Raw genomic sequence first — 115333 nt, 5'->3', positions numbered from 1 at the left:
CATGACACCTGAGTCCACTCACAAAGGAATATCTTTTAAGTGTGATTATCATTGAAAGCCATGATTGGCATGATAAAGCAGTCCTTCAAAACTGGCAAAATAAAACCAACTAAACAAACAAACAAAAATCTCCGCATCTTGAACAATAGAGAGAGTCCTTCAGAGTTCTCTGGAATTTTAAATAGCTTCTGGCCTTCAGGGGATAATTGAACCTATAGCAAAATTGCCTCTCCAGTTCCTGGTCTTCAGATAAAAACAGAAAAAAGCAACTGGGATTGTCGATCACAGAAGGAAGCCCTCTGTTATCCCTAGGGAAAAGATAAGATCACTGCATAAGGTCACTAACTCACTTAGAAGGGGCGAAGGGTATGCACCTCTCATTTAGACGTGTACACACAGCAGCATAGTGTGCTCTTTCTAGGTAGGTGAAGCGATTACACTGCAAGGATCACAAAGCCTGAGGTCTACAGGAGACTGGGTTACCAACCTGAATGGAAAGGGAACCAAAACAGATGGGGTGGTTGAGCCCTGCTCGAGACAAGCACCTTGACCTGAAGGAACCAGCTAATTTCAGATCCAGCCATTTGTCACTCTGTGGAACATGAGCCTGCCATTGTCCATTCCATCTATTTTCTTAGCACAGCTAGAACTCAGATTTTTCAATAACTCCTTCCTGTAGTAGTGAAGTTCAGTCATGTAAATATTTATATATATTCATTCTCATATATATATAAATTCATTCACACACACACACACACACACACACACACACACATATATATATGTACTTATATGTATACACAGGAACACACACACACACACACACACACACTCTCTCTCTCTCACACACAATCTGTGTGGCTCAAGATGGTCCAGATGAAATGGTCTTCACATAGCCTGCTGGTCCTTAGAAAACAAGTCATCTTAAAATAACAGACATATTAAAATAACACATCCATGTGTGTCCTCTTGTAGTTAGTTGTCCTATGAGTGTGAAAATCTGGCCTTGCTTCCAGTCTTGGGGACAGGGTACCAGGTAAAGAGCTCTGAGCTACATCTACAGCCACTGTATCGGGTTGATTGCACATGTCTGTTACACAGCATCCTCCAGTACCCAACTAGATCCCCTTTGATAAGGTCTTTCTTTCTATTGCTGACGTTCAATGCTCCTTGGATACAGGGATGTGTCTATTGACCTTGTTAACGCTCGGGTCCCCTTGTTTTCCACATTAGTAAAATAAGGAAAGGATTCTTGACCAAAGAGATGCAGAAATCTCAAAACACAACAAGAAGGGAAAACTAGTTGTTTAAAGTAATTTATTTCCCTATTAATTATAAAAACCTACATGTAGAAAGTTTCGATTTGGAAAACAAGCAAAATCTGAAAGAAGAAAGTTAAAAATCACTACACTCCAGTCATACTGAAATCTCTTTTATGTTTCCAACGTGCCTTTCACTCTCTTGCTTTTCCCACCATACCTCCTAACCCCGGGAGAAGTCTCCAAAAATAGACACATATTTTCTCAGGGAGTTTCACTTTCCATCCCCCACCTCGTGTGTACCGGCGTGTGTGTGTGTGTGTGTGTGTGTGTGTGTGTGTGTGCTCACACCTATCTGCATGTGGATAGATCAAGGTTTGAGGACGACGACCTTCCTGTACCTCCACCCATTAAGCAAATGCCTCCCTTGTATCAAGTGTCTTCATGATCTTACTTCTGGTCCTTGCAGAACGTCTTAGTCTACACAGACAATGCAAGAGCTTAAGTGGGTAGCAGAGGGGATGAGAGCCCAGGCTTTTCAGGCTCCAGAGTCCGCACTCTGAGGCATCTGTGTAGTGAATACAGCTCAAAGATGCAGATTTCAAGCACCATCCTTGTACCCACCATTCTGGCAAGGCCAGAGCCAGGGTCGAGATATGGGGATTTACATTCTGAGTCCCCCCTCTGTCTGTGTTTTGAAATACTCTACTGCCTGAATAGGAATTCTAACCCTTTCTTAAAACTAAAGCAAGAAGGGGTGGAACCAGGGTGGCTAGCAAGGCCTTCCCAAGGGAAGATTGCAGGCACATTCCATGAGCGTTTACTTGAAAGGGGTGGATGTTTTCATGAAGAAGAGACGAAAAGTGCTTAACATTTAACATAAATGAGTTAAACAGTTTCCTCTTGCAAAGTTTATGAAGGGAAAATTGTAAGAATGCCAATTTCCACCCCCTAGTTAGGGCTTCACCATTTTAACATATAATGCAAATATTTATTCAATTAAAGAATCCCTACTGGACACAATAAGTCAGAACCAGGATGAGACTTTTCCCTGTGGGATATTATAATTCGGTAGAAAAGTTAAGAAAGGGAGAAAAAATTTCATTCATAATGAAAATATTCTATACAGTAAGGAAAGTACAGATTAATGACCATGGGCAGTCAACAGAGAAGGATCCAGTTTCCTGCTAGAGGAAATCTGGGAAGAACATCAGCACACCCCCATGAGGAGAGCATATTTCAACAAGATCTGAATAACTGGTGAAAATGTGTGCAAGTAGGAGCTGGGATAGAATTTCAGTGTTCAGTATCTCCATCTGGATATTCAAGGCATGTATAAGTTCAGTGGAAGTAACCGTGACTGAGGGACTCAAATACAATAGAAGTTTTTCTTTCTTGCAGAGTCATCTAGAGGTAGTCTGATGACCCGTAGTTCTTCCATGTTCTTGCATGTCACGAATGCCAACTCCCCTCTGCATGAACTAAATGTCCAGATCCTATCACTGACACTCTTCCAGGATGTGGGGGGTGAGGAGAGAAAGTTGCAGAAGGCAGGCTTCTAACAGCATCCTGACCGTTGCACACACCACTTTCTATCTCTCAATACCTACTTGCCAAGAAAGCCTGACAATGTAACACAGAGATACTATAAAAAATTAGAAAGGGGCTCTGAGAGAGAGGAGGGAATTTGCCTTGGGACATTTTCTAAGGCTGTAACAAAACATCCAAGCCTAAATTATAATGGAGAGGTGTTTATTTTACACATGGTTTGGGCGGCTGGGAGGTCAATGATCAGGTGACCACATCTAGATCTATGTGTTGAGAGCCTCGTGCTGCTTCAACACATAGCAGACACTGGACAGGCAAGAGGCATGCGTGACAAAGGCAAACAAGAGGGTGGGACATGCCTTACAACAATCCACCCTGCTGGTCATCGATCCAGTTCTGCAAGAGTGAGATCTGACCCCGTCCCCCAAAAAAGATACTAACCCCCCTGAGAGTTCAACCTTCATGGCCAAAGAAACCCTCGCTTGCCCCCACTTCCCAACACTTCACACAGAAGAACTAAGGTTCTCAATGCATGGACTTTTGGGGGGGCCATACGCAAACTGTCGCACAGTTTGCCAAATAACACAAGTACTGCAGAAGCTGTGGAGGTGAGACCAATCAGCTGATATCATGAAATATTTCTCAGGTTTGCTTCTGGGGTTTGTTTATTTATTCATCTTCTGGGGGTGTTATGGAAAGATGGGCATCAGCTGCTGTTGGCCACTTTGATGGCTTTTTCTGCCAAGGGAAAGTGCCCTCCTCAAAGCCAGCTGCATCCAATGATGCATCCAATGGTACCATTCAGACTCTTCTCTCCCATAGCCCAGGACAACTCAGCAGTCATCCCAGTTTTGAAAGTTATTTTGAAGGGAAGCTTACTATACAACCCCACCCCCACACAATCCTATTTATCTCTTATTCTTTGCTGCTATGTAAAAATATGGTATGAACATGGTCTGGTCTGTAAGTCAATCTCCAGAGACGGTTTCTAAAAAGTCTAATCTGGGACAATCATTCAGCAATCTCCTTGGAGAGGAAGCAAGGAAAAGTGACTCTAGTTCTGGGTGAGATGCTAGATGTCCTGAGTTGTCACATGTAGATTGAATTCTTGAGGCAATTGTGAGCAGGTTTCTATGGATTAGAGTAATGGAGGCTGTTGCAAACAATCTATAAAATAGACAGTGGGGAAAGAGACATGGGGTGAACAAATAGTTTAGGCTATCACGACCAACGATCAAGATCTAAGATAAGGAGCTACTGTTGTGAACATGATAGGGAGTTCTGCTGTTGCAAAATGGAAAGGCAGGGAAGGATTTCCCATAATCTGCAAGCTGAGCAGCTGATTGTGTGAGGTAAGTTGGGAGGAGAGTAAAATATGAAGGTTGAGGTTGGTACCCAGGGATTGAGATGACAGGGTCAGTCTAGGAGAGATCTTTTTTTTTAATATTTTTATTTTCTATATTCTTTGTTTACATTCCAAATGATATTAATTCAGAAAGCAAATACCTGTTTCATTCTGGGACTGCTGAGGCTAAGGAGCTAAAAGGAATCTAGTCAAAGACATCCAGCAGGCTACTGCAATACTGTATGGCATTCACTAGTGAGATTCAAGTGGAAACACTTGCTCGAGAACTAAGCATAGATGTTAACATTCGAATTGGTTTAAGATACAACTTAAGCCATAAAAGTGTGAAGCAGTTTCTAAAGAGCGGTATCATCAATAAAGGAGATGGAGAGAGATGGAGAGGGAAACTGAAGCACGCGGGAGTCATTAATTCTAGGAGGTGCTCGCTGTGTGCTCAAAGAGCTGGATGCCATTGTTCACAAGAACAAAATTTGTTCAGAGAGATGAATTAGATCCTCTTTCTGTACATGCTACAGAATGAATAGTGGGTTTTCATAGAGGACAACACAAAACCAGTTACTGAGGAGAATGGGTTATATAGAAAAGAATAATTTAGAATGAAGGAGCTTTTGATAACATCTCAGCACAGAAAGACTGGTTTTTAAAAAAGAAACACTTACTCCTATTACTATGACTATAATTGAATTTTCTTGGAGCCAAAGCTGAAAGGACAGCATTTTGGCATTCTAAGAGACTGGGACGACACTCCAGTGCTTATTAGAAGCCAATTTTGATTATCAGCAGAATGGTTGTTTATCAATAATATTACAATAGCTCTCTGCAGAAAAATATTATTCTGGGTCACTATGACACAAAAGGAGAAGAGGGCAGAAGATAGGACACAAAGAAAGTTGTTATCAAGCTGAAGTTTTCAAATTACAACCTCAGAACCATTCAGAGAAGAGGTGAGATGCTTAAGACAGCTCACTGGATACTTAGTATCTTGAGAGATGTGAGTTGAAAATAAGAAATGAAAGAGACAGTAGAAAGGAGTCCACGCAAGGTCATGGCTCTGACTGCATTGCACGCAGTTCTCAGAAAGCTCCGTGGCCTTTCTTTCCAATGCCTTGTGGGAAGCCATAAAATAAGTCATATTCAATTTGCCATGGTTAGAAATGAAGAAATTATTTTTTGTTCATTGAAGTTTAAAAAAAGATAAGAACAAGCCTTGTATTGATAGGAGACCATGCACTCAGATGAAAGGAAGAAAATATAATCACTTCAGCCCACTGGCGCTTTGTTCTCGGGTCTATACTGAGTGGACTGCTGCCGCACGGAGTAGAAAGCCTCCAGCTTTGCAAAGATGAATGACTTGTGGATGAGAGTCCCTGGCTGCTCTCAGGCTTCCTGTGTCTGGACAATTTCATCCTCCAGAAGGCCAAACAACTGGGTCATCAATCAATTGCACATCATTTTTATTAGCAGACTATCACAAATATTTGCAATCTAGGTTATCTCTCTGGCTGACCTGCCTGCAGTAAATTATATTCTTTCCCAATGCTGGGAAAGGAATCCAAGGCTTTGTCTGTGCCAGACAAGTGTTTTACCATTGAGCTACACCCCCAGGCCTCCTGCAGTATGAGGACAGTCTGCCAGGTAATGTTACAATTTGTTTGGTTATGACGTTTTATATATATATACATACATACATACATACATACATACACACATTCAAACAAACAATTTAAAATAAATGAATGTATTTAATTCCTTTTATAAGACATGCATGGTCAGGGCCTGTGCTATTCATTTTCTCAATGTTGTAACCAAATATCCCAATAAGAAGCAATATTAAAGTAAGAGGGTTTATTTTAGCAGAATAACTAAACTCACAACTTAAGAAGTGTTGCAGTCTACCCTGGAGAGGGAGGCATGTTAACAGTCATATTGTTTCCTCAGCCAGAAAAGGGCAATTAGGCAGGAGGTGGGGCAAGGCCATCGGACCTTAAGACACCCCTCACTTCCAGCTTCCTTATTTCCTGTGGTGGGGTGTCACTTCCAAAAGCTTCTCCAGTCTTCCAAGATAACATCATGTGTTACCAACTGTGGACCAAGTATTCCCCACATGAGGACAGTGGGAAACACTTCGCATTCAAACCCCGACATCTTAAACTGGACTCCTGACACAAGAACTGATTGGCAGCTGAAAGTATTATTGAAATCTTGCTTTTGATAGAAGGATTCCCTCTCCTTCACCACAGAAGAATGAGACCCTGGAAACATCCCTGGTAGAACTATTCCAATCCTTCTTGGCTCCCCTGCCTCAGGAATCACAAGTGTCACAATCTCTTCACTATTAAATGCACGATGATGCTAGAGAGTGCATAGGATGGCCTACTTCTTGTCCCGGGACCATTTTAGAGTCAGAGAAAAGTGTGAAGTCTGGAAAGTTCTGCGCAGTGTTTGAATCACTGTTCCTTAGACAATTTATAAGTCCATCAGACTTTTGAAAATGTGATTTATTTTCTTGTGTTTCCGGTTTGATGTCTGTTCCTCATTAGCTGGCTGTCACAAGTGAAGAATGTAGAATGTTCTATTCTTTTGTAGATCACTGCTATTGATCTATTTCAGGATCAAAAAGATGCCAGGCAAACACTCACCAAGACACATCTGTGTTAGACATTTCATCAAATGCCCAGCAGGTCTGGGCAATCTACTGGTTGGGAAACAATATAGAATTTCTTCCTTAACTGTCCCAATCAAAAAGATTTCAGACCTAAAACTCTTAGACAGCTAATCAGAAGGTCAGAAGTAAAATCACTTGGCCTGGCTACCTTCAATTTTCATCTATTTAGTTGATTGACTGACTGATTGATTCATTCATTCATTAATTCATTCAAGAGTGGGTTGCCTTATGTAACTGAAGGGAAAAATCACTTCCCCTTTGTTGATAATAAAACTAGTGTTTTTGGAAGGATTCATAATTTTTTTAAATCACAACTTTGAATCATGTTTGTAAACTAAAACAAATGAACAAACAAAAAAACCTATGTATCAGACTCAGATGCAAAACTTAGCAAATTCCCATTTGCATTTATATGTATTCTCAGCTGATGTAATAACTCTCTTTGTCTAGAAGCTTTTTGCATTGATATTTAATCAAATCCATGGGTGAATGAAGTTATGTTAAGACAGTTATGACTACTAGTTTGAATATGAGATCTCTAACAGGATGGAGGATCTAGTATTTTATAAATAACATTTTTATCATATGAATACTTATTATGTATAGATTTGAGTAGGCAATTTGATTTAGGTAATTGTGATGGCTAAAGTGAATTGTCAACAGAACCTAGAATTTACATGGGAAATGGGCTTCTGGGCATGGCTGTGGCCAGTAATTTGGACATGGAAAGACCCATGTTCATTGTAGGAAGGGCCAATCTCCCTGAGCAGGGAACCCTGGGCTGTGTAATATGGATAAAGCATCCTGGCCACGAACATGTGCTTCTCATTGTTTTTGGCTCCTAATCCTGGATGGACTGTTTGTGAGCGGCTCCCTCGAGTTTCTGCTGCCGTGAGCTCTTCCCTAGGAGGAACTGTAACCTAGAACTGTGAGCCAAAATAAATGCCTCCCTTATCAGGCTGCTTCTGTGGAGCTGAGAAGCTGAGGGGAAGCAGGCACCTAACAGGACAAAGGCACGCTTCCTTGGCAGCTTCTGGCTTCCAGGCGAGGCGGGTCACCTGAAGGCTGCTGAGTTTCCTGAGTGCTTGTGTGGGTGGAGTACGGAACGTGGGCAGAGGAGAGCCAGACACTGAAGAGCCCTGAATTTGCCGCATTCGTTGGGTCCATTTCTGTGGCTTCAGATATGTGTGTCTAATGACACTTGAAACCCGGATGACACAGTCAATTTGATGAGAACAAGGGGCTGCGATTTTGTTCAAATGAGCCTTGATGCAGTTTCAAAGCTGGAAGATCTAAAAAAGTTCGAAGGACTGAAGTTGGTTTTACTATCGCAGCTACATTTTTTCTCCTTGATCTCTATCATAATGTTGGCCATGATTTTACTGCCTTCATTTCATTCTTTTTTGGTTTTTTTTTTTCCTTGCTCTTTTACATCTTCTTATTGCTTGTTTACTTCAGTAAATGCTACCTTCCTCCACAGGAACAAAGACTTTGCCTCTCTTGCCTATTGATGCACTCTCTCATGTCTGTAGTGGTGAATACCATTGTCTCTACGTATGCAGATAAAATATTGAACAGATAAATTACTTCGGTATGGGTATGTGTCATTCAATTTGGGGGCTTTTTCTTTTTAAAGCTATGTTCCCCACTAGCTCATGGATTCATCAGTGATTTAAGACTTATTTTGATGACTTCTCTTGATACTCAGCAGAGGACGCATTTGGCAACAGTGATTGGGTATTGAGTCATCTTAATAATCTCTTGCTTTGGAAGGCATATGGCTGGACCGCACATGGTTGTACCACCTTTACCCTCACGGCCCTAACCTTACTCCAGAAAAGCAGGTATGACGTAGATGAATGAATACAGGGGATGAAAGTGACTGCTGTTATCCCAGCTCAGGACACCATGTGATCCATTTCTGCCTCCCTCTGTCTTATTAACACTAGTTAGATGGCTACATATTCTCATGGAGGCTGACCTAAATAAAAAATTCTATTTTCAGTGAGTGAATTTCCCCATCATCTGTTTTAAATGGGGAATAAAGATAAAGACCATGATCCAAGGACCTTCTTCTGCAAATGGTGCCGCCTTCTTTCTTTTCCTCATCCTCACCTTCATTATTTATTTTTTCAGTTGAAATTTAGATGATGGCCCATGCCTACAATCCAGATACTCAGTGGCCAAGGTAGAAGGATTTCAAGAATAAGGAAAGTTGTATTTTTTTTTTTTTTAGAATCATGGAAATTGTGATCTAAGAACTGGATAAGCAACAAAAGAATTGCCCTAACTCAGACAGAATTTTCCATTAAGCCATATTGTCTTATGAGGTTAACCTTGTGGACAGATAACAATCATTCACAATCCCATAAATCCCAATGTCTTCCATTGTAGTGCATTCCCTCCTAGACATGCATATATTTATAAATGAGCATGTGACACAATTGTAGCCCATGGATTGGAATCCTAAGTCCATTAATGAGGTTATGAAACTGCTTTTACTTTCTCCCTTTAAATGATGTAGGAAAGTCAAGAGAATCACAGAAATTCAGCGCATGGCATTACCAGTAGCCACACTCTTGCAGCCATATTTAAGAAAAGCAAACTCTGTTTAAACATGACATTCAGATGTATCAGGACTTAAGACATTCCTGGCTCACATAGCATGTTACAAAAATTAGCTCAAAAATAGATGTAGAGTGTTTCTTGTGTTTTGATGACTTAACTTTAAAATCTTGCTATTGGATATGAATTGATCATATATTTGCGTGTTCGTATGTTCTATCTACTTTTAGAATCAGAGCATTTTAATCCCAAATGTCATTTCAGAAAATATGCCGACAAGCACATCAAAGGAATGTGCCCATTCATAAAAATTATAGTTAAAGCTTGAGTACTGGAGGCAGAAAAAAAAAAGAAGTGACTGATACTTTTATTCCTTTGTCAAGACAAACGAAAGAACATTCACCAAAGTTAACCATCTATTCTCACTGTTCCAGGCTTAAATGTTGCTACTTGCAAAACTGAATTAAATCAGCATTGTTTAAAAAAGTATTATCTATGCTGGGAGGGGAAGCTCAGTTGGCAAAGTCCTTGCCATGCAAGCACGAGGACCTGAGATCAATCTCAGAATCCACATAAAAAGCTGGGCAAGGGGACTGGAGAGATGGCTCAGCTGTGAAGAGCACCGGCTGCTCGTCCAGAGGACCTGGGTTCAATTCCCAGCAACCACATGGTGGCTCACAACTCTCTAACTCCAAGATCTGACACACACCCTCACACAGACATACAGGCAAGACATCAATGCATAGAAAACAAAAATAAATAAATAATCTTTAAAAGCTGGGCACAGAGGTACACATCTCTAACATCTTAGTGCCAGAGAGACTGAGACAGGTGGATCTTGCAAGCTTCCTGGAAAGCCAGTTTAGCTGAATCAGTGAGCACTGCAATCAATGAGATATTCTATATCAAAAAGGTGGAAAGTGATTGAGGGAATACTAGACATGAACTTCTGGCCTCCATATGTGTATGCACACACACTCACACACACTTGTGCACACACATGCTCACACGCTCCAACACATACTTGTATACACACACTCACACACATGCATACACACTCACATACTCATGCACACACAAGCACACACACACTCACACACATACATTCAGTGATGCCCCCCAGTGCCCACTTGCACAGATAGAAGCACATGTATACTCGTGAGAACATGTGGTATACTCATGTGTGCATGCTCAAGCACACATACAATTATTACATGATGCCCACTCAAAAGCATTCATATTCTGGTCGGAAGAAATGGGAAGGTGATAGAGTCGGCCATAGCTGTGAAGCTACAAGTAGGAACCAGACATCGTGGAATCCTGCACAGAGCGGAACTGAGTTCCTGAGATAGGCGGGTGTCAGGGAAGAGTCCTGAGCCTGCAGGCCCTGCTCAGACTGTTAGATGCCTCCTGCCTCACCATATAGATCTGTGTCCTCATTTGTTTATCCGCTGCTCTGCAGAGCAGCTACCCAACAGTCTGTGCTTATTCTCAGCCCTAACTTCTGAGGCTGTGAGTCCTACATGGCATTCAGGTAGACAATTTGTATTAAGTTTTATTAAACTGCTCCTGGGAAAACGAATCTTAATGTTGACCAAACCTTAGCCCCTTGTCATGCTGCCTAGTTACATAAACCTAAATTCAAAACACCACTTAATAATGGTTGAGGTTGCAGCGTTAATCACAGAACTCAGGAGGCAGAGACAGGTAGAGTTCTGTGACGGACCAGCATTATCTACATGTGGAGTTCTAGGCCATCCAGACCTACACAGTGAGATCCTGTCTAAATAAACAAACAAAAAAAATCACCTAAGTTGTGGTCTCTTTAGAAAATGAATAGGACAGAAGACAAAACCAATTCAGAAGTCAGTGCCTGTAGTAATTACTCTTGAGTTGCTGAACTCATCTTAATAGGTAAAATCAAGGCTGGACAAAGTCACCAGAGTCTATGGGCTTTGTGAGCTTCTGGGAAAATGGACAAAAAACTAAGTTCTTTTAGAAATACACAGAAAAGAAGCCACTGCCGTGCTATGGCTGTGGCATCTCAGCTCTTCTTAACAATGGCGGCATCTTTACCTGGTCAATCAAGAAGCTATGAATGGATGAATGACTCCTGAACCCTGGGCAACTTTTCTCTTTCACACCTTTTGGAATTCATGTCTGGGATCATCTGACTACTGCACTGTCCTTGTGAATTGGATGCCTCTTAAGGAGTGAGTCATCCACTTAACCCAATGGGCATTCCAGGAAATTGTTCCTGTTTATTGCTATTTTCAAATGATGGAGAAGCACAAAATAATGAGAGAGGAATGATTATTTTTACTATCTGATCCCAAGTGTTAAAGAAGCATCCCATTCTTAGACACTGCCCTGGCATTTGCAAATTTAATGCAGTGCTGAAGATGCAAACTGTCCACATAACTGCTCTTGAATTTCATTAAAATTAATCGGAAGTCCCTTTTAATGTCTTAGAAAATTGCTTCAAGTGGCAAAAATCAGAAAATCTGCCCATGGGGCACATTCAGTTAATTGCAATTTACTTCTCAACTAGTCATTCTTCAGCTGTATGCTGCAGCTTCATAAAACCCAAACAACTCTGGATGACCAAATGCCAGACAAACCGGTCATTCACCTAAGTGCAAAGGGGTTTCAAAGATCCTTCATTTCTTCAGTCCTTTGCCTGCACGTACATCGCTTGCATATGTGATACCCATGGAAGCCAGAAGAGGGCGTCAGAGCCTTCGAAACTGAAGCATAGACTGAGTCTCCTTGTGGGTGCTGAGAATTGAACCTAAGTCCTTTGGAAAAGCAGCTGTGCTTTTAGGTGAAAAGCCATCTCTCTGGGTCCTCTTCAATATGTCCTAACAATACAGAATGGTGGTGTGAACTGAACTCAGATGTGTGCTTGTCTTTGTACTGAGTGGCTTTATGTTCCCTCCCAGCTGACATTGTGGAACAGACAGGGAAATGAGGATAAAGACAGCAAAAGGAGGACAGAGTGATAGGGTATGTATCTGTATGTGCACACCACTTAGCACACATAAAACACAATGAATTAAATTTAGACATAGAAACAAAGCTATATCCTAACATTTTCCAGTTAAATAACCCTAAAGTAATTGTTACATAATAAAACAGGAAAGAAGAAAGAGCAAACAATGTTTTCCTTAGAATTATATGGGGCTCCAGGGAGGAAATGAGATTTTTGTAAGCATGTGAGCACTGCTAGAGAGATTCTAGTATATAAAAGGGAAGTGGTCAGGACAAGACATCATGAAGAAGACGGCCTACATGTTCAGCAGAAGATAAAGGTTTTAATCACATGACTTGATGGCTGTTTCTCCTAATCTAACAACATGAATTGGGGTATAATTTTCATCTTGTAATTATGGTGATGACAGTTAACTTTGGGACTAGAGAGTATATGCCCCCTTCCCAAGAATCTTTCCAAATTTTCTTGACAAATTGGAAAATATGAAGTATTTATCATACTAGAGTAGGGGTGGATAGAATCTTTGTCTAAATAAAAATGTTCAGACAGTGATTGCTTGTTTTGTTTTAAAGTACAAATTGTTAATATTTATGAGAAATGTTTAATTAGAGATTCTATTTTAAAGCAGGCATATAGAAGGGTTGCTGAAACTTCTTAATTCCATTGTCAAGTAATAACACCAAAAAGAAAAAAGTGTCTGAGTAATTATCATTATGTCTTAAAACTTTTACTTTAAGAATCTTTACGTCCACTGGCAAGAGCTGCTTGGGGCTCTAGTTGAGAGTCAGTCTCATATGCTCGGTATCTGAGAAGCAAGGATGGCCATTTCATTATCTTCTTACTTACCAGCAGGTAGAGCTCAACCGCAACAGCCTTTACCTTCATATAACATTCCTTAAGGCATTAAGAAATATTATCATGGGATGGAGAGATACCTCGGCAGTTAAGAGCACTGACTGCTCTTTCAGAGGTCCTGAGTTCAGTTCCCAGCAACCACATGGTGGCTCACAACCATCTGTAATGCCCTCTTCTGGTGTGTCTGAAGACAGCTACACTGTACTCATATACATTAAATAAATAAATCTTTAAAAATATTATCATCAGACACCATCAATTATAGACATCTCATTATTTTAAAAAGTAAACTAAGCAAAACTAAACAAAAAACCAAAATGCAAGCAAACAAACAAACAAAAAAGCCTGATGCTGCAAATCTAATTGTCAGAGTGGCGTCCGTTGACACGTTCATCCTGATCTCAGGCATGGGGTTGGGTCTCCCTCCTTCCGTCTGTGAAGCAGGGATAGCCATCTGATTCCTTATCTTCATGCAGGTGAAACTCAAGGTGAGCAGCCTTTGCACACCTCCCCAGAACTTAATCTCTCTGTTCCTGACCACAGACCCTCTGATCGCAAACAATCTCTCTGCTTCTTTGACACTGTCTTGCATCGTGTCAATGAAAGTTCCAGATTGCTTCGATTCCTTGACATACTTTTTTCTCTTTACCTTGTCTCTTTCTGTCTAACTTGCTTATGCCCTCAAACCCCTGATAGCTTCATTATTCATCAACATCCTAATGACCATTCTTCTGTTTTCATTCGAGTCGGCTGAATGCTGCAAGAAAACAAGAAAACCCCTGATATTTGTCACATTTTGCCACGTGTAGCATCTTCCCAACTGTTTTTTGTATACAGTTTCATTCTATCCTTAGGAACCATGAAGGACCTTTTTGTCTATTTTGTAAGCAAGGGGATGGTCTCGTGGGGTTAATTACATTTCTTAAGGCATTTTTTCCAGTTCAAAGACACCATCAGTGATCGACATTTTGATATTTTAAAAAGAAAAAGACAATGCTGCAAATCTAAAAACCAGAGTGCTGTCAGTTGACAGATACATCCTGATCTCAGGCATGGGAAGGGTACAAAAAGTTTTTCTGAGAATTCATGAACTATGACAAGGGAAAGACGCACAGATCAAACCCAGACAATTGGGATTCAGAGAATAATTGCTGTAATTATGTTATTCTGCCTCATAAAAACTATTCAGGCATACAACGTAGTATACCATTAATTCATGGTCTCATACATTTTCTGAGTCCTTACTGATGCTTTTAAATCTGTCTTCCCTCTCATTTTTTCTCTCCATTCTTGCCTGCAACAGATACTCCAAAGCTTTTATCCCTTCTCTAGACTCCCTACTTAGCACGTGACTTTTGGCCTTCAGTGGGGAAATTGAGGTTGTCAGTTATCCTCTCCCTCAGCTGCTTCTTCCCTTCCTCTGGGCCCACAGCACCTTTCTTTTTTCCTATTTGAGAAAGCAAGCTGTCTGCCCATCTCTCAGGTGTTGGCTCCTTTTTCTTTTTTCTTCCTCATCTGCTTCTCACTTCTGACAACTTCAGTCACCCTTTCCTGAAGCATGCTCAGCCCTCTCCATTGGGTTTCCTACCCCAGCTGTATGACCAACACTCAGTTTCTAGCCTCTACTCTACTCGTTCTCTCTCCTTAGACCCAAGTTTTAGAGGGAAAGTTTAGGGTATTGCCATCATTTCCCGACTTTCTGTTCCTGTCTTTACCCACCCCAATTCCACAGACGCTGAGGTGAGATTGCCCTTCATATTCTCACCAGTGACCCATCTTCTTAGATCCACTAGAAACTCCTTTCCCCTCATTTTATTGGCACCCTTTACAGAATCTGTGTGATTATGTTGGCTTCTTCCTACTTGGTGAAAATCTTTCTCATCTTGCTCCCAGTCCAATAAAAATAGCAGGGCTCTGGCCCCCTTGCTAGGTTCCAACAGATGCCGCCAAGTCTGTGTTCACCGGCCTCACTGAAGTGCTCACTTTTCTGGTAAGGATGTCTAAAAGGATGTAGGCTTCTTGAAGTCCAGGAAGCAAGACCACGATCTCGTTCCCACACCCACTGGGAGCAAAGGAAAGCATGTATTTAAATGCAATTTAAAGACAGAAACCAAAGCACGCTTGGTCCAGTTGAGAGATGAAGAAAAACCTCAGAGGCCCTCTGGACTCCTTCAGAGCACATCCTAACATTATCTCTGGAGGAGGCTGGTTTTCTGAGCCTTCAATGTAAGTCAGTGTAAGCCCCCCAGGTAACCATGGATACTGTCAAACTGGCACAAAAGCCTTCAGTTAATGGAGAGTACAAGGGTTTTTTAGGATGCTGGGGGGCTTTTAGGAAAGACATGGGGATGAATGTCCTTTCCCCCACCCGCCCACCCTGAGATCCCTTGACAGGGAGTGTTGGTAAGTGGGCTCCAATGCCCAGCAAAGTCCCTGAGAAGTATTGAGCTGCATCTCGGGACTTAGGTCGTGGCTGGATGAAAGGCAAAGCAGAAGAAATCCAACCAAGCTGCTTCCTTAGGAGAGCAGGGATTCTGGGGAGAAATCAGTGGGAAGGAAATAAGGATGTACTCAGCATCCCAGGCTGTAGACAACAAGGACTACCTATCTGAGATCAGCAAGAGTAACAAGCATCTCTCCCATCTATCTACCTCAGGGCCTCAGTAGAATAGGAGAAATTCACACTCTGGCTGTAGTCGGGCATTTGCACTTTTTTTCTTCTCCAGACCCTAAGATCTCACATGCCCCTCCCCTCTCACCCTTTGAAACTCAAATGAAGCACTGGTGGGAGGCCAAGTTAGCTTCCCCCTATTATCCCCCAGAAATGCGTCAAGCTAAGCCCTAACTTTGCAGCACTTTGATTCTCTAGGTAGGTGGGTCCTGGGAGCCCGACTAGGCTACAAAAAGACTACCCGCAAAAGGAGAGTGGGCGTGGGCCCGGGTCAGGGAGGGGGGGGTCTGCAGCCAGCGCCCTATTTTCCTAACTACAAACCTCTGCGGGGGAGGGCAAAGAGAGTTCTGGAGACTGGGACAGGGACTTGGGGGCGAGAGGCAGCAGCAGTTTGCAGGTCCTTTGACGTAGCCGAACACTCCCACTGCTTAAGAAGAGGCACGCTGGCATCCAGGACGCGGAAGCTGGGGACAGTCACCTGCCTTGGGAGCAGCCTGAGTGTGTCCTCTCCGCACACTCGAGGGATCGCGGGCAGGGCAGGTGAGTGTCGAGCGGCACCCTACCGACCCAGAGCACAGGCGTGGAACAAAGAGGTGAGTGGCACCCTGACCCTGAGGCTCTTTCCTGGGAGGACAAAGCAGCAGCGAGAGCAGGTGCCCCGAGCCCTAACTCGGCCAGCACCGGACTCTCAACGGGGCACACAAGGGAACTCTTGCGTTAGGGAGCCCACCTCTCTGAAACAGCTCTGCAACGGAGAGCCTTTCTGAAGATCTTCCTCAGTTAGATTAACATGAACCCAGGACTGTATCTTAAAAGATCCCAGGACTCGCCAACTTCAGCACCCTGGATAGCACCCCTCACTTGATCTTCTAAAAACTTCACTTGGATATCAAAGCTGCAGTCCTTGAACAAAGAAAATCTTTGGGTATGACTTTGATATTTCATCTTAATACAATCGTTTCTAGTAAAGTGATTGAGAAAGTGATGCAAAACTAAAATTTTTTTGGGTGATCTGCTATTTCAAACATGAACCTTAAAGACTAGGTTCTGAAACACTTCTTAACAGTGTCTCCATTTGTCCCCCTTCTGATTAGAAAAGAAAAGCCTGTCTTCTGGTGTCAAAATTACAAATTTTGATGAGGAACTGAGCAGTGTGATTGTCCTTCCAGTTTTCCCTTCTTTGTGCTGATTTGCTTCAGATACTTGGAGAGTAATCGGATGAACTTTTAGTAGGGGTGGGGGATGAAAGTTTTTATAATGGCCAGGGTGTAATTTCCGATTGCATGTGTTTGAAGAGGCAGCATAAGGACTAGTTAGAGGTAACATATGGTCGTCCATGTGATTTTATTACAATAGACATTGTGAGCTAGAAAAGTCAAAGGAAAGACAAACCTTGAGATTCATTGCAAGCAGAGAGAAATTATAAAGCATTGTCTTTATTAAAGCCATATCAGGGTTACGTAACAATTAGGCTTACACACTATCTATTAGTTTAACTTTGTCCTCCAGTCTTGAAATACATTTACCCATAAATTAAGTGTCCACTTTGTTTATTTCTGTTTTATAAGCCTAACATCTTCTAAATATTAAAAGGTACTACAAACAGGAAGGCATACAAGCAAGGACAAAAATGTGAGTTTCTAACTGTAGTGTAGCTCTGTGATACAATGGCAGAACTCTAATTTTTCCATGGTATTCTTTTAAGATACAGCCCAGGGTAAAAAGCCCATTTATCATCTCATGAGGAATACATCTTGGAAGTCTTCTTAGCCTTGCTATCTTGGTTCTGCACAACCTGGATTGGGAATGGGATATCTGGGGAGAATGAGGCTTGCAGCAGGGGAAGAAGGATATGACTCTAATTAGTAATGTGGTGTGTTTCTGGGACTGAGATTCTCATAGGCACACTCACACTTGTTTTTGAGTGAAAAACAAGCTTGGACTGATGTGTGTCCATGTGTACAGTTGCAGGACCATGGCCAATCCTGGGAACAGAAGCAGGATCTGCAGCCCACTGAGTCTCACCTGCTCCCTGCTCATTGTGGGGATGTGCTGTGTGTCTCCTGTTTTCTGCCACAGTCAGACAGACCTGCTGACCCTTAACCAAGCTGACCCTCAGTGCTGGGAGTCCTCCTCAATGCTTCTCTTAGAGATGCGGAAGCCTCGTGTTTCTAACACGGTCTCTGGCTTTTGGGATTTTATGATCTACCTGAAGTCATCTGAGAACTTGAAGCACGGGGCACTGTTTTGGGATCTGGCTCAACTCTTTTGGGACATCTATGTAGATTGTGTCCTCTCCAGGAACCATGGCTTAGGAAGGAGGGAATTGGCTGGAGAAGAAGAGAAAGTCTCCAAAGTGCTGCCGAGGCATTCAGGGATTAAACAAGGTGCATAGTCCTGACCTGTTGAATCTATCTGTCAAGTGCGAATGTGCTAATGTGTGAGGAAGAGGGAAGGGACTCTAGGGGAAGCCAATATCTCATACAGTCCTTTAAAGGGGTGGATGTCAAGAGGGCTCAAATAACAGAATAGCCATTCATGTCAACATAGTGTATTCACTCTAGAACTTCATGTGAAAATGATAGGTCTGTAGGAAGAGAAAGAAGGAAAGAAAGTAGGAAAGAAAGAAGCAAAGAAAGAAGGAAGAAAAGATAGAGAAAAAAGAGAGAAGAAAAAAGGAAGGAAAGAAAGAAGAAAGGAAGGAAGGAAGGAAAGAAAGAAGGAAAGAGGTCCAATGTAAAAATTGCAATGTAAAGGTGTAAAGCTTGCCCTAAAATGAAGACAATTTGTATTGTTAACTCAAATGTAACTTGGTGTTTCCTTGGTGTGGGACTAAGAAGACATAAATAGGAGCTGGGGGTGGGGAAATGTTTGCTGCACGAGAATTCTCGCCCCCTTTAAAGTAAAAACAAAACACTGCTTTCATGCAAATGAAGAGGTATCTTGAGAAATAGTTAATGTATGATGCCAAGAGCAAAAATATCAACTAACCTATATTTATACTTTGTTGTTGTTTGAATGAATCATAAATAAGCAATTGATTTCTAGTAAGTTATTAATTTTTAATAAGTTGTGTAATGGCTTTTTTCAATGCAGTGAATACTCTATAGTAATTCAAATTTAGTCTTTTCTAGAGGTCTAGCAGAAATGTCCTATATACAAAGTGTGAATGAATAAGTTATGAGAGATACCTGTGCCCTAATCATACAGTTTTCCTTCTTTCTTGGGTGTTCTTTCCATCAATAAGTTTCCAAATCTAGTAGTAGGTGTAGTTAGAATTATTTATGCACTAGTGAAAAAAATCAAGGCATAACTAATCTTTATTAGTGAATATTTAATTGTGAACCTTTGTTGTATGTCTCTATAATGGTTTAATTGAAAAAATATCTGTCAATAACTGTTCCACAGCTAAGATTTTTCAGAGCACTTCTAAAATACATAGTTTGCCCTAACCTCAGTACCTAAAAATCCCTCAGGATTTGCTGAGCCAAGAAATTGGATAATCCTCTACTACTATTTATATAAGTGGGTATTAAGAATAGCATCAGCAGTGACTAATAAGAACCCTATATTTTCTTCTTCTGAAGCCTCCTAATGGTGGTTTGTAAGGCTTCATTCAGTCCCATCAGAGGTAGCTGTTTCTTAACACTGTGTTTGTTTTTTAAATTCGCAATTATGAGAAATGTCTCCAGAATAAATGAGGGATATACCATTGTGTTCAGCTGAACATGAAAAGAATTATGCCTCCAAAACTTCTGAAAGTCACTCTCTGCTCTTCACCAGAGACTTGAGATGACCTCAACTGTTCTGCAAACTTTAGAAAAAGTTGATTTGCAAATAGTTCAGTAGCAGACGCTAACATTTCCTTTTATTAAAGTTATTTTAATGTTTTGCACAAGCAATTGTTTGAAGAACAGGAAATGAGATTTTCCATTTGGTTGGTCTAACCATAGTAAGATGGAGTTTTGGGTCAAGGAGATGCATGTTAGGAAGTTAAATAGTTACAGGAACACTGTGGCTTCCTTTCAAGAAGTCTCATTTAGTCTCGAGTGCTTCAGGCGGGTTCTGGATGTACCAGGGTGGATCCTTTAGTTAGTTTTGCTTTTGTTCCAGGGGATGGAGTGCTATAAAGTTGGAATGAAGGTGAGGTTGAAGAGGTGTTTGTCCCCATAATTCTCAGAGAAATCATAGCATAGGGCAAAAAGATATAGCTAAAATTACTGCATACGTAATATGCAAAAGGGCTCTTGTTTCTATGACTTTAAAATAAATTACTTTAAAGTCACTTATGAAATCTTCCTATGAATCATGCTTAGCTAAAATATGTGACCCATGAGATGCTGTATATAGTATATCACATTTATTAATATTGTATCAACAAATATAAAAACAAGAGAACTTCAGGGAAGTTAATTTGTGTAAGTTCTTACTCTTTTCATCAGGAAAGGGAGGCTATGGAGAGAAATTGATGGATCACAAAGTCTCTTCTTGTTCTTCATTTGTTTGAGATTCTCTGAAAGGTCCTAACTCTGGAAACACTGGGAAAAAGCTTTATCCCCCAAACATGTGCCTGAGCTGAATGATGAGGATGCAATGACTATTTATAACAGTAATAAGCAGGGACAGAATAAGTCAAATGTAAGAGCTCTAAAAATTCTAAGAGCTGCAGATGGCATCATGGGAAAAGATTCTAAAGATTATTTTATCCAGGTTTAATCTTAAATACTGATGGGGTTCTGAAAAGAGGAGATCAAGAGTTTGAGAAGAGATAGATGGGAAGATGAAGAGAGGAGGAGAGATGGAAGTTGGGATGGGGGAGAGAGAGATTAATTGATTGGTTGGTTAGTTGGTTGACTGGTTGGTTGTCTGGTTGGTTGTCTGGTTGGTTGGTTGGTTGGTTGGTTGTCTGGTTGGTTGTCTGGTTGGTTGGTTCGCTGGTTGGTTGGCTGGTTTGTTGGTTGGTTGGTTTGCTGGTTGGTTGGTTGGTTGGTTGGTTGGTTGGTTAGCTGTTTGGTTGGTTGGTTGGTTGGTTGGCTTGTTGGTTGGCTGGTTGGTTGGTTGTTTGGTTGTTTGGTTGACCTAGGGCAGTACAAAGTTAACCCACAAACAGAAATAAGAGTTCACTCATAAGGCACTAAAGACTTCTTAAATAAAGACTTCTGAAAATAAGATTTTATGGCACAATATCATCTGTGTATGAGTGATACTCTCTACCTACAGCAGGTTTTGCTTTGCCAGGACATGGAGGCAAGGTGCAATCTGTATTCCTGGGGCTGACAGTTTAAATGTTCTAGAAACATTGTGCGTTTAGAGGGTTTTTTTGTGTGATGAGAAAAGCTAAATTTTAGGTTTATAAGCTGATTTGTGATAAGTGTCTAACAAATGTTTATAGTTCTTATTTTTTTTAGACAGAAAACACTGCTTCTACCACACAAACAGATCCTTCAATGCTTGATTTTCCTCTTTGCTGAAGAAGTTTTCTAAGCCACATACTCTGCAAGCACCCATCTGTAACTGAATTGTCAGGAAGTGTCATGAAGTACAGCCAATGCTGTGGTACAAGACTCTTCATTTCAGTATTATTTACCAAAAATATAGAGATAATCCATATGTCCACAATGATGTAGTAGTTAAGCAATATGGAAATACTCCATATGACCACAATGGGGCACGAGTGAAACAAGTCACAGAGTAAGCATGGAATGAGGCCAGCATTGCCCCTGGAAGGTTATGTTCCTGGTGGTTTAAATGTTTGCTTTAGGAAGGTTATGTTCCTGGTGGTTTAAATGTTTGCTTTAGGAAGGTTATGTTCTTGGTGGTTTAAAATGTTTGCTTTGAGTCTCTATAGTAAACATGATAAAAATGACTCTCTAAAATTTAAAAAATCACATGCTATTTTAATTTACAAATATTATAAATAATAATAATTTGGTTTATGTAGGTTATATAAGTTAAATGTATAAGACAGAAAATATCATAAATACAAGTTCACATATGTTCTAACTATATATAGAATTGTGAAAGTGGCATAGCAAAAAAGTCAATTCTTTCTTTTAAGCAGAACAAACCTGAGTGTAATGCAGAGACCTTACGAAGTTCCTTTTCTCTATTTTTCAGGTGCATATTCTCAGCTCCTTAAAACCCTTTTCTTAAAGAAGAAAGAATTGATTGAAGATTTGGCAAGCATGCAAATGCAAAGGCGGGGTTCTAGGTTCACTAGGAAAGATAAGTTAGAAGTAAAGAGAAAATAAAGCTACTTTCAGAGTTAACTTGAGCCTTGGAATTAAAAAAAAGAATATTTTCCTATCAATCATTTATATATTTTAAGCAGTGTAAATGTTCAGAGATGAATACCCTGTCAAATTCTCTAAGAACCCTATTTTCAGCCTCTTGGTTGTTAGCTGGCCTCTTTCATGGTAATTGATTGACCACCCACTGTCTACAGGAGCTAAAGAACTTCCAAAGGTGATGGGGGATTAGGGCTTTGTCTCTTCACAGTATGATACTTTGCCTGGGAAGGCTTGGCAAAGCTGATGAGCTAGAGGACCACACATTTAGCTAGCATTAGCTACACAAATCACAAGCCATTAACTGCCGCATTGCTTATGAAACCTGCGTGGAAGGACTGAGCGCATGAATGAGATTGCTGATAGTCTGCTATTCTCAACCTCTGAGAGAATAGTTTGGAATATGGAATGAAGAAAAACACCACAGGGGAATAAAACATTCATCTAATGAAAACAAAATTAATAAAAGCTTTGGCTCCCAACTGATGTTATTGGATTCTCTTTATTTGAATCTTTAATATTAGCACGAACCGTGTCCAAACTCTAATAAGGTAGCATAATTATATTTCAATTATGTATTTGCTGTTTGATTAAATATTAAAGCTCTATAAGTGGTTATACTTTGCACTGAAAATCAAAATAAAATGGAAGTGAACCAGATACAAAAAAAACCAAACAAACAAACCTGTCAATATTTCTTTCCCTGAAAAAATAAACAGCCTGCATGAGATATCCAAGCAGAGTCCAGGCAATCAGTGCATGTGAGATCTAGTCATGACACTATCTCTATTTATCTTAAATTAGTCTCACATTTGTAACCCTTCTCTTAAAGTGCATGCTTGACAAAACATTTGAATTTTAGATATATCAGCAATTGGCCTCAAGAAAAATTTTGCTGAAGTTTGGGGCCGGCTTCAAACTGGAAAAATCGTCTACCTAACATCATGGGATGGATCCCTGAAAAGATGGTGGAGAAGGCAAAGGAGACAACATCCTTGGGCTTTGCTTAACTGGGGGAATGATAATGCTAACAAGCCAGCACTCTGACTACTTTTCTATACAGGTTCATGCTTTCCTGTTTTCTAGTCTAAGGTGTTTCATCCAATTCTTTGAATCATTTTGAGTACATTATTACTTATTACAAACCACCAAAGGGACACAACTCTTCGTTTGTCCCTCCCCTATCGCTGTACTCCATATACAATCTAAAGGTTTTCATCTTTCCACAAAGGGTTGGTTGGAACATGAATGTTACTGGTGCTGTGGGCTGCCCTGTGCCTGCTGCCATAATGATGTCTGTCTAGGTAGAACAGGAGGAAACCAAGCAAGATTTGGGTGCAGGGTTAGAACACAGCATGAAGGGCTAGCTGAAGGACTGTGGAAGCCAGTAGGCCTCTTTGTGCCTTTAGAAGTTAAAGGGTATTCAAAACAGGAGGGCTGCAGTCCAATGAAATGTGGGCATGGGCATTTAAATCCATACAACTTTTAGGTGTCACAGATTTTTTTCTTTTGTCCTTTTCAGCCATTAAAAAAAAATATCCATTTTTATCTCATAGTCAGTTCAAACAGACCGTGGGGCAGCTATAAGGAAGCTTTTAAGGTATAAGCTATAAGTCTACTCTGTGGTGTTGCTTATCATGCTTGTAAGCAACTGGAATGATGCAAGCTCTTCCAGAGCTTGTAAACTCCGGAATGATGCAAGAAGGAAAGTGATTACATTAAGTGACAGTGAACAAGAAAAAAATGTAAACATTGGAATTAGGTTAAAGAGAAACAACATAGTCCTAAACACACCCCAACCTATTTCACTTTGCAGGTAGTCCAGTCCTAGGATTGATTGATCGGTCTTTCTGTAGCACAGTTTGAAGATCAAAGCATTTGGAGTCATGACAATGTTAATTGAGAGACTAAATGATTAGTGACTGAAATAGATTTGGGCACAGGGTTCAAATGCAGTGTGAAGGGCTAGCTGAAGGACTGTGGAAGTCATCTATCCTCTTCATGCCTTTAGAAGCTAAATACTCCTTAGGTTTGTTATGAACATTAAATATATAAATGCACATAAAATGCCTAGAAATAAAGTGTGTTAATGGCAAAGAAGATGTTACCTATTATCCTGGATATCAATATAAACATCAGTGATAACAACTCAGCCCAACGGGAAAGGACCTGTGTAAGTGCTTCAGTAAAACTCATCCAACATGGGGATTTTAGAAAGATACACATTTAAAAAAATGTTTGAGCTACTTGTTGATTTAGATATGGCTGTAAGGAATGGTACAGAGACATTGATGTACAATACAGGCTGTCCAATTTCCCCTAGTAGGAATAACTTTCATAACTATAAAACATCCTAACTAGAAAATCAACACTGGCATGTTCCACATTTTAAACAAGTTTCCCATGCACTCAAGTGTGAGTGGAGAGAGAGAGAGAGAGAGAGAGAGAGAGAGAGAGAGAGAGAGAGAGAGTGTTGAGGTCTTTTCTAAACCTACTGTTTAACAGAAGCATCAGATAGAGAACTAGGTCATCAATTCAGTATTACAAATGACACTTGAAGGCTGTTGCTTACATTCATATAGATCACACATCTGAGTAATACCACCAATATAGAGAGAGTGGCTCCCTGATGGAAATTCAACCACCAGGATTTTACCCCCTGCCATGTGCTCTCCTTTACCCCCTTTGCCTTTCTTTACCCTCAAAGTTTTACTCTATATAGAAGAACTAAGATAGCTGAGGAGGGAAATTAAAGAGAATAAGTTCATACCCTTTACATCAACCATTTAGAGATACATCAAAGGCCTACTTCTGTTTTTTGTTTGTTTTTTATTGGATATATTCTTTATTTACATTTCAAATGTTATCCCTTTTCCCAGTTTCACCCTCCCAGGTAGCCCCTATCCCACCCTCCCTCCCCCTACTTCTATGAAGGTGTTCCTCCACCCATTCTACTCCTACCTCCCTGCCTTTGATTCCCCTACAATGTGGCATCTATTGAACCTTCATGAGACCAAGAACCTCTTCTCCCCTTGATGCCTGACAAAGCAATCTTCTGTTACATATGCAGCTAAAGCCATGTGTACCCCTTGGTTGAAGGCTTAGTCCATGGAAGCTATGGGGGAGGGTCTAGTTGGTTGATATTGTTGTTCAGTGCTATGAGGTTGCAAACGCCTTTAGCTCATTTAGTCCTTTCTCCAACTCTTCCATTGGGGAACCTGTGCTCAGTCCAGTGGTTGGCTGTGAGCATCTGCTTCTGTAGTTGTAAGGCTCTGGCTGGGCCTGTCAGGAGACAGCCATTCAGCAAGCATTTCTTGTCATCCACGATAGTGTCAGGGTTTGGTGACTCTATATGGGATGATGCCCAGGTGGTACTGTCTCTGGATGACCTTTCCTTCAGTCTCTGCTCTACTCTTTATATATATATATATTTGCTCCTGTGAGTATTTTGTTCCCCTTCTCAGAAGAAACAAATCACCCACACTTTGGTCTTACTTCTTCTTGAGCTTCATGTGGTCTGTGAATTATATCTTGGGTATTCAGAACTTTTAGGCTAATATCCACTTTAGTTTGGCAACTCCTCAGAAAACTGGACATAGTACTACCAGAGGACCCAGCCATACCACTCCTGGGCATATACCCAGAAGATGCTCCAACATGTAATAAGGACACATGCTCCACTATGGTCATAGCAGCTTTATTTATAATAGTACCAGATGGCGAAAGGCAAGCACAAGAACGCTACCAACAGAAACCAAGGCCACATGGCAACATCAGAACCCAGTTCTCCCATTACAGCAAGTCCTGGATACCCCAGCATACCGGAAAGGAAGAGTTGGATTTAAAATCGTATCTCATGTTTCTCTCCATTTAGTTTGATGCTGGCTACCGGTTTGCTGTATATTGCTTTTACTATGTTTAGGTATGGGCCTTGAATTCCTGTTCTTTCCAAGACTTTAAGCATGAAAGGATGCTGAATTTTGTCAAATGCTTTTTCAGCATCCAATGAAATGACCATGTGGTTTTTTTCTTTGAGTTTGTTTATGTAGTGGATTGCATTGATGGATTTCCGTATATTGAACCAACCCTGCATTCCTGGGATAAAGCCTACTTGATCATGGTGGATGATCGTTTTGATGTGTTCTTGGATTCGGTTGGCAAGAATTTTATTGAGTATTTTTGCATCGATGTTCATAAGGGAAAGTGGTCTGAAGTACTCTTTCTTTGTTGGATCTTTGTGTGGTTTTGGTATCAGCGTAATTGTGGCTTCCTAGAAGGAATTGGGTAGTGTTCCTTCTGTTTCTATTTTGTGGAATAATTTGAAGAGTATTGGTGTTAACTCTTCTTTGAAGGTCTGATAGAATTCTGCACTAAAACCATCTGGTCCTGTGCCTTTTTTGGTTGGAAGACTTTCTATGACTCCTTCTATTTCTTTAGGCATTATGGGACTGTTTAGATGATCTATTTGGTCCTGATTTAATTTTGGTATTTGGTATCTGTCAAGGAAATTGTCCATTTCCTCCAGATTCTCCAGTTGTGTTGAGTACAGGCTCTTGTAGTAGGATCTGAAGATTTTTTGGATTTTCTCAGTTTCCGTTGTTATATCTCCCTTTTCAGTTCTAAGTTTGTTAATTTGGATACTTTCTCTGTGCCCTTTGGTCAGTCTGGCTAAGGGTTTATCTATCTTGTTGATTTTCTCAAAGAACCAGCTCCTGGTTTTGTTGATTCTTTGTATGGTTCTCTTTGTTTCTACTTGATTGATTTCAGCCCTGAGTTTGATGATTCCCTGCCTTCTACTCCTCCTGGGTGAAATAGCTTCTTTTTGTTCCAGGGCTTTCGGGTGTGTCATTAAGCTGGTATCCCACTAAAATCAGGAACTAGACAGGGATGCCCCCTTTCTCCTTATCTTTTCAATATTGTACTTGAGGTACTAGCTCAGGCAATTTGACAACATAAGGAGGTCAAAGGGATACAAATTGGAAAGGAAGAAGTCAAACTATCATTATTTGCAGATGACATGATAGTCTACCTAAGTGACCCAAAAAACTCCACTAGAGAACTCCTACAGCTGATAAACAACTTCAGCAAAGTGGCAGGTTATAAAATCAACTCAAGCAAATCAGTGGCCTTCCTATACTCAAAGGATAAGCAGGCTGAGAAAGAAATTAGGGAAATGACCCCCTTCACAATAGCCACAAACAGTATAAAGTATCTTGGGGTGACTCTTACCAAACATGTGAAAGATCTGTATGACAAGAACTTCAAGACTCTGAAGAAGGAAATGGAAGAAGACCTCAAAAAATGGGAAAACCTCCCATGCTCATGGATCGGTAGAATCAATATAGTTAAAAATGGCCATTTTGCCAAAAGTAATCTACAGATTCAATGCAATACCCATCAAAATCCCAACTCAATTCTTCACAGAGTTAGAAAGAGCAATTATCAAATTCATCTGGAATAACAAAAAACCCAGGATAGCTAAAACTATTCTCAGCAACAAAAGAAATTCTGGGGGAATCAGTATCCCTGACCTCAAGCAATACTACAGAGCAATAGTGTTAAAAACTGCATGGTATTGGTACAGTGACAGGCAGGAGGATCAATGGAACAGGATTGAAGATCCAGAAATGAACCCACACACCTATGGCCACTTGATCCTCGACAAAGAGGCTGAAAACATCCAATGGAAAAAAGATAGCCTTTTCAACAAATGGTGCTGGTTCAACTGGAGGTCAGCATGCAGAAGAATGTGAATTGATCCATCCTTGTCTCCTTGTACTAAACTCAAATCCAAATGGATCAAGGACCTCCACATAAAGCCAGACACTCTGAAGCTAATAGAAAAGAAACTGGGGAAGACCCTTGAGGACATCGGTACAGGGAGAAAGTTTCTGAACAGAACACCAATAGCGTATGCTCTAAGAGCAAGAATTGACAAATGGAACCTCATAAAATTACAAAGTTTCTGTAAGGCAAAGGACACCATCAAGAGGACAAATGGGGAACCAACAAATTGGGAAAAGATCTTCACCAATCCTACATCAGATAGAGGGCTAATATCCAATATATATAAAGAACTCAAGAAGTTAGACTCCAGAAAACCGAACAACCCTATTTAAAAAATGGGGTACAGAGTTAAACAAAGAATTCTCACCTGAAGAACTTCAGATGCCAGAGAAGCATCTTAAAAAATGCTCAACTTCATTAGTCATTAGGGAAATGCAAATCAAAACAAACCTGAGATTTCACCTTACACCAGTCAGAATGGCTAAGATTAAAAATTCAGGAGACAGCAGGTGTTGGAGAGGGTGTGGAGAAAGAGGAACACTCCTCCACTGCTGGTGAGGTTGCAAAAACTCTGGAAATCAGTCTGGCGGTTCCTCTGAAAACTGGGCACCTCACTTCCAGAAGATCCTGCTATACCATTCCTGGACATATACCCAGAGGATTCCCCACCATGTAATAAGCATACATGCTCTACTATGTTCATAGCAGCCCTATTTATAATTGCCAGATGCTGGAAAGAACCCAGGTATCCCTCAACAGAAGAGTGGATGCAAAAAATGTGGTATATCTACACAATGGAGTACTATTCAGCCATTAGAAACAATGAATTCATGAAATTCTTAGGCAAATGGATGGAGCTAGAGAACATCATACTAAGTGAGGTAACCCAGACTCAAAAGGTGAATCATGGTATGCACTCACTAATAAGTGGATATTAACCTAGAAACCTGGAATACCCAAAACATAATCTATACATCAAATGAGGTACAAGAAGAAAGGAAGAGTGGCCCCTTGTTCTGGAAAGACTCAGTGAAGCAGTATTCAGCAAAACCAGAACGGGGAAGTGGGAAGGGGTGGGTGGGAGGACAGGGGGAGAGAAGGGGGCTTAGGGGACTTTCGGGGAGTGGGGGTGCTAGGAAAGGGGAAATCATTTGAAATGTAAATAAAAAATATATCGAATAAAAAAAATAAAGGAAAAAAAAAGAAAAAAGAAAAAAATCATATCTCATGATGCTGATAGAGGGCTTCAAGAAAGACTTAAATAACTCCCTTAAAGAAATACAGGAGAACATCAGTCAACAGGCAAAAGCCCTAAAAGAGAAAACACAAAAATCCCTTAAAGAAATACAGGAGATCATGGGTCAACAGGCAGAAGCCCTTAAGGAACAAACACAACAATCCCTTAAAGAGTTACAGGAAAACACAAACAATCAAGTGAAGGAATTGAACAAAACCATCCAGGATCTAAAAGTGGAAGTAGAAACAATAAAGAAATCATAAAGTGAGACATCTCTGGAGATTGAAAACCCTGGAAAGAATCCAGGAGTCATAGATGCAAGCACTAACAACAGAATACAAGAGAGAAGAACGAACCTCAAGTGCTGAAGATACCATAGAAAACATTGACTCAACAGTCAATGAAAATGCAAAATGCATAAACCTGGTAACTCAAAACATCCAGGAACTCCAGGAAACAATGAGAAGACCAAACCTAAGGATTATAGGTATAGATGAGAGTGAGGATTTACATCTTAAAAGCCCAGTAAATATCTTCAACAATATTGTAGAAGAAAACTTCCCTAACCTAGAGAAAGAGATGCCCATGAACATACAAGAAGCCTTTAGAACTCCAAACAGACTGGACTAGAAGAGAAAGTCCTTCTGGCAAATAATAATCAAAACACCAAATTCACTAAACAAAGAAAGAATATTAAAAGCAGTAAGGGAAAGGGGGCAAGTAACTTATAAAGGCAGACCTATCATAATCACACCAGACTTCTCACCAGAAATGATGAAAGCTAGAAGATCCTGGGCAGACCTCATACAGACCCTCAGAGAACACAAATGCCAGCTCAGACTACTATACCCAGCAAAACTCTCAATCATCATAGATGGAGAAGCCAAGATAGTCTATGATATCCAAATTTACACAATATCTGTCCACAAATTCAGCCCTACAAAGGATAATTGATGGAAAATGCCAACACAAGGAGGGAAACTACACCCTAGAAAGAGCAAGAAAGAAATCTTCTTACAACAAACCTAAAAGAAGATAACCACACAAACATAAAAATAACATCAAAGATAACAGGAAGCAGCAATCACTACTCCTTAATATCTCTTAACAACAATGGATCAACTCCCCAATATTAAGACATAAACTAACGAAATATTTCTCATGTAAATCTTCAATTTTATCAGAAAATGTTTGTAATCCCCCTTTAATTAATTTAGTAATTTCTTTTATGTCTACCATTTATCTGCATTATTTTTCATGATAATCTTCAATTTTAATAGGTCTTTCTATATACTTCCTCCATTTTATCAGAAATGTTTCCAATGTTAATCTTTGATTTAATCACAAATGTTTCTAATTCCACCTTCAATTAATTTAGAAAGAGTTTTCACATCAACCATTTTTTATTTAAATTTTCCATGAAATAGTCAATTTTAACATGTTTATTTATTTCTTGAATTTTACCAGAAATATTTTCCAGGTAAATCTTCAATGTTATCTGAAAATGTTTATAATTCTGCCTTTAATCAACTTAGAATTATCTTTATGCCTATCATTTTATCTATATAATTTCCATGATAATCTTTAATTTTAACATATTTTTCTATATATTTCTACAATTTTATTAAAATTCTTTTACATGTAAAATTTCAAGTTTATCAGAAAATGTTTATAATTCCACTTTTATTCGGCTTAGGAATACTTTTATGCCCACCATTATTATATCTATATAATATTTTCCAAGATAATCTTCAATTCTAACATGTTTTTCTATATTTTCTACAATTTTATCAAATATTTTTCACATAAATCTTCAATTCTATCATAAAATGTTTCTATATATCCCCTATTTCAATTAATTTAACAATGTTTTACATGTCTACCACTTTACTCCTTAATTTTCCATGAAAATTGACAATTTTAATGTGTTTATCTGAAATATTTTCCATGTAAATCTTTAATTTTATCATAAAGTGTTTTTACTTCCCTTTACTTCCCTTTTCAATAAATAAAAAAGTAAAAAGAATAAATAAAAAATTTATCAGAACCTACTACAAAATTTGGATGAAAGGGACAATTTTCTAAACAGATACCAAATACCAAAGTTAAATCAGGATCAGATAAATAACAGGCGAAAACATAAGTAATATGACAAGGGCAGATAGATAGACAGACAGACAGGTAGACAGACAGATGATAGATAGACATGTATGTACATACATACTTACATACATAAATACATGCATAAATACGTAGATAAATTAGCCTTCGTTTCTCCCTCACATCTTTCTATCTCACCTCTGTTCTCTGAATACACAAACATGAACACGCCTGTTTCATGTTTTATATTAGTCTTAATGTAATAAAACAAAGTCTTTTAAAAGTGAACGCAGTTGGACGGCACGTCCATTTACCAAGAAATAAATGCAGGGCCCTTGGTTCAGGACCCATGACCCTCTAACACTGGAGTGCTGTCAAGGCTGATGCTACCAGCATGGATTCCATTCTGAGGAACAGGCTTCAAGTCCAATCAGAAAACAGCTGTTTGATCCTGTAATAGTCAGGCAAGTATTGTAACTCTGGGCACACCTTTGCTGACAGATCCTGTCTTGCTAATGATACGCTCTCCCATGAAGTTAACGAAAAAATAAAATGTAAGATCATATGATATAAATAATAATCTCTTCCTTACATTTGTATACCATGAAAGACATATAATAAAACCTCCCTCAGAGTCATTGTCTTCTGAGGGCTCACCTTCTGATGGAGGGAAGAGGGAAGATATTTTATACTGTGCCCTCATGCCAAAAGGGCGAGAGAGCTCTCAGCCCTGGCAGGGGTCTCAGGTAGGAAATGTAAATGCTTGTGCTTGCATGTAGAGGCCAGAGAAAAAGCTGAACCTTGGAGTCATTCTTCAGATGCTCCCACACACCCCTCTCTTAAAAACCAAAGATCACGTAGCAGCACTGCCAGCTTTTTAAAAATTTGGACCTGGGAATTAAATGGATCCTCTTTCTTATAGGCAAGGACTTTATGGCCTAAGATATGTCTCCTAAACTCTGAAGTCTCTTTAATATAGATACTAATCTGATTCATAAAGAAATTGATTTCAGGATTTCTCCTCCACAAAAAGCTTTGTGTAGTAATGCCATCATACTAAGGTCTATTTATAAACTAGGAAGCAGAGGTCCAAACTCTATGCCTCTCATTGTCCCAATATCATATTTAATGAAAACACCAATATAAGTTAAATTTCAACAGACATTTTGTTATACGAGTATTACAATTTAATTTATAGTTTATTGTGAATACTTGGATATTAACTACAATAGTTATGATAAGTTTATCATGTTTTTATAACATTAACAATACTCATATTAAGATATTAAGATTAAAGAAAAAGAAAAGATCAGTTACTCCAGGCTCTGTTAATATTTTCTTTATCCTGTTCCTCCCTCTGCTCTTCCCCTCCCCACCACCCTCCCCCTTCTCCTTCCCCTTCCCTTTCTGGCCCCCCTACCTTTCCAAACATATATATTTCATAATACACACACACACACACACATAATGGTATAATGACCAGGACATTTTATATATAGCAAAAGCAAAGCAGAAACAAAACTCAAGTAAGCTATGTAAAAAAACACATACCTCATTGTTCTATTTCTAAAATTACAAAATTGTACGTCAGTAAAGTTTGTGGTGTGCATAAGAGATGGAGCATGAATACTGAATTAGTTAACGAAATGATGGATAACATAACAAAGCAAAGGAAACACAACTGGAAAATGCATTCATAGTCTGTTGAATTTGTCTGCACTCCCCAGTGTATTATATTTTGTGCCATTTACTAGGACACTTGCCAATGAAAACAGCCAGTATTTTCCTTTTTCAATAAAAGTGATTAAAATGCTAAAAAAATAAATAGATAAATAAAATTCAGATTCTGAATAAAGTTTTTGCCATCACACCAGGGGGCCTTTGAGTCCGGATTTCTTTTCACTCCAAGCTGGGCACGGTGATTTGATCCACAAGGGCAGAGAAGGCCCTGCACACCTGCTCAGCTCTGCTGTACAGCTCTGTGTCCACCAAAGGCTGCGGACCTGAAACCAGCAGGGAGAGAAGGCATTTAGGAAAATAGTGTCTTGGGTTCTGAAGATCTATGTGACTATAGCTCTGCCTCACAGAGAAGAATCAGACCCCATCTTCCATTCATTCCTGAGGATGCTGCCCTTTCCCTCAACAGAGAAGATAACCAGTACTTGACTTACTGTGATATGTCCTATAGTTCCATCCTGGCTGCTAGATTGAATCTGTGGAAATGGAAAGTCCACTCCAGATGGCTATCATAGAAATGCCATTGTATCACAATGCCCTGAAGACTGTTGAAACACCTTGCTACCAACTCCCCACCACAAGAGTGGGTCCAGCCCATGAATCTGCATCTGAATATCCAGGTGACTCTGTCATGGCTGACTGGAGAAAATATGGCTATATTCTGAGAGCACCTCCCTGCAGCTAATAGTAGAGACCCCATCAGAGAGCCACAACTAGTCAAAATACAGAGAATACAATTATGGAGATCTCAGTCTAATGGATACAAGATATAGTACAACCCCTATACATAAGGCTCAAGGAACATCAAGGAAAAAAAAATTGTAAGAGGCAGAGGACCAGGACATTTGCTGTGCGTGTTTTCCCACGATCTGTTGTATTGTAAAACTAACAGAGCTTGGCAGCTGTTGTTTAAAACTTTGATGTGTATCATCTTTAAAACAAGAGCTTTTATTTTTAAGAAATCTATTCTTATTTACATTTAAACATCCCCTAACATGTTGAAGAAGTAAAGACACATATGTATAGATAATTTTTAAAAATAAAATATTCCAAACTCTTAAGAACGATTGTAAGAAACAGTGTGAGTGGTGGCCATGCTAATGAATTCACTTTTAGAAAAGTCCTGTATTTGGCATTTTGTTTGCATTTTTTTAAATCTTTTATATTCTTTGTTTACATTCCAAATGATTTTCCCTTTCCCTGTTTCCCCTGCCCCTAAGTCCCATAAGTCCTCTTCCCTCCGCCAGTTACCCAATCAACCCCCTTCCACTCCTCTGTCCTGGTAATCCCCTACAATGCTGCATCAAGCCTTTCCAGGACCAGGGCTCTCTTCTTCCTTCTTCTTGGGAATTATTTGATATGTAGGTTGTGTTTTGGGTATTCTGAGCTTCTGGGCTAATATCTACTTATCAGTGACTGCATTCTATGTGTGTTCTTTTGTGAATGAGTTACTTCATTTAGGATGATATTTTCCAGTTCCAATCATTTGCCTAAGAATTTCATGAATTCATTGATTTTAATTGCTGAGTAGTATTCCATTGTGCAAATATACCACATTTTCTGTGTCCATTACTCCATTGAGGGACATCTGGGTTCTTTCCAGCTTCTGGATATTATAAATAAGGCTGCTATGAACATAGTGGAGCATGTATCTTTATTGCATGCCAGGGAGTCCTCTGGATATAGATCCAGGAGTGGTATAGCAGGATCCTCCAGAAGTGTCATGCCCAGTTTTCTGAGGAACCACCAGAGTGATTTCCAGAGTGGTTGAACCAGCTTGCAATCCCACCAGGAGTGGAGAAGTGTTCCTCTTTCTCCACATCCTCGCCAACACCTGCTGTCTCCTGACTTTTTAATCTTAGCCATTCTGACTGGTGTGAGGTGAAATCTCAGGGTTCTTTTGATTTGCATTTCCCTAATGACTAATGATGTTGAACATTTCTTAAGGTGCTTCTTAGCCATTTGAATTTCTTCAGGTGAAAATTCTTTGTTTATCTCTGTACCCCATTTTTAATAGGGTTATTTGGTTTTTCTGGGGGACTAACTTCTTGAGTTCTTTATATATATTGGATATTATATCTGTGTAGGATGTAGGGTTGGTGAAGATCTTTGCCCAGTTTGTTAGTTGCAATTTTGTCCTTTTGACGGTGTCCTTTGCCTTACAGAAACTTTGTAATTTTATGAGGCCCTATTTGTCAATTCTTGATCTTAGAGCATAAGCTATTGGTGTTCTGTTCAGGAACTTTCCCCCTGTGCCCATGTCCTCAACGGTCTTCCACAGTTTCTTTTCTATTAGTTTCAGTGTGTCTGGTTTTATGTGGAGGTCCTTGATCCACTTGGAGTTGAACTTGGTACAAAAAGATAAGAATGGATCAATTTGCTTTCTTCTGCATGCTGACCTCCAATTGAGCCAGCACCATTTGTTGAAAAGACTATCTTTTTTCCACTGGATGTTCTCAGCTCCTTTGTCAAAGATCAAATGACCATAGGTGTGTGGGTTCATTTCTGGGTCTTCAATCCTATTCTATTGATTCACCTGCCTGTCACTGTGCTAATACCACTCAGTTTTTAACACTATTGCTCTGTAGTTTTGCTTGAGGTCCGGGATACTAATTCCCCCAGAATTTCTTTTACTGTTGAGAATAGTTTTAGCTATCCTGGGTTTTTTGATATTCCAGATGAATTTGAGAATTTCTCTTTCTAACTCTATGAAGAACTGAGTTGGGATTTTGATGAGGATTTCATCCAATCTGTAGATTGCTCTTGGTAAAATGGCCGTTTTAACGATATTAATCTGGCCAATCCATGAGCATGGAAGATTTTTCCATTTTCTGAGGTCTTTTTCAATTTCCTTCTTCAGAGATCAGAAGTTCTTGCCATACAGATCTTTCGCTTGTTTGGTTAGAATCACACCAGGAGTCGGCTTCCCGCCAGTCAGGAGAGACTCACCTCCATCTTGATCCCGGGCTCCAGAGATCGGTCAGACTGAGGTACACAAACATAATCCTAGGCCCAACACCGCAGGGGTCTGAGCCAGACGGGCGTTGGCCTGCACCCAGGCCCTGGGCTGTTCGAGTGGCCATCGGGGCGCCAACCCAGCCAGGAGTTTTTTTTGCCCCGGCCGGCGCACGCGCCGCCATTTTGCCTACAGGAGCCAGAGTGCTCGGGAGGGCAGAGACTGCTAACAAGCGTAGCCTGAGGCTAACAAAACGGGGGTCTAGGCCCCAAAAGGCACAGGACTGACCCCAAGAACTGGGCGGCTTGGTGGGCCATCTGTGTGTCAACCCGCCCAGGAGGTTATTAGCACAACAGACTCTCCCGGTGCTTTCGGGGAGCGCGGACGCTCACGCCCGCCATCCGGGTCACCTGGCGGACCCAAATAACAGTCATAGCCCTAGGGGAACTTTGCTCGGACCTTGGCCTCCCAGGCGTTTGCCTGGACTCAGGGCCCAGGCGACAAGGCTAACCTAGTGTGCGCCAGCCCGGTTGGGGAAATCGGCTGCCCAGCGGAGTGAGCGGAACACAGGGGAGGTCACAGCAACATACACCTTCGGAGCTCCCTGGGGGTGCACACGGGTTCCATCTGGCCCACAGACACAATCTGGGGCAAGGCCTCAGGCAGAAGCCCTCAGGTCAACTCTCTCCGCTTCAGATCAGCCTGGGTGGCCGCCACATCTCCAGGTCCCTCAAGAGGCTAGTGGGGGCTTCCGGGCGGCAAGCTGGGAGAAGTTGGTGTGCTCCAATAAATCCTGCGGGCCCCAGCGGGGAGCCTTCAGGTGCCTGCTTCGGGATCTGAACAGCCTGGACAACAGCACCCTGTCTACAGGCAGTGCAGAGTGTAAGCTGTGCACCAGAGGCCAACGGGGAAGGGGCAGCTTGCACTGGTGAGTCCAGCACTGACAAGACCAAGTAACACCAGTGAGAGCTAGATGGCAAAAGGCAAACGCAGGAACGTCACTAACAGAAATCAAGGCAATATGGCAACATCTGAACCAAATTCTCCTCTACCAGCAAGTCCTGGATACCCCATCACACCAGTAAAACAAGATTTGGATTTAAAATCACTGGTCATGATGCTGGTACAGGAACACATGAAGGACATTCAGGAGAAAATGGATCAAAAGTTAGAAGCCCTTGCAAGGGAAACACAAAAATCATTGAAAGAAATCCAGGAGAATACAAAAGCCAACAAGGAGGAAATGCAAAAAAACACTTAAAGAAATACAAGAGAACTTTGGTCAACAGGCTGAGGTCATGAAAGACGAAACACAAAAATCTCTTAAAGAAATACAGGAGAACTTTGGTCAACAGGCTGAGGTCATGAAAGAAAAAACACAAAAATCTCTTAAAGAATTACAGGAAAGCACAAACAAGCAAGTGAAGGAGCTAAGCAAAACCATCCAGGATCTAAAAACAGAAGTAGAAACAACTAAGAAAACTCAAAAGGAGACAACTTTGGAGATAGAAAGCCTTGGGAAGAAATCAGGGGACAGAGATGCAAATATCAACAACAGAATACAAGAAATAGAAGAAAGAATCTCAGATGCTGAAGATTCCATAGAAACCATGGACTCAACAGTTAAAGAAAATGCAAAATGCAAAAAGCTTGTAACCCAAAATATCCAGGAAATCCAGGACACAATGAGAAGACCAAACCTAAGGATTATAGGCATAGATGAGAGTGAAGATTTACAACTTAAAGGGCCAGCAAATATCTTCAATAAAATTATGGAAGAAAACTTCCCTAACCTAAAGAGAGAGATGCCCATGAATATACAAGAAGCCTACAGAACTCCAAACAGACTGGACCAGAACAGAAATACTTCCCGTCACATAATAATCAAAACACCAAATGTTCTAAACAAAGAAAGAATATTAAAGGCAGTAAGAGAAAAAGGCCAAGTAACATATAAAGGAAGACCTATCAGAATCACAGCAGACTTTTCACCTGAGACTATGAAGGCTAGAAGGTCCTGGGCAGATCTCATGCAGACTCTAAGAGAACACAAATGCCAACCAAAACTACTATATCCAGCAAAACTCTCAATCACCATAGATGGAGAAACTAAGATATTTCAAGACAAAACCAAGTTCACCCAATATCTATCCACAAACCCAGCCCTAAAAAGGATAATAGGAGGACAACACCAATACAAGGAGGAAAACTTCACCCTGAAAAAAGCAAGATAGTAACCTTTCATCAAACCCAAAAGAAGTTAAGCAATCAAATTTAAAAAATAACGTCAAAAATGATAGGAAGTAACAATCACTATTCCTTAATATCTCTTAACATCAATGGACTCAATGCCCCAATAAAAAGACACAGACTAACTGACTGGATACGTAAACAGGACCCTACATTTTGCTGCTTACAGGAAACACACCTCAGGGTCAAAGACAAACACTACCTTAGAGTAAAAGGCTGGAAGACAATTTTACAAGCAAATGGTCTCAGGAAACAAGCTGGAGTAGCCATTTTAATATCAGATAAAATTGACTTTCAACCCAAAGTCATCAAAAGAGACTCTGAGGGACACTTCTTGCTGGTCAAAGGAAAAATACAACAAGAAGAACTCTCAATCCTGAACATCTATGCTCCAAATGCAAGGGCACCCTCTTTCATAAAAGAAACTTTATTAAAACTCAAAGCACACATTGCACCTAACACAATAATTGTGGGTGACTTCAACACTGCACTTTCCTCAATGGACCGATCAGGAAAACAGAAACTAAACAAGGACACAATGAAACTAATTGAAGCTTTGGACCAATTAGATTTAACTGATATATATAGAACATTCTATCCTAAAACAAAAGAATATAGCTTTTTTTCAGCACCTCATGGTACCTTCTCCAAAATCGACCATATAATTGGTCACAAGACAGACCTCAACAAATAGAAGAAGATAGAACTAATCCCATGCCTCCTATCTGATCACTATGGAATAAAAGTGGTCTTCAATAGCAACAGAAACAACAGAAAACCCACATACACGTGGAAATTGAACAATACTCTACTCAATGATACCTTGGTCAAGGAAGAAATAAAGAAAGAAATTAAAGACTTTTTAGAACACAATGAAAATGAAAACACAACATACCCAAATCTATGGGACACAATGAAAGCAGTGCTAAGAGGAAAACTCATAGCCCTGAGTGCCTCCAAAAAGAAAATGGAGAGAGCATACATTACCAACTTAATGACACACCTGAAAGCCCTAGAACAAAAAGAAGCTATTTCACCCAGGAGGAGTAGAAGGCAGGAAATCATCAAACTCAGGGCCGAAATCAATCAAGTAGAAACAAAGAGAACCATACAAAAATCAACAAAACCAGGAGCTGGTTCTTTGAGAAAATCAACAAGATAGATAAACCCTTAGCCAGACTGACCAAAGGGCACAGAGAAAGTATCCAAATTAACAAACTTAGAAATGAAAAGGGAGACATAACAACGGAAACTGAGGAAATCCAAAAAATCATCAGATCCTACTACAAGAGCCTGTACTCAACACAACTGGAGAATCTGGAGGAAATGGACAATTTCCTTGACAGATACCAAATACCAAAATTAAATCAGGACCAACTAGACCATCTGAACAGTTCCATAAAGCCTAAAGAAATAGAAGGAGTCATAGAAAGCCTTCCAACCAAAAAAAGCACAGGACCAGATGGTTTCAGTGCAGAATTCTACCAGACCTTCAAAGAAGAGTTAACACCAATACTCTTCAAACTATTCCACAAAATAGAAACAGAAGGAACACTACCCAATTCCTTCTACGAAGCCACAATTACGCTGATACCAAAGCCACACAAAGATCCAACAAAGAAAGAGAACTTCAGACCAATTTCCCTTATGAACATCGATGCAAAAATACTCAATAAAATTCTTGCCAACCAAATCCAAGAACACATCAAAATGATCATCCACCATGATCAAGTAGGCTTTATCCCGGGAATGCAGGGTTGGTTCAATATACGGAAATCCATCAATACAATCCACTACATAAACAAACTCAAAGAACAAAACCACATGGTCATTTCATTGGATGCTGAAAAAGCATTTGACAAAATTCAGCATCCTTTCATACTTAAAGTCTTGGAGAGAACAGGAATTCAAGGCCCATACCTAAACATAGTAAAAGCAATATACAGCAAACCGGTAGCCAGCATCAAACTAAACGGAGAGAAACTTGAAGCAATCCCACTGAAATCAGGGACCAGACAAGGCTGCCCCCTTTCTCCTTATCTTTTCAATATTGTACTTGAGGTACTAGCTCGGGCAATTCGACAACATAAGGAGGTCAAAGGGATACAAATTGGAAAGGAGGAAGTCAAACTATCATTATTTGCAGACGACATGATCGTCTACCTAAGTGACCCAAAGAACTCCACTAGAGAGCTCCTACAGCTGATAAACAACTTCAGCAAAGTGGCAGGTTAAAAAATCAACTCAAGCAAATCAGTGGCCTTCCTATACTCAAAGGATAAGCAGGCTGAGAAAGAAATTAGGGAAATGACCCCCTTCACAATAGCCACAAACAGTATAAAGTATCTTGGGGTGACTCTTACCAAACATGCGAAAGATCTGTATGACAAGAACTTCAAGACTCTGAAGAAGGAAATGGAAGAAGACCTCAAAAAATGGGAAAACCTCCCATGCTCATGGATCGGTAGAATCAATATAGTTAAAATGGCCATTTTGCCTAAAGCACTATACAGATTCAATGCAATACCCATCAAAATCCCAACTCAATTCTTCACAGAGTTAGAAAGAGCAATTATCAAATTCATCTGGAACAACAAAAAACCCAGGATAGCTAAAACTATTCTCAGCAACAAAAGAAAATCTGGGGGAATCAGTATCCCTGACCTCAAGCAATACTACAGAGCAATAGTGTTAAAAACTGCATAGTATTGGTACAGTGACGGGCAGGAGGATCAATGGAACAGGATTGAAGATCCAGAAATGAACCCACACACCTATGGCCACTTGATCCTCGACAAAGAGGCTGAAAACATCCAATGGAAAAAAGATAGCCTTTTCAACAAATGGTGCTGGTTCAACTGGAGGTCAGCATGCAGAAGAATGCGAATTGATCCATCCTTGTCTCCTTGTACTAAGCTCAAATCCAAATGGATCAAGGACCTCCACATAAAGCCAGACACTCTGAAGCTAATAGAAAAGAAACTGGGGAAGACCCTTGAGGACATCGGTACAGGGAGAAAGTTTCTGAACAGAACACCAATAGCGTATGCTCTAAGAGCAAGAATTGACAAATGGGACCTCATAAGGTTACAGAGTTTCTGTAAGGCAAAGGACACCATCAAGAGGACAGATGGGCAACCAACAAATTGGGAAAAGATCTTCACCAATCCTACATCAGATAGAGGGCTAATATCCAATATATATAAAGAACTCAAGAAGTTAGACTCCAGAAAACCGAACAACCCTATTAAAAAATGGGGTACAGAGTTAAACAAAGAATTCTCACCTGAAGAACTTCGGATGGCGGAGAAGCATCTTAAAAAATGCTCAACTTCATTAGTCATTAGGGAAATGCAAATCAAAACAACCCTAAGATTTCATCTTACACCAGTCAGAATGGCTAAGATTAAAAATTCAGGAGACAGCAGGTGTTGGAGAGGGTGCGGAGAAAGAGGAACACTCCTCCACTGCTGGTGGGGTTGCAAATTGGTACAACCACTCTGGAAAGCAGTCTGGCGGTTCCTCCGAAAACTGGGCACCTCACTTCCAGAAGATCCTGCTATACCACTCCTGGGCATATACCCAGAGGATTCCCCACCATGTAATAAGGATACATGCTCTACTATGTTCATAGCAGCCCTATTTATAATTGCCAGATGCTGGAAAGAACCCAGGTATCCCTCAACAGAAGAGTGGATACAAAAAATGTGGTATATCTACACAATGGAGTACTATTCAGCCATTAGAAACAATGAATTCATGAAATTCTTAGGCAAATGGATGGAGCTAGAGAACATCATACTAAGTGAGGTAACCCAGACTCAAAAGGTGAATCATGGTATGCACTCACTAATAAGTGGTTATTAACCTAGAAAACTGGAATACCCAAAACATAATCCACACATCAAATGAGATACAAGAAGAAAGCAGGAGTGGTCCCTGGTTCTGGAAAGACTCAGTGAAACAGTATTTGGCAAAACCAGAACGGGGAACTGGGAAGGGGTGGGAGGGAGGACAGGGGAAGAGAAGGGGGCTTACGGGACTTTCGGGGAGGGGGGGGCTAGAAAAGGGGAAATCATTTGAAATGTAAATAAATTACATCGAATAAAAAAAAGAAAAAGAATCACACCAGGATACTTTATATTGTTTGTGGCTATTGTGAAGGGTGTCATTTCCCTAATTTCTTTCTCAGCCTGCTTATCCTTTGAGTATAGGAAGGCTACTGATTTGCTTGAGTTGATTTTAAAACCTGCCACTTTGCTGAAGTTGTTTATCAGCTGTAGGAGTTCTCTGGTAGAGTCTTTTGGGTCACTTAAGTATACTATCATATCATCTGCAAATAGTGATAATTTGACTTCTTCCTTTCCAATTTGTATCCCTTTGACCTCCTTATGTTGTCTAATTGCTTTAGCTAGCACCTCAGGTACTATATTGAAAAGATGTGGAGAGAGGGGGCAGCCTTGTCTAGTCCCTGATTTTAGTGGGATTGCTTCAAGTTTCTCTTCATTTAGTTTGATGTTGGCTATCGGTTTGCTGTATATTGCTTTTACTATGTTTAGATATGGGCCTTGAATTCCTGTTCTTTTCAAGACTTTTAGCATGAAAGGATGCTGAATTTTGTCAAATGCTTTTTAAGCATCTAATGAAATGACCATGTGGGTTTTTTTTTCTTTGAGTTTGTTTATGTAGTGGATTGCATTGATGGATTTCCATATATTGAACCATCCCTGCATTCCTGGGATGAAGCCTACTTGATCACGGTAAATGATAGTTTTGATGTGTTCTTGGATTCGGTTGGCAAGAACTTTATTGAGTATTTTTGCATCGATGTTCATAAGGGAAATTGGTCTGAAGTTCTCTTTCTTTGTTGGATCTTTGTGTGGTTTTGGTATCAGCGTAATTGTGGCTTCCTAGAAGGAATTGGGTAGTGTTCCTTCTGTTTCTATTTTATGGAATAGTTTGAAGAGTATTGGTGTTAGGTCTTCTTTGAAGGTCTGATAGAATTCTGCACTAAAACCATCTGACCCTGTGCTTTTTTTGGTTGAAAGACTTTCTATGACTCCTTCTATTTCTTTAGGCATTATGGAACTGTTTAGATGATCTATTTGATCCTGATTTAATTTTGGTATTTGGTATCTGTCTAGGAAATTATCCATTTCCTCCAGATTCTCCAGTTGTGTTGAGTATAGGCTTTTGTAGTAGGATCTGATGATTTTTTTTTTAATTTCCTCAGTTTCCGTTGTTATATCTCCCTTTTCATTTCTAATTTTGTTAATTTGGATACTGTCTCTGTGCCCTTTGGTTTGTCTGGCTAAGTGTTTATCTATCTTGTTGGTTTTCTCAAAGAACCAGTTCCTGGTTTTGTTGATTCTTTGTATGGTTCTCTTTGTTTCCACTTGATTGATTTCAGCCCTAAGTTTGATGATTTCCTGTCTTCTACTCTTCCTGGGTGAATTAGCTTCTTTTTGTTCCAGGGCTTTCAGGTGTGCCATTAAGCTGTTAGTATATGCTCTCTCCAGTTTCTTTTTGGAGGCACTCAGGGCTATGAGTTTTTCTCTTAGAACCGCTTTCATTGGCCCATAGATTTGGGCATGTTGTGTCTTATAGATCTGGGTATGTTGTGCCTTCATTGTCGTTAAATTCTAAAAAGTCTTTGATTTCTTTCTTTATTTCTTCTTTGGCCAAGGTATCATTGAGTATTGTTCAGCCTCCATTTGTATGTGGGCTTTCTGTTGTTTTTGTTGCTATTGAAGACTACTCTTACTCCATAGTGATCTGATAGGAGGCATGGGATCAGTTCGATCTTCTTATATTTGTTGAGGTCTGTCTTGTGACCAATTATATGGTCAATTTTGGAGAAGGTATCATGAGGTGCTGAGAAAAAGGATATTCTTTTGTTTTAGGATTCAATGTTTTATAAATATATATATGTTAATAAATATATAACAATGTTTATATATATATGTTAAATCCAATTGGTCCAAAGCTTTAATTAGTTTCACTGTGTCCCTGTTTAGCTTCTGTTTTCCTGATTGGTCCATTGAGGAGTGTGGAGTATTGAAGTCACCCAGTCACCCACAATTATTGTGTTAGGTGCAATGTGTACTTTTAGCTTTAGTAAAGTTTCTTTTATGAATGAGGGTGTCCTTGCATTTGGAGCATAGATGTTCAGAATTGAGAGTTCTTCTTGGTGGATTTTTCCTTTGACAAGCAAGAAGTGTCCTTCCCTGTCTCTTTTGATGACTTTAGGTTGAAAGTCAATTTTATCTGATATTAGAATGGCTACTCTGGCTTGTTTCCTGAGACCATTTGCTTGTAAAATTGTCTTCCAGCCTTTTACTCTAAGGTAGTGTTTGTTTTTGACACTGAGGTGTGTTTTCTGTATGCAGCAAAATGTAGGGTCCTGTTTATGTATCCAATCCGTTAATCTATGTCTTTTTATTGGGGAATTGATTCCATTGATGTTAAGAGTAATTAAGGAATAGTAATTATTACTTCCTGTCATTTTTTATGTTATTTTTATATTTGAGTGTTTATCTTCTTTCAGGTTTGATGAAAGAAGGTTACTATCTTGCTTTTTCCAGGGTGTAGTTTCTCTCCTTGTATTGGCATTTTATACCTATAATCCTTTGTAGGGCTGGGTTTGTGGAAAGATATTGTGTAAATTTTGTTTTATTATGGAATATCTTTGTTTCTACATCTATGGTGATTGAGAGTTTTGCTGGGTATAGTAGTCTTGGCTGGCATTTGTGTTCTTTTAGAGTCTGCATGAGCTCTGCCCAGGATCTTCTAGCTTTCATGGTCTCTGGTGAGAAGTCTGGTATAGTTCTGATAGGTCTTCCTTTATATGTTACTTGGCCTTTTCCTCTTACTGCCTTTAATATTCTTTCTTTGCTTAGTACATTAGGGGTTTTGATTATTATGTGATGGAAGGTATTTCTGTTTTGGTCCAGTCTGTTTGGAGTTCTGTAGGCTTCTTGTATATTCATGGGCATCTCTCTCTTTAGGTTAGGGAAGTTTTCTTCCATAATTTTGTTGAAGATATTTGCTGGCCTTTTTAGTTGTAAATCTTCACTCTCATCTATACCTATAATCCTTAGGTTTGGTATTCTCATTGTGTCCTGGATTTCCTGGATGTTTTGGGTTACAAACTTTTTGCTTTTTTCACTTTCTTTGACTTTTGAGTCCATGGTTTCTATGGTATCTTCAGCATCTGAGATTCTTTTTTTCTGTCTCTTGTATTCTGTTGTTAGTATTTGCATCTATGGCCCCTGATTTCTTCCCAAGGTTTTCTATCTCCAAAGTTGTCTCCCTTTGTGATTTCTTAGTTGTTTCTACTTCTGTTTTTAGATACTGGGTGGTTTTGCTCAGTTTCTTTACTTGTTTATTTGTGTTTTCCTCCAACTCTTTAAGAGATTTTTGTGTTTCATCTTTCATGACTTCTGCCTGTTGACCTAAGTTCTCCTGTATTTCTTTAAGTGATTTTTGCATTTCCTCTTTGTTGGCTTCTATCTTTTGACCCATATTCTCCTGAATTTCTTTAAATGATTTTTGTGTTTCCCTTGTAAGTGTTTCTACCCTTTGATACATTTTCTCCTGTATTTCTTTAAGAGATTTATTTATGTCCTTCTTACGTTCCTCTAATAGCATCTTGATCAGTGATTTTAAATTCAAATCTTGTTTTTCTGGTGTGTTGGGGTATCCAGAAATTGCTGTTGTTGGAGAATTGAGTTCAGATGCTGCTGTATTGCCTTGATTTCTGTTAGTAATCCTAACAGATTAGGAACAGTAGTTCCTAAATTTGCCTTTTGCCATCCGGTTATCTCTGGTGTTAGTTGGTCTTGTTGTCACTGGCTGGTGTTTGAACCTCCTATGAGCCTATAAGGCTATTTCCACACCGCTGGATGACTGGGTTTCCCCTGGCACAGATTGCTGATGTACTGCTCTCCTCTTGGGTGCTTTTGGAGCCCTGGTGTGTCTTGCCCCAAGCAATGTTATACTCGAGTTGTCTCTGTGAACCTGGTGCTGTCTGTCTGCTCCATCATGGAGCAAAGATAAAGGATGCTGCGGGGACCTTTTCCAAGTGCTGATCACTCTGCAGGGCAAACAACCCCTGACAGGGTTGGCACACAGATGGCCCGCAGAGCTTCCCAGGCCTGGGTTCAGGCAAAAGTCTGACAGGCTGAGACCCAAGAGATGTTAGACTCAGGCTATGTCTGCATAGCTGGCACTGTCTGTTAGATCTCTCTGGCATCCGGGAGCCAAGATGGCAGGGTGTCCCTTCAAGTGCTGGTCAGTCTGCAGGGCAAATGACCTCCAACAGGGTTGGCACACAGATGGCCCACAGAACTGCCGAGGCCCTGGGTGCAAGAAAAAGCCTGACAGGCTAAGACCCAAATGATATTAGACTCGGGCTATGTCTGCATACCTGGCACTGTTAGATTTGTCTGGCATCTGGGAGCCAAGATGGAAGAGTGTATTTCTGCCTGTATTTGGCATTTTAAAAATAACTATAAAGATATGATCCAAGATTCTAGTCGTCTCCTTCATCTATAGTTATAACACGTACACACAACTACACATTACATAGAGTCACACTTATGTACGCATGCAAGCCCACACATGCACACAGTATGCACATGTACCCACACATACAATGTGTGTACATGTATGTGTACACAACCATCCATGTACACACACATGCAGAGACCAAGTGAATGGTTATGTACTTGGGTTAAAATGTGTGTATGTGTGTGTGTGTATATTGACATAATATAGCATACAGATCAGAAACTAATAGCCCGAGAAAATCACAATACCAAAACTATTTATTTAAATATAATTTAAATCAGCAATATGCTAGAAGGCCATCAGAATGGTAGATGTAGAGAGTAGAAACTCTTGAACCATCTGCTTATTATTATCTGGAGTAAATACTGAGATACTGAGCTCCTGTTCTGATGGCATTCAAGCCAACTAAGTAGATAACCCCCTATTTCAGTATGTTGGGTATTCTATATTCCTCTTAAACATATTTATTTTCACTAAGTGGCTTTTGGGCTATAATAGTTTTGGCTGTTAGTGTTATTTTTTCTTCGAACATTTTGAATGCATCAAATAGTTTCTCTCTAGCTTGAGAAATGTGTTGATTTGGTGGTCACCTTTGCCAGGTTCATAGTTTTCTTTTGTATCTGACTTCTGATGATTTGATTATAATGTGCCTTGTCTTGTGGTGGGCTCCTTTGAGTTCTTCTAATTTGGGCTCTTCAGGGCTTCATTGTTGTGGCACTCCATGGTCTTTTCAGTACTTGATGTTTGGAGCCATTGTTTCTTTGGATATGTTTTCTGGTACTCTATTCTGAACCTAGAATTTATGTAACAGACACAATGGTCTGCTCTGTGGCATCACTGGCCTGCTCCAGAGCATCCCACACCTCTCTTGGGCTTCGCTTTGTTGTTCATTTTTCTCATCCAACTAACTTCAGATGCTCTGGGCTTTGACCTTGCTGAATCTCTGTTCAGCTTAATTTTGTTTTTCAAAGAATGTTTCCACTGAACATTATCTTTTCTTTTCAAATTCCAAATTTTCTGTTTAATTCAACACACTTTTCTCTTTGTTAAAATTTGAATCATCAATCGCCTGATCTCATCGACCATCTTACTGGCAATTTACAAACATTTTAAGTTGCTTTAGGCTATCATACAAAGTGATGAGTTTAATTAGTAATCTTTATACGTGTGGCATTAAGCTTTGTTGGTATTCATTCCTCTTCTCTGCTTCCCTTCCTCTGCCGCCCTCCACACCACGCCCTCCTGCTGGCTGGTCTCCTCAGATATCCGCTCCCTCTCACATGTGTTCTATTATCTCGTGATCATTTTGATTTCTCTGTCAGCTGACTTACATATTTATTCTTTGTGAGGGTTCATTTCTGGGGAGGTCTTGTTGCTTTGACATGACCAGGTTTCTCATCTTCTACTTCTTCATGCTAGTAACCACACAGCCACAAACAAAACAAAAACAAAAAACAAACAAAACAAAACAAAACAAACCAACCAACCATACAAAAACTCACAAAGTCTCCTATTCTTCATTCAGTCTTATACAAGCTCTTCCTATATTCTCATGGAGAGCCCCAGTAACAGGTTCATAATAAGTGTTAGGAACTTCTCACATTTTCCTATTAGTCTGAGCTTCTGTTTTTGTTGTTGAAAACCCTCAGGTATAAAATGTAAAGATCGTTCCCTTCAATCTTACACAACAGATTTTTTTTCAGTCCCTACAACCACTAACAACAATAAAAGTAGTGCTCGCACTTCTATTGAAAGCATCTTAGCAGTTGTACTGAGACTGTAATTGGAAACAGACGTTTTCGCACTTCAAATTGCTTAAAAACTTCGATTGCATATTATGTATTATGTCATTTCAATTTAGAAATACTCTCGACTTCTATGATTTCCCTTCCAATGATACGATGCTTGTATAAATACATATGAATAAATTTATATGAGAAATCTTGATAATAGCTCTTAAATATGTGCCAATCCTTTATTGTTAGTTATTCAACCAGATCTTAGAAGAATTAGTGGGCTGGAGAGATAGTTCAGCAGTTAAGAGCACTGACTGCTCTTCCGAAGGTCCTAAGTTCAAATCCCAGCAACCACATGGTGACTCACAAACATTCGTAACAAGATCTGATGCCCTCTTGTGGAGTGTCTGAAGACAGCTACAGTTTACTTACATATAATAAGTAAATAAATAAACAAACAAATAAATAAATCTTTAAAAAAAAGAGTTAGTGTTGAACTGTACATAGTTATAGTTATTTATTCAACCAGATCATAGAAGAGTTACAGTGTTTAACTGCGCATAGTTACATAGTCAAACTGATTTCTTTCAGAACAAGAATGTGGGATTGGTGTTGTACTCAGCCTTCTGTTTTGTACTGCTTGTGAGGAAGGAGCAGCTTTGGCGAGTGCTGTGGTGCTGGCCTGCTGCCTCTTTGCTTTCCTGCCACACCCTCCTGCTCCAGCTGCACCACAGCTTCTCTCTTCCCTCTACACAACTGAGAAGGACAGAGGCGAGTGGAGGGCAAAGCAGATGAGGGAGAGGAAAAAGGATTTACCAGATGTGTGTGGAGAATGCTGCTCTCAAGTGGAAAGAAATAACAAAGGAGAAAATAAAACCAGAGGTTATAACGGATTTTTCCCTTTTATCATAAGAAGAGAATATTAAACACTTCTTCAAATCTAATTTGTTTTTTGAAAGTTTTAACCTAATTTATTTGCTATTAACTTTCAACATTCAGAATTTAAAGAGGTTTGGGGACCTCCCTCTACATAAATCTCTCCCTCTCTCTGTCTCTCTTTGTCTCTCTCTGTCTCTTTCTCTCTGTCTCTCCCTCTCTCTGTCTCTCTCCGTCTCTGTCTCTCTCTGCCCCTCCTCTGTTTATCTGTCTCCATCTCTTTTACCCCCTTCCTCCTCTCCTCTCTTTCAATTAAACTCCCATGGTCTCTGGAAATCTCATTATCTTAGATATTGATACTGAATGATTCTATTCAGTTAATATAAATAGTGGCCTCAAAATGATCACATTTTCTGTTTCAATGACTTTAAGCTTCAAAGTAATATAAAGGTCATCCTCATTTACAAAATGTGATAGTTTTTTAACAAAACTGTCATCTACAAAGGTGATCAACTCCTGGGCTAATTGCCATACTAGATGAATTTAGTGACCCTCTGTCTAGGCAAATTTTAGACTATTAAATGCCAATAGTAGGTATTTCTAACTTTTAATGACAATTCTGTTTTTAAAAGAACAGTAAAGTGATGAGAGTCTTTTTGTTGTTATCTGGTTCTTCTATTAAAAGCATGGAAATAAAAACCAGTGGCCAATAATGTAATTTAGCTCAATTTAATTTGGCTGCATTTCCCACATGTGCATGGGAGTGGTTATTATACACCTGGCTCTGTTCGATCTAGGTGCAGTTTTGGTAACTCTGCATAGATAATAGGCTATGGAGGATATTTTTATAAAATCTATACTATCAATGGTGCGGTGGAGTTAAAAAAAAAGATTATATCCATACCAGATTGAAGTAATATCCGAATTATTAAATAAACTTAAATAAAGGGTTGTGGGGATGGGCACAGTACTTGCACAACATGCCTAGGACTTGAGTTGATCCTCTACACTTTATCAGTTGGCAATGATGGCACACACCTATAATCCTAGCCCTGGGTAAATAGAGGATAGAGAACCAGAAGTTCAAGGTTATTTTTTGATACATAGCAATTTTTAGGTCAGTCTGGGCTATATCAGACACTGTCTCAAAACGCACAAGCAAGCAAACAACCCATTAGAAATACTTGAGTGGAGAGACACACAATAAGAAATACTAGCCATGCAGATAGCACGTCCTTATCCCTCATGTGTGTATGCCCTCATGCCCCGTGTGCACACATCCTCATGCCCCGTGTGCACACATCCTCATGTCTCGTGTGCACACATCCTCATGCCCCGTGTGCACACATACTCATGCCTCGTGTGCACACATCCTCATGCCCCATGTGCACACATCCTCATGCCCCATGTGTACACATCCTCATGTGCCATGTGCACACATCCTCATGCCTCATGTGCACACATCCTCATGCCTCGTGTGCACACATCCTCATGCCTCGTGCACACCCATGTGCACACATCCTCATGCCTCGTGTGCACACATCCTCATGCCCCATGTGCGCACATCCTCATGCCCCATGTGCGCACATCCTCATGCCCCGTGTGCACACATCCTCATGCCTCGTGTGCACACCCATGTGCACACATCCTCATGCCCCATGTGCACACATCCTCATGCCCCATGTGCGCACATCCTCATGCCCCGTGTGCGCACATCCTCATGCCCCGTGTGCACACATCCTCATGCCCCGTGTGCATACAACCTTATTCCCCGTGTGCACACATCCTCATGCCCCGTGTGCACACATCCTCATGCCCCATGTGCACACATCCTCATGCCCCGTGTGCACACATCCTCATGCCCCGTGTGCACACATCCTCATGCCCCGTGTGCGCACATCCTCATGCCCTGTGTGCGCACATCCTCATGCCCCGTGTGCACACATCCTCATGCCCCGTGTGCGCACACCCTCATGCCCCGGGTGCGCACATCCTCATGCCCCGTGTGCACACATCCTCATGCCCCGTGTGCGCACATCCTTATGCCCCGTGTGCACACATCCTCATGCCCCGTGTGCACACATCCTCATGCCCCGTGTGCACACATCCTCATGCCCCGGGTGCACACATCCTCATGCCCCGTGTGCACACATTCTCATGCCCCGGGTGCACACATCCTCATGCCTTATGTGCACACATCCTCATGCCCCGGGTGCACACATCCTCATGCCTTATGTGCACACATCCTCATGCCTCGTGTGCACACATCCTCATGCCCCATGTGCACACATCCTCATGCCCCGTGTGCACACATCCTCATGACCCATGTGCACACATCCTCATGCCTCGTGTGCACACATCCTCATACCTCACACTTAAGTGACACAAAGATGACTAATATAGAAAAAAAGATAATAAATTTAAATTTTAAAAAATTAGCATTTTGGGGGTCAGTTTGAGGTGGTTGGTCAGTGAGTAAAGGTACTTACTGCACAAAAAGGAAGACCTTAGTTCAGATCCCTAGCACACACATAAAACTCTGGGCATGGCTGCACAGAGGCCTAAGCCTAGCAGAGAGGCAGCATAGGCCTAATTAGCACTTGTTGGACCCCAGGCTATCTCCAGGCTCAGTGAGAAACCCTGCCCTAAGGGAATAGGTAAATAGTGATGGAGTAGGGTATAGATGTCTTCTCTGGCCTGCACAAGTAGGCCTGTAGGGCCACTTACCACCAACACACCACATGCAAATATTTCACACACATAAGAAAATTAGTATATTTTAATCATAAAACTATTTATATAATAATAACAGATGTTCCTGTAAGAACATCTCAGTGGTTCTACTGTGAGTGGAAACAGGTGACATTTTGAAAATTAAAAGTGCTTTCTAAAAGCTTAAGCAATGCTAATTACACATTGCACATTATCATATTTTGTAAGCTTCGTAATGCACTCACACTTCTATAATTTTCTTTTAAATTTTATAATTTTCTTTTAATGGCATAATAATGATAAATACATAGAAATATAGTTACATACACAAACCCTGATAAAGTCACTTAGATATGCATTAACCTTTTACCCTTAGGTAGGAAACTAGACAAATGTTAAGATATTAAAATTTAGACACACACTGTGTTTGTGAGGGCTGACCCAGTAGAAAGGTTCAGAATTCCACAGCTTTTGCTTTCATCAGCTTACTTGGAAAACAGAAGTAAAACAAAAAGCAAGGTAATGATGCCATAAACTAAAATCTTTTCAATGAAGCCCAATTGGCCAGTGGCATTTTGCTGAGAAGGTAGAGTGGATGCTGACTTTGTTTTGAATCCTCATCACAATCCCAAGGATGCTTAGGCAGAACAATAGCATGAGCCTTTGTGTAGTTTTAAGAATCAGGCACAAAAGGTTCTCATCTTTGCCCATGGCCCATGACATCTCCAAGAATTCATTTCTTTTTATATTGTGACTGCAACTTCAAATCTTCTTACTATAATACTTTCTAATCCATTGACTAGACTCTACCAAGTTCTGTATATAGTTGACATTGTCATGTGCCTAGGTTATAGCTCTCTGACTGTCATGAGCTGAATTGTGACCCTCAAAGCCTCACGTTTATAAAGTTTTAATCCCAGAACCTCAGAATATAACTATATTTAGAGACAGTCTTTAAAGAGATAATCACAACACTAAATGATGGACTCAGTGTGTGTGTGTTTGTGTGTGTGTGTGAGACAATTAAGTTAAAATAATGTCGTTGGGGAAGCCTTATTCAAAATGACTGCTGGGTGTAAACACAAACAGACTGAAACCATGTAGACATGGGTAGAAGATGACAATCAATGAATGAAGGGAAGATATCTCAGAAGAAGCCAGTGCCAATAACACCTTCAGTTCTGGCTGTGGCCTCCAGAACAGAGGACAATCATCCTTTGCCCCCTCTTTCCCCTGTACTGCTCCCCTTTATGCCCCTCCCCTCACTCTTTCTGTTCTTTTTCTCTTTTTCCTTTTCTTTTTAAAAATTCTTCTTTACTCATTTTTCTTTCCTTAGTGTTTGTGTTACCTACTCTGTTGCTGCATGGCATATGTAGAAAATATAACTGTGTTGAGAAGACCTCTTCTGGTGCAGAAACACATACAGATAACATTTTCATTCTCTTACAAGTCTCCAGATCTTACAGATTTTCTATTGAAAAATCATAATATACATTATATATATATATAAATCATTTTATATATATATAAGAAAGAAGATGGTGTGCTATAAAACAGGGTCTTAGTAGAGTACCTAAAGACTCCATAACTTAGCAATGAGTTGACGATGTACAACTTAGAAGGGAGAAACAATACTCTATATCATTAAGACAGGAACATTATTGTCCTCATTTTAAAATGGTGGCATTGGGCTACTCAGGTATGCATGATTTAAGATTACTAACAGCAGAGTACAGAAGCGGCTGAAGTTCCAGGCCAGATTGGCACAGACAGCCCGGCATGTGAGGTTACTGTGGTGCAACCATGAAGTTGAAGGAGACAAAATCAAAGTCAAAGCCAGCAAGACATGGCACATTTCAGAAGAAGGGTAACAAGATTGTGGGGAAATGGAAGCAAGTGATGATTGACCCAAATCTGTTTGCAGATGGACAGATGGATGACTTGGTGTGCTTTGAGGAACTGACAGATTACTGTTTAGTCAAGAATCCCTCCCATTTGTTTTCAAATGAGGGAATCAAGAAGAGAAAAGCCCAGGCTGTTTCGGAAAAGGAAGAAGAGGAGGAGGAGGAGAAGGAGGAGGAGAAGAAGGAGGAAGAGGGAGAGTCCAGTTCCCCAAAGAAAAAGATCAAATTGAAGAATCAGAGAGATGCAGTACTAAGTTGCTGAAGGCAGTGCAACCCAGGCTGAATATGAGGTCCAAGCTTCTGAGCCAGAGGCTCAGGAAGAAGTCACTGCTCTGATCAGAAGGGGGGAGGAGCCACATTAGAAAGCCTGGCACAGACTAGTCCAAGAAAGAAGAAAACAAAGGGAGATATATACATATATATATACGTGTGTGTGTGTGTGTGTGTGTGTGTGTGTGTGTGTGTGTACATACATACATACACTTTTCAGAGCATTTCCCAAAAGTGCCCCAAATGTTGAAGACATGGATGCCTGAGGTACATGACCAGAAGGCAGATTTGTCTGCCTGGAGGAACCTGTTTGTACCCAAGGCTGTCTTCCAAGCACTCAGCTTTCTAGGCTACTCTGTACCTACCCCAATCCCTGCTCTGACTTTGGCCCCTGCCATCTGTGACAAACTGGACATCTGTGATAAACTTGGAGCTGCTGAGACAGGAGGTGGGAAAACTTTTTCACCATCCCAATGACACAGTGCTGCAGTGGCATAAGATGAAGGCTCTGCCCATCCCAAGTAGCACTGGAATACCACCAAGGGAGAGGAGGTTAGGAGCTGCAGCTCTTCTTGGATCACCTGCGGGGATGGAACTGAATCTGGAGTGTTGCCTAAGGAGGCCAGAATTGAGACTGAAGCCCAGCCCAGTGACTCTGAAGTCCAGGCCACACCCAGGACCAGTGCCTCTGCCTCAGCCCTGGCACTGCTCTTCTGTGCTGATGCTGATGCTGGTGAAGTAGAGGAAAAGCTGGTCCCCAAGCCAAATGAAGACAGAGAAGAAAAGTTTGATGCAAAGCACCCAAGGTGCCCTCTGCTCGGACTTGTCCTGACTCCTACTTGAGAACTGGCCATCCAGGTCAGACAACACATCAATGCTGTGGCCAAGTTTATAGGGATTAATACAGCAGTTTTAGTTGGTGGAATGTCCACACAGAAACAGCAAAGGATGCTGAACCACCATCCTGAGATTGTGATTGCCACCTCTGGTTGGCTCTGGGAATTAGTTAATGGAAAACACTCTCATTTGAATAACCTTTGGCAGCTCAGGAGCCTGATCATAGATGAGGCTGATCACATGGTTGAGAGAGGCCATTTTGTTGCACTCTCTTAGCTGCTAGAGATGCTAAATGACTCCCCTAGTACAACCCCAATCAACAAATTCTTGGGTTTTTTTCCTGCCACACAAAACCCAGTAGAGCAAGCTCCTGCTAGAATCCCTAATAAGAAACAGGTGAAGAAAATGGATAAAACCAGAAAACTTGACCTTCTCATGCAGAAGATTGGCATGAGAGGCAACCCAAAAGTCATTGACCTCACAAGGAACGAGGGTACAGTGGAGACGCTGATGGAGACCAATATCCACTATGAGACAGATGAGAAAGACTTGTATCTCTACTGTTTTCTCATGCAGTACCCAGGTCATAGCCTGGTATTTGCCAACAGCATCTTCTGCATCAAACACCTCTCTGGGCTCCTCAAGGTCCTGGATATCATGCCGCTGACCCTGCATGCCTGCATGTGCCAGAAGCAAAGGCTCAGAAACCCGGAGCAGTTTGCTCATCTAGAAGACTGTTCTCATGGCAACAAATGGGGTGGCTCGGGGTCTGGATATTCCTAAAGTTCAGCATGTCATCCATTACCAGGAGCCTCACACATCAAAGATTTATATCTACTGAAATGGTCAGACTGCTCGTGCTACCAGTGAAGGCCTCATCTTGATGCTGGTTGTGCCTGAGGATGTAATCAACTTCAAGAAGATTTACAAAACTCTCAAGAAAGATGAGGCCATCCCATTGTTCCCAGTACAGTCAAGGTACATGGACATGGTCAAGGAGAGGACCCATCTAGCCTGACAGATTGAAAAAGTTGAATACCAGCACTTCCAGGCTTGTCTACATAAGTCATGGATTGAGCAAGCAGTGGTGGCCCTCCAGATCGAGCTAGAAGAAGAGATGTACAAAGGGGCAAAAGCTGGCCAGGAAGAAGAGCGTCGGCGACAGAGGCAGATGAAGATTCTGAAGCAGGAACTATGCCATCTGCTCTCCCAGCTGCTCTTCCAGGAGAACCTGAAGACCAGATACCACACACAGTCTGGCAGGCCGCCTCAGCCTGTGGTGGCCCCAAGGAAAGTCGAGTCTGTGCTGAGCTGCCTCTCCAGGCAAAAAAAGGAGGAGGAAGAAACCAAAAGAACATCAGGCACCACCACAGCCAAGTTCAAGCACAAGCTAACCGCCCGGTCAATGTGGTGGCTGTTACGTGATATCCTCCAGTTGTCTGAAAGCCTTCTCCTCCTTGCCTTTCACTCTACCACCCACCTGGGCAAACCTCCCGCTCTTCTATTTTAGCAGGAAAGCCCTCCCGCACACGTGTTGTGGAGTTAAGTGTGGCCGGTGACACTGTGTGTTTGCAATCAATGTATGCAGGCTTCTTGTGCTCACCTTGTTTTCCAAATCGAACCAAGTAGGAGTCAGAGACCAAAAAAAAAAAAAAAAAAAAAAAAAAAGATAACTAACAACAATTGCACTTTCAAAATAGTAAACTTTTATCACGTGCCAGATGCCAGATGTCACAAATGACTGATAGCCTTTAGTGCTCGTGGTAATCTTATGAATTAGCCAATACCAGGGACTGAATCCCAAAGACTGAATAATATTATGAAGGTCAGCATTTTAACAGGCAGCCTCAGTTCCTGGGCATCACCCTCATTTGGCTCTGAAAACCTTACCTGACCAGGACTCCTTTAGGATAGGTAGACTTCTGTGAATTCAAGACTAGCTTGGTCTACATAGGCAGTTCCAGACCAACCAGGGCTATGTCCTGAGACTCTGTCTCAAACAAACAAACAAACAAACAAACAAACATAAGGAAGCAACTTGAAAAACAAAACCCAAAGTGTCCCTTACCTGTTGGCGAGTCTAGGTCAAAAGCATTCAGGAGTCTGGGCAACAGTTCATGTAGCTCCTCGTCTTCCAAGTTGTTTCTCTTTTCATTGAAGCAGTCCATCTCTTTCTCTGCTGAAGGCATTTGAGCAGGGCTGTTCACATCAGTAGGAAGAATTTGGAGATTGTCTTTCAGTTCCTCCTGATGAGCAGATGGGGAACCATGGATTTTCCTCAGCATCTTTTGTAGGTGACTTTGTTTCCTGGTGCTTTGCAAAATGGTTTCTGGGGGTTCAGAGTCTGGTAGAGTTTTCACTGAACTTGCTTGGCATTTATGCTTTCTGTCCACGTTGGCAGAATTAGGAAGAAGTTCCCATTCTGGACCATCCCTAGTGTCCCTCTTGATGTTGGAAGAGTCACCTCCTCTCCGTAAGCCATCGTCTGGTAAAGAATGGACAATCTTGGACACTGTGGTTTGAGGAGAAGAAGGATGGAGTGGCTGCAACATTGCCTGGGTAAAGAAAACCTTCTTTAGAAAGAAATAACTTACTTTCCCCACAAATGCATTACAGTAAACATCCCAACTACATTGATAACATGTTTTGTTTTTGTTTGTTTGGTTGGTTTTGCTGTTGTTTGCTTTCTACTCTTAATATTACAATGGTTTTATTTTATGTTGTTACTTCAATAAAAATTTAAAAGTCTGTAAGACTGGGCATTACTCAGATTGTAAAATGTTTTAGGAACAACCCCAAGAAATTTCAAAAGATGTCAAATTCTGAGTATGTCTGGCTCTAAAGGTGTCATAAGGAATTTCTAAAAACATACACTCATGGTGATTGACAGACCAAAATTATTACAGTAAAACATGCTCTTAATGATAGGCCTGAGAGGTGTGTTATGAGGGACTTCATGAGAAGTTGGAGGCATAAGATTCTAGGGATGTGTTCCACTGTTTTCAAGTTTGGACCCAGGTTCTTCAGGAACCTAGAGATTCTTGTAGGATTCTGTAGAATAAAATTATTTCCATACTCATTCTTTGAATTGTATGTCTAGTAAACTGACATGTAGGTGAATGGTTCACAGTCAACAATAGTTAAGTGTAGACAACGCTGCCTCAGCAGGAACTCAGGTAGCATAAAACTACAAAACTCATAAGACACTATCATATGCTACCAGTTAAAATGTAGATACCTTCAGCTGGTTCGCCTAGACCACCTGACAGAGATGAAGAGAACTTATGATTCCTGGAGTCTGACTGTCTAGCTCTGGCCTTGCTCCTGGGTTTGGAGAAACCTTGAGGGACCCTAAGAACATCCTTGTGGCAATCTACAAGGGCACCAAAACTAACCAGCTTAGAACCATGCCTGACCACCCATCCTAGTTGAATCTGCCAGCCACCTCAGCTGGGTCTGAATGGGACACAAGCTGCGGAGTAGAGTACACCTGGGACAGAGTAGGGTCTGTCTGAGACACAGACAGCAGAGTCCAGTACCCTGGACTCCATTGCCTGGCCCATGACTCCCACTACCTTGCTGAGAAGTCTTGCTGCCATCAGGATCATCCAGCCAAAACCAAGGAAAACCAGATGTCTAAATGGTAGTGTAAAAACACAAGCAAAAAGACCAGGGTAATATGGCACCACCAGAGTCCAGTTATCCTGCTACGACAAGATCTGGATTTCCTAATGAAACTGAAGTATGAGAAGAGGATCTTAAATGCAATCATATAAAGATGATAAAGGCTTTAAAGGAGACATGAATAAATCCTTTATGTAAATATGGGAAAATACATTCAGACAGGAAGAAGCATTAAAACAGGAAACAAATAAATATTAAGGAAAGACAACCAAAAAGGTGAATGATATAAATAAAACTGTCTAAAATCTGAAAAGGCAAATGGGAGAAATAAATAAAACACAAACTAATGCAATCCTGGAGATGGAAAACCTAAGAAAGACAACAGGAATTACAGCTATAAGCATCACCAACAGAATACAGGAGATGGAAGAGAGAATCTCATGTGTAAAAGATGCAATAGAAAAAAAAAAACAACACATCAGTCAAACAAAATGCAAAAATCTATTCATGTCACAAAACATACAGGAAATTTGGGACACTATGAAAAGACCAAACCTAAGAATAATAGGAGGAGGAGGAGGAGAAGGAAGAGGAGGAAAAGGAGGAGGAGTCCCAGTTCAAAGGTCTAAAAACTTCTTCAACAAAATCATAGAAGAAAATTTCCCTAACTTAAGGAAAGAGATGTCTGTAAAGGTGCAAGAGACTTACAGAACACCAAACAGATTGGACCAGAAAAGAAAATATTGCTGTGACATAATAATCAAAATACTAAGTATACAGAACAAAGAAAGAATGTTAAAAGCAGCAAGAGAAGGCCAAGTAACATAGAAAGGACAACTTATCAGAATTACACCCAATTTCTCATCTGAGATTAAAGCTATAACGCTAGAAGAGCGTGGGCAGAGGTCTTGCAGATGTTAAGAGACCTAGACTACTATTCCCATAAAACTTCATTCATCGTAAATGGAAAAAACAAGATATTCCAGGACAAAACCAAATGCAAACAGTAACTATACATTAACCAAGACCTACAGTGGATAACTCCAACCCAATGAGGCTAACTATATTCAAGAAAACACAAGAAATAAATAATTTCACACTATTAAAGCCAATAGAAGAGAAACACACACTCTCAACCACCACCAACATCAAAATAACAGGAAGTAACAATCATTAGTCATTAATATCGCTTAACATCAATGAACTCAATTCCCCAGTAAAAAAAGACACAGGTTAACAGAATGGAGGGTAAATAGAATCCATCATTCTGCTGCATACAAGAAACATATCTCAGCAACAACAATAGTCATTACCTCAGTATAAAGGGCTGGAAAAAGGTTTTCTAGGAAAATGGACCCAAGAAAAAAGCTGGAGTGGCCATTTTAATATCTAATAAAATAGACTTTCAACTGAAAGTAATCCAAAAAGACAGGGAAATTCATATTCATTCATATTCATCAAAGGAAAAACCCACCAAGAGGACATTTCAATTCTGAACATCTATGCCCCAAATGGAAGGGTATCTACATTTGTAAAAGAAGCATCACTAAAGCTTAATACATTGAACTCCACATTTTAATAGTGGGAGATCTCAACATCCCACTCTCATCAGTGGAGAGATCAAGATGGAAACTAAACATAGAAATAATGAAACTAACAGAGGTTATAATTCAAATGGACCTAACAGATATCTATAGAACATTTCACCAAAAAACAAAAGACATAACTTCTCAGCACCTCACTGAACTTTTTTTCCAAAATTGATACAATTGATCACAAAGCAAACCTCAACAGAAGATTGAAATAACCCTATGCATCTTATCAGATTACCATGGTTTAAAACTTAAACCATGACTTCAACAATAACAGAAAGCCTACATATTCGTGGAAACTGAACAAATCCCTACTCAATGATCACTGGGTCAGGGAAGACATAAAAAAAGAAATTAAAGACTTCCCAGAATTCAATGAAAATGAGTGCACAATATACCCAGCCTTATGAGACACTATGAAAGCAGTGCTAAGAGGAAAATTCATAGCACTAAGTGCCCTTGTAAGTAAATTAGAAATTTCTCATACTAATGAATTAAAAATACATCTGAAGGCTCTAGGGGAAAAAAGAAGCAAACATACTCAGGAGTAGTAGATGGCAGGAAATAATCAAACTCAGGGCTGAAATCAATTAAAAACAAAGAGAACAATACAAAGAATCATCAAAACCAAGAGCTGGTTCTTTGAGAAAATCAATAAGATAAATTCTTTGCCATACTAACTAAAAGACAGAAAGACAACACACAAATTAACAAAATCAAGAATGAAAAGGGAGACATAAGAACAGACTTTGGGGAAATTCCAAGAATCATTAGGTCCTACTTCAAAAGGCTATACTCCACAAAATTGGAAAATCTAAACAAAAGGATAATTTTCTAGACAAATACCAATTACCAAAGCTAAATCAAGATCAAGTGAACTATCTGAATAGACCTATAACCCCTAAGGAAATAGAAGGAGCCATTAAAAATCCCCAAACAACAACAACAACAAAAATCCCTGGACCAGATTGTTTTAGTGCAGAACTCTACCAGACTTTCAAAGGAGAACAAATACCAATACTCCTCAAACTATTCCACAAAATAGAAACAGAAGGAACACTGCCAAATTCATTCTATGAGGCCATAGCCACCCTGACACCTAAACTGCACAAAGATTCAACAAAGAAAGAATTTCAGACCAATTTCCCTTATGAACATTGATGCAAAAATACTCAATAAAATACTTGCAGAATGAATCCAAGAACACATGAAAGATGTCATCCACCATGATCAAGTAGGCTTCATCTCACTGATGCAGGGATGGTTGAATATACAAAAATCTATAAATGTAATCTACCATATGAACAAATTGAAAGAAAAAATTATAGCAGCTTTATTCATAATAGCCAGAAACAGGAAGCAACCCAGATATCTCTCAACTAAAGAATGGATGCAGAAAATATGGTCCATTTATACAATGGAATACTATTCAACTATTAAAAACAAGGACATCATGAATTTCACAGGCAAATGGATGGAACCAGAAAATATCATCCTGAGTGAGGTAACCCAGACCCAAACAACACATATGATGTGTGCTAATTTGTAAGTGGGTATTAGCCAAAATGTTAAGAATAACCATGATACACACCACAGACCCAAAGAAGTTAAACAAGAAGGAAGGCCCAAGTGAAGATGCTTGAGTCCCACTTAGAAGGGGGAACTAAATAGTCATGGGAGGCAGAGGAAGGAGGAACCTGGGTGGGAGAAGGGAGAGTGAGGGGAGGATGAGGGGAATAGGAGGGCAGGATCAGGCATGGGGAGAGGCAGGAAAGAAGCCTAGAGGGCCAGGAGTGAATGAAAATATGCAGCTGGCTGAAGGTGGGTGGTATGGGGTGGATCTCTATGAAGTCCCAGAGGCCCAGGATGATGGAGGCCCAGGAGTCAATAGGGATGACCTTAACCAAAATGTCCAACAGTGGGGATGTGGAAACTGAAGAGACTTCAATAGCCAGAAAGAACTCCCAGTGGAGGGATGGGCATGGTAACCCACCTACAAAACTTTGACCCAAAATGGTCCCATCTAAAAGAAATGCAGGGACAAAGATGGAACAGGGACTGAAGGAATGACCAACCAGTAAGCATCGATTTTGAGATTCATCCCATGGGCAAGCACCAATCCCTCGTTCTATTAATGATGCTATGTTGTACTTGCAGAGCACTGCCTAGCATATCATCCTTCTGAGGGGCTCTCCCAGAAGCTGACTGAGACAGATGCAGATTCCCACCGATCAACTTTGAACAGTGAATCAAATTGAATCAGGGTTTCCCGTGGAAGAATTAGGTGAAGGACTGAAGGCCCTTAAGGAGATGGCGACACCACAGGAAGAACAACAGTGTTAACTCTGAGAGCCTGGGAGCTCGCAGAGACTGAGCAAGCAACCAAAGAGCATACAGGGTCCCCAGTGCATACGTAGACGGCTGGTCTCAGTGGGACAGGATGGACCTAATCCTACAGAAACTTGATGCACCATGATGGGAGGATATCCAGGGAGGGCTATCCTCTCAGAGGCAAAGGGGGTGGGGGAAAGAACTCTATGAGGGGGGACCAGAAGCAGGGGAGCATTTGTGATGTAAATAAATAAATAAATAGATAGATAAATAAATAGTAGACAGCTTAACTTAATATCTGCTGGCACAGCAAAAGTTCTAAATTTTCTTAATAATCTGTCTTTTCATTGTTGTGTGTATTGGAATGGAAAGCACCCGTGTAGTGTTTCAGACACATCCTGAAACACAGGCATTGCCTCTCCTGCCAAGGAGAGACTGACAGATTATGTTAGACTGGGACGAAAAGAAAGAAAATGAACGTGACACTGCAAAGAAAATTATTAACTTTGTGGTCATTTATAATAGTCAAGGTTTCAAGCGATAATTAAAATTTTGGAAAGCTTGTATCTGCCATGGGTGAGCTGGATAGCTTTTCAATTCTTAAATGTTTTTTTTTTTTTCTGACAACAACTGGTGAAACTGAATGTGAAATTTTTTTCTTCTTATCTTTCTTTTTCTAAAAAAAATATTGCATAATGAAATTGGCAAGCTCCAGGAGGCTCAGCATAGCGCAGAGAGTCAATATTCACCACGTGGCCAATATATATTACAAAATGAAACATGGGTAGTCCCACTCGGAGAGCAGCTACAACACTGGGATTTTAATAAAGTCGAGTCTGAAACAAACACGGTTTTAGATTTCATAATGCATCTACCGTTTCAAAAACAATTGCTTTTTATGTTTGATGTTGTATCAGTGGATAATACCTTAGTTATGTGGAAGACTACAGAAAGATTTCTTTCTTTTTCTTTTTTTTTAACTGCACCTTTATGCAAGACTAGATTTCTTCATACAACTTAAGTAAACCTATCCTAATAGATTGCTTACAGCAAGGAAAGTTCACCTTTCATTAAGTTACACATTATAAAGGTTTAACAACCTCTATATGCAAATCATTGACACTCTTCAAGGCTCTGAAACTGTCCAGTTATTGCTTGAAAATATTAAACATACAATAGTTTATCAATTTCATATCTCAGTTAATGAGTGTGTTTTTGAAGCACTTCTCAGTCTTTGTTGTTGTTGGATAAAATAGCAACAGATATGATTCACAGAGATAAAGCATTTGAGGAAAGTCTCAATACTTTTTAACAATGTACAAAGGGATCCGAGGTCATTTGCTGTATGGGAGCACTTTGCTCTCCCAGCTCCTCTGTGTGACAAGACTGCTGTCTGGAAGGGTGTATGGCATGGTGGGTGGGAGTGGGAGCTGATTTGGGGAGATGGAGGGGAGGGGATGGGAGGAGAGGGGAGGAGAGAGGAGGGGAAGGGAGGGGAGGGGAGGGGAGGGGAGGGAAGGGGAGGGGAAGAGGCTGGTCCAAGTGATGTGTGAGGCTTTGGGAAACAGCCCTTCTTTGGCCTGGGCAGGGGATACTTGAGGCAAGACTTCCAGGTAATCCGGTTAGACAGTAGCTCTCATATTTGTACCTGTAGGTTTCGTCTCATCTGTTGTAGCTTGGTCCATAGGTTATCTTGGTTGGTTGTGAGCTCCTGAATCTTTGTTTCAAATCTGCAGTTCTGTTCTTCCTGTAAGGTATATGTGCCTTGCAATTTGTGCTTGTATCTATGTAACTGTTTTCTGAGAAGCCTGAAAAGGAAACAGGTTTGCATAAGAGCAGAGTATCACCCATACAGTCGAGTGAGAGCTTAGCAGGTCCTCCTGGTGTATAACCTATGCCTTGACTACCATTTCATTCCATCCACACCCCTTGCTGCTGTTTCTCTGTGGGCAGATACCCTTTGTGTTCATTACATATGCTTTGCAATTAAGTATTTCACTGGCTTTAACCATTTTTAGAGAACTTGCCAGGCCTGCTGGATTAATTTTTGACAACATGGTTTAGCACTGACTTACATTTACATATTGCCCTTATCTTTTCATTTTTTTGTGTCTAGAAATACCCCATCTGGGAAGGAAATTCATTTAGCATGAAGACTCCAGAGAAGGCATGCAGTCCGTGAACAGAGATCCGTTGGTTTACACTCTCCCCTCGAGTCTTGCCCCTGGAGGTTATTGCTTCAGACACCTCCTTGCAATCTATGCTAACACATTACACTTTCAACAAAGTCTTCCCTGACTTCCCCATTACCTCCCCACAAGGCAGAACTCCAGCCTCCTCTCTGGGACTGTCTAGATGCTTCTCTTCTTGATTTTTCTGCATAGTTTTTCTCTATGTCCAATTGCTATCAAATTCAATGAGATGAGATCTTGGGTTTTTATCTAGTCTCTGGCCTTAATTTCTGAGCTTACACACCTATACTAAATTACTTCACTGAACATTATTTTCCAAATCTGGAAAGTCCATTTTATCACCACATTCCCTGGTCCTGTCACATAGTAGGTGTACAATTAACATGGTCTTGTTCTTTGATCACTCCTGTTGGAATTTAAACAACATTTAAGGTGAACAATGACATGTATCCATATCAGAGCTCTTAAAATTGCTAAGTGCCTGGGAAAGGTCTTGAAATAAAGTTTGAGATGTCACATAAAGCAGGTGTCTCCAAATAGTCACCTTTAAACCTTTAGTCACAAGGAAGCCTCATCCAAATATCCTAATTGAGTTGGAGTGCTAAGCATTTTATATAGTGATTTTTTTTTCAGGAAGGATTCAGTCCAGGGGTTATATAACTCATTAGGCTACATTCTCAGAGGTGTGTAGACAAACTGTAAATACCACAGTGTTGTGTTTCATTGATCAGGACAATCTCTCTTTTTGGCCCATGTAGTCTAAACCATACATCCTTTCCTCCTCTCTAGCTTACCCAACATGTAGATAGCTGAAGTATTCTCATTCTTCAATAGCCCAGGGGAATCCAAGCCAAGCCTTATCAGAAACAATTTCTTTCTCTATTTCTTTTGTTGCTAGCTTTTTTTGTTTTGTTTTGTTTAACAAGATCTCACCATGTGGCAGCCTAGAACTCTCTAAGTAGACCAGGTTGGCTTGGAACTTAAGAGATCCACTTTCCTCTCAAGTGCTAAAATTAAAGGCATGTGCCAATACACCTGGCTCAGTACACCTGGCTATTCTTTTTGTTTTTATTTTAGAGGGAGAATTCTCATAAAGTGTTCATTCCTGGCACAAGTATTTCCAGTAGTTTGAAGCCTGCTACTTTCCAAGAAAATTTATGATACCAAGTTCATATTACCTGAGAAATAATTCTTTCCAAATGACCTAGAATCTGTCCTTTTAAAGTTTCATATTTGCTTTCTATAAGTAAGCACACTGAATTCTTGGAAGTCTATGAGGTCTTGGAAGGAGTCCAAATGCTCTCAGAAAGGGCGCATGCTGTGCAGAGATAAACAATCTCATTGAGTTCCCAGATACTGAAGAGTAAGAAGTTGTCGCTAACAATTGGATGACACTCTTCCAATGTATGATCAGAGACAGGACCCTATTACACTACCAGGGACTTCACACTGTCTGTTACTGAGCTTACAGTTAACTGCCCATCTCGGGCCACTTCCACTGTCCCCTGTTAATCTGGACCTCCAGCTGTTCCTCTTCTTTTCAATCCCTTGCAGTTATGTCTTTATTGATTGTTCTACTGGTTCAGGAATTAAATGTTAATAATCCCAAACTCAACCAACCTATTACTGGTACCCTTTATATCATGTCACACATACATCTGAGATGTGTGCTGTCTACAGTTTCATACAAACCATCAATAAAAATGCTGATGCATACAGCAAAAATGGAGCCTCTGGTTTTCATTTCTTTAATTAAATCTGCCTGATACAAGTTTGTATGCTTTGTAGTGATATTTTATTAGGTTGCCAATGGTGTATGCAGCAGATATGGATTACATATAGGGAATAACATAGCTTAAAATCATTTCTTAACAATTACAAATTTTGATTATTTTGAGACAGGGTCTCACTATATAGCCCTGGCTATCCTAGAATTCACTCTGTAGACCAGACTGGCCTCAAACTCACAGAGATCCACCTGCCTCTGTTTCCTGAGATTAAAGGCATGCAACACCATGACTGGTAAGAATTTTTATTTTATATTACATTTGTGTGTGCGTGTGCGTGCACGTGTGTGTGTGTGTGTGTGTATGTGTGTGTGTGTGCCTGTGTGTGTCTGTGTGTGCCTGTGTATCTGTGTGTCTGTGTGTATGCCTGTGTGTGTGTGCCTGTGTATATGTGCCTGTGTGTGTATATGTGCCTGTGTGTGTGCACACATGTGACATGGTGAGCATGTGAAAGTCAGAGGACAACTTGCAGTAGTCAGTTCTCTCCTTCCAATATGTGGGTCCTAGAAATCAAAATCAGGTCAGCTTATCTGGCAAGTATGTTGTCAACTGAAACATCTTCACAGCCCCTTTTACCCCTTCTTTCAAGTAATGACCTCGGGTGATCAAGGGTAAAGGCGTGCTGTACCTGCTAGACATGTTCCTTATGCCCAACTACTCACTCAGCATTACGTTTGCTTTTTTACTTTTAAACTTCACATTGAAGGGAGTTTCTTTTTTCTATAGAAATGTCTCTATAAAATCTCAGGAAAGAGGTCCTGGCTTGTCTCAGCTCCTGTCACATATCCACATGAGGTTCTGTCTTCTGAGATGTCTGCATGTGGCTCATACCTTCCTTCCCTGTGCAGAGTGTTGACAGAGTCACGAGTCCTCCACAGTTCATTCTTAATGTTGACTATGGTCTAGAGAAGCAAGAAAGTAGAAAAATAATTTTTTTTTAGTTTGAACTTAAGCACATTTAAAAAAATTGTCATAGGAGCACGATGATGATGTATTTTTTTCAAAATAAAATACAGTATTTTACAAACTAGCTGATGTTTGGATTTATGTCTAAGACCAAAAATGCAAATATTAATTTATGAAGTGTATAGTCATGTAGCCTAATTTACAGTTAAATATATATTAATATTAGTATATTATATTATAATATGTTCATATATATTAATATATAATACTAAAGGTAAATGGTAAGATACAACAGCTTTCTGCTCCCATTAGCTACTTCTCTGAACAGCCACTTCCAGCGTCATCCACAAAACATGGTTGGATCCTTTTCTGTCTTTGATCTAAGCTTCTTGCTTTTTCCTTCAATGCTCGACTTCACCTTTCCCCATTGTCTCCTACAGCCATTACTTCCCTTTGAAGTCACCAAGTCTTTTGAATGAATGGCTCTATTCTTCCTCACTGTACTTTATCATGTCCCATTCTGCTTCCTGAGCTGCCACATAAGGATTTCTGTTGACCCAAGTCAGCTTGGTCCAAGCTCCGGGACACAGTACAGAGACCCCTCCCATGGTTCCCACCTAAGACATGGATGTCCCCATATTTACATTTGCAGGCAACTATGGCTTTACTCTGAAGCTTTCCTCTTGCAAATGACCTAGAGAGGGCCTGGGCCCAGACGAACACTGTTCAGATGATGAAAGGTAGGGATGGGGGCAGGAACCACAGAAAAAGGAGAATGAGCTAGATACACACGTGTGCGGTCATCTTTCCTGTTGGTGTAGACTCTGTTGCTTCTGAGTGACAGGCCCTGTTATTTTCATTTAAATATTCAAGCACAGCTTTTAAGTAATGACCTTTATATTATTAATGTAAAAACTGTGAACATTTTTGGTTATCCACATTATCATATAATACATTTCTTCTGTAATTGACAAACATTTTAGGCTTCTGTATGTAAATATACAATGATGTTCATAGACTAGATGCCATAGTTTATTAAGTCATTCTCTGGTAAAGAACATAAAACTGTTGCTTTTTAATTTTAAAAACTTTTATTATTAATGTTTTATTCATCACAGAGGATAGGGCATACATATGCATGGTGCTTGTGTGGAGGTCAGAAGACAGGCTCCTGGGATGGAGGTCAGGCTGTCTAGCTTATATGGCAAGTGCCTTGATGCACCAAGTCTTTTCCAGGCTCCTAAGATTGTTTTTAATTGTTTAAAATTAGATGCAGTAAATGAAGTTGTGTGGCTTTCTTGGACACGTGTGAGAGGTTTTTGGGCTGTCAATTTATTAATAGAGTTAGACCTATACATACATGTATACACACTTGCTCACACACAAATGTAGAGAGAAAGGACTGCAAATATCTACCCCAGCAAAGGTCTACTCTGCAAAGGTTACCTCTGGAGAGCTAGGGACAAAGTTCCTATAGTTGAAGCGAGTGAAATTTTAGGCACAGTATTTTAAACTTCAGACTCACATCTTTCTTGTACTACTAAAATCATTCTAAATAAACAAGAAATGCACTACGAGCATAAGGTCGGATAGAGAAAGTATAAACAAGAACATGCTAAGGAGGGAGGAAGACATAGCAGGCCTCCTTTAATCCCCATCAGGGAAAAAACAAGTCACTGTTGTGTGAAATGAGCCTCTATAGAAACCTATGCATTTTCTCTGGAAGCAGGAAACAGGGTAGCTGTTTCCTAGTTCTCACACATGCACAACCAGTTTTTCCTGTCCACGAGGGAGCTAGTGAGGTGCCACCATGAGGTGTGGCTGCCTCTGATCCCTTGATGGTCCCTCAGAACACCTGGATCCATGCCTCTCCGCACTGGTAGATACCCTGCTCACTCTTCAGGCATGGTTCTACTTAGCACAGCTGTCTTGTGAAAACTAATTTTTTCCCTTGATTAGTAAATTTATTAAAAAGTGTTATAAATGATCACCCCCTGATGGCTCCCTGAAGATTAGACTGCATCAATGATGAACATTTTGATATTTTTCTAGAAGAATAATTATTTCATAGCAGCATTAAAAATAACAAAAAATTGAAGAAATGGGCAGGTGGTAGTTTTGGGGATGGAGTTGTATTTATGAAAAATTAATAAGTCCTAGGCATCTGCCACGTTGTTGGAGTGTAGCATTTAATGTTACACATCTTTACCTCTCACACTAGTGATAACAATAAATCCAAGAACAATAACAATATTAGGGCTGAAAGGAAGCTTGAGGAGATGATGGGCAGATATTGGGCATTTCATGGCCAGGATGATGGTCTTGGTGTGATGGGCATACACCTATCCATATACTCCACAGTGGTACGAATTAAATATGTGCCACTTTTCATATGTCAATCATACCTCAGTAGAGTAGCTAAAAAATAATAAAAGGGAGACTTTTGCTATACAGTACACAGATAAGTATCATAAAGTCAGAATATCAAGTGATAGCTCTTGGAAACACACAACAAGAAGCAACTGAATTGAGCAGGAAACAGCACATCCTACAACCACAAAAATTCTAGTGCCAGAAATGACACAGAGGTTAACAAGGGAGGGACCACTTAAACCAAAAACAAGAGTAGGAAATTATTGTCACTTATCATTAATCAAAATACTTAAGTCACAATAGATTTAAAATTTTAATATCAAGATAAGGCATGTTAAAAATAAAATTCACTTAAGGAATCATTTGATTTTTTACCAGAGAGCTAAAACTACAAAAAAACTACAAAGAAAAAAATCCATAAAGCAAGTCACTCTATTCAAAAGACTGAAGGGAGCAAGGTTTGCTTCTGCTAAGCTGAAAGAGCAAAGTTTAAATATATTGACGTATCAAAGTGAGACTCCAGAAGGATAGGGGCGGGAAAGGGGAGGGACAAAATATAATGCCTTCTAAAGTATTTGGAGGTGGATTACGTTTCACTCAAGCTGAGAAAAAAAATCAAGGCAAGTGAAATTATATTTCACTTTCTTGTAAATTGGCAGAATTAAATTGGGGTAATAGTTAAGTTTAGCTTTAGCCAGGTTTCAGTGAGCTAAGAGATGGAATTGCTGGGTATATGATCTGGTAGAACTTTCTGAAAGGCAATTTTGCAATAAGCATGATGAACCTTAAACCTATTTCCAATGACCTTTTTTGGTAATCCTACTTTAGAAATGTATTGTAGGAAGACAATGGGGTAAACTGTATACAAAGAATAATGAAAGGAAGTTTTAAAAGTAAATTTTAAATTACAGTAAAAATTGGAAGCAACCTAAATGTCAAAAAAAGAGAGAGTTAAATGAATAGCATTCTGTCTATTTAAATAACTATGCAGATGTTTTTGAGGAATTCTGACAATGGAAAAATGTTCACAATATAATTTACATTGACACTTTGACAGTTTAATCAGTACATCTCAAAGTAAGCTCTAAATGAAAATATTCAAAGGGAGTGAAGCTTATTGAAATGTTAATGATGCGTACACATAGATTATTTTCATTTTTTTACTTATTTTTCAAATTTTATGTAATAACTGTATAGGCCAGGGAGGGAGTGGGTAGGGTTGCTCACACCTATAATCCTGGCACTCTGGAGGCAGAAGCTCAAGGATTGATTCAGTTCTAGTCCAGTTTGGGCTACAAAGAGAGACCATGTCTCAAAAGACAAACGAAAACATGTAATATTATATGATCGAAAACACAACTCCATAGTTTTCATTGATTACATTAGTCTGGGATTAATTAGTTTTACAAACCTTTGTGCTTTCTTACAGAGTGGGCACCATGCTTCTCTCTGGCTCCTCTCCCTTTTGGACTCACCTGGTGATGTGGGTTGTGATTTGCTTGTAGAGCAGGTGATGGCCTTTGACACAGGACTCTGGTAGCTGCTGTTTCCACTGCTCTGGCTGAACTTGCATACAGTGGGGCTTTAGGGCATTTATACTGAATGCAAAGCCTGTTAGAAAGCAGACTTTTATACGATGTTGGAGCAATTTTTAATGATTAAGTATGATATCAAGAATTTTTTTCTGAAAATGTATTTTTAAAAGATTTATTCGTGTGTGTGTGTGTGTGTGTGTGTGTGTGTGTGTGTCCGTCCGTCCATGTATGCCATTCGTATGTTCCCAAAGAGCCCAAAAGAGCATGTCAGATGCCCTGAGGCTCAAATTACAGGTACCTGTAAGCCATCCTATGAGAGTACTGGGAACCAACCTTGGGTCTTCTGGAAAAGCAACAAGTAATTACCAGCTCTCTCCAGCCCCACTTCCCTTTCTGACTGAAAATGTTAATGAAGATAGATGTCAAGGTCAGTGTCTCCTCCTCAAATAGCAATAATGTGGTCTCATTTCCCACGACTCTCCTGTGTTATTTTCCAGATAGACTGTCCAGTTTGTAGAGCTAGACAGCTGAAAACGTGAATGAAAATCCCATGTTCCTTTCTCAATGCCAATCTAGATATAAAAGCATGAAGTAAGTCAATGATAATGACTCCCAGGTCATCTTGTCCAGGTCAGAGACCAGGGATTCAAAGCATGGGTGTGTGCTTGCTATGTCGTATTTGAAGGAGCACAGATGACTGTAAGGTCAGGAATATTTGATTGTACAGAGGTCCATTAAGTTTAATTCAAAATTATTTTGGAAGCATTTTACCATCTTGGGTTACTACAGTTGAGCAAAAGAAAAAAAAAGATCAAAAGACCAGGAAATTGCCTGCTCACAAAAACTTTACATCTAACAAAGAAATTAATTCTGTTGCTTTTGGTAGACAGCAATATTGACTATAAGACACAATGAGAAATATACCTAGCCATTTCTGTCAAGAAGATGGGTGTATAAGGTTACAGAGAGCAACACAGTTTTGGAGTGCCACATTCTATCCTTGTCTTATTAGATAATTTTAACACTTCAGGATTATGTAATTGTCTCAGCTCTGATGTATGTAACAAAGGACCATATACAGTGAGCATTAAATAGCAGAATTAATTTTCTTTTACATGTCTAGATGTTAGAAGTCTGAGATCGGTTCCAGTTCCCTCCACACTTAACCCACACCCAGAGATAGCTTGACTCCCTCCCAGGAGTTCTGATACCACCAGGCTCAAAGGTGAATATCCCTCCCCCTACCTCAATACCTGTTGTGACTAGGATTCCCCAACCCGTGGCCCAGAGGATGCAGAACCTCCCACCCTGGCAGAGACACACCTTCCTTCTGGTTCCCAACTGTGCCCAGGAGCAGATCCTGTGCTCCAGCTCCTCCCACCCTATCCACACCCAGAGTCATCTTGACTTCCAGGAGGTCTGCCAAAGACAGGCTCACAGATTAGGTGCTCCAGACCTCCTCCCACACCCAGAGACAGCCTGACACAAGGAGGCCTAAAATAAAAAGGCTCACAGGAGGGACAGGCTCCAGTCAGAAACAGCAAGACCAGTTAATATCAGAGATAACCACATGGTAAGAGGCAAGTGCAAGAACATAAGCAGCAGAAACCAATGCTACTTGGCAACATCAGAACCCAGTTCTCCAACCACAGCAAGCTTTGGATACCCTAACACACCTGAAAAGTAAGATTCTGCTCTAAAATTCCATCTTATGAAGACAATAGAGGACCTTAAGGAGGACATAAATAACTCCCTTAAAGAAATACAGAACACAGGTAAACGGGTAAAAGCTCTTAAAGAGAAAACACATAAATCCCTTAAAGAAATAAAAGAATACACAAACAGGTGAAGGAATTAAACAAAAATGGAAATAGAAACAATAAAGAAATCACAAAGGGAGACAATCCTGGAGATAGAAAACTCAGGAAAGTGATCAAGAGTCTCAGATGCAAGCATCACCAATAAAATACAAAAGATAGGAGAGAGAATCTCAGGCATAGAAGATATATCATAGAGGACTTTGACACAAAAGTCAAAGAAAATACCAAGTGCAAAAAACTCCTAACCCAAAACATCCAAGAACTTCAGGACACAATGAAAACACAAAACCTAAGAATAATAGATATAGAAGAAAGCAAAGGTTCCCAATTCAAAGGGCCAGTAAACACCGTCAACAAAATCATAGAAGAAAACTTCTCTAACCTAAAGAAAGAGAATGTACAAGAAGCCGACAGAATGTCAAAAAGATCAGCAAAGAAATTCCTCCTGTCACATAATAACCAAAACACCAAATCATGGAAAAATAAAGAATATTAAAGTGGTGAGGGAAAAGGTCAATTAACATATAAAGGCAGACATATCAGAATTACAGCAGACTTCTCAACAGAGACTCTAAAATTCAGAAGATCCTGGGCAAATGTCATACAGACCCTAAGAAAACACAAATGCCAGCTTAGGCTACTATACTCAGCAAAAATCCCAATTATTATAGATGGAGAAACCAAGATATTCCATGACAAAACCAACTTTAAACAATATTTTTCCACTAAACCAGCCCTACAGAGGATAATAGAAGGAAAACTCCAACAGAAGGAAAACTACACCCAAGAAAAAACAAGAAATTAATCTTCTAACATCAAACCCAAAAGAAGAGAAACACACAAACATAATTCTATCTCTAACAACAAAAATAATAGGAAGCAACAATCACTGGTCTTTAATATCTCTCAACATCAATGGAGTAAATTCCCCAATAAAAAGACATACTCTAACAGACTGGATATGTAAACAGGACCTAGCATTTTGCTGCATACAGGAAACATACCAAGGTGACAGAGACAGACACTACCTCAGAATAAAAGGCTGGAAAAAAATTTCCAAGCAAATGGTCCCAAGAAACAAGCTGGAGTAGCCATTCTAATATCCAGTAAAATAGACTTTGAACCAAAAGTTATCAAAAGAAATGGAGAAGGATACTTCATACTCATCAAAGGAAAAATCCTCTCTCAGTTCTGAACATCTATGCCCTAAATGCAAGGCCACCCACATTTGTAAAAAAAAAATGTTACTACAGCTTAAAGCATATATTGAACATCACACTATAATAGTGGGAGACTTCAACACCCCACTCTCACCAATGGACAGATCATGCTAACAGAGACTAAACAGAGACACAGTGAAATGAACAGAAGTTATGAACCAAATGAATTTAACAGGCAACTACAGAACATTTTACCCTAAAACAAATGAATATACCTTCTCAGCACCTTATGGTGCCTTCTCCAAAATTGACCATATAATTGTACACAAAACAAGCCTCAAAAGAAAGAAGAAGATTGAATTATTCATTTATTCATTCTCTCAGATCACCGTGGATGAAGAATGGTCATAACAACAAAAACAACAGAAAGTCCACATACTCATGGAAGATGAAAAACTCTCTACTCAATGATAACTTTGTCAGAGAAGAAATAAAGAAAAAAATGAAAGACTTTCTAGAGTTTAATGAAAATGAAGGCACAACATACCCAAACATATGGGAAACAAAGTAGCGCTAAGAGGAAAGCTCATAACTCTGAATGCCTTCATAAAGAAATGGGAGAGATCCTACACTAGCAGTTTAACAGCACATGTGAAAGCTCTAGAACAAAAGGAAGCAAATACACCAAGAGGAGGAGATAGCAGGAAATAAGCAACTCAGGGCTGAAATCAACCAAATAGAAACAAAGAGAACTATACAAAGAATCAACAAAATAAGGAGCTGATTCTTTGAGAAAAATCAACAAGATAGATAAACCCTTAGCCAGATTAACCAGAGGGCACAGAGATAGCATCCAAATTAACAAAAATCAGAAATGAAAAGGGAGATATAACAACAGAAACTGAGAAAATTTTAAAAATCATCAGATCCTACTATAAAGGTCTATATTCAACAAAACTGGAAAATCTAGATGGAATGGATGATTTTCTAGACAGATACTAAATACCAAAGATAATTCAGCTTCAGATAAACCATCTAAACAGTTTCATAAACCCTAAGGAAATAGAAACAAATATTCCAACCAACCAACCAACCAAAAAAAAAAAAAAAAAAAAAAAAAAAAAAAAGTAAAGGGACAGATGGTTTTAGTGCAGAATTCTATCAGACCTTCAAAGAAGATCTAATGCCAATACTTCTTAAACTATTCCACAAAATAGAAACAGAAGGAACACTACTTAATTCGTTCTATGAAGTAGAACTAACACTTCATTTGTTTTATGAAGCCACAGTTACGTGATACCCAAACTATACAAATACCCAACAAAAAAGAGAACTTCAGACTAATTTTCCTTGTGAATATTGATGCAAAAATACTCAATAAAATTTAAGTACTATGATCAAGTAGCATTCATCCCAGGGATTCAGGGATGGCTTGATATATGGAAATCCATCAATGTAATCCACTATATAAACAAACTCAAAGAAAAAAAACCACATGACCACTTCATTAGATGCTGAAAAATCCTTTGACAAAATAGAACACCTCTTCATGTTAAAGGTTTGGAAAGATCAGAAACTCAAGGCACATACCTAAACATAATAAAAGCAGTATATAGCAAACCAATAGCCAACTTTAAATTAAATGGAAAGAAACTTGAAGCAATTCCACTAAAATCAGGAACAAGACAAGGTTGCCCACTCTCTCCTTATTTATTCAATATAGTATTTGAAGTTCTAGCTAGAGCAATTAGACAACAAAAAGAGGTCTAAGGGATACAAATTGAAAAAGGAAAAAAGTCAAGATATCACTATTTGCAGATGATATGATAGTATATGTAAGCAACCCCCAAAATTCTACCAGAGAATTCCTACAGCTGATAAACAACTTCTGTAAAGTGGGTGGATATAAAATTAGCTCAAACAAATCAGTAGCTTTCCTTTACACAAAAGATAAATGGGCTGTGAAAGATATTAGGGAAACAACATCCTTCACAATAGTCACAAATAACAAAAAATATCTTGGTGTGTCTCTAACCAAGCAAGAGAAAGATCTGTATTACAAGAACTTCAAGTTTCTGGAGAAAGAAATCAAAGAAGACCTCAGAAGAGGAAAAAGATCTCCCATGCTCATGGATTGGCAGGATTAACATAGTAAAAATGGCCATTTAACCAAAAGCAATTTACAGATTCAGTGGAATCCCCATCAAAACTCCAACTCAATTCTTCATAGGGATAGAAAGAACAATTCTCAAATTCATCTAGAATAACCAAAACAAAAAACAAAAAAGCAAAAAAAACCAAAAGCCAAAAAAAAAAAAAAAAAAAAAAAAACAGGATAGCAAAAATAATTCTCACCAATAAAAGAATTTCTGGGAGAATCATCATCCCTAACCTCAAGCTCTACTACAGAGCAATAGTAATTAAAAACATGGTATTGGTACAGAGACAGCCAGGTAGATCAATAGAATAGGATTGAATACCCAGAAATTAATCCATATGCCTATGGTCACCTGATTTTTGACAAAGAAGCCAAAACCATCCAGTGGAAAAAAGACAGCATTTTCAACAATTGGTGTAGGTTCAACTGGTAGTCAGCAAGTAGAAGAATGTAAATTGATCCATTTTTTTTTAATTTTTTTTATTCGATATAATTTATTTACATTTCAAATGATTTCCCCTTTTCTAGCCCCCCCTCCCCGAAAGTCCCGTAAGCCCCTTCTCTTCCCCTGTCCTCCCTCCCACCCCTTCCCAGTTCCCCATTCTGGTTTTGCCGAATACTGTTTCACTGAGTCTTTCCAGAACCAGGGACCACTCCTTCTTTCTTCTTGTATCTCATTTGATGTGTGGATTATGTTTTGGGTATTCCAGTTTTCTAGGTTAATAACCACTTATTAGTGAGTGCATACCATGATTCACCTTTTGAGTCTGGGTTACCTCACTTAGTATGATGTTCTCTAGCTCCATCCATTTGCCTAAGAATTTCATGAATTCATTGTTTCTAATGGCTGAATAGTACTCCATTGTGTAGATATACCACTTTTTTTTGCAATTTGATCCATTTTTATGTCCTTGTAAAAAGCTCAAGTAGAAGTGGATCGAGGACCTCCATACAAAACCAGATACACTAAATCTAATAGAAGAGAAAGTGGGAAAGAGCCTTGAACACATTGGCACAGGAGAAAATTTCCTAAATAGAACACCAATGGCTCAGGCTCTGAGATCAAGAATTGACAAATGGGACCTCATAAAATTAAAAAGTAAGGAAAAGGATACTGTCAATAGGACAAAATGGCAACTTACAGATTGGGAAAAGATCTTTACCAACTCTATATCCAATTGAGGGCTAATATCCAAAATATACAAAGAACTCAATTAGTAAGACTCCAGAGAATCAAATAACCCTGTTAAACAATGGGGTACAGAGCTAATCAAAAAATTCTCAACTGTGGAATCTCAAATGGCCTAAAGTACTTAAAGAAATGTTCAGCAACCTTAGTCATCAGGGAAATGCAAATCAAAATGATCCTGAGATTCCACTTCACACCAATCAGAATGGCAAAGATCAAAAACTCAGGTGAGAGCAGATGCTAGTGAGAATATGGAAAAAGAAGAACAGTCCTCCATTGCTGGTGGGATTGTAAGTTGGTACAACCACTTTGGAAAACAATCTGGTGGTTCCTCAGAAAACTGGAAATAGTTCTACCTGAAGATCCAGCTATGCTACTATTAGGTATATACCCTAAAGATATTCCAACATATAATAAGGATCCTTACTCAGTTATGTTCATAGCAGCCTTATTTATAACAGCCAGATGCTGGAAACAACCCAAATGTCCCTCAATGGAGGAATGGATGCAGAAAATGTGGTACATTTACACAACGGAATACTACTTAACTATTAAAATTGATGACTTCAAGAATTTTACATGCAAATAGATGGATCTAGAAAATATTATCCTGAGTGAGGCAACCCATACCCAAATGATTACACGTGGTATGTACTCACACTGATAAGGGGATATTAGCCCAAAAAACTCAGAATACCCAAAATACAACTCACAGACCATATGAACCTTCACAAGAAGAAAGACCAAAGTGTGGATGCTTCAATCCTACTTAGAAGGGGGAATGAAATAATCATGGAAGGCAGAGGGAGTGAGGAACTTGGGAGGGAGAGAGGAAGGAGATGGAAAAAAAAGGCAGGGCAGGATCAGGCATGGGAAGAAACAGGAGAGAGATCTAGAGGGTCAGGAGAATAAAAAGAAATATGTAGCAGTGGGGGGTTGGGGAATTGGGGAACCATTAGAAAATCCCAGAATCCAGGAAAGTGAGAGGTTCCCATGATCCAATGGGGATGACATTAGCCAAAATACCCAGCAGAGGGGAAATAGAACTTGAAGAGACCATCTCCAGTAGATAAGCATGGCCCCTAGCTGAGGGATGGGGTCACCCATTCATCTCAAAATTTTAACCCAGAAGTGTTGTTGTCTAAGTGAAATGCAGGGACAAAAAAGGGAGCAGAGACTGAAGTAAAACCTATCCAAGACTGCCCCACTTTGGGATCTATCCCATCTGCAGAACCAAACCTATTGCTGATGCCAAGAAGTGCTCAAGAAGGTAGACTCCAGAGAGCCCTTAAAAATTGGGTACAGAGCTAAACAAAGAATTTTCACCTGAGGAATATCAATTTGTTTGAGGACAACATTTGAAGTGTAAATAAATAAAATAACCAATTAATAAAAAAAAGTCTAAAGTCAGGTGCTGAGAAGCACCTAAAGAAATATTCAACATCCTTAGTCATCAGGGAAATGCAAATCAAAACAATCCTGAGATTTCACCACACACCAGTCAGAATGGCTAAGATCAAAAAGTCAGAAGAAAACAAGTGCTGGTGAGGATGTGGAGAAAGAGGAACACTCCTCCACTGATGGTGGAGTTGCAAGCTGGTACTACCACTCTGGAAGTCAGTCTGGTGGTTCCTCAGAAAACTGGGAATGATACTTCCAGAGGACCCCGCTATACCACTCCTGGGCATATACCCAGAGGATTCTCCAGCACTTAATAAGAATACATGCTCCACTATATTCATAGCAGCCCTATTTATAATAGCTACAAGCTAGAAAGAACCAAGATGTCCCTCAACAGAGAAATGGATACAGAAAATGTGGTATATATACACAATGGAGTACTATTTAGCCATTAGAAACAATGAATTCATGAAATTCTTAGACAAATGGATGGAACTGGAGAACATCATCCTAAGTGAGGTAACCCAGTCAAAAGAACACTCATGGTATGCACTCACTGAGAAATGGATATTAGCCTAGAAGCTTGGAATACCCAAGACACAATGCACATATCAAATGGTGCCCAGAAAGAAGGAAGGAGTGGCAAAAAGTCCTGGAAAAGCTCAGTGCAGCAGTGTAGGGGAATACCAGGACAGGGAAGTGGGAAGGGTTGGATTGGAGAACAGGGGGAGGGAAGAGGGCTTATGGGACTTTCGGGGAGGGGAGGATCCAGGGAAGGGAAAATCACTTGAAATGTAAATAAAGAATATATCGAATAAAAAAATGAAAAAAAAAAAAGTACTTGCTGAGAAGAGCCTAGTATGGCTGTCTTCTGAGAGTCTTCTCCAGCATCTGACTAAGACAGATGTACATCCTCACAGCCAACCATTGGACTGAGCTGGGAGACTCCAATGGAAGAGTTAGGGGAAGGGCTGAAGGAGCTGAAGGGGATTGCAACCCCATAGGAAGAACAAGAATACCAACTATCCTGACCCCTCAGAACTCTCAGGGACTAAACCACTAACCAAAGATTATACATGGGCCAGCCCATGGCTCCTGATACATGTGTGGCAGACGATGGCCTATTCTGGCATCAATGGTAAGGAAGGCACTTGGTCCTGTGGAGGTTTGTTGTCCTAGAGACAGAGGATGCTAGAGGGGTGAGGCAGGAGTGGGTCAGTGGGTGGGTGGGAGAGCACCCTTTCAGAGGCAAGTGGGAGTGGGAGGGGATGGGGTGTTGTGGAGGGGAGACTGGGAAGGAGGACAACATTTGAAGTGTAAATAAATAAAATAACCAATTAATAATAATAAAAAAAGGTCTAAAGTCAGGTGCATGTAGGAGTTGCTTCCTTACCACTTTGAATGTTTTATTCGTAAAGCTCACTTCACATATGTTGTCTCATCAGGGGACATCACAGCTTTCTGGAAGCCCTGAAAATATTACTACACTAGAGGGCTGTTTGCAACTGTGGAACGACTTAGAAAGGCACAAAAGTGTGAAAAAAAACTAGTCCATAATATGAAAGATATTTGTTTACAGTGTGAAGCTAGAACAAGACAGCAAAACCCACCTCCAGTCCAATGGCGACTTGGGAGAGGCATGTGTGGGCAACCTTTATCCGTGCCTCTGTAGATATCTGTAAGTGCTACATTGATTATTAACTTTGGATTACATATAAGAGTTTGCAAGTAGGTGAATGTGTAAGCCCAGAACCTGTATGTGATTAGGAATGGTGGATCAGTTTCACTGTACAAATTCCTGCATTATAAAATGAATCCCTCAGGTCAAGAAACAGCCTCGAAGCTACCATTTTGTATAAAGTAGAGTAAGCAGCTTATAACTTGGCCGCCACAGACTAGAAGTTCATACAAGAGAATATGATGCTAAATGAACCTGATATAAAAAAGTATTCAGCCTCACTGGTAATCACTGGGGAGAAGTCAGCCTGGCCTCCATAAAAACAAAGCTAATCTCAGGGAGTCTTGGATAGAAAGACAGTGATCACATGATGATACACCCCATCAAGGCTTGCAGGGATACAGAACACTGTGGGGGACTCAGCCTGACCCAAGCTTCCCATTGTAGGCTAGCTCATGTCCAGGACTGACCATGAACAAGGCCAATACATTTCTTAGCCGATCTATGGCCCTTGGTACCCTTCTCAAGTGGGCCGTGAACCACTCCCTGCTCACTCCACTCTGTCCATGTTCATGTCTTCCCATTCAGATATCTGGCATGCTTTCTGTTTGTTTAGGTCTTGTTTTCCATACTTATTGACATAGCATAATTTTTATTTTATCCGTCTCATTTATTTTTTTTTTTTTTGGTTGAGCTTGCCCATAGTTTCTCTATAAAATAAGGAAGATTGTAAATGAGAATTTCATGAAATTTCTAGCTGGTTATTGCTAGGAGAGTGAAGAGCTGTCAATTTTATGCTAATTTCTTTCATGTTCCACCATCAATCAAAGCCTTAATTCTAGTGTTTTCTGCTAAGTTCCTCTGGTTTCCTAGGGGGTTATATCAGCTGCAGATGCAAGTGATTTCATCTTCTCTTCCTCGGCATTTTAATTTTGTTTTTTATTACATTTGCAAGAACTTCCTTCAAATATTTAATAAGGGTAATGTCTGACATCTCACTTTCAATTATGTTCTTATAAATAAAAGTTATTCTTGTTGATGTGCACAGTCATGTGTAAAGCAAATCTAGAGCAAGAGGAAGGAGGTATCTTCTCACGCAGATTGCTTGCTGAATTATTAAACCAATCGAGTGCTGTCACTTGGCAGTAACTATTACCTTAGAAGATGAGCCTCCCTGATTTGCAGCTTAATAGGGAGCAAGGGACACTCTGCCTACGATCACAATTGTGAAATTATACCATGCGCTTTCCTTTCCTTGACTGGTCACCGCCAGAGTTCCTGAGCTCGTGAATACCCAGACCAAGCTGAGAACTACATAATGCTATCTAGGGGGCTAACCATATTTATTATACCTGGAGTAGATCAGATATAATCCAAAGAATTTAAATGGACTGTAAGTGTTATATAGCCCTTGAAATTCCCTCTGTTTATCTGTCTCCACAAATATGTTGAGGGAATGAAAGCCAGGCTTTTTCTGCGATGAGGTGAAGAAAGCAAGTCACAGTAAAAAGGCCCCACATGCTGCTGGATGAGACCGAGGCTTCTCTGTCTGCTTCAGCTCCTCTCAAGCTCCAGCACTCGGTATTGTCTTTCACCCTGATTCTAAGCATGCATACACTTGCTAATAGGCAATGATGCCCCTGAGAAGATGAGAGCAGGCTATCAAAATGGTGAGTTGTGGGGTTGGAAAAAGTTCAGTAGGTAAAGGGCTCGCCCTGCCAACAGAGGATCTCAGACCAAATTTCAAACCCCTCATTTAAATAGCCCAGTGTGGGGAAAAGACAAAGTTGGGGCTGGGGGATAGCCAGCACTTCACTTGGCAAGTTTCAGGTCAGTTGAGAAAGAGCTATCTCTAACAAAGGGAGGAGGTTCTGGAGAAATGGCTAAATGGTTAAGAGCACTAGGTTCTTCCAGAGGGCCGGGGTTCCATTCTCAGCACCCTGGAAGCTCACAAACATTGCAACCCCAGTTCTACAGGATCCAATGTCCTCTTCTAGACTTCATGAGCACCAGGCATGAATGTGGCACATAGACATATGTGCAGACAAAACGCCCGTACACATACAAATAAATAAACACAACATTTTCTAGGAAAAAATTGGACAGTGTCTAGAGACTAACACTTTGAAGTTTTCCTCTGCCCCCCATATTGACTTGTGGTTATATCCCAAAACACATGGGCATATGCACACATATTATTTGAATATGTATATATATAAAATTACAGTTTACATCAGGAGTGGTGGCAATATACCTGTAATTTCAGCACTGGGTAGGAGAAAGAAAAAGGGGTCGGTAGTTAAGAAGCTAGCCTGGGCCACACATTGAATCCAAGGCCAGCTTGGGATACATACCTTGCAAGATAGAGTCTCAAAAAGCAAAGCAAGACAAAGAACAAAATGTAATGATTATTTGGAGGTTAATGACTGGGGACTCCTTTACCATTTGGTGCAGGTGAAAGAAATTTCATCTATAGCCTGTCTGGTTTTACCCATGCTGAAGTGCAAACAGCCCTCACAAGGCAGTTACTCAGAATCTTCTGAGCCCCTGATGCCTTTTACTTGCAAGAGCAATTACTTCAGTGGCCACTACGTGGCACTGTTGCCTCTTAGTTCTCTCTAAACCTAAAGGCTGTAAAAAGTAATTTAATCTTTACCCTCTTCCCTTCCTTGCCCTCCATAGGGGCTTTAGCATTATATCTGCTGCTAAGCCTCACGAATGATCCAAGCCCTGAGAATTGGTAGCTGTTGAGTTCGCAGCCGGAGTATCTCCTCCTCCAAGGCTCGGGGAATATTACAGAAGAAGAAGAAGAAAGAATCTAAAAGCAAGAGAAAGGGATGGAGGGCTGGACCACCACCTTCCAGTCTCGCCACCCATGACTACCTACACAGGAGACCTGCCCAGGATTGTCCCCACCAGCATTTCATCACCAGGGGAGGAGAGGTTCTTGAGACCCTATGCCTTCCGAAGATTTATATTCAGTTAAAGGTTGGTTGGGGGTGAGAAGGAAAGAAAAAGACATGAGACACAAGAGGAGGAAGATGTGAAAGTAGAAAGAGGGCTCTGGAGAAGGCAAGGGGCAGCAGGAACAAAAGGGGACAAGAGAAGGTGGTACAGTGAATAATGACAAAATATGCAAATGTAGGAAATATTACAATAAACCCATTATGTATAATTAATATACGGAAATGAAAATAAACTTAAAAGAGAGAAGACCTGTGGCTATAATCTATGCTGCCTGTGCCACTAGCACCCGCACCACGCACCTGGCCTGCCCGTGGCTGGCTGGGTCCCTTGAAGCCAGCTGGTCCAGCAACCACTGTCTCCCCAAACCTCCTGCCCTCAGGCGTCTCTGGGGCAGGTTGTTTCTGAGACTTCTGAAGAGGAGTTTTGTATTCTCTGTTGCTGACATCTGTGGAAATGAACAATATTGAGAGGGGCCCTGAGGGGTAGACAAGATGGCTCAGTGGGTAAAACCTGACCACCCAAATTTGACCCTCTATCCATTTGGTGGAAAGAGAAAACGGTGCCCACAAATTGGCCTCTGACTTACATGTGTTGGCTGTTGGCACACATGCGCACCTGCACACAAATGAATAAAAGTCATAAAATCAAAGCAGTAAAAAATTTAAGGGTATCAGATCAGTTTAAGCCTGACCTTTGGTCATTACCTTATCCATTGGTAATGACATGGTGCATGATCAAAGCATTGGTAATTATTTCTTCTGTTGTTGATGATTGGGAAAAAGAATCTTCTTGCTCTTAGAATTTCTTCATACCCTTCATATATAAATCTGCATGTAGCACAAGTCTCTAGGCTGAATTTCCTAACTGATTCAATAAATAACTGCCTCTTAAAGAGAATGGGGATTCTAAAAGCAGTATGAAGGGACCACATCGAACTGAGTTTATGGTTGCTAACATTTGGAGAAGTGGGTTCCTTTAAGAATAAGGTGATGACTTGTGGATTCATCTCTAGGAACACCCTTCCAGGTTTGCTACTGTATACAATTTCAGCAGGTAGTGGACAATTCTAAATCCACCCATCCCGCCCACCTAAGCAACTTCAGAGAAAAGAAACAACCACATTCAATTTAAGGTCTCCAGCTCTTGAATTAAAGTCTATTAACAGGATGACCACATGGTGTCACTATAACACCATTAAGTCGAAGGCTTCCAGGGCCAGAAAGGTATTCAGAGGCAATGAGGTAGAACTGAGCCGGAGTAGTTTAGCAAGGCTATGCTCCAGAGGAAAGTATTTGGAACAATTCAGGCGCTTGCACTTCCTGAATGGACCTTGATCTTGAATAGAGAGTTGGAAAGAACCAGAAAATGCCTTTGGTGAAGGCAAGCCAACTGCAGCCTTCACTACAATGATGCCCAGAGGAACTTCGTTGTACAGATTCCCCCGAAATTAGTGGTTAAAAAATACAATGTTTTCTCACTCCTCAGGCACCCCAACTGCCATCCACCCCCCTAAGAATATCAAAATGCTTTTGCATTATATTTTTCTTTCTTCTTAGAATTAAATGCACTTGCTGGTTAATAATGATTTTCTTTAAAAGAATCGAGAGTTATAAAGTTTTACTTTTTCAGCAAAAGCCTAGATAAGTTTTTTTTTCTTTTTATCCCAACTGGAAAGGAAAAAGGTTCTTGAAATTTAGGACTCAGGAAAAGTCATATTAATGCCTTTCCAAAGGAGGACCATAACCAGAAGGTCTGTTGTGTCATTCCCACAAAATCAACACCCTTATTCTTCATCCATTCCAGTTGCTAATGACCGTCCCTTGTAATTTTGACAGATGTTTCCTAACAGCATGAGATCAGCGGTCAGACTACAGCCCATTAAACATTTTCTTGGCCCCAGAAGCATTTATGAAAACTGGGATGTAAACAAGGCACATTTATGTTTAAGCTCATGGCATGTGACAATCATAAAAAACAATAAAAGCCATTATGACTTTTTCCCACAGTGCATACTACTCTTCAGTTACACTAGAGCCCTGTTACACTGAGAAAGGCTGTTGAGCTGGCTCTTTCCAGTGTCTGAAGAGTTAACTGACAGAAGGAAAGTTTTCTTTTTTAAAAAAAAATAGTTATTTTATTTATTCACATTTCAAATGTTGTCAGCCCCCCTTCCCGTTTTCCCCTTTGCAAACCCCCATCCCATCCCCCTCCCCTTTGCTTCTAAGAGGGTACTCACCCACCCACCCACCCACTCCCACCTCACCCCTCTAGCATCCCCCTACACTGGGGCATCAAGCCTCCACAGGATCAAAGGCCTCCACTGATGTCAGATAAGGCCATCCTCTGCTACTTGTGTAGCTGAAGCCATGGATCCATCCATGTATACTCTGGTTGGTGGTTTAGTCCCTGGGAGCTCTGAGGGGTTCGGTTAGTTGATATTCTTGTTCTTCCCTTGGCATTGCAATCCCCTTCAGCTCAGAAGGAAAGACTTTTAAAGGAAAATTCTTGTAAGACCAGGGGCAGTGAATTTTTTTTTCCACACTGCCTGAGATGTTACCTGGACACAGCCCTCCATCACAGTGTGTGACTTCTGGTGGGATTTTTTGTGGAGACCAGATAAGAAACACAGCTCGCAGATGTCGAAGTCCAGGCACTTTAGACAGCGGTATCTGCCAATTGAAACAGAAGTACAGCTTATGTCACTACTGGTAGGAGAGCAAACAGGCGATATTCAAGTAGAGAATGAGCACCCCCCCCAAACATATGGGGGTGCCTTCTTGGCCTTGAAAATTTTTTTACATCGCTTAGAAAATTAGCCAGTCCCACTTTAAGTGGGAAGGGCATTTCTCTTTCCAACACAATGTACAAAAATGGAAAAGACAAGGGTATTTAATAAGGATTATTGGGTAAACCATACAGCATTGTAGACAGCTCCAGTGAACTGTCCGGACAGTATGCTAATTACCCTTAATGTGTTCCTTCATGTTCTGAAATCATCTTCAGAGTCACAAGAAAGACAGCTGAGTGGATAATACAATTGTTTTGTTGATAATTTTAGCAAAGCTCTTCCCACCATCTCATCTCAGTCTCATATGACCTATTTTTTTATAGACCATAAATGATAACTCATCTATCTAGAACTTAATTCTTGTAATAGGGACAACCTTTGATCTTTAGGCCTTGTCTTCCATCTCCCTCCCTCCCTCCCTCCCTCCCTCTCTCCCTCTCTCCTTCCCTCTCTCCTTCCACACCACAGAGGCTACAGGCTGATATCGGATGTTTTCTCCGATAACTCTTGCATGCTATTTTCTGAGCTGAGGCCTCTCACTGAGTCTGGAGCTGACCCATTTGTCTAGACTGGCCACCAATCCTCAGGGTCCTCCTGACTCTGTTTCTAGTCATTTATTCCCATAGTTTCTGAGGAATAGGACTCAGTCCCCACACTTGTAGTGCAAATGCTTTTTCCACTGAGCCATGTCCCAGCCCCCTCTTCTTCCCATAGAGCAGTGAGCCTTTTATTCCTCTTGAGCCTTCTGAGCACCATGGTGACTTCTGCTCTGTGGTTGCTTCTTCATCAATCTCCTTGGAACTAAAGCAGTTGCTTGAGCTTTGAGAACCAAAGCCACAAGTTTAAGGCTAATATAATAATATATCTAAATGAGTATTAAGTGACTTCTCTAAAAGAAGCTGCGGGCACTCCTAGAGTCAGCTCTCCTCAGCTCACTGACAATCTTTCTAAGGTTTTTTTTTTTTTTTTTTTTTTTTAAACAAAGATATGTTATACAGAACTCTGACACATTTAATGATATGCATTGCTATTTTTTGGTGGCCTGAGCAAGTCACTTAAAAGTCACATAAAAAGCATGATATTCAATGTTATAAAATAACAATTTTGAGGAGAAAAACTTATCTCGATGTAAAAAAGTTGTACTTTCTATAATTTTAAATTAATTCTCTATCTGGCTTAGACATACAATGGTTATATAATGAACACCTTTCTGTGGTTTAATGGTTAAATTATTATAATACATGCATTGTGGTAAGTTATATTCATATTTCTACACTATCCATGATAAGAAAAGATTATTTTTCAATATAAAGATTTACTTGGTCATGAATGCTAGTTTTCCCATCGATTTGGTTCACTGTTTCAAGTTATTATATGCAGAGAGGTTTTTATGAGTCAAATTTTGCTACCTTCTCCAAGTTCCTTGTAAATGAAATCTAGCTTCTCAGAGAAATTCAAACTCAATTTGCAGATTTCCAGTGGGACCGGAAGGCCTGCTTTAGCCCCTGAGAAACATGTATCACCTATAAACTAATGAGGATCAGGAAACACAAGAAGAGAATAGGACCAAATGGGCCAATGAGAAGCCCTGGGGTTCTGACCTCCTCCCCTTCCAGGTGACTTGTGACTTGTCAGCTGTTGAAGTCTGGGAGTTTCACCCCGTGCGTAGCTGCATGCCAGTGTCCATGAGTCATAACTCATGGCTTGCTCATGTTTGGCCTCGGACTTTCATTTCCTTCTTCCCTTCTCTTCAAAACCTTCCTCCCCCTCTCTCTCTTCCTCTCCTTTTTTCTCCTTTTTTCTGTTTTACCAGACACGGTTTTTCTGTGTAGCTCTGGTTAGCTTAGGACTCATTCTGTAGACCAGGCTGGGCTGCCCCTGTCTCCCCAGTGCTTAGATTAAAGGCACGAGCCACCACTGCCCAGCCATGACATCTCATTTACTTACTTGGTTTTTTGTTTAAGACAGAGTCTCTCTGTGTAACCCTGTTTTTCTTGAAACTTACTCTGTGCACCAGGCTGGCATCCAGAGTTTCCCTCTGCCTCCCATGTGTTGGGATTGAAAGTGTCCCTTCAATCACACCCCAAGGAAGGGGTTTTAACTGTGACTGTTAAAGTCATGGAGGGGTGGGAGGTTCTCACCTAGAAACCTAGCTTTCACATGTGCCCATGTCTCAGCAGATCTGTTCTAAATTGATGGTTGCTTCGAATCCCACACCTTATTCTCATGGTGGCAAGGCAGGGAATCTGGATTTAGACCACCCATCTCTACTACCTGCTAACCTTGTAATTTAATGTTTCTGGAAGTTGGAGATAATAGTCTGGCCTTTTGTAAAGCTTGGACCACATTTTAAGTGACATGATCCCTGTGAACTACTTAGCCTAACATTTCTTTCACACTTAACAAACCATTCTTATGGGTAGTTCCAAAGTGTTTAAAAGGTTTATTTGGAACAAAAGACACCTGTCTTATGCCTTGGTTCTCAACCTTCCTAATTCTGCAACCCTTTAATATAGCTCCTCATGTTGTTGAGATCCCCAAATGTAAATTAATTTTTGTTGCTGCTTTATAACTATAATTTTGCTGTTATGAATCATAATGCAAATATCTTATATGCAGGATATCTGATATTTGACCTCTGTGAAAGGGTTGTTCAACCCCAAAGGGATCTCAACCCAAAGGTGAAGAACCACTGCTTTAGAAGAAAAAGCAGAGTGCGAACCAGAAGAAAAACTCAATATTTCACCAATTATAGGAAATATATTTATTTTCAACCATGCTGCCTCAGACAAGGAATTAATGAGTTAAAGGCAAGAAAACTCCAGATGTGTAGAAAAGATGCCAGAAAGTCTGGGGCTCTGCAGCTCCACCATTGGGCCATTTTCCAAGTTTACCATTTGGGAAACATGATATTAACAGTACCTCAGTCCTATGATCGGGAAGGTTCTGCAGACACTGCACCGCACAGGGTGAGTGACCGTCTCTGAGGCTGACAGTCGGTAGCAGGTTGGGAGCCACAAGAGGACAAGAGGCTCAGACTGTGCCCAAGACAGGAACTTCTCCTCCTTGATTCCAGAGCTCAACACCTGGGAAGCAAGAGCAGGTTGAAACGTGTTCAGGAGAATCTGCTCTCTTTCTTCCCTTTGTTTCCATGTCTATTTTCTAAAGACATCTGAAAGTTAGAGGCAAGGCTGCCTCTAAACTCAGGTCATCCTGGTATCCACATGAGGTCTAATTTAAGCAAAGCCTTCAAACATCTACACCAGCTCCCAAGGATGTCCATGCTACTCACCCCTCGGAAGCAGCTGTGGATAGCTCTTTCCACGGGACACAAAGTGCAGCTCTCTCCCACGACAGTTGGGATCTGCAAAGGCAACCTCGTGCTAGCTCCTGAAAAATGAACTTAGTGTGCCCTGAATAATGATGCCCACAGAAACGGAGGTCAGGCAAGCAACAATTATTGGACATCTAAGAACAGAAGAACCATCTCAATCAAAAGAAAAAAAGTAAGTTTAAGTTTTGTGTACCGTAATGTTTGAGTTGGACTGATGAAAAAGGAAAGGTGGGGGTGGGAGTGACGGTGGGGGTGGGAGGAGATCACAGGAGGAAGGTGTCCAGGTAGCAAAGGGGAGAGGTCTATTGTCTGACTTCTTAGAACCTCAAGCAGAAAGAGTTTAATCTTTCTTTCCCACCCCACCCCCACCCCATGGAGGTCACAGTGATACTGCATTCAAGTTTACAGTGGCTTTAAGAAAAACTGAGTCAAATGGTTTCGTATCATCTCATTTGAATACATATCAATTCCATGACTCGTTTTGCTCCTATGTCAAAATATCTGACATAAAGAACTTCGCAAGAAGAGAGTTTGAGGTTTGTGGTTTCAGTCTGTGGATTCTGGGCTGTGGCAAGAATGAGTGAAAGGGTTAACTCGGAACTTTGGAAAGGCCATGGAACACTTGCCCCTTCCAGAAGGGAGAGGCTAAATTGTATTCCTCAGACCACAGGGAAGTCCCTGCAGCTAGGGAAGGCCCAAAGTTCACTGGCTACCTACCCCCTAACAACCAATTAGTTTAAAGGTAACACTGTTCTGCCAATCACATTGTGTCTAATGTCAGCTGCCTGGAGAACTGTATAAAAGGCCCACTGTGCAGGCTGTGGGATCATTCTCTCCCCATGTGCAGGGCGACCCCAGCATGCTGAATTGAATAAAAATCCTCTTGCTTTTTGCATCGATTCCCACCCTCAAGTGGTCCACTGAGGGTGTCTCTCCAGTAAGTTAAGACTCAGGGGAGTCTTACAAGAGCATCTAGACAGAAGACTGTGGCAAGAACAATCACCAAGACAGAACCCCATAGTCACAAAGGGGCATAGGGATGAGACACCTAGGGAAATATATCACTGTTGACCTAATTCCTTAACTAGGCCCCCAAAATAGTTTCTACCAATAGTCTTATCGAAGTCTGACTCTTTTGATGGATTAAGACATTGGATAGATCAGAGTCTTTATGATCTAGTTACTTCTCAATGATAGGATCTACTGGTTGGGAGGTCTTGGTTTAGGAGTCTCTTGGGATACACTGCATATACAAACTATAACCCCAGTCTTTGAAGTGGGGTGGTAATCATCGTTGTTGAAAGGAAGGACAGATAGGAAATGAGCTCACTATGTCAAAGAGAGATATCTTCATGTTCACTGAATTATTTGTGGCAGCCAAGATATAAGGACAACCCAGGTGTTTGTTGACATTAATGAATGCTATTCGGCCTTTAAAAAATAGGAAATCCTGTCATTTGCTATAGCATGGATTAACCTGGAAAATGCTAAGTAAAATTAAAATTAGCCATACACAGAAAGACTGCATAATCTCTCTTACATAGAGAAATCTAAAAAGGCTGAATTTATAGGAACAGAGTAGAATGTGGCTTCTTTGAGGTGGGGCTGGAGTCGGAAAATTTAGGGAGATGTTGCCCAAATAGTATAAACTTAAAATTTAGTTCTGTGGAGCTAACCCACAGTAATATGTTAATGATGTCATCCTGCTTGCTTGATATTTCACATGAGATCAGGCTTTGGGGATCCTCATCTTTCAATCATGCACTCTGAGAGGTGCCTTAAAAAATAAGATACCTGAGAATGGAGAACTTTTGGTTTCCCAGGGAAGCAGATTGGGCTCCTCAGTGGGAGCAACTGAAGAGGGCTGTTAATCATTGATGGCAGTCAGCTAGGAGCTGAGTTGGATCTTGGAATTTCCTCACCAAATTCCTCACCAAAGGCCTCACCAAATATAGTGAAACTAACATAGCAGCCAATCAGAAATAGACCTATGTAACTTCCCCAGGACCTACCAATGAAAGTTTAGATTACCTAATCCTAGCTAATATTCCCCTACTTTTCTATAAAAGGCTTGTACACCTTTGTCTGGGGTCACCATTTTGATAAATGGTTGACTCCTGCATGCTGGTAATTTCTGCAGAACAAATGTTCTTTGCCTTTGCATGTTATTTGAGTTTGGGGTCTTCCTTCAGTGATTCTTAGACCCTAACAACAAACACATAGTAACTGTGGGTACGATGGGTATGCAAGTGACTGGATGGGGGTGACCATTACACAATGTGTGCCTGTGCTGCTGTGGTACACAGTGCTTTAACAGACCTCCTTCCCTCCCTTCCTCATTCGCTCTCTTCCTCCCTTGCTCCTTCCCACCTTTCCTTTCCTTTGTTTTTCTTTCCTTTCTGTATTTCTTCTTTTGAAATAAGATCTTGCAGTTTGGCCTCAAATTCCTGAGCTCAAGTAATCATCCTACCACCCCATCTCCAGAGACCCTAGAACCATAGGCATGAGGACTCCACACTGCACTTAACAGCTTTCATACATATAATTTTTAATTAAATGTTTTTAAAAACTAAATAGGTCAAGGGATCACTGAAAGAAATAATTTTGCTCCAAGATTTTAAAAAAAGCAAGTTTATTGTGAGATTGGGGTATCTTGCTAGAAGTTCTCTGTCTTTGTTAAGGGGACAAAATTTGTTAGATTCTATTTATTTGTTTTTCATGATTTTGTAGATAATCCAGTGGCTTGACTGTACATGCTTTCTTCCTGTCAGCCCCTGTCACCACAGGGGTATTAACTATGGGACTAAGAACCTCTTGTGATTTCCAAGATGGCGATGCGTTTGGCTCTGGTTTCTGTGCACACAGATGCGTGCACCCGTCACCTTCATTTATTCCCATTTGGACAGGAGTCCCAGTTTCACATCTGATGTCTTGCCCAGCACAGGCTGTCAGCCACACTGCCTGCAATCTCAGAAGTAATTGCAAAGACCCCCTGCGGAGTCCATCAACTCAGATAAACATCCTCCTAATCAGGAAAATGGCACTTAGAACCACTTTGCTGACAATTAGCCAGACAAAAGTCAACAAACATTTGCCTACTAGTAACAAGATGGCTTGTATTTTAAATTGTTAATAACCCTGTCACCAGTAGAGCATAAGCAACTACTCCTTATGTTATTTAGTCAAAAACCACAACAGCAGCAGCAGTAGCCACCCCCACCGAATGTCTCATTTCCCATCTTTTGCCCTCTGAGTACTGATGAGCTAACTGGGCCACTCATTAAGAGCATTGCTGGCTGGGCAGTGGTGGCACACGCCTTTAATCCCAGCACTTGGGAGGGTAGGTGGATTTCTGAGTTCGAGGCCAGCCTGGTCTACAGAGTGAATTCCAGGACAGACAGGGCTACACAGAGAAACCCTGTCCTAAAAAAAAAAAACAAAAAAACAAAAAAACAAAAAAACAAAAACAAAAAAAAACTGATCCAATATTTTTCTTACTCTGGCGTCCTTATTCTTAATGAACCTAATGAAAAAGAGGGTCTCATTTCATATGTAAACCATGAGTGCTGGAAGACTGAGATTACCAGCTCTGTGATTCTGTCTGACACTGTAGTTGGGATTCCTACTGTAGTAGAATTTAACCTGATGTTTCCCCTTTAAGTATCTACATAAAGATTGTGTGTGTGTGTGTGTGTGTGTGTGTGTGTGTGTGTGTGTGTACAAATTGCCTGTTTGGCTAATTTCTTGCAGGTGTTCTATGGAAAAGAATTAAATGTGGTGGCACACTGGCACGGGCAGGATGGCACTCTGACCGATAATTAGCATTCCTAAGGGATGATTTGAATCACATTGTGAGGACTGGAATTTTCTATCAGACTCTGTCTTGGATCCCTTAATGGAAGCCAATGGGATGATAATTTGCTATGCAAATCGCAAAGCTCCTTCCCACTGGCCTTCTCAGAAGCCTGGCACTGCATGGTCAGAGGAAGGAGAGGCGGTGGGGGCCCGCTGCTCAGAGGCTCAGCAGCTCATTGACCTTGATTGAATTTGAAAACGGTGGATTTTAAAGTCTTTTGAGACTAGAGCTAACTTGAAGCCATGAGTAGTAGTCAGGAAGTCACAAAGACTTTTAGAGGAGAGAGAAAATGCCCCTCGGCCCAGTTCCTTTTATCAAGTCCACTTTGAAACGAGCTACTGTTACCAGTCTGGTGGAAGAAGTGGATGAGCAGATTAAGCTTCCCCTGGCTTTCTACCTGCTTGAGTTCTGAGCCATGAAGTTGTATAGAATGAACACTGCAATGGTCATTGCCTGAGACATGCCTCAGACAGCAGAAAATCTGCAGGAGGATCTATGTGCTGTTGCAACCTCTGGAAGAGCATTAAAGTATTAATACCTTCGGCTGCCATAGTTTGAGTCTTGTCGAATAGCATAGAGTAAGGCAAACTGCAGAGCAGCTAGAAGCTAATGACGAGGCAGAACTGCATTAAACCAGGACATCATGAAAACCGCCCCTCCCTCTGTATTAGTTTGCGTTTTTTCTGCTGTGATAAGCACCATATTCAAAGGCATCTTGTGAAGGACAGGTTTATTTGGTTGACAGGTCCCTCCCTGTTCACAGTCTTTTGTTGAGGGAAGTCAAGGCAGGAACTCAAACAGAAACAGAGGAGGGAACCCTAAAGGACCGCTGCTTACTGGATTGTTTCCCATGGCTTGATCAGCCTGCTTCCTTATACAACCCAGGACCACCTGCCCATGTGTGGTAGTGTCTACAGTGGGCAGGGCCCTTTCATATTAATCATTAATTAAGAAGACACCCTACACATGTACCACAAGATGGAGACATTTCCTCAATTAATGTTCTCTCCAATGAATCCAGTTGTGTCATGTTGATAAAGAGCTAGCCAGCACACTCTTCCTTCCTAAAATTTTTTGGGGGAGTGGGGCTGAAAAGAAGACTTTAGAGGTTCTCATTCACTAGCTGCAAGATAACCAAGTCCACTGTGTGGTTCCCAGCAGAGATGAGGGAAGCAGGCATATATCTGGATGATGAAGACCCTGCCCAGAGCATGGATCCCACCCATTGCTTCTCTGGAAATTTCCTCTTTCCTTCCATAAAACCACACTAAACCCCTGAGGCAGACTTGATTAAGAGAATCTTCTCAGCTTTCCTCAAAGCTGGCTTTGAATTTGTTTCTTTCTAAAAATCTGACTCTCCTTGTCTCTCTTCCTCTATCTCTGTCTCTCTCTTTTAAAAATAGTAAGTGGTGTGAACTTTAGATTCCAGTAACAAAAGAAAAAAAAAGAAAGCAAACAAAAGCCAGGACATTTGTGAAACCAGTTGGGACCAATGTCAAGATGTATGGTAAGTGTGCTTTGCTTGTTTTAGCATTTCCATATCATTAGGTTTTTCATAATTGACATTTCCCACTATGTATCTGATGTTATGGAATATTTGAACGTTCCACACAGGAACAGAAAAGGAGTAGACTCTGTGCTGGGAAAACACTAATCCTGGAAATTCTTCCCTTTATCCACCTTAGTTTATGAATTCATTTCTGTTTTATTGAGCTTTTCCAAAAGACCTAACTCTATCCACATCTTGCCCCAGGAGTCTGTGCTGTTGTTTTCCAATTAAAACTCTTTTCTAGTTTCTTTGTCTCAGAGCTGAATCCTGTCTCTGGGGGTGAGGACATTTATGCCTCTCTATCGCTCCTGAGATCCCTGCCCCCAACACTCACTGCCAGCAACATTTTAACCTTACTAAAAAATTTAAAACCTACTGTCAGCTCTGGGCAGACAAGCTTCTGTTTGCAATGGTTGGCAGTCACTGCAGAAACCCATAGCTGGTCAAAGTGCAGAAAATAAACGGCTGTTGAGTGCCTGGCCATAAATGGGACATCTTTATTACCTCCTCCTCCAGGTTCAGGGAGCATCAGCAAGAATGTAAGAGCAGGGAGGTGTGGGGAGAGGGATGTGGAATACTGACTTCTAGACATTGCATGGATGTCGTCTTTAAACTCAGAGAAGCTATGGTCTTCTGCACAAAACCTATACAAGATAGAGTCTGTCAGTACCCTGTCATGGGGCTCTGCTCCTCTTGGAGGGTGTAAATGCAGTTAATGATTGATGAAAGAGAAATGATTTTTTTTTATTTTATTTTTTTGTGGTGTAGCTATTGGTAAGATACCCAAACTCCTATAATCAAACTCTCGCTTCATGTTCTCCCTAGTTTTCTCTATGTTCACACCCACTGGCACATATACATGTGCATATACTATTTCCTTCCCCCACTGAAGAAGGCAAGGTGGCCGTTTTATATGGCCAATGTCACTCTTCCACTAACTTGAGGCAGAGCAGTATCTAGAAATACTAGTATCTAGTATTAGTCGCGGTAAGAGAAGGAGGTAGGTATAGAAATTTCCATTGGACTATAGGACTGAATTAGTGATAGTAAGACTCAGCACTAGGCAGCTTCACAGCCCCCGACACTAGGACAATGCCTATGGACAACGCCCTTGGGTTCATACTGCTGTAGTTGAGAGCCCCTAGGCCCCGTGAGATGGACTCGCATTCCAGGCTGTATTATTTCTGGCTGGAGATAGTAACCTTGGGCTCTGAATAACTAACTCTCAGTGCCTGATAGGCGGTCCTTAGAAGGTAAGGCTGGAATTTCAGTTTACATTTATGTTGGCTGCAATGGTCCCAGGCTTAGGACACCTTCCAGAACTGCAATGGCTATGGAATTCATGGGCTTAAGGACCATAACAGTAAGTCTTCCTAGATACTCTACACAGATTTACTGTTAATGGATATTCCCAAACAAATCTAGATTTCAAAGACTGGAATAGCCACTGTGGTGGTGTGAGTGAGAACGACTCCTATAAGCTCATGCTTGAGTACTTAGTTTCCAGTTGGTGGAACTGTGTAGGAAGAATTTGGAGATGTGGCCTTGGAGGAGGCGTATCGGGTGGGATTTGAGATTTCAAAAGCCCACGCCATTCCCACTTAGCTCTCTCTGTCTCTAAGTCATGTTTATGATCATCTTATGATGTTATGGATCAGATGTAATTTGGATTAGATTCTGATGCAGATAAAATCCCAATTTTTCTCTATTACATGATCAAGGGTATCATAGGCCCCTTATTCTTATTCTTTTATCCACATAATTTCAGTCTTATTTCCCACAATTGCTTAGGAAACCCTGACAATTACACTCCAGGCAGCCTACTTCACCCCTCTCTGTATTAAACCTGAGTAATATTTCCTATTTGCCTACACCATTCTTTCATCTCTCCTCAACAAACTAGGAGATGTGGTAGCCTAGTCAGTCCTCTCAGTTCTCACCCTGCCTTCCTCCCTCCCTCCACATCTTAACGCAATCTTACACTCCAACCACTCACCCAGTCCTTATACTGCAGTATATTGATCTACTCATCCTCACATGAACTGGTAGGCAACCTGCAGAACTCCCATTATTATTGGTCAATTAGACTCCATCATTTCTTTCTCTATTAACCTAATTTTAATACCTATTTCTACCTATTGAAAATAAAATGTTAAAATGGACTCAATGTCCCAACTGCAGACTAATTACTTTAGTGTTGTAAACTAAAAATGAAGAACTGTATTAGGACATCATGGAAGAAGGCAAGCCCTCCACTGTCAACACCTGAAGCTGATATGTTCCTCAAGCTACTCCTGGTTAATAGCTCTCAAGCCACTGCCCCAGCACCATGCCTCCCTGTCTGTTGCCAAAATACCCACCACGATGGCTGTGAATTCTAACCCTCTGGAATCATAAGCCCTCAAATGCTTTCTTTATAAGTTGCCTTGGTCATAGTGTTTTGTCAGAGCAATAAAAAAATAACTATGACAGCTATATACTTCAGTGTGTAGACAATAAAACATGATCATAAGGATCAACGAAGAAGTTTATCAGACAGCAAGAGAATGGATATAAACAATTCAGAAACTTCTCAGAGAAGCTAAGAGAAATAAAAAAAAATGTATATACCAGAGTGTAAAAGTTCAAGGAGCAAAATGCAAGCCACAGTGCAGGACTGTGGAGTGGGGAGATGGACGTGTGGACTCAAGACAACGACGAGAAAGCGTACTGACCCAGGAGAAGAAAGAGGAAAAGGATGGCATGGAATGAAAAGGCCTACAGGGATTATGGGACAGCATCAAAAGAGCAAAGATATAGCTCCCATTTAAGATGGGATAGAAAGACATGAGAAGCCCATGAAGAGAAATACGGCATGAGGACTTGAGTTCGGATCTCCAGCACCTGCATTTTTACCTTTAATAAACAAAAGGTGCTTTATTTATTCAATACAGCACAGTGGTCACACATCTCTAAATAAATTGCACCCTATCACAATATGAATAAATTAAAGACTACAGACAGTTGGGTATTTACGTACATCTGAAAAGCAGTAGTTGTTTCCTCATAGACATGGGGTAGAGTGGGAAGAACCAGAGAACCTGTAGCTATGGTTTCTGCCTGCACAGGGCTCTACTTACATGGATTCTCTCTCTCTCTCTCTCTCTCTCTCTCTCTCTCTCTCTCTCTCTCTCTCTCTCTCTCTCTCTCTCTCCACCCTCCTCCCAGTACACAAAATTCAGCACCCAGACCCACAAACCCTTCAGGTTTGTATAGCAGTTTTCTGTGACACTCACATTTTTAGAAGCTAGGTGTAGTGTGCACCTGTAACACCAGCATGAAAACCATGACAACATGGCTCCCGCAACACTCAGTTTTGTGCCCAAGTATAAATTCATTTTAATCTTCTGAGTCTTTGAGATTTTTTTTTTCCTTTTGGCTAGTTATGACATTTTAAGGTTGACTTTTTCTAATTAAAGAAAAGCAGACTTTTTGTATGAGAGTCAGAATTTTGTTGCTTTTAGTGACAAAGATTAGGTCAAACTACCTAGCTTTGCTTGTGACGCTATGGAATTTGGGCCTCTGTTGTAGATGGGGACAGACAATGAGGAACTTTGGGAATGGGAGTATGTTATGGCTGGATCTTAAGTATCCCCGAATGCATGTATTAAAGGCATGACTGCAACTTGGTGGATCAGAAAATAGATGACGTGTTAAGAGTGGGGCCTCACTTGGGATAAGCCGGTGATGGATATTATCTGATTCTAGTCTTTTGCTTTCTCTTGGCCACCATGGGATGAGCAGCTTCCTTTACCATATGTTCCCACCATGATGCTTTCAACTTGCCACAGTCCAAAAACAACAGGGACAACCGACCACAGACTGAAATTTCCAAAGCACTGACCCAAGATAAAAATCTCTGCTTCTCAAGTTGACTGGTTCAGGTCTTCTGTATCAAAAAGGTGGCTCACACAAAGTGACCCATTTTGGAGAGGTCACTAGCTCAGTGCAAAGAAAGAAGCATGCAGGGTTAGGATTGGACCCCATAAAGATGAATCAACACTGTAAGAAAAACAACAGCTGCAACAACAATAATAATAGGTTGGTATGACTGACACCAACTGAGAATTCCTCAATACAGGGATTTACCTGCTGTAGATCTGTTAGTAAGGCTCTCAAAAGTCTTCTGGTCATGCGGGCTTGAGAATCACCGCCTCCCCTGTTGTTTTCTGCATAGAGCTGGAACAAAGCTAGGCACATAAAGGGAGAAGAAATCTTCCATTGAGTCCTTGTGTCCTTGAAGAGTGCGTGCTTTGAGAAAGTTACTTCGTGAGTATGAAGACTGTGAACTTATATTCCCATTGTTTGCTTTTTCTCTGTGAAGGCCATCTCACCCTCTGGTAATTCCACACCTCTGTGGTAAAGATTGGTTAATAGCAAAGTGAGGATATCTAATTTTTTAAGTAATTAATGGTTTCTAGAAAAATCTCTAACATCATAAATGCCAAGGGTAGCTAAGAATGCAAAACTAGAAAGCACAGATTTTTTTTTTTAAAAGAGAATCCTGCAAACATTTTCTTTAAAAAATTACATAAACTAAACAAGGACCAGAGAAGTGGCCCAGCAGTTAGGAGCACTACCTGCTGTTCCAGAAGACCTGGGTTTGGTTCCCACTACTCACAAGAAGGCTCATAGCCATCTGTAACTCCAGTTGAAGGGCATCTGACTTCCATTTCCCGGCTTCTACAGGCACTGCACTCATGTGGTACACAGACATGCATGCAGGCAAAACACCCATAAAATAAAAATAAAGTGTTTAGATAGATAGATAGATAGATAGATAGATAGATAGATAGATACCAAACCGATCATGCTGAGGAACGCTGAAGAGCAGGAATCAGTGAATCCTGACAGGGATTCAGAAGCTAGCAGACAGGATGACATACTGGTGGCTGGGGAGTCACCATACTTCAGAGCACACTTAGTGTCTATGTACGTTACCTCTGTACTTTGTAAGAGGGCTGTCCCCCGAGAGAGCAACCAGCGCAGCAGCCACAGGTTGAAGCTTAAGAATACCTGATCCTGTTCTGTGGGGCCACAAATCACAAATCACAGACAAGGTAGAAAGAGCAGGGTTATTTATATAAGTGGTTTATAAAAAATTATAAGTATTAATGGGTATTTCGTATATGGTACTAATGTTGCTAGCTCCTTATAGTCTTCATATATTTAGAACTTGGCAGAAAAGGGCACAGAAGGACAGCGATTATCTCATTTATTCATTTAGTCATTCATGATCCAGTCACTATTTATTGAATGCTTCTTTGGGATAAGTAGTGTGTCCGGTCTGGGTGTGCAGACATGGCCTATCCTGATAGAGTGGGCGGTCTGACTCCCTTAGGATTCACCTGCCTGGCATTGCACACAGCAAAGATGAGTAAAAAGGAAAAAGCATATGGCCCTCCAAAAATATGCACGGGCTCTAGCCTTTAGCTTGACTGCTGTCTGCCCACTAGCTGTGTGGCTTTCTACTGTGGACAGACAATTTATCAAAAGTACAAAGGCTGTTGGAAATAAGTACACCAATTGAAAAGACACTCAAAGGTTTAATATTTAAAGAGACTGAAATTATGAAAAAATTGCTCAATAATGTATTTATCTACTATTTGTGGAGTAAGAAATAAGCAGCAAATCAGGAAGGAAAACAAACATAAGGAATTTGGCAATGATTTATATTGTGCTTGCCTCCCAGAGGCAAGTCATCACCACCACCATCACCATCACCATCACCACCACCATCATTCTCTCCTTCTCCTCTTCTTCCTTCTCCTCAAACCAACTGAGAACCAGCAGAAAAAAAAAATCCCAGCTTAGCAAAGCAGACACTACACACAGATTCACAAAGTTACTGTCTCCAGAGCATGACCTCTGAAATATCAAAGGTGAGTTGTCTGTGTGCTAGATATTCAATTCCACACCAACTAAACACCCAACCAAGCCAAAATTAGATAAGAAAGAAATGAACAAGAAATATACTACCAGATAATGAAGAACAAAGTGTAGTATAAAGACATTTTACCCTTCCAAAAGGTAGGCTTCTGCTCTGATGGGAATGAGTTTATAGGGGGAAAAAAGAGATTCCCTGCTTGTAGCTTTCTATGCGTCCTTTGTATGACACTTAGGAATGCTTTGTTTCCTTATTGAGTGGGTAATGAGTCGGTTAGTGACAGGTAGTCAAGCCGACAAGTAGAGAGAACATTTTACACAGTGCGTATCAAGTGAACATTAGACAGAACCAAATAGCCAATGGCCAGAGATCTTGCTGTGGCAGCCACAGGGCAATTCCCACCTCCTCACCTGTCAAACATGGCCATGAGAAGACTCAGAGTGAGTTCTGGCGCTCTTGGGTGTACGTGGGTTGCATTTCCCATCCCAGTTCGCTGAAACAGCTCCCGGAGCTCCTGAAAAAGCTGCGGCACAGAAATGGAGGTCTGTGTGCTCTCCCCAAAACATCCATGCCATAGAACCTGCTGAATCAGGGAGCTGTCCATCAAGTCCACTGCAGGGAGCAAACAAAGGATGGAGATCTATTTTCTGATGAGAGAAAATGGCTTCAAACAGCAACTATCGCCCAGTGTTTAAGTGAAAATGTTGTTGTTTGTTTTACAGTGGATTTTTCTTAAAGTGAGTTAAATATGTCCACCATGGACCTAGATTTTCTTTTTAAAACCATATGTCATTATGGCATGAAAACACTATTAGTCAGAATGGCTAAAATCAAAAACTCAGGAGACAGCAGGTGCTGGCAAGGATGTGGAGAAAGACGAACATTAGTACAACTCTACTGCTGGTGGGGTTGCAAGATGGTGCAACCACTCTGGAAGTCAGTTTGGCGGTTCCTCAGAAAATTGGTCATAATATTATCGGAGGGCCCTGCTATACCACTCCTGGGCATATACCTAGAGGATTCTCCAGCATGTAATAAGGACACATGCTCTACTATGTTCATAGAACCCTTATTTATAATAACCAGAAGCTGGAAAGTACCCAGATGTCCCTCAACAGAGGAATGAATACAGTAAATGGGGTACACTTACACAATGGAATACTACTCAGCTATTAAAAACAATGCATTCATGAAATTCTTAAGCAAATGGATGGAACTAGAAAATATCATCCTGAGTGAAGTAACCAAATCACAAAAGAACACACATGGTATGCACTCACTGATAAGTGGCTATTAGCTCAGAAGCTTGGAATACCCAAGATACAATTCACAGATCAAATGAAGCTCAGGAAGGAGGAAGAACAAAAGATGGATGCTCTGGTCCTTCTTAGAAGGGGGAAAAATACCCACAAGAGGAGATACAGAGACAAAGTGTGGAGCAGAGACTGACGGAAAGACTGTACAGAGACTGTTCCACCTAGGGATCCATCCCATATACAGTTACCAAACCCAGACACTACTGTGGGTGTCAACAAGTGCTTGCAGACAGAAGCCTGATATAGCTGTCACGTGGGAAGCTCTGCCAATGCATGACAAATAGAGAGCGGGACACTCTCAGTCAACCATTGGACTGAGAACAGGGTCCCCAATGGAGGAGCTAGAGAAAGCACCCAAGGAGTGGAAGGGGTTTGCAGTGCCATAGGAGGAGCAACATTGTGAACCAGCCAGTACCCCCAGAGCTCCCAGGGACTTAACCACCAACCAAAGAGTACACAAGGAGGGACCCATGGCTCCAGATGCATATGCTGCAGAGGATGGCGTTGTTGGATATCAAAGGGAGGAGAGGCCCTTGGCCCTGAGAAGGCTAGATGTCCCATTATAGGGAAGCCAGAACAGGGAAGCAGGAGTGAGTGGATTGGTGAGCAGGGAGAGGGGGGATGGGTTAGGGGATTTTCGGGGCAGGGGCAGGAAAGGGGACAACATTTAAAAGGTAAATAAAGAATATATCTAATTTAAAAAAACACTATTAGAAGGGCAATTGCTGGGGGTGGGGCATGGATTTTACAGACCAAATTTGAAAAGAGATGGAAACTGGAACCCTATTAAAAATGGGGTACAGAGCGAAACAAAGAATTTTTACCTGAAGAACTTTGGATGGCTGAGAAGCATCTTAAAAAATGCTCAACATCATTAGTCATTAGGGAAATGCAAATCAAAACAACCCTGAGATTTCACCTTACACCAGTCAGAATGGCTAAGATTAAAAACTCAGGAGACAGCAAGTGTTGGCAAGGATGTGGAGAAAGAGGAACATTCCTCCACTGCTGGTAGGGTTGCAAATTGGTACAACCACTTTGGAAATCAGTCTGGCGGTTCCTCAGAAAACTGGGCCCGTCACTTCCAGAGGATCCTGCTATACCACTCCTGGGCATATACCCAGAGAATTCCCCAGCATGTAATATGCATACGTGCTCCACTATGTTCACAGCAGCCCTATTTATTATAGCCAGAAGCTGGAAAGAACCCAGGTATCCCTCAACGGAGGAATGGATATAAATTGTGTGGTATATATACACAATGGAGTACTATTCAGCCATTAGAAACAATGAATTCATGAAATTCTTAGATAAATGCATGGAGCTGGAGAACATCATACTAAGTGAGGTAACCCAGTCTCAAAAGATCAATCATGGTATACACTCACTGATAAGTGGATATTAGCCTGGAAAACTGGAATACCCAAAACATAATCCACACATCAAATGATGTCCAAGAAGAACGGAGGAGTGGCCCCTGGTTATGGAAAGGCTCAGTGCAGCAGTATAGGGCAAAACCAGAACAGGGAAGTGGGAAGGGGTGGATGGGGGAACAGGGGGAGGGAAGAGGGCTTATGGGACTTTCGGGAGTGGGGAGCCAGAAAAGGGGAAATCATTTGAAATGTAAATAAAAAATATATCGAATTAAAAAAAAACCTTCTAAGAAGTTGAAACCCTGTGGTGGTGAAGTGGGAGGAAATCTTTTTGCACTGTGCCCTGGGAGGATGAAACATTGGCCTTTCCTATCTGAATACAACTTTCCTATCTATAGCTTAGCTTCAGAAGGAATATAGTGTATTGAAACGGTGTGTTTGCAGTTCCCATAGTAAAAAGTAAATCCTAACAGCATCCTTAAATTAGTGGCTGAACTGCCAGACTGTGTGGGTCTTGCTCTTCTTCTGCAATATCACTTTTTTAAAATCCTGGTTCCATCAACATTATTATCTTGAGATGGTACTTCATAAAAACAGGGCTATTTACAAAAACGCTGACTGATTTCTCACAGGCACACATCTGTATAGCCATCATGTAAAAAGTTTACAAGGCAAGGAATAGAGAGAAGAATGAAATCTAGCTAGCTCTATAGAGCCTTGCCAACAGAGGGTGACAGACAAGTTTAATAAACACTCCCTGTACTACCCAAGAGGTGGGTATGTCAAGAGCCCCAGGAGCTGCTGGCATTTAAAATGCTTCAGCCTCTGAAATGATAAAACCCTGAGCTTCTCACTACTTCATAAATCACCCTCACAGATAAGGAATCCACCAAGCATAATAAAAGTTTTTATTTGTTTTCTGATATTGCTTTGAAGTGAGAGTCTATGGCATACGGGAGCAGGTTTCATGAATGCCCCTTCAATAAAACCTGGCCACAGGTGGCAGCAGCTATAAACTTTTTTTTTGTTTTAGTCATTGATCACAAGCTTCTATCATCTGGGCCTGACATTTGGAATGCAGGGGCTCCTTGTCTTGTGAGAGTTCTAAATTACAGCCATGCAGATAAAGGTGCTGTGCATTAATCTCACAAGATTCCAAATAGTGATAGTCTCTGGCTCTTGCTACCTGGAGCTCCTGTGATACTTTTTCTCAGAGTCTGGGATTTTTTGCCTCCAAAAATCCTTGCCTACCTTTCCTATTGCTGTCAGTGAAGCAACATATGGGTGGACTGCTTACAATGATCTCTTCTCTGCCCCTACCTCTTGTATGTTACCAATGGGTTCAATGAACATGCCCAGCTTTCCTGATCCAGGAAGTTACCTAAGTGGGGAAAGTTTTGCTTTTCTTCATGAACTGAACATCACACATTATCAGAGTCAAATTGTTTTGAGTGTTACAAAGAACTTGTACTTACACTGGCAAAGAGTTTGCACGGATCGTAATTTGAAGGCTGTTCTATAGACAGAATTCTCAACTCTATTAAGAGCACCTGCAAAGAAAACATGAAGTAGAGTGGATAACGTTTATCATTGAGCAAATCCCACACCCCAGGAGAGAATCGAAAGGCTCCTAGAGCCTTATCTTGTAAGTGAGACAATTAAGATAGACAGTATGCTATTTTATCTGTAAATGTCAATGAAAGACACAGACGTTTCACAGTACAGCTTTTCATTGTCTCGCAACAGATTTCTTGTCTGATAAGACTGGTGATCAGTCTTCACAGCTAGCAAAACGTAAACTGCAGACTAGATCTCCCCATGTGTTCATGTTGGTAATGCAGTTCAATGAAGCTTTCGAAGGTCTTACACATGAAATGTTCAGTTTATTGTAAGCAGCCAAAATTGCCTGCTAAAGCTGGTTATTGATGGTGCAACGCAGTGGTCCTTAGATTGTGGGCTCTGGCTCAGCAGCATCTGTATCACCTGGGGCTTGTTACAAATTCACAGTCTAACATGGCCGTAGCATGTTGTCAATACACTTCAGGGGCAGGCATAGGCAATGTGCCCTTGAACATGGCCTTGAAGTGGATGCATGCAAGCTAAAGTTTTGAAAGTTTTCTGTATTTAAAAAAATATTAATTCTAGAACAATTGTCTAGGAAATTGCAATGACTTTTGGGGAATTATCTCTAGACAATAAGATTATCTACAGATCTTGGTATCAGCCAACAATGTCTTCTTTTCAAATAGTTGAATGTATGCATAGATTATGGTTCACAGATAGAAACTAAATAAATTTCAATCTATTATTCTGTGCCCTATCTAATCAGTGGATGCTGATTTATTTGAAGGCTCTCTTGACAAGATATGTCAAGGAGGAGACCTTACCTTGTTTGCATTAGTGTAGAAAGTCAAGTGATAATTCTGATGTCTGGTATTTTACCCTTTCGATCCACACTGGTTGTATAATGCAGCAGGGATGCAGGGTATTGTTGGAAGTCCCCTCTGCTTCCAGCAAGTATGTCAAGATATCATTTAAAATGTAATCAGATTATCCATGATGTATTTTTTAATCATATTTAGTCATTGAAAACTTTTACATTTGTAGGTGGCACATCTTAGTTCACGGTAGCTATATTTCAAGTATTCAAAAGTCACATGTGGTTAAAGACTGTGCACTGACAGTCCAGCTTGGGAGAGAAGCTATAGAGTGCTGAGCAGGTCCCCAATTTGTGGTGATGCATCTTGAGTGAGGCCTGCTACTTGAGCAGAGCTAGAGAGTCAGGCTTCATCAGTGCTGCATGCAGACAGCACCATGCCCATCACTTAGGTTGCTTGAGTAGAGGGAATGGTTAGTGGATAGAAAGTAGAACTACCTAGCAAATGTGGGGAACTTTGTCAGTTAATTAACTGAAGAGGAAGAGAAGTCCAAGAGGAAATATAAGAAAGAACACCAAGGATAGTGGGAGAAAGCAATGGCTGAAGGCCAAAGAAGGCCAACTTTACAAAGCAGAGGCAAGCTATTGGTTTGGTACCTACAGGCGGCATGAGCATCAGCTATGAGCTATTGTACTATCTCTTTATGAGTATCCAACTTGATTCTTGAAATCTTTGCAAGAGTGGGTTCAGGATAGCCACGAAAGCACCCCTCTTAATGCACAGGGCTGAGTGGAGAAACGAAGGCCAAGAGTAAGCCCTAAAGCAGATGACATTTTCAAGACCTTTAATCTGAAGGGAAGATGAGAAAGCCAGAATAAACAGTGTATAAGATGAAGACTGGCCGGGCGGTGATGGCGCCCGCCTTTAATTCCAGCACTTGAAGGCAGAGGCAGAGGTAAGCAGATTTCTGAGTTCCAGGCCAGCCTGGTCTACAGAGTGAGTTGCAGGACAGCCAGAGCTAAACAGAGAAACCCTGTCTCGAAAAACCAAAAACCAAAAACCAAAAACCAAAAACCAAAAACCAAAAACCAAAAACCAAAAACCAAAACCAAAACCAAAAACCAAAACCAAAAACAAATAAAAAACCCAACAACAACCACAACAACAACAACAAAAACAAAAACAAAAATAAACAAAGATGAAGATTGCATTTCAAAGGCAGGAGAGATTCTAGAATATATATGTGGGTCAGGGAGGAAGAGCCAGAAGAACTGGTGATGGACTCAAGAAGTGAGGGGTCCAGATAGTATTTGCCACAGCCAAGTCCCTTCGGGGGAGCACATGTCACTTTTCTTCTGTTGAACTGCTTTCCCCTAATCTGAATTCCTGAAACTCTATTAATGCTGGCTGCCCTCTGTTTGAAAATGAAGCTAAAGTCTACACCTAGTAAGGAGTGTAAACATCAACGTGGGTGCGCCATTTAATCCCCCAATCTTGATCCAAGGACTCCAAGTTCGAGGTGTCGGGCCAGCAGACTGAGTTTTTCCTGCTGGATTTCAACGTGGAAATGTGGATTGGAGCAGCAATCACCCTCCTACGGGGTCTTTGCCTTGAGAAGGGAACAAGGAAAAGGAGCCGGATGTGTTTGAGTGCATCGCCCCCTGGTGACGGCTTCTGAGCATAGCGCTGGCTTATTCTTTGCTTTCACTTTATCACAGTAGTTTTAATTAGCAGACACAATCGTATACATTTCTAATGTATAACTTTTTCTTAGACAAACATAAAGAACAAACACAGGTCATTGTATGTGCTGGGCAAACTACTTTAGCACTGGGCTATACCCCAAGCCCTACTTTGTATGGACCTTGTATGATTTTTAAAAAGATGTGCATACTGTGGATCAGGTACACAGACTTAACCAATATATGCTTTTCCTCACAGGCTTATACTTTTTTGGGGGGTGGTGAGAACATCCCCTTGGGTGCTAGTCTCCAAGCAATTTTTAAGAACGCATTTGATTACTATCATATTGCCGTCTCTTTATAAAACAGGTCTCTCCGTGGAGTTATCGGTGATACCAGGTAAAACCTTTTTGGGCAGAATTCTCTGTTGCAAACTGAATACCACTAACCTTAATGGAGAGAGGCTGGATGGGAGAGAATACACAGCCGAAGGAACTCGTTTTTCTGAGAATCTCATCGTCCCTCATTCCCTGAGAGGAAGTCTAAAATAAAAGGAATTGACTGATGATGGTGTCTGTCATGTCTGAGAGCTACTGTTTTCTTTATGAATGGGGGGACAAGTTCACCCACTCAACAGGTGGTAGGGTGTATCATTTTTTCTGTCAATGTAGAACAAGCAAGAGTCACCTGGAAAGAGGGAACCTCAGTTGATGAAATTGCCTCTATCCGACTGGCCTGTAGTCAAGTCTGTGGGTATCGCCTTGATTAATGGTTGCTGGGTGAGGACTCACCCCATGGATGGAGCCATCCCAGGGGGGTGTTTCTGGGTTGTACAAAAAGGCAAGCTGAGTAAGCGGGGTACTCAGGAGGCCAGCGAGCAGCCTTCCTCCATGGCTCCCACTACAGACCTCACCCTGCAGTTCCATCATGACTTACTTTAAGCTGTAACATGAGATAAGCCCTTTTCTCTCCCACATTGCTTTTGGTCATGGTGTTTGCTACAACAATAGGAAGCAAGCTAAGAAAGGGGCTCTAAAAACTTCAGAAATAATGAAGTTTGGATTATTTAGAGCTCTTGAGTGAGAGAGGAAACAAATTGTAAAATTTGGAAAGACCTGTGCTTATATTTTGTATTCTGCATTGTGAGCAATTTGTATGTCGGGTATTTTGTGGCGACAAACTCCAGCTACATAGTTTATAACCATAATGTTCCTTCTAAAGCAAATGTTTTGTGCACAGCTAAGTTCTGAGCTCAAGACTGACATATTAATTATGCCAAGGAGAATACTTGAGTCACAAAAATATAACTAATCTCAAATTTAACACCAGCTGATTTCTAAGCTGCAGGACATCGGGAATAAGTGGTTACTGTACAGGGGAAGTTTTGCGATTGGAAACACAGCCAGTCCTTCAGCATTTGCTAAGTGGCCCCAACAGGGGCAAGATAAGGAACAGTTCAGTGGAATTCACTGATTCAGGCACACGTGGCAGGAGAGTTATAATAACATTTGTTTCTTTGTTTCTTCTCCAGGCAGGAATTGGAGAACTCAAAGGGTGAAAGGTAGCATTTTCTTGATCATGCCTGTGTGTGTTTCAAAGTTCAAGCTCTTCTAGTTCTTTAGTAGAGAACTAAAGCTTCTTTGAATTTAAGGAGCAGTCCGTCAGCCTTTAGTGCAACAGAATTTAATGAGTTTAGGTTCTTGTTGAGTGCAAAACCAAAGTTAGCACCACCAAAATATAAAAGAATAGAGAAAGATTTATCGATGGCAGCATGTAAAGAGACCATGAGAATTATTTTCAAATAATGTTTCCCTTGAATAAAAAAGCATGGACTTTTATTTGGTAAGGACAGAATATCACCTATCTCTATCTTTCTATTTCTCAATTTCTGCCTTTATTTCTACCTGTACCTCTATCCCTACATTTGTCCCCACTCCTACCTCTATATCTATGTATCTATGTATCTATGTACCTATCTATCTATGTATCTAACTATCTATCTATCTATCTATCTATCTATCTATCTATCTATCTATCTATCATCTATCATTTATCTGTCTGTCTATCTATCATCTATCTTTCTATTTATATGTATCTCATCTATATCTACCTATATAATCTATATCTAATATTTATATCTATATCTAAATCTAATATTTATATCTATATCTAATATTTATATCTATATCTAATATTTATATCTATGCAATTGATGGACAGCCACATTTTTGAACATGTTAAAAACTACCTTACTGACATACTTGGTTTAAACTCACAGGTCCAGAGGAAAGATGCCAGGTACATTTTGGGGCAATCCCAGACAAAGAGCATATTCTTGAAAGGTTAAAGATACAGATACTTCTGGACATGCTCATCTTGTACACTGAAGATGGCAGTCAGGACTGCCTCTAGGAATGCTCAACTTTCATCATAAAATTTCAGTTCATGATACCAGAGGTCCTGTGTAGGCTTCTGGGGAAGAGTTGCCATCAATCGTCTTATCCAGGTGCAAACCCTGTACACAATAGTTTCTGGACAGGCAGTATTAATCCACTGGTACAATAGTGTCACACATGTTGCAGAGCTAGCCAATTGATTTCTGATAGTATATTATGCCTACTTCAAGGAGGCAATTCATAATTGCTACCCTGAGTCCATCTGAAAATCCCAATGGTTGGGGGGGTGTTGGAAACCTTTCTATTAACCCTTGCAGTTAGAGTAGACCACAAGCCACATTTCGAATTTAACAGCTGGCTATCTGTATTAGAAGTTTCCACATCTGTAAATTCAGTCATGTGAAGGATCAAAAGTAGACATAAAATTGCAACTATACCAAACACAGACTTTTCTTTAAATTAATTCACAAATATGTAATAAGATCTATTTCCATGAACTTTATACTTTACTTGATATTACAAATAATTTAGAGATGATTTTCAGTATGGTCAAACATGCAGTTATGTGAAAGTACCAAGGCCATTTTAGTAAGGAATTCATATATTTGCAGATTTGGATCTCTGGGACTTAGAATCAATTCTTTATAAATACCAGAGAACATCTAAGTATATATTAATTCAATAAGCAATACATGATCATAAGTCAAAGACCCTTATATGGGTAAATGTGGCCTCTGCCTAAAGATTATCATCCAAAACAGAGATTGTGCCCAAAATTTCTTTGTGTCTGTCTTTTCTAGTAAGTACTATACAAGCACATAACAAACCCATACTTTGATTTAATCTTTTTGAATTCAGTGTTTCCCTGTGCTTTAAATAAGCTTATATTTCAGACAATATTAGAGAATGGGAGAAGTCAGAGACATCTCAACCCCTGGAGGAGAACACACTGAGGGTAGAGTAGAGCAGAAATAATTTATGAAAGTGTGATGTCTGGTATATTTTGTTCCTCTGGAAATCAGCAGGTTTCTATGCCCTGATTTCTCTCCGATGCATCAAGCAGACACAGAGACTCAGCAAACCCAGGGCCTTGCAGGCCCCCAGATGCAGCTCCTGTTGAAGGAGGGGCATGGAGCTGCACAGCCATCTGGCCCATCATTCCTGTCAAGTGAGGCTTTGCAGCATCATCTGATGAAGTTATGTAGCATAACGTGGCAAGCTGTGATACAGTGTGCCGTGGAGAACGAATGAGTGTCCCGGGCGACCTGCTGCCAGCCCCACCTCCCTGAGGCTCCACTATTTTTTTTTCTAATAATAGAAGAAAACTCAAGAAAAGGAGGAAATGTTGTATGTCTCAGGCCTCAAGCCATGAACAAGCAGTTTTAGGTGATTAAAGCTATAACAACACAAGTTGTGTGTTTTCTTGTTCATAGAAGGAGTTTGAGAAACAATTTTTGACCTTCATTCCTCCTTGTTTTTCTCAACTACATCATTGTACTTATTTTCCACAGATACCAAGGTGTACATGATAATGTCTCTTTCAATTTCACACCATTATATCTAGAAATTCACACAGTAGGCTAGTGGTCCTCCAAACATGGCCTGAGAAAGCCCTGTTGGTGTCTGGGAACTTGGCAACTGAGCATTTCTAGACCACCCAGAAGCACCAAACCCCAAACTTTGAAGGCAGAACCCAATATTTACCAAACCCAGGGATGCGCACTGAATTGAGAAACACTGCATTAGGAACAGAAAATCGAACCATCAAGGGGTTACCCACTGGTTTGTGTATAGCTTATTGGTAGGATGGCTCAAATTTGCAAAGGCTAAAGATATCTTGAAACATTTATATTGCTGTTTTCAATAAACAGCATGAGATCATAGAATTTTAAGCCAAACAACTAAGGCTCACAGTCTGGATTTGCTAAGGAAATAAAGTTGCAACTAAATGCAAAATTAGAAATGCCATTGACCCCTCTTGGGCTTATCATGGCATTTGGATATGCTGGAAACAACGGAATTAGCTTCCCCAAATGCATTTACCAATACCTGTGTAGTGACAGCTGGGGGTCATTCTCCCACCTTTGGGTCCATGTTGGACTGTGATCTTAGCTTCATAAAGCATAAATAGAGATGACATTTTAACAACAAGATGCAAGTTGTGTGATAAGAATAGTAATTCACAATATAATTATGCTGATGCTAAGATATTTTGTTAAATCACTGTTAGGATTTTAGAGATAATAAATCAAATATTCTTCTTCATGTTGTGGATTTCTGGTTAGAAGAGAGATCATTTTAGTCACCCAATAAATTACTTTTCACCCACAAATTTGCCCCATCTCTACTCTGTGACTCAGGGTTCTAAAACCACATCTATGTTTAAATTTTTGTCTGCAATTGATGTCAAAATGCCTAACAATAAATACTCACCTTGCTTATTTGGGTCCATCTCACAGAATTCGTGTGACAGATGGCAAGATGGTCCTTGTAACTAGAAATGAGCCATTTTCTGCAGAAGGTTTCACCGAGGAAGGATGATGGATGAGGGGCAGCCAACGACTCATTCACCTGTGGAGCAGCGAACACGGGTGTTCAGGGAAGACCATTACATCCCTTGGGGAATAAAAACAAAGAACATTGGTGTAGAGGTTGCTTTATCAGAAAACTAGGAATAGTTTCATTAAGCTAATACTTAAAAATCGGATGTAATTGCATTTTTAAAAGTGGACTGAATTCTCATTTGAAGAAAATATCAAGTTTACTTGACTATTAAGGGTCAAAAATGAAGACCTTGATTGTTTTAAATTTATAATAAAACTATGCCAAATACTTCTATACATAAGATTTTTTTAACTGATACTATCCACGTATCATACATATGCAGACACATGTGTCTACACAGAATTCGGCTTTTAGTTTAGAAAAGTCAGTGAATTAGCTCTCTGGTTAATAAATATAAACTATACTCTTTCAACTACAAGGATGCCATGCGTGGGCTAGAGAGATGGCTTTGCAGTTAATAGCATTTGTTTTTGTGGAGCACCTAGGTTTGGTTCCCAGCACCCACATGGTAGCTCACAGCTATCCGGAACTCCAATTCTAGGAGACCTAACACCCTCTTCTGACATCTGTGCATGTATATGATACTCATATAGACATGCAGTCAAAACACTCACACTCACACACATAAAGTAAAATGAATACAAAAAATTTTGAAAAGAACATTATGAAAGAAAGATTTATACAGTTTTAATAAAAAGACATTCATTAACACAGCAGTTGAAGACATTCTAAAAGTTATATGATAGTTCAATTTAAATATTATTTTCACCTTCTCCTGTAAATGAATGAGTTAAAGTAAAAAGCCACGGGGGGGGGGGGGGGGGGAGGGCTGGAGAGATGGCTCAACAGTTAATAACTGATTGTTCTTCCAAAGGTCCTGAGTTCAATTCCCAGCAACCACATGGTGGCTCACAACCATCTGTAATGGGGTTTGATACCCACTTCTGGTGTGTCTGAGGACAGCAACTGTGTACTCATACATAAGATAAATAAAAATCACCAAAAGCATTGTCAAAATCATTTAGCAGATAAATATTTTAAATAAAAAGTACATCAGAGACTGATTCATTTTTTTCTTTAAAATATGATAGTGAGCTGGGCATGTGGTTTGGTTGGTGGAGTACTTGTGTAGTGTGCATGAAGCCTGCTGGATTTGATCTCAGTCCATAGATCAGTCCAATGATCATGGGTTGTTAAAAAAATGAAACAAAATCATGACAACAATGACAACTCAAGACTTGCCAAGTCTCAGGAAGTTTCTGAATATTTCAAGTAGAGTCTGTTTTAAAAATCCAGCAAGAAAAATCATGTCATAACTCTCCTCACTATAGGGGTGCTCCCACATATGCCCCCCCAAACTCCCATGTGGTGTGGAATGGTGGCCTCCCATCCAGTCTGGATAACTGGAGATGCACATAGGACAGGCCCTTACCTTTCTTAGTTTCCCTGGAGCAACACTTTCGATCACTGTTCTGGAGGCAGGGAAGGGTAAGGAACAGCAGATGCCCAGGTATGACATCCTCACAAAGAGCGGATGTCTCCCCCTGACAGCCCAGCAGCTGCAGGCACAAAAGTCAGTTGAAGTTACACCACTTTTAAGAGCCCCAAGAAGTACATCCATTAGTAATAATATGATGAATAATTTAAGGTCATCCATACGTCTCTGTTTCAAAGGGCCATTTCTGTATTAGTTTCATGTAATCAGGAAGGAACTCAAGCATCTCCCAGTTCTTCTGGGAGCAAGAGTCACCACAGAGCTTAGGGAACAGTAACTAGAACCCCAAATCCCAAGGGATAGATAGCACCTAGCAAACCAACCCAGAAGAGTTACACAGGAAGCGAGTCAAATTCATCTCATTCATTCTTTGGCAAATGTAAAGGTGCAGCTATATATTTTTAAAGATACTAAATATAATGCCATTACCAGAAATACGATAATAATTTTTGATGAATTCACAATTTCTTCTAAGCTATAAATATAGCTTAATGTCTTATTTCTAAAGAAGTCCAGACTTAAAATTTAGCTGTTTTGATCTTGTTAGGATTTTTAAAAAGTGTTATCACACAAACCAAACGTATTGAAACTTTATCATCAAGGATGTAAAGCAGCCATGGAATCAATTGTAACTTATTCCAAAAACATCTGAGGCTGACCAGATGAACCAGAGACTTATCACCAAGTCTGTGGATCTGAGTTTAATTCTAGAACTCACATGGTGAAGCCAGGCAGTGGTGGTGCACGCCTTTAATCCCAGCACTTGGGAGGCAGAGGCAGG

General features: G+C 40.5%; 2 protein-coding genes and 1 pseudogene across 2 annotated transcripts; 2 read left to right on the top strand and 1 right to left on the bottom strand.

The window, feature by feature from the left end:
* Positions 1 to 17896: 17896 nt before the first annotated feature.
* Fam237a (family with sequence similarity 237 member A) lies at positions 17897 to 22172 on the top strand. Its single transcript, XM_052192284.1, has 2 exons — positions 17897 to 18308; positions 22039 to 22172. Exons 1-2 carry the CDS (start codon positions 17897 to 17899, stop codon positions 22170 to 22172), a joined length of 546 nt encoding a protein of 181 aa, XP_052048244.1.
* An 11059-nt stretch (positions 22173 to 33231) lies between these two features.
* On the bottom strand, positions 33232 to 112944 carry Dytn (dystrotelin). The gene is made up of 14 exons (XM_052193510.1): positions 112926 to 112944; positions 105512 to 105586; positions 101758 to 101959; positions 100402 to 100487; positions 99550 to 99650; positions 89975 to 90046; positions 89605 to 89768; positions 86452 to 86563; positions 84194 to 84339; positions 71462 to 71597; positions 67539 to 67609; positions 64377 to 64536; positions 57250 to 57736; positions 33232 to 33335 (listed from the first exon to the last, which is right to left on the bottom strand). The coding sequence occupies exons 1-14, from the start codon at positions 112942 to 112944 to the stop codon at positions 33232 to 33234; spliced, it is 1935 nt and encodes a 644-aa protein (XP_052049470.1).
* LOC127692890 (ATP-dependent RNA helicase DDX24-like) lies at positions 53974 to 56575 on the top strand (annotated as a pseudogene).
* Positions 112945 to 115333: the final 2389 nt, after the last annotated feature.

Source organism: Apodemus sylvaticus, chromosome 9, assembly GCF_947179515.1.
Source record: "Apodemus sylvaticus chromosome 9, mApoSyl1.1, whole genome shotgun sequence".
Classification (NCBI taxonomy): Eukaryota; Metazoa; Chordata; class Mammalia; order Rodentia; family Muridae; genus Apodemus; species Apodemus sylvaticus.
This window is presented reverse-complemented; position numbering and strand designations above follow the sequence as displayed.

What these genes read in the sequence shown, in the direction of transcription:
- Fam237a (XM_052192284.1), top strand. Translation starts at nt 17,897, where the DNA reads ATGGCCAATCCTGGGAACAGAAGCAGGATCTGCAGCCCACTGAGTCTC. An exon ending in GCATTCAGGGATTAAACAAG is followed by an intron (nt 18,309 to 22,038) that starts GTGCATAGTCCT and finishes TCTATTTTTCAG; the next exon opens with GTGCATATTCTCAGCTCCTT.
- Dytn (XM_052193510.1), bottom strand. An exon ending in TCCACAGCTGCTTCCGAGGG is followed by an intron (nt 89,769 to 89,974) that starts GTGAGTAGCATG and finishes CTTGCTTCCCAG; the next exon opens with GTGTTGAGCTCTGGAATCAA. An exon ending in GCCAGCCACGGGCAGGCCAG is followed by an intron (nt 71,598 to 84,193) that starts GTGCGTGGTGCG and finishes GCTTTCTAACAG; the next exon opens with GCTTTGCATTCAGTATAAAT.